Genomic DNA, 144,179 nt, shown 5'->3' on the forward strand with positions numbered 1-144,179 from the left:
CACCACTTTGATGTAATCAGTGATGAGTACCATATTTATTTTAATCAAAAGCAGGTAGTTTTCTCAGCAATCCCGATACGAAACACACAGGTGGACTTAGATTCGAGGGTTTATTGCATTCTTGATAATACACGGCTAAAACTAATCGGAACTGAAAAACTGGCACGCAGGTGGAGTCCTCACAAAACGCAATCAGAAGGCAACGCAGCGGCCATTAGAATTCTTAGCCGTGGCCTACGTACGCTCTTGACAGGGTTCGTTCTGTCACGTGACCTGGCAACCTACGCTTAGAATTTGAACGGCGCTTGAAAGCTCGCGATTCATTTGTGTGTGACATTTAGTCATATGCTTTGAGTTTAACTACGATTTTGAACATTTTGGACTAAGAAATTCCAGCTGTACACTATAGCGCTAAAAACATCGCGCCTGCGTCCTTCTCCTCACCCTCAGTTCCAACCGTAGGCGTGCCGACAGAAGGAAATCAAAGCTCGCCAATGTTGGTACAGATACAGCGACCATATACTGTTTGGCATGCATGGCGGCTACGGCTTTCTGATGTCTCTTTCGACAAGTTTTGTAATAAACGACTGGTGAAATTTTCTGTACACCGGCTTACTAAAGCTCGCGCGCTAATCCCAGAAGAATCTACCAAGCCCGAGTCGCTTGGAACAGCAGCAGGCTTGATCCCAGCAGCCTGGGACGACATCTCGTCAGGCTTTGACAGATGAGCGTCCAGATAGTGCATTACGGAAGCCTGTGGCATATATGAGCTGAGATCGGCGGCAAGGAAACCAGCTATGACGATGATGAGCAAGTGGGAGCCAGTTCGTGGCGACTAAACGACCTTTAGTCACCACGATGCGGGTGCGAACCCCATCTCCTCCTTGAACATCTGAGTGGGGATAATACAATATAATAAACATAATACACTACAAAAATAAGTTAAATAATTACGATCGCGGTGCATCTGGGTTTCGGCGAATGTATCACGTCACCGCGGTATCCGCGTTGCTGGTCACTGCATAAGAGTACATGCCACTTCAAAAGATATTTTTTTCCATCATGATATTTATTACACTGAAACAATGTTCTATGTACAAGAACTATGTACACATTATTACGAAGACAACATCAGATCAGCGGGCGAGGTATCCGCATTTTTAACTGCCACCTTATCGCGTTGTGCATTGCATATCATCGCCTTCATCAAGTTCCACCGTGCGCAAATGGCACAAACACACTGATATGGCACTGCACCGTTGAATGCGTTAAGCAGTTCCAAAACTTTATAGCGACTTGCCACTTATGCCCTATTAACCGATTTGGTCGATATTTGTCTGAATACTGACCTTGAAATCCTAAACTCGAACCGAAATAGAAGAGAAAAACAATGTACTACCGCAAAAACATCGCAGTTGACCAGTTTAGGTAAATTGGCTGCACGTTTTGGCTTTGGCAACGTGCACGTAAGGATTGAATCAAGTGTCATAACAAGGACAACTAAAGCTGCTTGACAAAAGCGTTAAATTACTTAGATCAATGGCTTCAGCTCCCCTACAACACTGATTTGAACACCACATGTGCCCTAGGAAATGAGTTAACATTGCATCTTTTTCATCCCCATGATCGCGAACATACTCGCGAACGTCTTTTTTCGTTCTTAATAAGATAGATGTATACTACCGGAATGCTGTTAGTCGCACAACAAACATTCTCGCATTCGGCAAAAATACGACGAACTACTATTAACGGTTGAAAACCCCCAGGAAAGGGCGTCAAGAGAGTATCAGTATTAAGCTCTAACGCGATTTGTAGTTACGTTTTCAGTGAACTTAGACCTCGTATGCCCCGCCGCAATCAAGAGGTGAGAGTAAACCATTCCCTGAAACATAGCCCACGTGCACGCGTCGCATCGCACTTACGATAAGCATGTACAGGTGCGCGCCACGTGGCCTTCGAAGTCCCTAAATTGTCGGGGACTTCAATACGAACACGGTTCTAACCAATTGTCCGAGGTGGAGTCCATGCGGATTGTAGGCCTTGGCTGATAGCGCACACGCAAGCAACGGTCACAGTCAGGGTCTTGTTGAGCAGATCCGACACAGCATTCCCGTTCACGTAGGACACCGGAATCACTTCCTTCACTTCCTGGCACCTAAAGTCCCCCCGCCCAGCACACAGGATGCCTGGACACTTGCACACGACCCTCGGTATCTTCGCAGGAATCCTTTGGGCGTCAAAGTCGATCGTGCTCGTGAAGGTACAGAGAGCACGGTCTCCGATTCCACTCAATCGTGGGTCCGGTGAGCATGCTCGACCTGCTGCTGACGAGTTCGTAGGTTTTGCGATGGCTGGGAAGACGAAGCTTGCGACCAACCACCATAAGAATGGCAGCTTACCATTAGGAGCCATCAGCGTGCCGGTGCGTATTCAAACGGCGGCGGCGTGGTGTTTCCGCAAGGCTCTATTGCGTCTTGCTTAAGCGCCCGTGGAGTCTCTAACTCTAATACGGATTCTACAAAGTCAGTAATAAAAATTAATGAAAACACATGGTTCCAGATCTTGAGAAGAGTAACATAGCGCTGTGTCTCGCTCACGTTTCAGCAAGAGACAACGAGTATGTTGTGCAGTGAGGCAGCTCGCCTTTCGGTTGCGTCTGCTGGCCCTGAGAGAAGGTGCATGCTTTATACGTGCTGTGTAATTTTCTTGGGTTAGGCTGCTGCAATTTAGGCGGCGTGCTACTGAGATGCAATAAGGGCTTAGAGGGCGAGAGAGCGGGAATCCGGCAAATATTGCGGCGGGTTGCTCACCGGACGACATGAAGTGCGTCCCAATTACCGCATGACCTTCGTAGCACGCAAGTTGCGCAGGGCAGCGACGTGCTATTGCAAGAGGTAACTGCTTCGTAGCAGACTTAGTAATAACAGTTCGTTGCGCAAGGTGGTGTTTACTCAGGAGTGATGGGCTTGCTATAAATAGCACAGTCTTTGCCTGTGTGCAAGAAGCGTGGGCATTGCAGATACTCGGTCGCCTTTCGCAGCAACGAGAAGAACCTGCGCTTAGAAGAGCATAACGTATTGCGGTGGCTTTAGTGCCTTTTTTTATGTTTTTAAAAACGCGTGAAAAATGTTCGAAGAGCTGTTGCGCTGGTATTGCGTTCGCAACGCTCAACGTCATGTGTCTCTGTGAGGAACGACTAATCGGTGCCTAGCTCTCTCGAAGCTACGGGCTTGACATCTGCGTGCGAAACGCGTTGGCAACTGATGCCATGCAAGCAAGTTGTTTATGTTCCTTAGCTTCAATTGTACCTTAGAAGGCGGGAGGACAAGAATGGAGGAAAGGGGCACATTTTTTCCTATTTCCGTCCGTCATTTGTTGGTGTTCTGTTTAAACTATTGAATGTTTCGGCAATGCGCCAAAGAATCGTAGCCGAATCACAATGGTATATGCGCAACCGCATAGCCGCAGGTTCACAGTCGACAGTCACCTGTCATTAGCAAAGTAGATTGTTTTTGTCAAAGTACCGAAATCTGAGGTACCAGTATAACAAGTGTATGAAAGCGTTAGCCTTAGTTGTACTAAATTTTATTAAGGGGTTGGATGTAGAAGTATAGTCACCATAGAACGAGAAACAAAAAAGTGCTTGTAGTTTGATCAGGCTGTATTTACTGCTTATGAACGGTGCGAAAACAGAGCATTTGAATTTAATCCACCAGGACCAGTAAACCTTCAAGATGGTCCTATGGCCTACTTAATGAGAACGTATTAATGATGTGAAATGTGTCAGATTATTAAAAAAACATAGAGAGCATTTATCATCGTGAAACAAAATAATAATAAATCGAGAATCCACTTTTTCTTGTTTTATTTCTACAAGCGAAAGTAAGAGGTCAGGATATGGCTAGTAAGATAATTATCCATTTCTAGTCATGTTTAAAAAATCTATCTCGAGATCCTGAAGTAACTTTTCAGTTCAGGGTAAGCTGCCATAGTGCTGTGAAGACTGGGAACGCGAAAGTAATACATTGTCTGAAAAGGCTTTTCACACGCTAAAGAATAAATATTTAGATACAAGCGTTACACAATCTTTCCGAATTATACTCCTCTAAAGCGCAAATCGTATAATTTCTCAAATAGCATAACATCTTCGGTGAAAGGTAACTTTCATTGGGGCATACTATATTTACATTTTCTGTAATTAAAAGGTGTTGGTCGCAGCCTAAAACCCCGCACTGAATCTACGACCCTCCTTCGTAGCATGTAGACAATAGGTCGCCTAAAAGCGCTTTTAACTAGTACGAAATTCGCACATGGAATAACGCATATTAAAGAGTCGACCATTATGGACAGCACAGCGCTCACTGTGACCTTTGATGGATATTGCCGCTTGACCTTGACTCGCAACAAGACACGCAGACGGGTATAAGCCGCAAACGTTGCCCTTTTTCGAAGAAACGGACGCCCGATGCAGAGTCGTGACACACACGGTAATTTGCGCTGAGAGGCCGGTGCTATATATAGGACGCCGCCGGGCAAGCAAGCGACGCCGCGTAGTAGGATTTGCCTTAGTTCGTTTACTTCCACGCGGCTGCTTGTCTGTCGACCATTGTGTCGACATGGCCGTGACGGACGCTGTGGTAATACGTGCTCTTTGACATTGAGGGCCGCTTGCCAATGTTTTGTCATTTTCCTTTTCTTTTTCTTTTTTTTTTTTGTTTGCGGCGTGCAGTCCTTGGTGTTTCATCTTGCATAGAGAACGAGCCCTTATCATTCTCGTTCTGTTGGTCTGTGCCAACGGCTGCGCTTGCGCATCATTGCAGCGTTCCTCGAAAAACGCTCCGGTGTTCGCTTCCTCGCTAAGGCTATGTAAATGGCGTTTATCTTCCTCAAGAGTTAGCGTTTATCTGTTTGGTACATTGTTCATATTCATGATCACGGATTATGTGGCCCCTCTCATCCTCTTCGGTCTGTGTCTCTGTTAGTTTCGATGAGCGCACATTTTATATTTTGAGCATCTTCCTCGTCTTTCGAAGGAACCTTTGTCAACTCGGATACACACTGGAGAACGTAATCATGCACGGAGAAGTTGTGATCAAAGATCCGTGTAACATCGATGAGACGGGGGTGTTTAATTTGTTGCATAAAGCGATGCTTTCATGGATAGTTCGCCAAGTTTTCTTCCTTTCCTGCATGCGACGCAGTAACCGCACGTGGAACAAGCCACGTTTACATGGTCTTCTAATGCGCGCATACGGTACATGCTGGCGCACTGGTATACTCTGCTGTTATCTCCGAACGAAAAACACAGTTCAGAAACTGAAAACTGGACAGGCTCATTGCCGGTCCACCGGGATTCCAAAGTTACGCCTAAACGACTGCGAGAAGGCAAATGAGCACTCTCAGCAACGCCGGCACGAATGACTGTATGGATCAACAGATATTTAGGTGGACACTAATCCGGTGTCAATATTACGGAATACTAAACCAATATTACTAAATAAAGAAATTTCTTTCACAGTGCATATTTCTGGTTTTGCTTCAGTGCATTTTTTCAATGAGCTGTACAAACAGCTCTAAGCATGTGAATGGCTCCAAGCAATGGATTGGCAAAACAAAACAGACATGAAACCAATATATAAATCTCAATACTAACAACATGTATGCCAGTAGGTAGACTTGTCTTACAAATATTGCGGTGTCAATGATTTTTAGAGCATGAAAATATTCAGAAGCCAGTGAAGAACATCCAATGGCAAATATTACGATAGCCAACAAATACGGTTGGGTTGCCAATATAGAACAAGCAGTCAATACGAATATATATAATTCTCGGTTTGAAACTGGCAAACCAGCATCGTAGGTAAGCCAGCTTTTAAATGGCTAAATATAGGTCCTACATACGTTTTCAGCCGGCTATATATTGGCTCGGGTTGCATTTGGGTCGAATGCCAATAAAGGTACGACATTTGTGCCAATTTTCAATACTCTGCCGGTATTGGTATAATGCTGTTATGCTACTTGAGAGTGACGCATACCCTCGGTCTTTACATAGATCCTCCGCCTACAGCGACTCTCGAGACTCTGCCAGTAGTTGCCAGTATTCAAGACCTCGCACAAGCATCCCTAACCCTTCATGGTATAACATATGGCCTGCTTAAATACAGGTTATACACGCTATTCACGCGGGTCGCATTCTTGAAGAACTGCAGGGCGATCCACACAAAGCTCTCACCAAACTACGTCCTAACACTGCCACACTGAGATGGATTCCTGGTCACGCTGGAATCCCAGGCATTGAGGTAGTGCATCGCCTCGCCAGCGAACTTCAGTACAGGTCTAATGGGATTCCCTGGCCTTAACCACCCACGTGGGACGCTACTCTTCACTACAAGAAAGAAATTAGTATTCACTATGACAACATTAGGGAAACTTTCTTACTCTTCCTATTCCTATAAATCCCTCACTATCATGAAAATACGCATTTTTAGATGCATACAACTAAATACACTCCTTAATCCTGCGCGATCATTTCTATACCAAATTAGACATACCCCCACATGCCCGAATTGTTCTGAACGCTATGCAAGCTTAGAACACTGCATGTTTTCCTGCCCTGTTGCAATTTAGCCACCTCACTTTCAGTATGTATGTATGTATGTATGTATGTATGTATGTATGTATGTATGTATGTATGTATGTATGTATGTATGTATGTATGTATGTATGTATGTATGTATGTATGTATGTATGTATGTATGTATGTATGTATGTATGTATGTATGTATGTATGTATGTATGTATGTATGTATGTATGTATGTATGTATGTATGTATGTATGTATGTATGTATGTATGTATGTATGTATGTATGTATGTATGTATGTATGTATGTATGTATGTATGTATGTATGTTAGAAGCGTAGCCTTTGAAACAGTGCAGTCGCGTGCTTGTGTCACCATTCCCGGTACTTATCTTTCTTTGGAGTTCTCTAATGAATACTCTATCATATTGATGTAAACTCGTAGTTTTAAACGAGTAGCGCATCGTCTTTAAAATTGAACTTTTTGTATTCCGGAAGTTTTACGCTTGTGGTTGAGTGTCTGTTCTTTCAGCCACTTTCAGTGCGAGAACACCGCGGACGTTCAGAGCCTAGCAAAATCGCCTAAAGTTTATATTTCCGCTTGAAGTGCTTTACACTAAAATTCCAGGATTACTCTTAGGTCTGCTTAGGTGCAGTAATGCGAAAGCTTATCTCTTAGTGCTGCCGATTATGTTGCTGCATTTTAGGTTTTTATGCTTTTGCCGATTAGCCAATTAATGCAATTGGTACATTGACTAAACAGTAATTATCGATTCCATCTAAATGACAAAGTGACTCCTCATCAGTTTAGCAATTGAACAATTCAAGAAAATAATTCATTAGTTTAATCAGCAAATCATCCCAATTTAAATTTATAAATTCGCTAAATGAGTAATTATTCAATTCTCCGAAATGAGGAAATAACGCGTCACTTTCTGATTTACAAATTCAAGTATTTAATTATCGCGTTCAATTGTAAATTATTCATTTTTGTGACTTGATTATTCATTACTAGTATTGACATGATTGCTTTATGAACTATTATATTAATTAAGCATGCAATGAATGATTGGCGCTTCGTGCGGATATGCTCGGATCAGGCTCTCTGCATACACTCCGTGCACACACTCTATTGACGCCACACATGAGACAAGAAATACTTTCGAATTAAGAGTAGTAATACCTCGGAGTTGAGCGGATTGAAACCCAGAAATTTCTCACGGGATGTGAGTACGAAACTTCGTAGCTACATCATCCAAAAAACAGCGCGAACAAACGGAGACGACAGGAAGAAACAACGGGAACAAGCGCTGTTCCTGTTGTTTCTTCCTGTCGTTCCCGTTTGTTCGCGCTGTTTTTTGGATGATGTATCACCAACTCGCCCGCTTAACTATCCTGTTGAATTTTGTAGCTACCGCCGCAGCCGATCGGCCCGTGTGAAAACTACAGCACACTCTCACGCTTTGCAATTGCACGTCATCGACTCCATCAGCTTCCATTTGTGCTCAAAAGCTTTCGCATGTCCTACTAGATTTAAATACGTTAAAGCGATGTCATTTCCTTTTAAAACGTTGAGCGCAGATTCAGCAGTCAGTACCATCAGTCGACCTCCAGTAAGGAACGCCAACTGTGTGAAGAGTAATAGTTTCATGATTTACTTGCGACAAAATAGCAGAGAGTGGTGACGTGGCACGTAATCAGTTCATCGTAATAAGCAGAGCCTCCAAGAACGTATCAAAATAAAGTGGTTCTCGTACGCAGGCTGCCAAGGGCCGGTAACCAAAGATGGCCGCGAGAAGTACCGAGCATTAAAATCAATCCCAGCAATATAAAATACTGCAACTACACGGCAGCGGGGACGGCCAAGCTAGCTAAAAGCGTTAATTCGAGGTTTCAGTGTTTCAGAATATAAAAAATCCCGGGAAGCACGGCGAGCAACATAAGATACGAAAAAAAAAATTGATAGTCCTTACTGGTGCTCAGAAATACCTTATATTTTTACAGAAATGCACTTTTGAGTGTATTTGCCGAAACAATATCACACAGCTCGTTGTCGTAAGTGCAGGACACAAGCTAAAGAATTATAATTCTTCAGCTGGTGTCCTTATGTGCAAAACTGCATAATAATGGCAAACCATCCCCAATTACAAGTGTTACCTTGCTGCTACGCTGGCAAGTAATCAAAGAGCGGTGGCTGCTGATATTACTTTATTGTGACCGCCTGAATATTTTTCCTCCTTTTCACCATTACCATACGTTACAAAGTTGCCATGAAATCTTGATTTTTCTTTTAAGCATAAATTAAATTTTTTACGATTAGACAAATTTCGCCTGTTTTGCACAGCCGGTAAAACTACACTCGAGGTTTAACTAAAGGTGTCATACCATTTTGCCCACGAGTTTCTTCTTTCGACATTCCAGCGTTAATGTTGCTATGGAGTATTCGTTTGCCTAACTCTGGGGAACTCTCGCTCTGTTGAAACCATCTACACTTTACCTAAACTGGCCTATTCTCTAAATCTATTGGCACACTTAGCGTTCTCAAGCCCTCATCTTCCTTGGCCTTCACATCGGTGCTCATGGCACACACACATGCCATCGTCACCTCCACAGTCTGGTTCACCATGACCCACTTAGTATCCGAATCGGAGGGTTCCGCGTGCGTCACCATTATCTTCTCCTTCACTTCTTGACACCTGAAGTCACCCAGCGGGCTGCAAAGGTTTCCTGGGCACCTGCACTTGACGCTCGGAATTTGGGTCGGAATCCTTCGATAGTCGATGTCGAGGACGCGGGTGAAAGTACACGTTGCCCTGCTGCCAACGTCATGCGGTTCAGACTTAGGAGTGCACACATCAGAAGGAAGCTTCGAAAGCGCCCTGTCGAGGCTCTTGGCAACTGTAAAGCTGAACAAGAAGCTCGAAGCAAGGAAGGCGGCTGGAACACTGGTGAGCATCTTTGCAATTGAACCTGATCGTGAGACAGAAGGATGCGAAATCCCTTGGATGCCAAAGGAGGTGCTTGCGGAGCTGTGAAAAAATGGACAATTGCAAATGTTGTTTTATTCGAACAATGTTTAAGCTGTGCCCCTAGCTATTCAGAGGCGGGAGCAGAAAACTTTTAAAACATATACCTCTATAGTAACGAGCCACAGCATGATATATACGCAATCACACTACGCAGACCATCTCAGTGAATAACGGCATTACCGAATAAGGGCGTTGCCAGATCCGTTGTGCGATGAAACAGGCCAGGTTTACTTATTGCAGCGAGGGTAGGGGCAGACAGAGTTCGAACGTTAGAGCCAACGTTAAACAAATTTTACGCGATAGCGTATAACAGTGGTTAGTTAAAAAAGGTGTCACCGCAACCATTGCCGTAACCGAGAATTGAGATAAAACGCCCCGAATAAAACATCATCGTGATTTCATTTCAAAGTTTTAAAGCATCCGTTCTTCGTGCAAGATGGCGTCATACATTTTGCTTCTCAATTAGCAGCTATTTGCTTGTAAAAGAGAAAGCTAATTTCTGACAGGATTAGAACCGACGGCACATGTACCTCCAATTCTGTACCGTTCGTATTAAATGTAGGTTCCAACCGAGACGTGAAAATGATACTGCGCCTTTTTTTTCACAAAACCCAACCCAACTGAATACGTTTATCAGTTTGCTAAATTACGTTCTGGTTGCCGAACGTTCGTGGAATAAAAAGGTAAAGGCTCTGTCGCATCTGCCGGAAGGGCAAAGTCTAAGCGTCCTCCCAATTTTTGAATTTACCCTCCTTGATTACCACCGGGCTGCGGCTGAAGAGTTACGATTAGATGATTCCAGTCAGGAAGCTTGGTAGATATGCTCGAGACAGTCCAGTATACCCGCGTTCCCACCAACCTTCAAAACCGAAAATGGCTTTACGCACGTGATGGTCATAGATATATCAATCGGGTACGGCTTATGATGTGCCCAACTTTATAAATGCAATGCGCGAAATCTGCCCAAGCAAGAAAGCACTTGACGATGGCCTAGAGGCTAATGTAGAACATGTGTTTTTTCAACTGAGTGTGCACCAAAACAACAACAGCGTATAGAAATACTTACGCACTTTTGAAGAAAGTCCCGGAGAACTAACATCCAACGAAATAAGTCAGAGGCAGGCCGTCGGGGCATTCAGCACCCGCATGCTACTTCGCACAAATGTATCAGACATGCTGCAATGTAGCTGCGTTAATCCGTTCTTTTCAGTCGGCTCCGAAGCCAAATGGCAAGGGTAAACGCGGCTGGCTTGAAAAGGGGATGCTATAAAGAACCGGATTTCTTGACGCTAAGAAAAGTGAAGGCTAATTAGTGTGCTTTGCACTCGCGTGGCGGGTGAAAAGGTGCACGCAGCCACGCTTGGGGCGGCAGGGAAGTACAGGGGCAGAATGACAATTCTTGTATGGCCATCGCGACACTGCACTAATGCGGCCGGAAACATTTACTTCATGAAGAATATCTGTGCTTCAGATAGAGATGGAGGAGATTTAATCGTGATCGTTCTGCTTTAATACTGCTAATGCTCGCGAACTTTGGAACCTGTTTGAAGCCATGGTGCATGAATGTATTGAATGTTGCCTGCCGTTTTCTTGTTTAATGAAAAAAAAAAATAAAACCTAGAGAGTTCTCTGACGAAGCTGGAACATAAAAGGAGAACTGGAAAACATCGAGAAAAAAAAGGAAATATAATTTATTGGAGTTGGAAAAAGATGGATTTTCTTCGTCATCGGAACAAATTAAGCGATAAAAACGCTCTAATATTTAGAAGATGGTGATAATATTTTAGCAAAACTAAAAGTGTCTCAGACCAACAATTACTGAATAGTGGGTTCCAAAAGGTTTCCCACGTAATTTGATTTATAGCAAATGTCTATTAACTTTGAGAAAATAAACCTTTCAATCAGAATTACTAATAAAAACTAGCAGTTGCGGTATTATCACTGTATCACACCACTAGCGGTATGAAACAATCAGACGTAACATAATATAAATATATCATGCTTTAGGTGACTGATAATCTTAACTAGAGTAAGCATATTGATTTCATAAGCTCTAGCGCAATTCTCAGTATTGTCTCTCATAAGACGGGCGCGGAGGTACTTCACCGCCTTCTTGCTTACAGAGCATATTGCGTACAGAGACGGAGTGATTCGCACGCAGGTAGAGCGTAGTTTCATTATATGGAGTCACTCGGTGATGGTATAGTGTGACAACGGGGGTGCGACGAAGAGGGATTAGAATGTTCTGAGCTGTATAGTGCAGGCCACTGTTGCGTAAGTGGACTGCTCACCTAGAGTGCACAAGAGACACGTGCTCCTTCTCTACAACATGTCAAGAAGAGGGGAGGGATGGAGTGCCATTTGGATGTTGTTCGTGCTTGATAATGATAATGAAAGCTTGTTTTTGCGCCTGATAACACATGGCTTCACCTTTTACCTTTGTGCTGTGTATCGCCCACCTGATGCTACGGATGATTTTATGTCTAGTCTTTTCGATCGTTTAATGCATTACCAGAGTCGGAATTTAATGCTTACCGGTGATTTCAACCTTCCTGCCATCGACTGGGACAAACCGTCGTATGGCGTATGTGCCTCATGTGATGTTATTTTAGATATTATGTTCTCATTAAACCTTAAGCAAGCTGTTCGTGAATACACCAGAGAGTCATCTGTTCTTGACCTATTCTTTGTTAGCGAAACCTTTTTTGATGGAGTGCTTGATGTTGAACCGGGAATCTCTGATCATCGTCTATTACAGTTTTCTTGTACTTCGTCTACTGCTTCCGGGATGCGTCCAGTTAAATTGATAAAGGACTACGCTCGTGCTGATGATAATGCAGTTATCGACGCCTTACAATCACTGTTGAACAGCTGTGGCGGGAATGACGTTCATAGCTTATGGCTGCATTTCAAGAATGCAGTGCAGTACTGTACTGAACATTTCGTCCCGCTTAGAAAGGTTCGCACTCACCGTCACAATCCTTGGGTAACTCGTGAAATTGTTCAAATCAAGCGCAAAGTGAAGCGATGTAGGAAGAAAAAAACAGCTTCCTTACAGCACTTCCAAGTTTTGAAACAGAAACTTGCCTCAAAATTAAAACTAGCGAGGTCTCATTATTTCAATACGACGCTCCCAGAATTCATCAGAAGTGACCCCCAGAAATTTTGGAATTTTCTAGATCGAAAGGTTGAGCAGTTGAGTAAGGTTCGCATTGATAATGACATTGTCACCGACTGCACGAAAATAGCACAAGGTTTTAACCAGTACTTTCAAAGCGTGTTTCTGACGGTGGCGGCAACCACAGCTAGAGTTCGAATTGAAGACCAAGGTAACATACCAAGTATTTCTGTAAATGGTGTTCTGTCTATGCTGCGTAAACTCGGCGATAAAAAATCTGCGGGCCCTGATGGGCTCTCAAATGTGTTTCTTAAACGTTCTGCGGCGCAATTATGCGAGTTTTTAGCAAAAATCTTTCAAGTTTCTTTACTTTCTGGTGAAGTGCCGGAAGACTGGAGAATGGCCCGTGTTGTTCCAATTCATAAGAAAGGCGATAAGCTAACCATTTCTAATTACCGTCCAATTTCTATCACTTCTTCTTGTTGCAAGTTATTAGAACACATAGTCTCTGGTTATCTTAACTCCTTTCTAGCTGAAAATAACATTTTATCCTCCTTGCAACACGGCTTCAGAAAGGGTATGTCCACTGTCACGCAGTTGGTAACTACAGTTAATGAATTTCAAGTAGTTCTCGATAAATCTGGGCAGATTGATGTCCTCATTTTAGACTTCTGCAAGGCCTTTGACACAGTTTCCCATAGTAAACTCATTTATAAATTAGTAAGTATCGGCGTCCCTAACTACCTTGTTAATTGGATTAATGCTTATCTTACAAACAGGAAACAATACGTAGAGGTTAATGGTTTCAAATAAAATGAGCTTCCAGTCACATCAGGTGTACCCCAAAGGAGCGTGTTAGGACCGCTGCTTTTCATAATTTATATTAATGATCTGTCTGTTTCTCTTCCTGATAATGTCTCTTTAAGGCTTTTTGCAGATGACTGCATACTTTTTAAGACCATAAATGAGCCCAACGATCACTACACCTTGCAAAATTCGCTATTAGCTGTTCACCAATGGTGTCTTAAATGGGACATGAAATTAAACCTCGACAAAACAGTCCTATTGCGAATTTCACGTAAAAAACATATCAGTCATTTTTCTTACAGCCTGCTTAATCATTTAATTGAGGAGACTACACATTATAAATATTTAGGGGTAACCTTAACTCATGATTTAACTTGGTCTTCTCATATTTCCGACATTTGTTCCTCCGCATTTTCCAAGCTGTGCTACTTGAGGCGGAAACTTAATAATGCTCCAAGTAAACTCAAACTTCTTGCATACACATCATTTATTAGGTCTAAATTAGAGTATGCTTCAATTTTATGGGATCCTTATTTAAAAAAAGACATACATAAAATAGAGATAGTGCAAAGGAAAGCGGTTAGGTTCATTTACAGTAAATACAAGAGGTCAGACTCACCTACTACACTAATGAAAGATAACCATATTCCACTACTTGAACTACGCAGAAAAATGTCCCGTTTATTGTTTATGCACAACCTCTTAACACACAAATTAAACATACCTCGCCCTGAAATTCTTAAACAATTGTCGCGCAGGACACATCATTCAAGAAGTAACCTGCTCGAACCCATTTTTGCAAGGACTGACTCTTTCAAGCACAGCTTTTTTCCACGGACCATTTCCGACTGGAACTGTCTTCCTGAGGCCATTCTCCAGTCTTCCAATTTCATTAAAGCTCTAGAGTTACATTTTTTTTAATGATACAGTGTTGTATTTTGTTGACTTGTTCATTTACTCTAATCCCGTGTTTTGATTTTTATTTTTATTTGTTGTTTTAATGCCTTGTATATCCACTCCTGCCTGGGCCAAAATATTGGCCTGCAGTATTTTGAAATAAATAAATAAATAAATAAATAAATAAATAAATAAATAAATATAGTGCAGGCTCAAATTGCTTGTGTATAGAAATAGGTCTCTGAATTTGTTTACCTCAGCATATTGCAAAACAGAAGAACTCACAGAACCGTGCTCAAATATTGCATTAGCAGATTTCTTACTCATCGGCAAAGTTGTGTGCTCTCTTTAGAATCTCATACTATTAGGATCTATCCACCATCCGTCTAGAAAAAGGAAGACGAATGGAGAGCTGGAATCGACGGTTGTCAGATAAGGAGAGAACAGCAGATATGAATGACATGTGGTGCTTTATTTCTGCGTTGGATCGGAACAGCGTAGTGTATAGAGGCGTGCCACATTCACCGATTGAAGAACATCAGCCACTGGCATGGTCCAAAGCACTGAGCGGCGGTCATTGATGCACCTGAACGAAACACCAATGCTGGCGCCTACTCGCCTCCACCATTAACAACGATTGTTTCTACCTTTTAGAGATGAAAGCCTTTCTAGGCTCATGGAACGAAATCCCGCGCGCAGGAGTTGTGCGTCAGATCTATGCGCGAGATCTGTCATATTTCGAGAAATTCCACGAGACTAGTTCTCTAGCGTTCCTGCCATCTGCTATGCCAAACTTAAACGCGCGCCAAGGAACGCCACGCGACAGGAGCGATGGTGTACCGTCCAAACACACTTGCTGGTGGTGGTGGTAACCACTTTTATTGCCACAAAGTGCAGGGAATTAGTTCGGGCTGAGGGGAGTCCATGGTGGCCTCCAGTCAGGGGCGACCTCTTGAGCTTGCGTTATGAGGACCAGTTGCGTTGTTTTTCTTGGCTTGGTCGACAGCCTGTCACATTCCTCCGCTGAGGGAGCTGGCAAGAGTGTCGTCTGAGGGGGATTGCGTAGTAAATGGTCTTGGGTGGTCTCCGTCGTGTCATCGCAGTGCCGGCATGCAGGTTTGTATTCACCGTTTGCAATTAAATATAATCGGTAGGGGCAAAGCATGGCCTTCGTTTGTAGTCGTATGAGTGTCGTGGCTTGCGTCCGGTCCAGATCGGGGCGAGGGTGGCAGGGTACGTGCATCTTAGCTCGCGATAAAAGTTTGTAATATCCATGTATGTGCGTGGCGCCTCGGCGGGCGCGTCAATTCCCGATAGATCTCCCATCTCCCGGTTGGTTAAGCCTCGGGCTAGACGGTTGACCCTTCCGTTTCCGGAGTTACCCACGTGAGGCGGAACCTATACAAGATTGATATTGTGATTGAGAGATCGGTTGCGCAGAATTCGCGTTGCGAGCGCACTTACAGAATGTTTGGCGAAATTTTGAACGGCGCTCTTTGAGTCGCTTAGAATAGTTTGGTGAGGGGATCCGCGATGGCCAGTGCGATAGCTACTTCCTCTGCCTCGCATATGGAGCTAGCATGAAATGTTATGGCGTTAATGAAGGTTGACTTTGGAGTGGCCATACATGCCACGTATGCTCCGTTGTAGCAGTGTGCTCTTTTGCATGGACACGATTATGAAGGTGATGATGTTTGCTGTGCCGCGCGAGATGAAACAACATGCGGCGTACGAGTACGTGGCGCCTGTACATGAGGGAAATATAGGAAACGAGAAGGTGAACCGATATGCCCCAGCTCTATCGAACCGGGAGGGATCGGGAAGTTTCTCGGAGTCGCCTGTAAACGAAACTTACGCATGCAAAGAATATACCGGTCATCTTCGTGAGGCGCAACAGCTTTATCAATGATCTCATCAGCAGCTTACCAGAAAACAAGCTAAACACCTACGTAAAGCCCAAACTGGGACAGTCATGATCCCCATTCTTTGATCTAAAATTGCCAAACAGCCCATCGATCTCAATTGCTTATACTGCGGTCGCAAAGCGACAGGCGACACTTTCTAGAGGACTACCAGCATCCTCACAGAGGGCCTTGCTTAGGCTCTTGAGGGAGCCGGACAAAAACACCCAAGCCACGCTTGCGGACTGGGTGGAAGGGGTCACCCTTTGTTAGAAGGCCACTGATCCCATCCTATTGATCTTCTTGATCAATAATATTTCTCGAAGGTTTTCCAAAGTTTCTACAAGCAGCAATGCAGTTCAACGCGAAACTCTCAAAGGACGCAGTACTGTTAAGGCTCTAAAAACCTAATACAATATTACGCATTCCTATCCTGTTAACGCTACCCTACTCAAGCGACCCTTATGCATGAGACAGTTAAGCAAGCAGCTGCGACTTATATTCGCATCTTCGGTGTCTTGTCATCCACTGAACACACAAAGGCGCTGGTGTACAGACTCTCAAACATTTGTGTGGCAGCGTCGCAGTTCCCCTCTTTGTTGAGACTAGTGACTACGGCTGCGCAGAAAAACCCTTGCTGACCATCACGTTGTTGTCTCATTTCCGTCACGTGTGCCTGCCCAAGGAAACCTAATTGAACTGATGCTGTCGCTTTAAGCTTTGCCGAGGTTCACAATATTTCAGGTCACCTTGACTTTCTGGGCACTGGTTAATTAACCAATACTTTTCAACAGTCTGGGTGGGTGCCTTTCAGGTGAGAACCATCTTTGACAATAACGCAATGCGAATCCAAAAAACAATGGTTAGTTTTCGCATGTATTTCTTGGTGCTAGTTTACCGTTCTCGGGGTAGGTTTTAGCAGCGAAAATGGGAATCTGTTGCTGTCCATGATTATGCCACCGTTTACAACATATGCGAAGTGTGACGTGGATATTTTCGAGTGTGACTCCGAAGAGATTTATTCTGCCTTTCTGTCATGGGTACAGGAAAGTGGCTCACAGAGGTCAACGCACCCAACGCGGACACACATGTCCATAGAGACCTGGACATTGCTTTACAATACTTAACACAAAAAATGTGTAATGTTAGATCAATGTCTACTCAGCGTCATTCATTCACTCAGTACCTGGGGGTTGAGCGCAGTACGAAGGTGCGACAGTGGTCTTCTACACTGTCCCAGCTGGGAATCTATGCGCTTGATTGGATAATGAGAATTTTTGTGGAATCTTTTGAGACATTTTTTTTTTATAGAATGAAGTATAGAATAGCTGAGAGATGTATCTGTGCGTAGTATGTAAGATAAAGAGCAGTGCCTAGTAAATGGACCACTCTTTATTTTACAGAGATGCTCGCATTTTATCAAGCCCTTCTCACCGAGTCCTTTACGAAACAAACCATCTGATCAGAACGGTGCTAATAAAGTGCGCGCTTTAGTGAGCCCTCGTACATTTTAAGGCGAGGTCTATTCACAGCTGTACGAAGACTTCTAATTGAGGTGAGCGATAAGTTCTCGCTCATGATTACAAAAGTGTTTTTTGCTACATCATGTTCATCCTAAAGTTTCCCACTACTATCATTAGTGTATTTCTGCGTGTTATTGCGAGGTGCCCAATGTCTCCAACTCCTTTGCTAACTGCCAGAGGCGCGATATACGCAGGCACCACCTGCAAATCATATCGCCCAGAGTCATGAAATGGATCTAATTCATTAGTTTCATCTACCTTGCCTAACAGTCCTACATCTGACATGCCTAACAGACGTGCCTATTGTGCCAGGGACAAACAGACGCTAAGGTAGATTGCCACACCTGCCGCTTCATTGGGATCTCAGGAAATGTCAAAGCAATGCTGGTAGTCTGTGATTTAAAGCATGTCTTTGGTGGAGTACCACTGGTTTGAACTGCGTGATACAAGCCGCCGTATATCACATGAAGCGAGAAAGCCTGGGAACGCTGTGGCGTCACAGTAGTTTACCCTAGTTGGCCCAAACTGTTTCCAGTTAGCCGATCGGCTTCCGTATTGATTTCTGGTTACGTCAAAGGCGTACAAAGACATCGAAGCTCGATCTAAGAATCGTGTCTACGACAGCTGCGATGTGAAACATTTATAGCAGTTCCCTTTTCTTCATCGTCGGCTGAGGACCATGGGTCCAGGCTTATCTTCCATAATGAAGAACCATTGGAGCAAAATTTGTGATCGGTGCACAGGCGCGCGGCCACAGTTCATCCCGTGAAGTCAGATGTGCTGCGCTGACCTGCTGCCCTACAATCAGTGCGCTTTGAATTACAAATAAGCATGAAAAGAGGAAGTAACGTTGACGGGAAATTTAATATTCACAGTTCATATATACATTTACATAAATAAATTAACCAATGCTTGCGAATGGCCACCACGACTTCCGGCATGCAATCTTCGTGGCTGTAATGCTGCCGAGGCCCCTACCGTCGGGGCACTGAAATCCGTAGAAGATTTGTTGCACTGCTCGGTTTCGGCTATGCGGGATCAGCCACTCGTAGGAACAGCCCCTGCAGGTTAACGGGTTTCCTGGGAAGGCACGACAGAGTGTCAGTAACAGTACCGCTACGCGAACAGAGAAGCGTTGCAGAGCATCGAGAGATGTAAGTTTTTACTGTATCTTTGAAAGGAATATAGAAGTTCAATTTTGGATGCATATTTCTTCGCGTTGCTGATGCGTAAAATATTACTGCACATGAACGACCACATGGTTTTCGCCTACGACCATTAAATAATTTAACTGAATTTTCTCATCTTCTCGGGTTTCAAAAGCTTACCGATTTCCGTGACGTCAAAGTGGTCTAGTCTATGTTATAGGGTTAAAACCTACAGTATATTCATTTCTTCTCCACTCATTGTGATCCCTGTTCTATAGACCTGACCTAGCGTTTCAGCGAATGAAGACGACGAAAGAGCAATAATATTGCTTTTTTATCCCTAACGTGCCCTAGACTTACTCTGACATCATAGCCATCGCTCGGCTGTAGAAACAGAAACTATCATAGATAAAGAAAATTCGATTATTATTTATTGTGCAGTCATGAGCAAATAGCGAGTGGTGATTCGTGAATAGCAAAGCCTTACGCGTAGTTGCAAGGAAAAAAAAAACGCAACCGAAAATCTGTCTGTACCTTGTTAACTGATGTGAACGCATGTTCGTTCAATTGCGCTTTGTATATTTTATCGCGACCCTTATCTGACTGACTTTTAGGTTTGTAATGCGTGAGCTTCATGATATCGAGAAAACCCTTCCCCAATCATGAACGCCGTTTGTGTACACGAAGAAGCAAATAGTTCGACACAAGCAGCCAGGCAGCCAACGTGCAATACATCATTACATTCCGTGTCTCTCGTATACGCGACTATGTGAATAGCAAGATATTTCCCTAAATTAAACCTCTCCCTTACTGGCGCTGAAATTTGGCACACACTTCTCACACGGCCGTCTACGTTTATACTAAGTAATTGCTTGATCGGGCGAGATTTGATTAGAAACCCTTGTATTCTGCAATATCGGAGACACAAAACAAGCAGCGTTCGCACGGCTGGTGTCGGTGGTGCCATCTAGGGCGTACTCACAAAGCGATTACATCGTGTATTTCAGCAGGGGCGAGCAGCTTTGGTAAACTGGGGAAGTCAAAACATTGGCAGCATTTTCAGCGCTCAGTATATTGCTAAAGCAGTAGAGAAATCATCTTCAAACTAGCCCTTAATCGTTTGGATCAATCATCGAAACTTCGAGGGAGAACAATCGCTTGACGAATATGCAACAGGTGGTGCCATCAAAATCAGCTTTGCAAAAGATGAGCACGAGTTCTGGGTCCCCGACGGTGCATGCAGGGCGACGCAAATTTCCTACCAGTGCTCATCGAACGAGGCAACCACATGACCTTAAACTCGGTGTTGAAAATTTCAGACGGTCGCACATCATCGACGCGCCAAATTTCAGCACGAATAAGCGAGGTGGTTCAACCGACAGAAGCATTTCGCAGGGCGCTCATAGCGTTAAAATTTCCGTTAGTGGTCAGTAATCACTTCAAAGCATCAAAACTTTCTTTCGATTCCTTACCTCCAACCTGGATCAATGGCAGCTGCTGCTGTGCTCTGTTGTACATGCGGAACATGAGGTCTTCAAACGGTTGCTGTTCCAGGGTTGTCAGGTTGTTCCCATACAGATCGAGTACGAGGGGAGCCGAGCCATCGAAGGCTCTAGGGTCGATCTGCCTAAGACGTCCGTCGGAAAGATCGATCTGTGCGAGAAGATATGTAGGAGAGTAGAACGACGCCACTACTAATGGTTCATGCTGAAAGCATTTCAATTTCAACAATATTACGTTCGAGTAATCGTATCTGAAATTCAGGACAATACCTGACCTACCTAAACGACGCTTAGTTTACGTAGAATCATGCTATATTAGCCCAAATGTATCAGTGTATTTGGAATCGCCAAAGCCAAGATTTTGTCTGATTAGCTCTGCTCGAAGAATGGCGCGTCGATTAAATCAAGCGAAGGAGAGCTAATGAAATAAAAAAGGGTACCCCTAATACCCGTGTAAATGCATCAAAACTCATCCATTGCATTCAAGGTAAAATGCAATACAGTAGAGAGTCGAGCTAGTTGCTCAGACCATGATGCACCACGCAGCAGAGTAGGTGACGACACATAGGACAGGCGCGCGCAAGCACGCACACACACACACGCACACACACGCACACACACACACACACACACACACACACACACACACACACACACACACACACACACACACACACACACACACACACACACACACACACACACACACACACACACACACACACACACACACACACACACACACACACACACACACACACACACACACACACACACACACACACACACACACACACACACACACACACGCACAAACAAGGACGAATGCCTGCGCATTTTATTGAACTCTAGAGAAAGGCTCGTTAATGTTAGGGGTAATAAAATTTTGGCGTAATGAAATTATTGGTTTTAATTCATCACCTTTACGCACTCGGGAGAAAATCAGGGGCGCCTTGATTTTTGTAGTTCAATAAGCGATCCAGTTCCACGCCGCTTTAGCTTATCCTGGCATAATGACGATAATTAGAAGGAGCGCAGAGCTTGTCTTTATTCAAATCCCAATAAATGGCGCAAACAGCCAGAGTTCGGAGCCAGATGAGTTAGGCATGTGTGTGGAAGCGAAACAATTTTGTATCTTGTGTGGTAGGCGATTGCGTGAACGTTCTATGCGGTAATCGCGGGGTTTTATTTTTCTCGTTCGTCTCTGTTAATCTTCGTTTGCTTATCCAATAATGCCTTTTAAAGAATTGTTTGCTCTTCTGAGTTTAAATTTTTACAAACCTGATTTAAGATTGGTTCTTTTAAGTACAGTTTGTTTTTAGAAGGGCGACTAGTGGGTGGAATCTCATACCTAACGCTGCCCCTCAGTGCAAGTGTGTTGGAGAATTCAAGAGCATCAGAGATGATCTTGTTTTTTTCTGGCTAATGACTTTTTTTCGTTTGCGCAGTCATACAGCGTTGTATGTCTGGCAAATGTTTGATTCCTTCTGTGTTGACTGCAAATATTTTAATATCTTCAAACGGTTGTTAACAGCATGCATTCTACTTTTAAATGCCTGCATTAGAATTTGTTACTTGTTCTAACATTTTCCTATTTGTTTCATCTCATCTACGAGCCACACTCAGGTGTGGCAATATAAATAAATAAATAATTGAGCGTTCACGAACTAACAGCATAAATCAATTCGTCACCTGAGCTTGCTAAAAACAGCAAGGGTGTTAGAAAGGAATCATTTCCTTATTTCGTTGGTTCTAGGTCACCTAAATTACCATGCAATATGAGCTCCTATTGATGCTTCTCTTTGAGGGTGTTGTTTAATGAATAAAGAAAAACTATATTATAAAGCATCATTTTGTATTCCCACATTGGAATAATACTAGTGTTAAGAGTGGAGAAAAGGCATGGATATAGTCTTCTTTCCTTGGGTTGTATCTACAGAAGGATTGGTTGGTTACAGTAAACAGCAGAGGTTAGCGGTTACATTCTTGTTTTAGCCACTGCCGACATTTAAATTCTAAGTTAGTCAGTATTAAGCCGGCAGCATTCATAATTCCTAAGTTTCTACGACTGTTCTTAAATTTAAAAGCAATCAGGTTTCAAGGCAGGGGGGAGGGCGGTACTTTTTTCACTCTACTGGTAACATTTCAGCCACACTACACTGTGCTGCTAACTGACGTGTAAAAACCATGCTAAGTAAACCGATGTTTTTCAATGCTGCTCAATCAATTGTTTAGGAGCTAAATTAAAGACTAATAAACAAACGCCACAAATAAATTCCCCTGCTCAGCAGCTACTGAAGTCAAACGTGTACAAAGATGGGAGGGGTCTCATCCGTTTTCCCACGAATGTACCGACGTATAGTTGATTATCAAAGTGCGTACAAAGTGGTGTAAAGCAGCGTACCCTGAGTTCTGGATGCGCTCGTGGCAGTGATAGCGAGAAGCCTTGCAGCGTGACAAGTCTTGTGTTCTCCAGTCCGAGTTCCCTGAGACCCACGAGATGGAAAAAGGCCCCTGTTCCAATTGACGTGATGGGATTATTCGAGAGGTACAGTTTTTGCAACCTGGAGCTCGCAAACGCGTTGTCTGGAATACGTGTCAGTCGGTTTTCCGCCAGGTTCAGCGCCGCCAGATTCGGAAACCGCCGCAACCTGCGCCGTGAGATTTGGTGAAAAGAAGCGTGTGTAAACAGCTGCGTCGCTTTTGGGGCCGAAATGAACTTTAAAGTTTAGTTTCAGTTACTTCTGTCCCATGCGCAGCAATCTAATCTAGTCTGTTACAAGCTCGCTACAATAACAATAATGGACACCAATCTATTTGCAAGCACAGCTAAGTACATTGTCGCTATGAACAAGAGAGATCTGGTACAAGGCATTGACATATGTTCTAGCTTAGCTTGAAATTTGAGAAATATGAATGTAATACGAAGAATCAACAAACAAAGCAAATGAATCCGGCAGCGATACAGTGTAGGAGATGCAGGGAGCAGTGAGTCGGGGTGAATTTTTACACCATTTTTACGCAGCAAATAATTTGTTCGGAAGATGGGGCGCTCGTATACATTAAATGGTCGTCAATTGAATTATTTCACGTACAGGTAGTATTCGTTCGTGATATTCGTGGATGTAGTATATTGTTTTCGTGTAACTTACGTGTTTCGTCAACCTGTGCAACTTTTGTAAGAATGAAAGTTTAATCGCAAAACAAGTGTCTACATCCCTTCTTGTTTTGCTAGGAATGTTTCACATCAGATCCTCAATAAATATGTATAACTATGCTATAAGAAGGTATTTAGCTGCAAGCTTGTGAATCGAAGAGGCCCTTACTATTTATATTATTTCCATGATGACTTACCTCAGCACAGAGAGTTGTGCAGACGCTGACCTTAACGCACTTATTTATCAGGACCCCAAACATTTAAGAATTATGAAACTATTTACACAGCTTTTTGCAAATAGCTCACAGGCTAGTCGTTAAATTTGCACTACAGCTAACTCGGAAACGCTACAAATTACTGATATTTTTTTTTTTTTTTCATATAGGGAGCTTGCATGAAGCGATGCATGCTGGGTAATCCGCCATGATGTTGTCGTTGACAGCCTCGTCTATAAGGTCGTGTAGTGCGTGCAGATGATGCTGGCGTGATCGGACAGGCCGACTGCTGGCTTTTCACGATTCCAAAAACAAACAAACAAACGTACGTCTGCGCGAGGCCGAGAAAGCAAAGCATTCATCTAGCGACGCCGACGCGAATGGTTCGCACGGGCCAAAACGCACGCGAGATCGACGTCAATCCGGGCAAGTATCAAACCACTCGCCAGAACTAGAAATCATGAATGTCGGCGATGTTGACGGATGGCTAGAGGTCCAGACGTAAAGTGCAGTCAGCCGTCTGCAACGTTGGTCGTCTGCGCGTAGCTTGAACAGGTCCGCGTCGCACTGTTTTGCATTTCTTCATGCGCGCCAGATTTTTCGGGCAGAGCATCGACGCGTACGTCCCTCAGGAAGGCACATAATAGCAGCGCACGAACAGCCGCTCGTTTGCTCGGTGGACCGTCGAAAACGATAAGGCACTTGCTCAATTCAGCCTGGCTGCGCTGCCCGCCGTGTGCTGCCAGCGACATCATCATGGTGGATTACCCAGCTTTCATCGCTTCATGCAAGCTCCCTATAGGGAGAAACGTAGCCGCTACTGATGCCTTTACTACTGGAGAGCCAGCAGTATCTCAAGACCACCGGATCAGGAATAGGCCCAGCTAATGATGATCTATCAAACCCAAACCTGTTTGATTAGACAACCTAGACACAATTGAACGCGCTCTCAACTTACTTTGAAAACTCAAAAGTCGCCAAGGCGTTCCCGTACAGGCTGAGAACGGTCAGTAGGAGGTTTGAGTTCGTCAGGGCATCCAAGCTGAAGGATGTAAGGTTGGAGTTCAACTCAATGTGCACTTCGCTGAACCTGAATCGTCCTAGAACGTCCGTTGGGAAAGTGATGATGGGCGTTTTCTGTATCCAAAGCTGCTTATGGTCTCTAGTGGCCGGCGTGCTGTTCCTGAAGGCCTGCTTAAGGTGGGTTGCTGACTGGGCGCGCATACAGTTGATGCCAAAGTGGTCACACGTGCAAGGCTGTAGGCTCTCCTCACTCGGACAGTTGGCGATGACGAGGCCCACGCACGCCGACAGGGCAATGGCCGCTACGGTCAGGCGTGCACTGGAGTGGCCTGTAACCAGTCATAGCAAGAAAGTCTACTTTTCAAATGCTCACAGAAAAAGGAGTCGCCTTACTTCCAGCGGCGCACTGCGCAAAAAAAAAAAAAAAAGGTGTTTTATACCGATCTTCACTAAACTATGCCGACGGCCAGCTGCTGCAGCCATTTTATTAATACTAAAATATCTGCCCATCTTATTCTAGTGTCCTCTGGTGTGTTTATCCTCTCTTAGAGCTTACTCTATTGCACTAAGAGACTATAATCTATTTGTTCAGTGCAGTACACCTGTTTTGACGTCAATTTATATCGATTTCTACAAGGAAATTTATACTACATAGCTTCGGCCCATTAGTTCTCGACTATAGAGAACTTAAATGGAGGATAAGTGGTCGTCATTTCGAAGCCTGGGAAGAAACTTGAAGTAGGCAACCTCAGGCAGATATCGATAACATCGTGCCTAAGGAAGCTGATGAAGCATGTAATACAAAACCGACTTCAGGAGTATGCAGAGGAAAGGGAGGTATTTTTCGAAACAATGCTAGGCTTTATAGCTTGTTCTTGAAGTGGCCATCAAGTCTTTCGACAGGTAATATAACAGCACGTCGAAATTCTGCTCAAGTGTACGCTGGATAAGCCTCACTGACTTCCAGCCGTTGCAAACAACGGTCTCAGTTCCATTTATTGCGCAGTGTCATGCCTACTCAAGTGTCCTACATTTTCGGCAGTATAACTAAGGGAAAATAATCGCTTACCAGAAATAAACGGCGAGCCACTGCACAAAGCTCGCTTGCATGGGCAACCTCTATTTTTTGTGCTGCCGTCGATTTTCTCGCGTTTCCTGTAACATAGTTTTACTGGGACTGCCTTGAAATCGCCACCATCATATAGCTAGCGCACATCGACCTTTACAGAACATTGCTGAATTCGATTGTTAAAATTCGATTTTTGAATATTTGCATAAAACTCATAAGCTCCCCCGGTACCGTCCCGAAGCCACTTTTTGCATGTTGACGGACACCACGATGTGGCGTAGAATACAGCTGAAGCGCAAAGAGAAGGCCTCGGAAGACCAGCTGTAAGCAACTCTATAAAATTCTCTAACCCAGCCTGCAATGTGGCAAATTCTCGATCGTGTGTAAACCCCGCAAAATGGGACATAGCAGTTCCTTCCAACCTCCCGATCACGAACATTACACGCATCCCGAACGTTACACGGAGATCTTGTTCCTTATCACAGAGAAAAAACACGCCCAGTATACCTGAGCGTGGGACGTACCTGTGGCGCAATGCGGTCGGTTTCTCGGCCGCTCAAAAAGACAAAGAAATAAAGCTTAGCGGCACACATACATAACACAAGGAGCTGATAGCGCACATGTGAATTTATCTCCCTCTGCTCACTGCCTCGAAAATGCTGTCGTCATCGATAGTGCATGAATGCCACAAAGTATACGTCATCCGTCCGTACGGAATTCATACTTCTCAGCGCACAAAGCAAGAATGAGCTCCAATCTCCTCTTATGTTGCTGGCACGTGCATTTTGTGCGGTAGGTGTGCTTGATGAGCAGAACACCGTTATTTGCTGCGAACCTGTGTGATCTCTGCTGCACACGAGGTAGTCTGTAGTGTGCACACACGTGCTTACCAGAGCATAAAACGAGTGCTCGTGTCGTCTTTTATTTGTTTTGCCCTCGTTTTGTAGTTTTTGTTGTCGTTTTTTTGCGCTGCAGTATTCAGGATTGCACCCAACTTGCCCAGCTTTCTGCCTTTGTACGTAAAATGAGAATCAGCATGTTAAGCAAGCATAAGGATAATTTTCTTCACGTTATGTAGGCATCTCGTTTCTGTCAAGGCGTAGTTTTGAAGCATTTTCGTTTTGTTTTTCTGCGTTGGATACACATGATTTGTCTTTGATTGAAGGCTGTCGCGCTTAAAAAAGGGGACATCTCATTTTGGGACAGTATTCATATGCACCCGGTATCGAAAGCGTGAATAAACACGTGAAACCTAGCATTTACGTACATCGAGCACTGTGAACTCGTACATCTTCCTCAAACCAACTCTCTGTTGTAGCCTCTTCTTCCTTTTTTGTTTGCTTTTCATTCATTACACCCCAATTTTTTAACCGTTTTGCATAGCCTTAGTGGGATGCACTGCACGAATAGAACACACACACACACAAACAAACACAGACACCCTATGTGTAAAGGGGAAATGCCCACTTAATTGGGATGCCACATTATGAGCTCAAGCTCTTAATCTAAATCGAATATGCTTTGGTTGGTGGGGCATAACGCCCGAAATTCGCTTTTATTTTGAAAGCCGCAACAACACGAAAATTGAGTCCACCTTGTGTATGCGAACATGGTATATCGATATGTGGCCGCCGTGCCGGGATTTCACTCTGGCTGTGCAGATGAGCAGTCCGTCTCCGTATCCACTGAACCATTGGGGCTAAACTATACCTTGAAGTAAAATAATCTGCTCAGTCTTATAAAAGAAATATGAGTAGGATATTGCACTATGTTTCCTACCGCGAGACTTCGATAAAGACGCTTTACAAGGCCTACGTTCAGCACTGAAAAGCTAATCTGAAGCCACTATGCCATTCCTGAACAACCTCTGAGGTCACGAAAAGAAGAAACAAAAACATGTCCGTGCTATGTGTATTATTGGAATACAATGTAGATTGTGATGATTATGCGGAGAGGAACCCCACTTCTCTAAAAAGAAACTGCCAGGAAAAAGGCCTCCTAACTCACACAGCCATCTAGTGTCGAGTCCACTGAGTAGCATTCTCAATTGCTAGCGGAAGAACGTATAATTTTATTTTTTTATAAATATCGTAGCCACGGCGTTCAGCATGCCAACACAGCATTAAAGTAATCTTGTACTGCGTAAACAACTCTCAACAAATGTATCGCAAGCGCCTGTCTTTTTCTAACGCTTTAACACCTCAATCCTTGTTTCCATGTTTTTTTTTTCTTGTTTGACTCCTCAGTATACGCAATATGAGGCCACAAATATGATTTATAATTTGCGAGCAAACGCCTTAACCACAGAAACTAGTGATGGATGCTAACTGATTAAAAGCAGGTTGAGTCACTTACCCATTGTGTATGTGTGTGTGGCGTTGCTCGGCTGGCAACCGTAAGTATGAACGAAGCTCCGCTCCAGGGAACACCCAGCGCTTTATATACTTTCCGCCCAGCGATAAAGTGGCCTTTGTCTTTCCTGCCGCAATGTTTCTGTCAATCTGTTCAGCGTATAACTATGGGCGGGCGATAACAAACACAGACGTAAATGCGCGTGACCGTATAGATACGATATGAGGAGGTGTTTCCTGACAAGATCTTATCCCCTGGTATTGTTCAGCTCATACGATTTGGCGTAGGAAAGATGACACCTGGAGAAAAAAAAAAGATTAAGCTGTTATCGGTGGAACCTTTTCCAGCTGGAGTGAGCAAAAAAGTCAAGAGCGTCAGACCCATGAATGCAACTACATATGGTTGGTTGTACGCTCTCTATCCTTTGTCATTGTGTGTGGGTGTTTGAGCAGAGCACGAAGCCTCTACTGCAACAAACGCCATTGCGCTGTTTTCATCGACGATGCAAGAAGCAAGAATTTTAGAAAAACACAAAAGTAGAAGGCCGGATTTCTCCTGAATTGCCCCGTTTGTTTTAGTGAGCAATTCGAGCCTGTAACCTATAGTAAAATAACAGGCACATGTTTTACGAGTTAAAAAGGAGGCAGCTGATTTACTTTGCGAACAGCAGGATGACAAGCCATTGTATATGGGAGAATTAATTAAGCATAGAAGCTCCCTATAGTCCAATCTCGGCAAGCAGGATGACCGATGCAATTTTCCTCGCATTCCATCTACGCCGAGTCGTTCAAGAGTGCCACTATTTGCCGTCACCTTCCCGAATAGGCGATCGAACTCAGTTTTGTTATTGTTGAATTATAGATGCCTCATCTGTAAAGGATCAACATAAAAGTGCAGAAAACAGGCTTAGGAAATGTATTTAATGCTGCTACTAGCACCGAGTTGTCTCAGAAAAGAGAGTTAAGGTGATTTTACTGAGTTTGATTCAGCTGTCGATAGCACATCTATGCCTGAGTAATACAAGAAAAGATGACGTTGATCAGGTAATCAGGCTCAGGGGATCAACCAAAGTTTATACTCATCTGCCAGCTGCTCAGTCACCATCGGCTAAACAGCCGAAAAGAAAGAATGTCGAGCGAATAAGTGTCGAAATTGAAAGGTTCCTTAAACCAACCCGAAACCATTATGTGGTTAAATAAATATTTTGGTTCATTTTTTCTAGTTTAAATTGATCAGAAAGAGACGAAAAAATTCAGTACGGCGCAGCAGTGGGCATTAATGAGCCAGGCCGCCCACAAAGTGTGTGGCGGAGTTCAATGAATACGGATCTAGAGAACCAGAAATACATCTGATTTAATTATTACATGTTGCGTGGAAATTTAGGCGTGCAGGGGATGGGCAACCTGTGGCGGGAAGATGGATGGGCAAGGTTAAGCAGTTTATTGATCGATGAATTGTCCTTCTACAACTTCCTGCTTGATACGATCTTCTGCTAGAGGCGATATGCGCCCTTCGGAAAAAACACGAATACACGGAGTGCTTTTTATAGCTGCACCACGGGCCCTGCACGCCACGCCACTTGCACACTAAATATAGGGCACATGAGAAGATGCTGTGCAAGCATAATTTGAGCGAAGGCGAATTATTTGCATATCACTGGTTACTTGCGAAGGAATGTTCATGGCAATAAGTTTCAGTTTAGTCGAGAGGGAGATATTAGCCTTCCGTGCCGTGTGCTTTCAATCCTTAAAGGAAGTAAGGTGCATTTTCCATCAGTATTTGGAACACAATTGAGAAAATTGATCCTTTAAGAATAGTGAAAAAAAAAAATCGAACAATTTCACCAAGCCGCTGTTTTTAGTCAAATAGCGTTTGACAGATGACATCGTGTGCCTGTCGGGACCTCGCTTGCATCCGGTGGCTCGCAGGCAAAGTTGAGTCAGGTCGACAGCTTTAGAACGCTATCTTCCTGTTGTATCATGCAGCCAATTTATTTCCTATTTAAAATCACTCCTAAAGTAGAGCTGACTGTTAAAAACGGGATTACTCCCAAAATAAATATGTCGTAAGCTGCTCCGTCGCCCCCGAAATCAAGGTAATCTCCGCCCACTCTTCGATAGAGTGGCGCTCTATAGAGAGTTCAGTAGGAGCGCGTATGCTACTCTCCTCCCAGTTCGCGGTTTTTCTGGCGGCCCACGCAGCACAACGGTATACGTTGACACAGCGCAGCTCCTAATCGTGCACTACAGCGTTATCACGTCCATTTGAAGGATATGGACGCACAAGGAAATGTCGTGTGCTTTCCCGAACGATGCAATCGGCACGATGATTACCTTGAGTATTGAACATTGTGCAATCACAGGTGGCTACAAGTGATAGAATCAAATGTCTCTCACACGATAAGCTTTGTGCGACAGGTGATAGAATCAAATGTCTCTCTCACACGATAAGCTTTGTGCGACAGGTGATGGAATCAAATGTCTCTCTCACACGATAAGCTTTGTGCGACCAACCAGGTGTACAAACCGAACATGCTAGAGGACAGAAAATATTGTGCCGCGAGACGTTTGATATATTTTCATCTTTTAGATCGTTTCGTTATGCTGAGCGTGAATTACCTCCTTGGCAGAGAAATTCCGGAACTGGCAGCTACACCGGAGTGAGATGGGAGCCACAGGAAGTGGGAGCCACAGTAAATTCTTCACGTTAGAGTTGTTTTTAATCACTATTTGTTCCCTTCCTCGCACAGGCTAAATCTGTATCAGGGATTGCAGCAGGCGAAGAGGTTCATTTGTATTACGACTTCCGGAGGTTAGCACTGTGAGACCGATTCAAGTGCCGTTGCAAAGACCAGCGCGTCCCTGCCTAATAGTGGATGAAATTCTTCGTAATCAGCCTGTCAATAATTGGGAAGACCGGGCATCACAAACTGCGCCGAGAATACGAGCTCGTTTTTCCTCACTACGCAATTAGAGTAGACTCATGTGACCAAGCATGAAACTTTTTGAACCCACGCCTCAGATGACTTGGCGCTAATATATATTTTCATATGCCTATTGGTGTACTGCCGTTACATTCTCATAACGAAGACCACCATACTGCACGCATTGTGCGTGCACCTCAAAGAAGAGCAAGGAAGAGCATACAAATTGGAACCCGAGCCGGTCATGCTCATTATGATCGTATCATCAGCCTCACTACACCCACTGCAGGCCAAATGCCTTTCCATTTTTCTAACTAGCTGAACCGGTCTCTTCCGAGCTGCATCCAAATTATATCTCCGAAAGCTTCTGGATCCCTGTTTGCCATCTAACTTTCAGCCGCCACCGGCTACGCTTGCCTACCCTTGCAATACATTCTGTCATCATTAGAGCGCATCGTTAACTTGCCTTCGCATTACAAGCTATGTGCATGCCATTGTTTAATATATTGACTAGAATGTCAGTAAGTCGTGTTTCTTTCCTCATCGACATTGCACACTTCCTGCTTGCCTCTTAACGTTGTATGCATCTGTTATTTTCTTTTTATAGCTTTTTGCGTTGTCCCCATTAAAAAAAAAAGCCCTTTATCTACAGCTAGTTTTCACGGTTCTGCCTAATAGGTGAGTGCTTGTATGATACAGAATTTAGACACTTTCCTCTTGAGCCATACTAGTGAACTGCCTTTCATTGACTTCGGCTGCTGCCGAATGCGTTCTATCTACACCTTGTTCTTGCTCTTTAACTGTGGTGGTCAGGATCACTGTCACTATCTGTCATAACTCATAAGTGCGCGTTTTCCTTTACGACTTCGAGCGCCTCGCAATATACTCGTATTGTAAAGTAGTTTTCTTTTCCAAGGCTGCTGAACGTTACTTTCCTTTTCGGCAGGTGTATTTTTAGGCACACTGCTCAGTTTTGCCTACCCAAGGCATTGATTATAATTTGCAATTCATCCTTTTTGGTACATAGCAAGACAATGTCATAAAAGAATCACAGATTATTGAGGTATTTTTCATAAACTGATATACCAAAACGACACAGGCTCTCAAAGACACCGAGGTGGAGGGCTCCGAAAATTTCCAATGCATCCCTGGAATACTTTTTTTTTTAGAATGTGGCGAATACCACTGGAGAGATCGCGCTTGCTTGTGTAACACCCTTTCTTATTGGGATTTTATTGCTTCGCAGTAAAAAGAAAAAGTTCAGTGTGTTAAAAAACGACAAAGTATTCTTTAATTCTGTCGTAAACGCCAGGATTTCAGCAGTTCTGGAGTACTTCCAGCTCCCAGAGGTACTCGAACGCTCTTTACAGTACTCCTCTGTAGTCTTTAGTTCTGTAGTTCGTGCAGAAAAGTCTGATGTTACTAAAGAAATTTATTTTGTCACAACAGGGTTAACTATCAAAAACGTTGCATAAATGTTGTTGTGAAACTTCCTATAGATTTCCGACTGGATTTTTATTGGGGACAACGGTTGCTGCACAGCCACCCTCTGCATTAACTAGGCCACACTCAATACTCTTGACAAAGTCGAGTAATTGTCCCTCACCAAATATAAATAGCCAAGACGACTTGTCCATATACCTTAACATAGTGACAAAGAAATAACACTGCATTGCCGCCATGGGAAAATACTTCCCTGTACTGCCAATGCGGGAATCTCCACAGTCGAGCACAATTATCGTTATCTGCCTTATGAAGCTACATTATTTTCATCAGCTCCGACAGTGCGAATCTTCTGTTGAAATATCTGCAATGCTACCGTCAAGAAACGGACGACAGATGATAGCTTTTGTTGAGGATATATGGGTAACATATCAGCATTTGGCCGTGATATCAAGTGTAGTGGCGCCATATGGTCAGAGAAATGAAGAGTGGGACAAGTGTGTAATATATAGGTTTAGACGAATGTTGCCTCGTAGGCACACTCTCTGCCTTTATTGTCAATTATTGGCTTTCAGATGTGAACCGGGGTTCATACCTCGCATCACAGCGTCCTCTCACGCCAGCATTTCTGATTGTCAGGAAAAAGCGCAGGCGGAGGTTTGTTCCCGAAAGTCACGGAACGCGGGAAGTCAGAGAACCGGTTATGTGCATGCCTCTAAATTCTGCTCATGACCAAGTAATTTGCACATAACTGCTGAAGTGGATAAGAGTTTTAAATGATTCGGTTGTACAATGCTCCGTGTGCATGTTTTTCACGGCACAGCTTAAAAGCGATCATTCACCACGTGCCGAAGAAGAGTTAGGACTATTCGCAAGCTTCAAGTGGTCCGTTTTGGACTGTCGCGGAGTGAGTCTAGGAAGAAAACATTGCATTGACTAAGAACTCATGTTCGCAATAGAATTGCTTGTGAATCAACGCACAACCTTTTACAGTACGTTCGGTCAAGATTTCACCTCCTTATGCAATCCTGAATATCTTTTCCATCATAAGTGTTATTAATATCACGATGTTGATACCTTTTGTCTTTATTGTCTAGGAGTTTAATACTTCCTAGTGCGCACTTGAATGAGTGAACTATACATGGATTGGGAAAGATCTTCCAGGGCTGTACGTATTGGATAAGAACTGAGCATACGAGGCATTCAGCAAAGATTCAACTCTTCTGCAGATCTTAGATACCCCATGCGCGACAGTTGGCAAACAGCTGCGGTTCTTCACTCCTCCCCTTTTGAGCATCGTCATACTTGTGGCATCGGTATCATTACTGCCTTGTACCTAAGACGGTCTGGGGTAGCATTATATCATTAATGGATAATACCGAACCGTTGTTGACTATATCAAACCAGATCTATTCTTTGGAACTCATCATTAAAGTTGTGCCATGCGCGTTATCAATCTTCCCTACAGGCGCATTTCGGGACCACTGGATTTGAAGCTATAAATCATAGATGATAGGAGCGGGACAAAATTAGCGGTAAAAAGCACCCAGCCATGGAGACAAATGCGTGTTTTAAAGAGACGATCTTCACGAACGCAGTTTTCTGGCATATTTTAAGGCTGCATCACGGCAAAAAAAGTATGCTCAGATCCTCTTAGGAATGATTTCACTTTCTTTACAATAAATGGAGCAGTTGTCTCGAAATTATGGGTAAAATAGACAACATATTGATTTTACATAGGGATGTATACTGCTAGATGCTAGCGCAGCGAAAACGTTTCAGGAATAAAGGATTTGTTACGCATTTGAGGGTTGTACGCGCTGATCAATATGTCCAAACAGTTCTAAATCCTACTGTGCTTTGCAGGCTGCTCTCTTTACCTGCCTACTCTGACGCGCCCCCGCTACAGTGCGACAGTAGATCAATTCTGAACAAGTTGATCCGACCTTAAGGCAGCATTTGAGGCACCTCTCGGCAGACAGGATTACTACCATAGGCAACCAACCCACGAAGGAATTTTTTTATTTATACTTATACACAGTACCTAGAGCATCCTCACTATGACGTTATTGTAAGAGTGGGAAACAACGTAAAATACAAAATACAGTACAGAAGAAGTTAGACAAATGATGTGATGTACGATGTACGCAGAAAGAAAACAGAAAACCCATGCACTATGGCAAAGGAAAAACAAAAATAAAGAACCATTGTAGGCAGAACAACGTGGCCAAAATACACTCACACACAAAATAAGAACATTTCGCACTACAGCACTGCTTTAACGATAAAGCGTTTGATACATGGATACCCGGGCCACACCAACGGGCCTTGTTGGCATTTGGAGTTCACACAAGTCCGCATCTCTACTTCTAAGTCACTTTTGTCGAAAGGCGCATTTGAGGATGGAAATTAGCTTATTCTAAATTCTGCATCAGAATTGAAAATGACATCCCCGAGAGATGGACAAGCGCCAATAAACCTGGAACGCTATCTCGTAACATTGTCATTAGTGCGAAGACCGCATGGCGCAGGCGGAAACCGCGCGAAAGAAACGGTAGAGAGGTGAAGGTCCTGCACCACGAACTCGGAACACTGGGCAGTATCGCCAGATGCGCGAACGCTTCGAGTTGCGGGATCATGATGTTGCAGCCGTCTGAACGTTGTCGGTGCAATCTCATAGAAATGGTTCGCAAACTTTGCAAAGCCGCAGCGCAGACGCAATAAAACACGTTTAAATGAGACTCCGAGCGCTAAGACTCCACATTACGTTGTGCGTAATCATCATCTCATTTGTTTTAATTTCAGGATCTAATCGATCTGGGGAGTGTAGTATACAGGCACTGTATTAAGAACAGCGCCAGAACATGGGCGATGTTAGTTGAAACAACTTTGAGGAGAAAATGACTTCCGCCGTATGCGCGCCATGTTTCTTTTGTTTTTCGCAAGAAGACATGTGGTTCCCGGGCGTTCTATGCCAGTATAGTGCTGAAGCATCATATTATACGCTCTTTGTTCGAGCTTGCACAATTAAGACAATCTCTCAAAGGGGTGGCGAAGCATGGAGCCCATCCGGTTAGATGACAGCGTATCTGAGATATATCTTCTCGCCTATCACGATATCCGACCTTTACTCAAGCCGGCTTGTATTTTTCCATCAAGTGAGTCTCGGTTATCGACTGCGCCTCCAACAAAATCTTGTATGTTCACTTTGCGAATACGTGTTGTTCACGAGGTTTCGTCATTGTTATCGCTTCAGTAAGCGCAGGTAAGAAAAACACCCGATAGCGCTTTAGCAGGCTGCTCAGAAAACGAATTTGGTGATGGAATTTCCTTTTCCTCTGCCCGTGCACATGTGGTGAAAAGGAATCTCTAGAGGACAGCACAACTGATTTAGAAAATTCTGCCGTAAGCTCATGGTCTATTGTTGGGAATACAAGTCGAAAGCATGGCAGCAATTTGTAGTGCTACCGTGGAATTAATTTATTTCCGATTAGTACACTTCTGGTGGCATGAATATGGAGGTTAAGGCAGTCTATGCGTGTGTCTATTCTCACAACATTATTCTTTCGAGACGTATTTATGCCAACAAGGCGGCCTGGTAGATGCAGCCTCGTCCAGCTAGAGCTCGCGTCCCGTGCCGGCGGTGCTGACACTAGGGGATCTTTTTTACACATTATTTAGAATTGGCAACACAGGTCATACTCAAAAGTTTGGTTTGGTTTGTGAGGCGGGAAACAAGGCCCCCGTGTGCTGTGCGATGTCAGTGCACGATAAAGGACCACATGTGGTCGAAATTTTTCGAGCCCTCCGCTACGGCATCTCTCATAGCCGGAGTCGCTTTGAGACGTTAAACCCCACAAAGCATACCAAACTCAGCTAAGAACGCCATTGTACGGAGCAATATAAGAACGCGTTGAACATAGGTGGTCTAAATTACTGCTGATCGAAGTCTGTACTCCGGAATCGCTCATATTCAGTGTGTCTCAGTCGTGGCGTTAGATCGCACGTGCAGTGCCAGCACTTGAGCGCACAGTGAGTTGCGAAAAGAAATATAGGTGGCAATGCAAGGCATATACTCAAGATGAAATTTTTATTCTCATACTTTTAAAACACTAATCATGAAGCATTTAAAGGTTTCACTAGATAAGTAAATTATTTAAGATTCTTGTATTTATCTACCGGACCTCAAAACTATAAGCATTCTGTACTCATAGGTTAACTTAAAATCTAAGTAGGGCTGCGTTTGGAATGTGCATACACATACCTTATACATATACAATGAAGGAAATTCCTTACATTTTTATAAACATGTTCACAAAATATTTCCCTTGCTCATTCCGCTGATAAAGCAATAATAACTTAATGTGCTAAGCAGTACTTTACATGCTAAGTAAACTATTACTAATTACTCTTCTGAATGCTCGCATGCACATGCGTAATAGGTTGAACGCACTTTAAAAATCCAGCTACAGCTTTTTACTGTTTGTACCGTAGGATACACGGGTACACATAGATACCAAACAAGATATGCACAATGTTTGTCATCATTATTAGCGCAACTACTGCTACTATGATAAAAAAGTTTAATGGACAACTTTTCCTCTTCGCATTCTTGGATGTCGCCTAGGTGGCTATTAAGCCACCTTCGAGCGACCATTCGAAAAATGGAAGAACTCGCCGCCAATGAGTTTCGAACATTGGCCGATGCAAAAAAATCTGCGCTGACCTCGGAATTAGAACCACTGCGCCATCTTTATTTTTCAAGGTGGCGTTTATTGCAGTTAAACGATGCGATGTGTGCATAAAGTACGTACGCATCATTAGGAAAACTTAACACATTGAACAATATTCACATTTGTATTCACAATATTCACAATAGTCACATTTAGACAATGAAGCTCTTGACAAGTGGCAACGTCGTGCACATCAGTCCGAGTGGGCGCCACTCCTGCTTGAACTGGGTTTGGCAATGAGAATTCATAATATAAAAGTGCTCTTTTGCAGATACAATAGATTCGCAATATCGGTCCATTATGCGCGTTTTCCGCAGGCTGTGTAATGCAGTTCGGGTTCATTAGCAAAGTGCGATGTAGTGAGATATAGTACAAAATGCAATGACAAGTAGTCTTTTTATAATGGCCATTGTATAATTTCCCTGGAAAGTATTGCAGCTTTGCAATCAATGAAACAATGCTCCATTGTTTCTGGATAATAAAATGGCCTTTTTGTGCGACTGACTTTTAAAAGGCAATTTCTTGGTAAGTAGCTTTGAAATATGTCTAAAGACAGCGGCAATGTAGTTTTCGTGCCCATTGGAGATCATTGTATCCTGGCAAAACAAAATGTACACAGAGGTACATTGACGGAGGGAAGCGCGTGCAAATTAAATCCTTATATAAACGCTTCCTCAAAACTGAAAATGTTTTCAAGGCACTTTGAACCATAAAGTGCGATGAGACGAAAAATTTGTAACACCGCTGATTCCTGCTTTACTGTGTCGGCTTCTGTATGCTGTGCGATGCGGCGTTCGTGGGAGCGCCAAATGAAATGCTCAGAACGGACGCCTAAATCCGATGCCCTGCGGGGTCAGCTTCGTATAAGCATAAATTGCCTGATTTCATCGGCCATGGCCGGACCCGTCGTCACCACCGAATGTGACGTCGTGATGACGTCCCAGCCGGTCATGACATGCTGTGTGGTCATGACTGATGATGTCACATTCTCGCTGCATCCCGTTGAATCTCGCGAAGTGTGACACTTCTCCCGGACGGACACTCATGAGCATATTAAGGCTATCGCCTTAAAATCGGGATTTGTAGCGACATAAGGGGGCACAGCGTTCAGTTCCCATCTCCATTCCGCGGGGAACAACCAGCAGGGGAACAAACCGACAACAACCGGGACGACAGTGCGTGAACTCTCGAATGCTATTTATTGCACTTGCAAATAATACAGAGGATGTCCGGCTAGCTTTACATTCCCAATTAGGTGTTCCTTGGAAGGAGAAGGCTACGTAAGAAGGGTTTCTGACTCGCCGGCTGGGGAATGTGGCGACTTTGGCGACGAAGATTTGCGCGTGCCGTGAATGGCGGCTGGGATTTCCCGTGCGCGCCGCATTCATCGAACAAATCCATACCACGGTGGGAGACGGCGATAGCTTGCGTTATTTGTCGGTCCCTTAGCAGTTGGGAACCAGACGACGGGTGGCCGTGCACGAAGGGTTCTCCCGTGTGCGCCGCATACTCCGAGCTAGCCTTCCCGCGGTCTCTGCAGTAAGAGGTGGCGGTAGACGACAGCTCGCGTTGCCGGCTGTATCCAGAAACTGCTTGTCGTCTCCTGGTGGGAATCCGCGTAGACGTCTCGATGGCGTGCCTATCGCTATTTCTGCTCCCCAAGGGGAGGTATCTGCCTCCTTTCTCAGTCGGCGCTTCCCCGACGCTCAATGACATGGTGAAGGAAAGGAAAAACTGGATTCCCACAAACTCTGGGGAGAAAGAAACAAGTAGGAAATGAACAACCGAATACACCTCCTGCATTACACCGTATAAGCTGGGAAAATCACAAACATTATAGCACATAATGAGAATCGGTAAAGTATGAGACTAATTACTTTATAAACGCGCGTGTTTCCGCAACACTTTGCGTCGAATGGTACGGAAAAACAGGAAGCCTGAAATTGTCGGCCGAATATACCGATGCACTATATCAAGGCCGCCAACGCTGAGATACCGAAAGAGGCGCTCACTCTTCATATATCATATGACAAATCCCACAAAAAGGTAGCGAACATTTGTGCCAACGCTGGGCATAAAGACATAAATTATGTAGAGCATATGACATATTTTAGAAACGAGAAACAGATTGCCGGTGATCGCCGTACTGAAAATAGAGCATTGGCGGAAACGTCTGAGCGTAATGCTGAAGAGTTGGCGCACATATTTGCAATAATGCGCAAAATGCTATACCTGAAGAGACTCTCAGTAGCCGCTTTGTTCCCGTGCTAAGCGCCACTTATTGACGTTGAGCTTCGGATGTAGTCTTCTTAATTATCATCTCCTCTGCCAAAGGTGCGCTAAATACCTTGACTAGGTCTCCTTGATCTCAACAAAATGCATAAGCAGCCGTTAAATGCTTAGCTAAGCATAACAGGGAGAGGCTAAGCAAAATTAAATCAAAACTTATCTAAAGGAGCGCGAAAACCTTGAAAACCGCGATAGGTTATTGAAATTATTTCCTCCCTCTAAAAGACCCCTCCTCAAAACAAATGCATCCATCATCAAGGCCCTTACCTCACATAACTGCAACAAATTGTAACCAGTTTTATCTGGAGTGTGCCCTGTCTTGTTCGTCACGCGACAAGCGGTGAATGGTATCGCTTGTGCAAACAGCGGCGCCGCAGTTATCGCATGACAGAAAGCGAAGAATGCCCACTGCATCCGCCCGACACCCCTTCCGGCCTTTTTACGTGACTGTGCCCCACTCAGGTTAGCGTAGAAGCATTACGTGCGCGCTGCCAGCAGAAAGGGAAATATGTCCGGGCTGAAACGAACGCGAGGGATGTTTGCTTGAGCCCTCTGCAGGAGCCATTGTTAAGTAACTTCCAGCCATAAAAATATATTTTCTTTAAAGTGGTGAATTTACTTTTGGAACTTGTATACCTATTTTGCCATAATACATGCCCATCTATCCTTCATTGCGCCTGATGTTTCTTTATCTGAAGGTATTTCGGTTATCCTTACTTAAGATCTTTACTTTAAGATCTTTTTGAAATCATTACTTAAGATTTTGTTTCATGTACTCATCCTGTACTCCTTATGTACTCATTTTAGACCCATATATCTCTTCGCATCTACTCTTGAATGTCTCTAAGGTACATGCACAAATGTACAAATGCTTCTGAATCTAAGTTTTGCCGATAACACTTTTTGATGCTGAGGTGACCAAACCGCGTCGTAGTACCCAGGAAATGTGATCAACCCCTTTTCTTGTAAACGTGTCTCAAAGTTTGTTTTTCCCACTCTGTGACAGAACACAAGTGCGTAACAGTATTAGAAATATATAAATAACAAATAAAATAAAACCGTGCTTAGATGGATACAAGGAAGGCTGAGACCATTGCTCTTTGTCCATCTTGCATAGGCCGCAGCCACCCTCTCCAAGGGAAGAGTCTCTGAGAGTCTGAGCTTCCCCACATACCAATGTTGACATCGACCACGTTTGTCCAACGTGTCAACCTTATTGTCGCTGTGAAATAGCTTTTTTTTATTATTCATTGCAGATTGCGTTTAGCCACGAGATACATCCTTGCTTAATCTTTACCTGGTATGTCATTTAGGTGCTTTATAACGTAATCCTTTGCAGTTTTGGGTCATCAGCTACACTTCTACGACTAGAAAAAGTTAATGTAATTTGTGTAATGATGCAAGCGATTATGCTATATTCCATTCTTTCTTTTAAAGTATGCCACTAGTGCAGTTCCAAAATGAATATGGCGTGCAACGCACTGTCACCAAAAGTATGAGTTTGCACGATTTGAGCGTAATCAGAAAAATAACAAGAATTTAGCGCAAAAATAAATAAACAATGGACAGAGAAGGACACATAAGACGATTGACGAGCGATAAATTCTTAACTTATTGAATCACCAACTAACCTGGCAACATGCTCTCCTCAACAGAAAAATAACTCCTTACTGGAGATAAGAATGCCGTTAAAGAAGAGAGGCAGAAAAAAAAAAAACGTAAAGGCATAGAGATCAATGAGGCAACACTGTGTTTGCTACCCTGAATAAATGGTTAAATAAATTTATTTCATAGAGTGAAGGATTAGTCTTTTTGAACGGAAACAGATGACGCCTGTCACCTCGTTTGTGGCACGAAAAGGCGCTTTGTGTCCCCAGGTGCAATCAGTTGTCTCATATTAATGTGTAAAGCTGTTGCTATATGTAAATATTTTGGTAATATTCTTTATTTGGTAGCGAAGATGTGAGGACCCTGAGTGGCTTAGCCCTACCTGATTTGAAGTATCGATCCCAAGCTCAACTTCGCGTAATGTCAGTCTTGAACGCTGTTTTTACAAATAAAACTTTTTTTTTTTATCTGAATGATGTCTTTAACGGTGGCTATAATGAAAATGAGAACATAAGCAGGATTACGATTCACAGTTTATTTATGCATATGTTTTTGCTGAATGGTAACTCGTGAGTAGTTTTGCTGACACTCGTCAATTTCTTCCGGCTAGTAAAAATAAGCTCTAGACTTAGAAAATCAGTTACTTTGGAGAGATGCAGGATAAAAAATAATGCACCATTGAAATCTTCAAGTTGAGCGTAGGATAGCTCTCCAACAATGTTCCGGGAGAATATAGCACCCCATAATAATGGGCTAAAATCATCTGCGAAGTAAGCAGCCACTAAACGCTCGTAACAGCTGCTCTTGAAACCGAAGCACTAGGATTTGCTTTCGTAATGTGGCGGGCAGATTATAAGCTGTAATGAGGAGTATTAACAATGAGACTAAGCTTTATCAAACATAACATAATGATTGACAGCCTTAGAAATACCGAGATTACTATATTTCAAAACAATACGTTTACGTACGACTTTGAAAAGAATACACGGGTCTAGGGTAAGCAGTGACCGCCTAGCAGGACCATGACAATGACAGAAGTAGACGATTAAGAATGGGGTACACTGCATTTGGCAGGTACTCTCGGATCATGGACGACAATTTATAAGTATCCTTCAAAGGAAACGTATAAACTGTGGCCTTGTACCGATACTCAAATAATGCGCTAGAACATAAAGACACCCATGAATGATCTTGAAATTAAATTGAAAAATCCCCAGGAGGGAACTATAGAAAAGTATATGCTTGTAGTAACATTACGGGACACATACAGAGAATGGTGATTTAAGGAAGAAACGTATTTCTATGATGTTCTAGCCGAGATCAGTTTGACAAAGCGGACATGGGCGGGGCACTTATGCAAAGAGCAGACAGCAAACATTACATAGAGGCAGCCCGGAAAGTCTGAAATTAAGAACTTTGGGTAATTATGACGGCTGCAGGCGGCCCATGAGAGGGCTAAATGGAAGGATTTGTGAGCAACTCCTGCCTCATCGCAATTTAGTGGTCCAAAGTGCCTTGAAAACATTTTCAGTTTCAAGGAAGCGTTTATACAAGGATTTAATTTGTGCGCTCTTCCCTCCATTAATGTACTTTTCTGTATATTTTAGCCTGTCAAGATATTATGAGCTCCAATGAGTGTGAAAAGTGCACTACCGCTGTGATGGCGCCATAGAGTTCCTTACACTAACTAGAGGGAAAGCTGAGGGCGCTGCACTTCAGCCACCATGGGCGCGCTAAGAATCATGGGCCGGTGTGCTACTTGTTGCGGGACAGTCGGTTTTTCTCGGGTACGTGGAGTGGCGTTACTGCGATGTTTCTTTTTCGTCATCATCATCATTTGAAGGCGCGTACATAGACTGCGAAAGTCATAGTAGCGAAGGCGCAAAAGCACACGTCTCCAATAAATGGTTTCTGTTTCCCGAAATGCCACTAAAAACTTCCTTAAGTGATGGTACAACGATAAATATTTTCATGACATTTTTTTATTTCAAAGTTTGCCTATTAAGTGCGAAATATTGGTATTTGTGCTGCTCAAAACTAAGCCAATAGGAGAAAGGGCCATCGCTTATATTGGATAAATCTCACACTGGCATTCTGTTTCTCTCTCTTTTTGTAATTTATAGTCACAATATTCAATCTTAGGACATTATTTACGGTGGAACAACGTTTATCATTTTATTAGTTTTGGCCAAAAGTTGTAGTTCTGCACTCGGTAGCTCACCGGCCCATGATGCTTGGAGCGCCCATGGCGGCTGAACTGGCCGTCTGGAAACTCCATGTAAACGCCCATAGACGGCAGCACAGCTTTCCCTCTAGGTAAGAGTAAGAAACTCTATGGATGGCGCTATTAAAGAGAGAGATGGAAGCGAAGTAGTTTTGGTAGCAGGAAACGGGGCTCGGCAGGTTTCTTGGTCTTGTTCTCGGCACGGGGGCAAGAAGTAAAAAGCAGGGTATAGTGCGAATAGAGGGTAATGATCCCATGGTATGATTTACGCACTCTTATCCGTGCAGTAGGAGTCTACGACTGCACTAGCTGGCACACGAAGAGTTGCAGAGAAGAGCTTTGTACACACACATGTCCAGCTACAAGAGCTCATGAACACATACACGACGTACAGTTTCAAAAATAGTTGTAAGTACTCACACATGCGTCCTGGCCCAAACACGTAAGCAAATGCGTGGCCTGTAGTCCAAGCCGTGTAGACACGCACAGCGCACAGCACACTAAAGTTTCACAGATGGGTATCATCCATCTCTTACCTAGCTAAAAATCATGAGAAGAACCTTCGTCACACACGGGCAATCAGGGAGTTTTGCCCTTCCCTGTAGGATAAATTCCTCGGAGAGAGGGAGATTGTCCAGTTCTGTGACTATAGCTGTCAGGTCAATTCTCGCGTCAGTGTAATGAGGGCACTCTAAAATTATGCGACATATTGTTCCTGGAATGCTATAGTTCTATGAGTTCGGGCTACCATTAGCTTCGATCTTCGAATAGACGGAACAACCAGGAATTTCATTCTACAAGTTAATAAAGTCGCGGCTGATGTCTAGTAGAACCTTCATTGGATGTCCAGTCGTGTCATGTAAGAATCCGGATTGGCAACAAATGTATGTATTATTGGGTACACATATTGCAACTACGAGAAACCGGTACTTGAGTATCGTCTCCCTGATTGCTGCTAGGCTGCTTTGCAGGCTTAGTTCAAATACTGCTGATTGAGAAATTATATCCTGTGCTGATAGCGGTGATGGAAGTAGATCCAGCGTAATGAGTTCTAGTTAACACTTTCAAGCACCGGATCGACAACGTATAAAATTTCGACAGATCCCTTAGATACGGGTGTGTCCAGACCAGCAATAATCCGTCGACAAATGTCTATCGGTTGTTTTAGCATAACTATAATATACAATCACAGGTGGATATACTCGTGCACAGCTTTCTGTGGCTGCGATACAAGGTCTACGGGGGTTCAGCTTTTCTTAGAGTGTTACTACACCAAAGTAGCTCGGACATATCTGATCTCAATTGGGGTGTGGGATTGTGTTTTGCCTTGACGTTTATTTCATTGTTTTCAGCTATCAACTGCACAATAATGTTTTTCTTTAGGTCTCCGGAGGGCCTACGTGAACATAAATTAGCAATCAATCAATAGTGGACAACTTACGTCTTGTAAGTTCTTAAAAAAAGCGCGATTCGAAGTTATCCGCCGACGAATTCGCAATAGGTTTGCCTTAGGTAGGCCTTGTTCTGCAATCAGCCAGTATCTCGCATCTGGCTGTAACGAGTCGCCCTTTTGATAGTGGAGAGTTCTACGTTGCGCGTAGACATTGACCCTGTCACAGAATCATTTCGGATTTCATTCAAGCCATTCCTCCCTTGCCCATAAACAAAACGCTCCTTGCCTTGTCTTAAGGAACATTTATTGCAATACACAATACCGAAATATAATTCTAACAGTTCATCCTCTCCTCGGGAGTTTCCGTAAAGTAACAAAGGGGAAAATATCGCTCATAGAATGCGTATAGGCTTCCACGGAGTTTCCGTTCTAAAGAAAATGTAAGTGCACGTGTTCAAATTGGTTTAGAAAAATGTTTGTTGTGATAATTCCCGCCGTATATTCCACTCTTATACTCAAGCATGGCGCACCGCAAGAACTGAAAATGCTAACCGTGAAAAATGACTTTCGACCGTGCCAAAAACATAAAGGGAAGCTTAAGCTCCAGCTTGAGCGCATAATGCGATAGTTGTAACGGATCCCTTCACAGGTTTCTATTTAAACAGTCACTGTTCGCTGTCCACATTGACAATTCATCATCATCATCATCATAAGCCGGACTATATGCACTGTAGGGCGATGGCCTCTCCTATTTACCTTCACTTAACTATTTCCTGTGCTATTTGCATCTACTTGACCCCTGCGAACATGCTAACCTCAACCGCCCACTTAGCTTTCTGTCGCCCCATGCTGCACCTTTCTTCCCTTGAAATCTAGTTTGTTCATCCTAGCGACCGTCAGTTATCCTCTCTCGCACTACATATCCTGTCCATACCCATTTCGTCTTGATTTCCCCCAAAGTATCATTAACGGGAGTTATTTCTCTGACCCACTCTGCACGCTTCCTATCTCTTAATGTTACCCCTACCATTATCTGTCCCATAGCCCTCTGCGTTGTCCTCAACTTAAGTAGAACCCTCTTTGTTAGCCTCCACGTTTCAGCCCCATAGGTGAGTACAGGTAAGATGCAATTCTTTTATATACTTTCCTCTTGAGCGATACGGCTATGCTGCTAGTGATAATCAGCGACTACTTGCTAAATGCACTCCATCGAAATCTTATTCTCCTAGTTATTTCCTTTTCATCGTCCGATTTTGCAGTTACTACCTGCCTTAAGTTGACCTATTACCTTACCACTTCCGGTGCTTCGCTACCTATGTTTAACGCTTCTTGCTTTGCGAGGCTGCTGAACATTACCTTAGTTTCCTGCATATTCCTGTTCACGCCTGCCTTTCTGCATTTTCTGTCTAAGTAATGAATCATTCTTTGCAGTTCATCCCTGGGTTGCTTAGCAAAGCAATGTCATCAGCATATCGCAGATTCCTGAGGTATTCTTCAGCGACCCTTATCTCTAACTGCTCCAATACCAAGCCTCTGAATACTTCCTGTAGTCAAATACTTTTTCTTAATCGATGAATGATATTTAAAGATCGAAGTTTGTATTCCGCAAAGCAAGGCGGCTTCGTGGCACATTCAGTATCACGCTCAATAGGTGACCAAGAGATTGTGCACTTAGGCTCTAATCGCGACTAAGACGGGGAAATTTTGCTTTACCTAAACTCATTTACTTTATAAAGGTAAGTGGTTTTAAACGTGCGCGAACTTTAAATTATTTTTACTTGACGTCTAGTGTATTGTGGGTTTCTCGGGGCATTACCACCACCGGGTTGACAAGTTTTTCGCTAAAAGGAATCCTTAACGCCGTTGCGTAAAAAGGCTGTGTGACGTTAAGCGACCACTTCATTGGTTTTACAGTTCACTGTGGTTTCACATTGCTCCAGAAACCGGCAATTCCGGTAGTGCTACAAACGTTGAAGCCCTATTCCGCTTGTTTTCCATTGCAAAACATGCTCTTTGTCTGGCTGCGCTTGTAATACCAGCGACATTCTGTTGCTCGTGACGTGAACGTGTGTATTTTGCTCACTTTCTGCGCACTCAGCTCATGCATTGCATTCATAGAAACAGAAATGTCGCCTGTCATTCCCTGAACCCCGCTCTCAGAGCATTGTCTTCAATACACCTTCCGAACAGAGATTACACAACTGTCAGGAAACGGCACCATTGTTTCAGAGGCCCTAGCTCGGCGCACGGTACTGTGTTCTGCGCATATGATAAGAGATAAATTTGTAGCAGAAAACTGGTCCATCGAGTCCATCGTCGCAGCAGTAACGCAACTGGTGATAAGTTTGCCTTTATCAGGTATCTCAACAAAGAACAATGCATACCTGCTTTTCTTTTATTTATTTGATGCTTCTTTTTCCGATAAGTGTCAACCAAGCAATTTTAAGGCACCGAGAATAAAAAAAGAGCAAAAAAGCACAATATATATTTCATTATTCGAAGACTTATCCTACACCCTTAGGTGGTTGATAAGCTAGACTAGGTCGCAGAAGCTGTTATCTTCCAGAAGCAGGTGCCGGCTCATAATGCGTTTCGCTATCCAAAATTACAGGTCTTTTAATAGGAAAGCGCTCATACGGATATCTGAGCCGAGCAATAAAATTGTATTGCGCCTGACTCCTGGTAGGCCCACCATATCGTGACGTCACAGCCGACATGCCCTGGTGCGCGTAATTTAAAGAGTGCAGCACAAGCACCTCTACTTCACACTTTCTTGCACTTGATAATACCGATTGCACGCCTCTCTCGTTATTCTAATGCTTGGCCAGAAACAAAAGTGATTATTGCACAAAAAAAAGGCGGTTGGGAAAAAACATTTTCTCTGTCGTACCATTGCAACCATGGTCCTCAAAAGAGAAAACAACTACATAATTCTTGTGTTCTGTATTTCGGCTATATTTAGCTTGCGAAACATTCGCAATCTACCTATAGAGATTCCTTGGCGCCAGATCTGGGTAATCGATGGATATCTGTATACCAATACCATTTCCATTTCTTGTCGGTATTACTAAACCAGACGACAAGACCGAAAAAAAAAAACATTATCCACTGATTTACCTCTTTAAACTGAGAGTTATGAAGGCGCTTTAGCAATGCCAGTTTCTTTAAATGCGATGTGATCGGAGAATGCGATTTGTATAATTCATGATGATTGCCCTTTCCGAGTTAATCTGAGGTAATTGTTCAGACCATCAATTTATTAATACGGACTAAATACAAAAAAACATGCTGCTTTTCGACTCGGCTCAGGAAGTAATGAATGACAAATATACTTTCGATATAGCTGAGTCATCTTTCGTTATAATTGATTCTTTCATTGCTTCAGTCTTTCATCTTTTTTTTTTCCCTGAAAGACCATCCGTCTGATTGAGAGTTGGCTCTTCCATTTATTAACCCCATCGGGCACCACATATTGTCCCGAGGCTTAATCCCAAGCAAGACGGCTCACTGCTGTTTTGCTAGCGAGGGAGAGCCCAAATGCGAATAGATGCCGACAATTCGTTGCATTTTTTTTTTAGAAAAGTATAAGAACACGTTTTCTAGCATATTATTTGTTATCGTGACACGAATTATTATATCAGCAGATTTTCCATCAGCAGGGTTCTAGATATTTGCTATTCATTTAAAAAAACGCACCCATTGATGTTAAACGGCAGCAGTACTTAAATATTGTGAGTGCAGGGCAAACTATTTCAGATTAGACATGCTGCAGCTACTTGCTATATATGGCTCAAAATTTGCTTTGGGGCCTGGTAATATTGTCACGGGTTCTATCGCCACCCGAACGGCAGTCAAGAAGGACAGAGTCAAAGGACGGGGTTGGGGTGCTGAGGCACAGGAGGCAGAGAGCAGGCGCTTGACCAGGCAAAAGCAGCGGCGGCCCAGAACCACGCGCACTCAGCACGAACTTCGTCTTCTTCCTCCTCCAGAACTGACACGGTTGCGGGTTACAATATCTCAACAACTCTATACACGTCATCCCCATTCTTTCTTCCAACATACCAAAAACGAATGCCGAGCGTCTTCTGCCGGTACACTACACTCTTCGAATAATGAACCTTACTCCCATGCTGTCTACCTTGTCGGGAGGTTAACATGAGAAGTAGGCAATGTTCTGCCACCGATAAAGACTTCGACCTACTAAATGACAACCGATAAACAAGCTGTTGATGCTGGACAATCTAGAATGAAAAATTTTCGCGAGACCGTTGACACGCGATCGTGAGATGACGTGAAGCTCCGATAAATACTACACTGAGTGTGGTTATCTGTTATAAGCTCATTGAGACTCTTAGACATTCTTACAGATTGCGATTACTTGGACTATTGTTCTGTGGTGAAGTGATGACCTTAGGGGAACTGTTCAGTCAAACGTTACGGTCACGCCATAAGTATCCGCTAGCAAAACCACCACATTTTCCTCCGCGAGTGAGGCATCCCTCACTACTGCACAACCTCTGCACGGTTATTTACCCTTATGTAGTGCAGATCTTGACTTCTACAGAAGAAAAACGCCCTAAAAATGTCTACGTCATACGCACATATGTCTTAACCCACTTGAACATAAGGGCTGAAAGGAGAAAACTAGATTACCCAGCTTTCGTTTGTTAGACAGACAAGGCAGCAAGGTTAGCCGCTCAGAACGGACAGCATGCCTGCAAAACACTCAAAAGCCTGAAATATACACCAACAGTGTCTTCATCATAAGCAAGCAGTTCGCGTTCTCTTGCTCAACTACTGCTCGGTTCTGTCCTCTTTGCTCGTAAACGATCTTCTCTATATTGTATGAAGATACCCATTCTTAAGAACCTTAACCCATGCAAATCTTTTCGGCCTTTGCAATTGCATTAAGCCCGATATCACGGCTCGAAGGGAATGAAACTCACACTTTTTTCGAGAAATACTACACTGTTGCTAAGGCTCCGCAGTAGTCAGGAGAGGATCACAGGCATATATTTTTACGACACGGACATTCATAACAATTATTCAATTTCCGCGAGCTATGTTCAAGGGGTCCCACTGCGCAAAACAAAACAAAACGTGGAGCCACCTGGTTACGAACATTTTGCACTAACTACGCTGCTTCTTTCCAGCTACACTAACAAGCAGAACAGAGAACGGAACGCATGAATTTGGTGCAGGTGTATTCGTGACTAGTACGCAGATGCATGTGTATGTATAAGGCATATATGTACACACGTCGACACCGAAGATGGATGTAGCAGATCTAGTAACCACGGGACTCATAACAGGAATTTAGTTTGATTAATTGGCCACGCAGGTATTGTGCCAAGTGGTTGGGCCCGTAGCTCTCGTCACCCGTTTCGTGGTGCAGAGCTGCTTGCTCCCTTGGCAGTAGCGATGAACCCGAGTCAACGTCAACAAAACGGATTCTTTGTACACAATTTACAGGGAAATATTCACAGTACAAGATCAGCAAGGGGGCTGAAGTCTACTAGTCATACGTGACTGTTCTCGCACAGCACGGCGGGGCAGATTACGTCACGTACCCTCCTCACGAGCGTCACTGCACTCGACGGACGCTCTTGACAGTATCCGTCTGCAAGCTTTAGCGGTCTCACATATATAGCCCGGGAAACCGGGAAAGGGCTCCTTCTAAACCGAAAGGAGCCCTTGACTGTGGCCCGAGAGGTCCCTTCAGCCAGCGCTTCATGCCCGCTTCAAATGTGTTGCGAGGCGGGGGCTTTCTGCCGCCAGGGGACCAGCGCCAAGTTTACTGGGAATTCGCTCACATGTCTGAACTTGAAGTTCACCGATGCTTCTTTCAAGTGCACCGCTGTCTCGCGGAGCAGCATCAAGGCTTGCAAAGGGGGCGTTAGCCGGAGAAGCTTGACCTTCGTCTCAGCTGAAATACGGGTGGCTTGCCCTGGCACAACACCGGTTAGGAGAATCTGGCTCAGAGTTCACGCACCAAAAAAGGGCTCTTTCATTGGCTAGTGTAAGCGTACAGTGAGCGAGTTATACGTACAAATGAAATGGAAGAAAATAATAATAATAATAATACTTTATTTTTCCTTTACTACAAGGAAAGGAAAGGAGCAGCCGCTAAAAAGCTGCTTCGAAGAGCAGCTTGACGAGGCATTTCACAACAGAGAAGTCACGCCCACACAGTGAATAAACAATGAACGGAGAAATAATTACACTACAAAAAGCACTAGGTAAATCAGGAAAAATATATGAAAATAACACAGACACGCCGCAAGACAGAACACCTAATTTAAAAATATGTATTTATAGAAACATTTCGCGGATTAAATTAATGGGAGGAAGAGAGAAATCTTGACCACTATTAGGAAAGTATTGATTTAATATGGTAGGAAGCCTGAAGCGAAGCATCTGCCTGACATAGTTCGTCCGGCACGCTGTAACGTGCCAATGCCCCGGGTTACGGGTGTCGTATGTGTATGTTGTCTTGAAACGCTGCTATGAGTGTTAGTGTGTTGTCCTTTTTACTGATGCCTTGTTTATATAATCGCAAAAGCCTGCAGTTATAGAAAGATGTTACTTGAACCATTTTTAGCTACTTAAATATTGGTCCTGTATGCTCGAGGTAAGAAGCTTTAGTAATATTTCTCACTGCATGCTTTTGAAGGAGTAGTAATTTTGTAATCTTTTCTACGGTTGTTGTTGCCCATACTAGCAAGGAGTAGTTCAGAATAGACAGAAAGAGTGAATTATAAAGCATAATGGTAATGGTAAGGGGAAATACTGGGAAATGTCGGCGTAGAGAACCTATTGTGCGTGATAGCTTGTTGACTAAATATTCCATGCGAAAGTCCCATGTCATGTGCTCTGAGAAGTACGCGCGTAACGTTTTCACAGAGTCAGCAATTTCTATTTTCGTGCCACTGAGTACAAAAGAAGGCAGCTCGAATGCTTTATTTCTGGGATGGAAGAGAACGGCTTTTGTTTTACTGACATTGAGTTTTAGTCTGTTTTGACACGCCCAGTGTTCAATTTTTTCCAAGGTTATGTTAGCCCGACTGGATAGCTCTATGCCTGAGTGACCAGAGAAAAACAGACTTGTATCATCTGCGTAAATATTGTGATTTGCAGATGAATCTATGGAAACGAGATTATTATTGTAGAGAATAAAAAGAAGAGGGCCTAAAAGACTGCCCTGTAGAACGCCGGAGATGACTGGCTTGACTGTAGAGGAGAAACCTTTTATTTCAACATATTGCGTCCTACTCGCTATGTAGGAAGATATTAAAGAGTAGGCTGTGCCACGTATGCCATACTTGTCTAGTTTATTCAGTAAAGTTTTGTGGTTGATGCTGTCGAAAGCTTTCGAGAAATCTAAAAATATGCCTAAGACGAGTTTCTTTTCTTCAAAATTATTTAATATATACTCTTTTTGAGCGAGAAGGTCAAGCTCAGTAGATTTGTTTTTCCGAAACCCGAATTGAGCGGGGTTTAAAATATTATGATGATTAATATAGGACGTAAGATGAGCAAGAATTAACTTTTCAAATCCTTTTGAGAAGGTAGGCAGGATAGATATTGGGCGATAGTTGGAAAGGTCGTTTTTATCGCCTTTTTTGTATTATACTGTGACCCTCGCCGGTTGCATGTTACGTGGGCGCATGCCTTTTGATAAACATAAGTTGAAAATATGTGTCAGGCAGTTTGATATATCCAGAACAACAAATTTTACTGGCATTATCTGAACACCCGCGCTAACCCCAGATTTGCTATTATATAAGACTGTTGAAAGCCGCCACCACCTCTCCCTCTGAAACTGGATACAAAAATATTGTTGAGTTATTGCAAAAATAGTTGAGTGGTACCTCTTCGCAAGATGACGAAGTTTGGGCAACAGAAGTGAAAAAATCATTGAAAGCTTTAGCGAGTTCATGTCGCTCAACCTCTATACCATCAAGAATAAGTTTGGTAATTGGTTCTGGTATATGCCCTATGATAGAGTTCAATTTCTTCCACGTCACCTCCGGGTTATTCTTCGAAAAAAATGAACAGATTCTCATAATACAGATTTTTCGCAGCTCGAAGCTCCTTTGTCACTGTGTTTCTGAAAGATTTGAAAGCTTTCAACGCATCAGGACATTTCGTTTTTAGAAATTGGCTGTACAATTTGTCACGTTCTTTTATTCGGTTAAGTAGCCTACTGCTGATCCAAGGCTTACGAGCTCGCCGTGGACGAGTATGCAATTTGAAGGGAAAACAAATAGAATATATGTGTTTGAATAATGTGATAAATTTATCGTACGCTGCTTCTAGATTAGTTTCTTTGAAAACGTCGCTCCAGTCTGCACCGACTATCTGCTCACGAAAGTTATAATGCGTTAACGAATTGATGTCCCTATAAGCGTATTGTTTCAAGCTCCTTTTAAGATTAGGTGCATGACTGTAGACAGAAATATAGGGAGGTGATCGCTAATCGGCAGACTGATTACTGCGGATGTTAAGTGATTTTGGTTATTCGTAATGAAACCATCTAATAATGTTTCTGTTTCTTCTGTCACTCTGGTTGGGGTCTTTATATATTTATACAGCAGCGAACATTTAACAGTGTATCTAATTACCGCGTCGCAGTACTATTTGACAAGAGATTTATATTCAGGTCGCCTCCAAGGACCATATTCAACTTGTGCTGATTCGAAAATTCAAAAACAGAATCTAAAAAAGAAAAGATAACACTCGTATTGCCGGAAGGAGGGCGGTAACACACAGCAAGCAGGTATGAGCGGAGTTTGAGAGTAAGTATCTCGTAATGGGCGCTAGCTACAAAAAATTCCTCAAGAAGTTCACATACTATTTCATTTTTAACCAACATGGATACGCCACCACCTCGTTTAAACTGGCGAATCAAGCAGTAGCTCTTAAACGCTGGTAGACTGAACGCATCCTCTTCGTTACAGAACCAAGTTTCCGGAAACGTAAGAACATGAATCGGCAACTTCACTTCAGCAAGAAAAAATTCAATGTCATCTTGCTTTCCTCTTCCTGAACGAAGATTAAAATGAACAATATTTAATGATTGCTGGGAATTTTCGCAGAAAGAAGCGAGGCCTGATGTACTGACTGGGCTTGACAGAAAAACAGACATTAAAAAGAAAAACAGACAATAACTAGACAAATGTCAAAACAACGATTGCATCATGCATCATGCATTGGCTGACGAACTTGAAAGAGCAGTCATGGCACTATACCAACCTTAATTTAAATTATCCACCTAAGGCCACGCAGTTGTGACCTCGCGAAACAGCTTAGCCAATTAGAGCGACGGTGTAATCAACATCGGTCAAGATTTTGGGTTCGTGATAGTTAGGGTATGCTTACTTTCGCGCTGAAAGGCTCCACGCTGTTCAAACGTAACTGTGGTATTCGCTTATTTGTAGCCGTGCTATCAAAGACGATAAAATCAGAAAACACCCCGTCGGAAAAAAACTACAGAAAATTTTCTGATGTTATGACAGACTTTCTGTGCGGTTTTTGACGGGAAACTTGTTGTGACAACTAAAAATTCTGTCGCAACATCAGAAATTTCTGTAGGTACAACAGAAAAGTGCTACAGAACTACAGACAACAGAAATATACTACAGAAAAACTACAGAACTACAGAAAAGTACTACAGAACTACAGCAAAATCTGATGGTTACGACAGAACTACAGGATATTTTGTCGTATTTTTGACACAGATCTGTAGTTTTTTTCGACTGGGCAGGAACGATTGGTAATAGCTTACACTATTGCCACCCCATGCTACATGGCGCAAAGCATTTATAATCAAGGAGGCAAATCAGAATATACTGAACAAACCACTGATATTCAATTACCGCCTACTAGCGGCGTGTGAAGGAGGGATATCGTAGGCCAGATTCTTGAGGAACAAAGTAGGCAGTCACAATCAATGTGGTCGAGCAACCTTGCTTCATTCACGCGTTATTTTATAATGACAAGTTGTAATAATTAGTACGAGTTACGTGCCATTTGTTCCTGCGGGCAACTGTAACTGCGCCTAACGCTGGTGCCCAGCGCCTAGCCGTTGGCTGCCCCATTACAATAAACCTCAATGATCCACATCGTAATCTGAATCAGGCTATTGTTGAACTTTAATAAGCGGATAACCTTATCTCTGAAACGTTATCACAGGAGGCGAGCCAAAGATACAACGAAAGGGCACTATTTCAAAACTTAGCGAACTCTCCCGTAACATCACTTTGCACAGTGAAGCACTTAATGGAGAGGTTATCGCTTCGGGTCGCGTGGAAGTTCCCCGCAGAGATCAGACCGCACCTACGTCCTGCTCTATTGCGTTACACAGTACTTTACGCTGCATCCTCAATACCTTCGTAACTGCTGACGATATATACAATCTGGCACGTCCATTATCTGTTTTCACAATAAACGCTTGGTGCATACCTATCAGGCCATTCCACGTAGGAAATACCCCGTTTTGTGCGAATTCGTTACCATAGTTGGTCATCATTTATGCTGCTTTTTATACCGCAATCATTCAACAGATTGATAGCTGAAAGGATAGATAATCTTGCTTATACGAAATTGCAACACATCGTTCAGGAGGCACTCCTCTTCTGAAGTGCCTCCACCCGGGAATTCCAGTCACTGATTCGTTCAGGTGGGGCGTAAATTGAGTGCGCCGGCTATGTGATTATCGACTTAGTGGTCTGTCCGCCGGTCCGACATACAGTTTCTTATAGTCGCCTATTCATGAATATGAGAGTAGCACATCACATTGAGCAGCGCATAGTTATAATGCGGTGCCGAATATTGAAAGCGAAGGCGCCGTTTGCGATGAAACCAATTTTGATTGTTTTTGAAGCGAAAGCTTCATACGCCAGGTTGTTCGAGCCGTCGGGTATCCACGGTTTTCACCTTGAGGGAGATTTAGAGGTCAAAATTCTGTGTTGAGCCTGGTGGTCATCATGTCACTTTGGGCATAGTCACGAAAGCCACCAAGTGGCCCATATGAGTCAAAGTCATGTGACCTGGTGGTTGCCACGTGAGTTTGGGGCATAGTCACTAGTCCACCAAGTTGCCCGTGACCACTCTCAAGGTCACGTGAGGTGACGTCAGTGTGACGTGGAAGTAGAGGGAACTGGAGGGTCGATACGTGTTTAAATTGGAGCCAAAGGGATAATGCCTGGGTTACAAGGCTGCGAGAGATGGAGGAGGGAAAGCACCTTGCTACAGTAGCGCGTCGGAACGCGAAGGCCCATCGGAATGAGACCCTGAAAAAGCAGCGGGCCGAACAGACCGATGAAAAACACATTTTAGGTTTGTGAAAATGTACAACGTGTTTAATCCAAGCTTGGAAATGAGCGTAGCCATGTAATGAAGCTTTCGCTTCATTACATGGCTAACTTTTGTGCTTTCTGGCTGGCTGCCCCCTGGTACGCGACATCAATATGCGACTTCAATATGGTTGCACGACCTTGTAAAATCGCTTTCCTCGCGGCTGTTTTTAAATGCTTGTGCAGGTTATACCAGTGGTCTTCTCCGCATGGGCTAACATTCACACCCTTCTATTGCCTGTCGCTAGCATACTTGAGCAACTTCGCCATCAGATATTGGTCAGGTAACCACAAATATTAAGGCAAAAGCGTTTAATGGGTGATACTGCCGTCCGTTCGCGAGAAGTGTCTCCCGTCTTCGCGAGATTCCGAGGGATATCGCGAGATTGTACCATCAGGGAAATAGTTAATAAAGAAACCATGTCTCCACCGGAAATCGAACCTTCATTCCTTGGATCCCCAGTCTAGCGCTTTCACCAACTGCGCCAAGTCCCGGATCGTGAAACGCTCTTCATAAATTCCCCTTGTCTACCGTGAGGATGATAGCGGGATTCTGCGAGTGATAGATAATTAGCCTCTACTTTCCTGTAAATGAATTATAGAACGCCGGTGAGCTTTGATGCGTTGTTGTTGTTGTTGCGACTGAAGGAAGAAGGAAAAGAAAGGAAAAGAAAAAATAGAGAAGAAAAGGAAAAGGGGGAGAAAGGCGCGCGTCTAAACAGCCGTCGTCCACCACCGAAACGGTAGCGGGTGCATTGACGGCCACAACAGATAACAATATGGTGGCAGGATAGCCCTCGCCGCAAGCGGCAGTGACCAGCCAGCCCCAGACTCGTAGGGCCAGGAGCAACCCCTAACCGCCCCTCTCGCCCCCTTTGATGCGCTCAACAGAATGCTGGTTGTGTTCGACAAGGGGCGCGCAGTGAAATATGGAACGCTAATTGTGTTCGACAAGGGGGAAACAGGTGGTGAAGGGTGGTTGTTCCTAGCCGTATGGGGCTGGGACGGTAGGTCAACGCCGCTTGCGGTGGGCGCTAGCCAGCCACCGAATTTTTATTTGTTGTAGGCCGTCATTGCATCCGCCACCGCTTAGGTGGTAGACGACGGCTATTGCAGTATTTCTCTCCCTCTTCTTTTTTTTTCTTTCTTCTCTACTTTCTTTTTCTGTCCGCACGAGGCAGCGGAGGTGGCCCAGCTACAGAGCCAGTAGAAGGCCCGTGCATTTTCTTTTCCTTCTTCCTACAGCCACAGCAACAACAGTGTTCCACAAGGGGCGCCGTACCGCCGCCTCAGTGTAGCCAGTTGGAACGTGAACTTAGCCCGCGGCTCTATAGCTTTTTCCGAGCGGTGCCTCTCCTCCTCCATGGATATGCCGTTGAGGTCGGCAGCCCAGATGTCACCCTGAACGTCAATCGAAAGCCTTGGTTGGTTGGTTGGTTCATAGGAAGGGAAAGGCGCAGTATCTATCACACTTGCTCTGTGGACACCTGAACCGCGCCGTAAGGGAAGGGATGAAGGTGGGAGTGAAAGTGGATAGAGAGAAAGGGGGTCGTAGTGGAGGGCTACGGAGTAATTTCGACCACCTGGGGATCTTTAACGTGCGCTGACATCGCACAGCACACGGACGCCACTTCGTTTTGGCTCCATCGAAACGCAGCCGCCGAGGCCTTTGAAATTGTTTTGCGTAAGCTGCACATGTCTTTACATATTCGTTTGCTATCTTCCTCTGCTTCATCATCATCATCATCATCATCATCAGCCTGATTATACCCACTGCAGGGCGAAGGCCTCTCCCATATTTCTCCACTTAACCCGGTTCTGTGCTAGCTGCATCCACTTGACCTCCTCTGCTGTCCTCTGCTTCACTGTGTACGAACTTTCAGCAAGTTTATTGCAATGCTGTTTCCGCTATTAGCACACGTCTGCATGAACAAGTTCTCCCTCACATGCCTGTCATACCTGTATGCCAAATAGCTACGACATACTAGGGCACATTAGAGAAATGTTTTTGTTTCAGCACTCGATTTGGCAGAGAGCTCGCTGTGACACGCATACTTTTAATCCGACGCTTCGAAGATCTAAGCAGCCTGTGCTTGCGGAGCAACGATTGCGCTACACACTGTATAAGACGACATTATTCACTCATAAACTGCTTCAGCAGCGGCGTAGCACGTGCGAACGTGAGTTATAACTTTAGTGAACAATATGAACGAACTTTGCTGCACTATATAATATAATTGTGCTATATATATGCTCCCCAATGTTCGTTTAGGTTTGCTTCAGTCTTCAATTCCTTTTCGAGGCGCAAAGGTCACCCCGGCGCTCTGATAACGGGAGCTAAGAGCGTTTCGAGCTTGTGAACGCTAGGAAACTGACAAAGGTGCACCGCATCCTGCTTGCTTTTATTTTGTAATGCATTTGACGAGCAGTACCCATGACGGAATGTGTGTTTACCTCCAACGAACTTCCTCGATGAACATTCACTTTCTGCAACAATCACTGGGAATGCATTACCACCTCAAAGATTCAAAGTGCACCCTCAGAAGGATCAGCATGCAGTAGAAATCATTTGAGACATATAACCTTCCTAATAAATAGGGCACAAGCCATGTGGTGGCGCTGCCGTACGTGTGAGGACCATACCTCTCACCTAAAACAAGTTTGCAGCACTGGGGATGTCAACGTGCACAAAGCGTGGCCAAGAAGAGCATCCTTCATGCTTTCTACTTTTGAAAGACTGCCTATTCAATCAATGTTATTGCAACAGCGTAAACGTCACAATTGCAGCGACTGTTCACAAAACGGATGGTCAAGGCTCTCTCCCTATGTCCAGCCTTCACTCGTCTATCGTAGAACTCTACTTCGTACCTTTGAAGCAATGCTGAACTACTTAAGCGAACAAAATGTAGTATATATACTACAGGCACAGACTTATTCGAAAACTCCACCGTTTGTGCCTTTCTCTGCTTCAGTTTAACGGGGCTCGACAGACCAGCGCAGGCAGCTTTGACGCAAAATTATTTAATCTCTCAGGTACACTTTTCGACAACAGTTCCAGGGTTCGTCATGGGCGTGGCTTGTATAGACAGCCGAGTCGAGCGTTGGTGATGTTCCATACTGCTGTCCGGTCGCGGCATCGGAAATCAATGAGCATAAGCATAACATCCGGTTTGTTCTTGAGCGTGGTCAGCCAGGAAAATTCACAACCGGCGCAGCTGAACTGGTTACCTGAAAAACACAGATTTCTTCAAATGTATCTCCGTGTATTGAAGGAACACTCAAGGAAGCGAAATCTGCTGAGTAGAATGATCTCTAGGCAACGAAGACCTGTTCGTACCTTGTGGCAAAGATAAAATAGAGCTGTTAATTGTAACGCTACATCTAGTTTTCTGTGTTTTGGGCGAAAGTCGGCTCCGCCAACGCCTACGTTACAGGAGAGCTGCAGTTAGCCTCAGGGGATTGAAGGCAAGTGAAAAGGCAAGTTCCATAAAGTAACCTAATTATACAGTAATCGAGGAACGTTTGGTGGCGAGCAGGTTCAATTAAAAGAACGCTGCTTCAAGACATATTTTGGGTGGTTCGGGCCTGAATGTGGCCCGCCTACGCTATCATGGCCACTTCCTCGCTTGACAGTGGGGAACACACTACAACCCTATTTTCAGTACACCTCTGAAAGGCGCATTCATAGACAGTCATCATGCCCACGTGCTCTGAACCTTCGTGAGCTCGCAACCAAAGAGCGTTTCTTCCTATTTGCAAAACATTTACTTGTGTAGAGGGTCGACGGCCGCGAATGTTAATCGAAATAGCCCAGATAATGTTGTTGCGTAGAAACACTTGCGCGCACACGTGATGGTGTTCGAGAGCAAAAGGAGAATAGCACATCATGCGGTGAACTGGGGTGGCAAAGAGAACCATCTCTCGGGAACATACACTGCCGTACTGAAGATACATTTTACAAAAATTTCGGCTTTATAGCGCATTTTCTTTTACTTCTTTTTCACTAACTTCAGTTCAAATGCGCCCGGTCGGCGGTTGTGTCGCGTCGCCGTTCATGCCGTTGCCGATGCAACTGGGCGTGCGAGTCATGATCCAAAATTAATTTCTCAAAAGAAGAGAACGAAGAGCGACGAGCACTACACCGCTCGCTCGTGGTTCCTTTTTCCTTTTACGAAATTCTCTTGACTCGTAAGAAAATAAAAAGTGTGCTTGTAACTGCACATACACACATGCAAGGATCGCTTAAAATATTTGCCTCAGTGATAGAACAAAAACGCCTAAATAGCGGCGCTGAAACTTGGCACCAAGGAGTATCTTAATCGTCCTTATAATATCTTTCCAGAGTGAAGTAGTGTTTGTTTGTTTGTTTGTTTGTTTGTTTGTTTGTTTGTTTGTTTGTTTGTTTGTTATAAGCTATAGCCGTAGTCGCAATGCAAGCAACATTCACATGCCCTCTAGAAACAAAACCTCAAAATAGCCCAGACATTTAGGGTAGCGAAGAAGGACTAGCCTGGACGCATATCGGTTTACCGGGCGCACTCTGCGCATAAGCAGTGGCAGGGGTGCGGCCATTTAGCGCGAGCTTTTGGCGTCCAGTAAACGTCTTCGCTGCACTAACTCCCGCTTATATCACACTAAAAACCACCTACGATTAACAGCCATCAAACAATGCTGCCTGCTTTTTTTTTTTGCGCTCCGCTCAGTAAAATCTATTTACCTACGCGCCAGAGAGCAATGAAATCAAATAAATTTGCAGCCACACAAATCCAGTGCACATCTAGTAAGTCCTGTTTAATGAGCAGTTTTGCAATACAATGCCTTTTCCCAGGTAACAGATATGACTCATCACAACCTTTCAGTCGCTGATTCCAACGTTGATACATATTTGTTTTCTTAACGGAGCAATACATCACTAACAGTGGTGTGATTCTAACAAAGTTTTCATATATGTTGCGAGTTACTTATTAAATCTAACCTTCTCTAAAATCTCAGGCGATATTTATAGAACCGTAAGACTGGACTAAATTCGTACATTGTACAAACAATTCAGAAAGCTTGGCTGGTGTGCAGTAGCAGAATTGTGCGGTAATAATCTTTTTTTAGTTATTTATAATGTTCATCCATCCCGTCGTCACTACTGCAGTCCTCCTAACAAATGCTAGGTTGTTATACCGTTGAGAGGTGACAATTTGAACCAGCGGAAGAGGAGGAGGAAAAAACTTTAATGAAATGCAGTATTAAGCATCGACAACGTCTTGGGCCGGGTTACCAAGACCAACTGGTCTTTCAGCTGGTCAGAGGCTAACCAAGCTCGCCATGTTGGGGAAGAAGGGTGTTGAAAGCAAGGTGACAGAATTAGAAAGGGCAGGAAAACATACAGTATTTTAAGTTAGCATTGAGTTCAGGACAATTTCGGCATGCGGAAGAATACCTGATGCGGTGGAGAACCGATCGGGCAGGCGTAAGAAGTGTATTTAGGTGTATGCTTTGAAGATTGCGTATTTGCGTGGTAATGAGAGATTTATCCGTCGTCTTTCTAGTGGTCTTTCAGAAGAGACAATATATTTTTGCACCTTACAAGACAAATATTTCCGTAAGTATCTTCTTATCATAATGTGCCCTAACAATGTACTTTAGCAAGACCAAACTATACAGTTCATATTTTCTACTTCCTATACTTAGCTTAATACGCTGATGATTGCAAGGACGTAGAAAGAACGCGTTTTACGAGAAACCAAATTGGTCGAACGTGGTGTGCAAGGCACGTTTTTGTCCCCGTGCTATCAAATAATGATTTGCAAATACTGAAATTTCGAAAATCCCAAGATTGATAACTCTCTAGGAAGGAACTTCTGAGTGTGTGCAACCAGCGTAGTTCTGTGCATGGCTAAGGAGGATGCCTTCTCATCCGAATATCACAATAAAGATTTTATGTCGTGAAACAAAACTTTTCGTAACATTTTCGCTAATACACTTTTGTAACAAGTGATTTCTCTTCAGTACTACGTCATGTAATAGCATTAGAACGAAAGCAAAACGACAAATCAGCAACACAACGTTATGGAAAAAATCTCGTGTTACGACAAACAGGCAGCACTTTTTATTGGGTGCTTTTTATCAAGTGAGATGAGGCGTATTATATTTACCCCTTATGTAATAACCCGAAAATGAGGGTGCCCTAATTATAAAAAGTAAGAAAGGTGCATGGCTACTTTTACGCTCACATACCGCGGAAGAGTGCTTTATCGCATCTTGGCATTCCAAGGCCAAGGTGCGATGCGATAAAGTACTCTTAGGCACACTTACTTTCCTGTGTAAACCCAACGGTTCGCACTTGCTTACCTTTTGTAAGGATCCTTGCATCGCCTAGCATATTGTTCTTTCGGGCGTTCGAAGCCATGGCTGTGATCAGCGGTTGGAAGACGGGCTCGCTGAACTCCACAAGGTTGTTGAACTTCAGATTGACCGCTAGAGGTGCAGTTCCCTCAAAGGCATTCTCTTCGATGGTCTCCACCTGGCCAGCTTGCAGACGGATCTGCAGGTTACAATTGCAGCAGTGCTGTCATTTCATATAGCCAGGACAAAGAAAGCAAAACACACTCAGCTAGATATGGAGAAGCATATAAGACCATGAAAAACAGCTCGAAGATATTGTCGTACGCTAATGACGACGATGAAGGATGGTGATGGTGTGACAGAAGAGGAGGAAGAAGCGTTGGTTTTCGGGGCGCTAGTAGGCTTCATCTTGTTCCGCTACATCAGCACTGTAAATAAACACCCCTTCTTATTTCATCGTAACAACTTGGTGGAGGTGCGGGGGGTGCTCAGCAGTGACGTCGCACAGTTACAATTAGTATGCCATATCGTAGTTGTCGAAATTATCCATAACCCTTACCAACTCCGCAGAATCGTATTGAACAAGCACAGTGGGCTATGCCTTAATTCAACTGTCATTATTGGCAGTGGGTTGACTTATGCGTGATCTCCACCACTGATGCTGCGCCTGCGTACTGTCAGTAAATATTGTAGCTTATTCGTTTGATTCCGTGCACTGCACAGACTTTGTCTCGTCCCAAACGCGAGAGCGATAGATGCTGCTTTCGGAAACCCACTAAGTCGCATATGCATATGTGACAAGACGTCGTTTATGCACAACATGTCGGATATCGCGTGGGAAGCCTTCGTTGACACGGACGCCGATATCGCAGACACGCGCTCTGAAAAAGCCACTGTATGCAAAGTCCTCGCCAGGGATCCGATTAGTGAGTCCGACCGTCCACTGGCCTGAACGCTGGAACTACGATCAGATTTGGCCTGTTGCTAAAGTAAATTTTTGGAATGAAGGACATCTCTGAGAACTTTACCGTGTTGAAGAGCTTCGAAATAACCAGGACAGGGTCTGCTTTTAAGAAACAGAAGCTTATATCCCAGTGTTTTTAAGAAATAGAATTTACTTTTGTCAGTTTGTGTATATTCGGCTATAAAATGTGATGTCCACATAGTACAAACTTTGGATACAACGAACACATACGCGTGATTGGTGCGCATATTTTTATGAGTTTTTGACGGTAGTCAACTTCAGGGCACGTGTTTCGAAATAAAGAGGTATGCTGTAGAAATACACATTGCATGACGCCAGAAGTGAGCACGTTTGTAGCTCATTGTCAGCGTTTATGCGTTTCTGTTTGGGCCAAGCATGCATCTGTCAAATAACGCCTATACGATTATTTTCTGTAACTATACGAGTCGATGCCTACACCAGGATGCATGATATAATAGTCCTAACTGTGGCGAATGGCCAGTTGCGTGGCTACTTGCTATGTCCGCGGCTGACACAGTTTCGGATAACGCAGTGGGGATGAATAGATTTAGCAGCGTATGTCAAAGTTAATAGCGATGCGTACACTGTCATCACTGGCGTGCTTTATGTTCATGAAGTAGTGTATTTCACAGGCGTTTCAACCCATAGAAACCACGCGTTTGGTCGCGAGAAGTTTGTAGCGATTAGAAAGCTGTAGGTCACCTTGCAGTAGTTTGAACAACAGCCCAGCATCAGCACGCAAGTAGCATACCCAAATGATTAAGCCCTGCCCCTTTCAAGGGAAGCTTTTCTCGCATAATAAATAAGTGCTGTACTCACCAAAACATCAAGGCTCGAGAAAGAAGCCAACTGTACTACGCATTATCCCGAATAATTTCGCCCCATAATATGCATTTCATTCGCTTCACATCAAACTAATAGAACCTGTCCTTGCGAGGCCCCCAACTCTATCATTATACTGTATTTCAATTGGTTACTGACCTCAAGTTCCGGGTGGTGTTTAGGGATAGCCAAAGAGTAGGCACCGAGGACTTTGGCGCGGATCAAGCGAAGCTCCAAGGTCCTCAGGCTGGGCAGGTTCTTGAAAGCGTACGCGCCGATGTTGGTGATCGGGTTTTTGTTCAGGCTCAGCGTCTGGAGAGACGGGTTGCTGAATGCCCCCACGGGCACGTAGCTCAGATTGTTGTTCGCAAGATTCAAAGTGCGCAGCCTCTTGAAGCGAGGGAGCCTGTACAAAGGTGAATAAATCTTAGTATTATCTGGCGAAAACATTGCGCTATCACGTTGGGTAGCCACTGATAAAGTCACGCGACATTGGTACCGCAATTTTGAGCCTCGCGACACGCATGTAATGCTTGAAATTTATTTCCACGCCCAGTTTTAAAATCGCACCTTGTCAAATTTCAAGTCCAACTGAAGGAAATCTACACACCCGCAATACTGAGAGCATCAATCCTGAACTGTGCATGGCAGTGTATATTTGTTTTCGATCGCACAGAAAGAAAAAAATGCCGTTTTATAATATTGTGACATATATGCCCTGCATCGCTGGACGTTGAAGAAGACAACGATCAGCAACAGTGACACAGAAGAAGACAAAGTGGTAGCAACGATTGATGCTAGAATAAGGTTGACGCTGATGTGCTTCTGTGTTTTGTGTGCAGTGTCATCATCGACTAACCTTCGTGCCTTGCCACGTATCAATATCATCGATATTACCAGAGGCCTTTCGGACAAAAATATATATGCGTGTTGAATGCAAGTGCAGGAAAGCGATAATTAGTATCCCTCCTTTACCACAGTGAATACACGAACATAAAGCAGAAAGCGGTGATGTCTGCGGGATGGACATCTTCTTCGAAAGCACAATGTTTTCTTTTGAGAAATAGACTTGCATCCTGCGGTCGGTGATTCACCCAACACCACCGCTCTGAACGAGCCATGGTCACACTTAACGGGCATTTCATTCATATTCAAATTGAGCTACTATGCTAATCCTGTTCAAACTTGATGCGCATTTATGTTTCTTTTCAGAAAAAAACATTTGTGCTCTTTTTCTGTCTCTTCTTTTCGCACAAAAACAACCACTGTTATCGACACCGAGTTCCGCTAATTTCTTTCCACCGTCACATGCGATAAGACCTGAAAACGCTGCATTCAAGCACTTACAAATAGCCATCGTAAAGAGAAAATATCTCGTGTTGCGTCCTTCTACCCTTTGGTCCTTGTTTTTCGCGCCACCTTCAAAATGAACCAGATTCAACTCGCCCAACTTTCAACCTTACTAGAAAATATCTCGCCACCTTACTTTGGCACAAGTGCAAGGAATATGCATGATATGCATGATCCTATTGGTAGCGCATATTTGTTTAATTATTCGCTCATTTTAGTTTCTAGGCTCGTATGCACCATGTTTGATTTTTATCAATATGCAATTTGTACTAAATTGTTGTCCGCCGGAAAGCACCGTCTATAATGCTTACTTCTTCAGCCATTAATTTCTTGATGTTCACCTCCGAATATTTGCTAATTGATTCACATATAGTTGCGCTTTTATATTGCAATTCGTTTCAAGTTGTTTCCATTACACAAAACCGAAAAACGACCTAAGATATTTTAATTCTGCTTCGAATCCTCCATTTCAGTCGGCAGATTGCTCTGCTTGCTTTAGAACCGACAAGCGACTCCCTGCCTCTCTTTAAACGTTATATTACTTGCCGCTTATTTATGTTTGTGCAGAATGATCGAGCAAGACTAAATTAATTTTTTTACCATCTGTAGTCGATGCTGGTGAGGCTGCTGAGCCCGTTTCCGTAGAGGCTCAACTCGTCCAAATATTCTGAAGACTTGTCCAAGCATGAGAGCGGGAATGAGGTCAGTTTTCTGTTCAGATCGACGTACACCTTGGCGAAGGCGTAGTCGCCGAACGTGTTGTTTTCTATCTTCGTGATGGCACGGTTCTGGATCCACAGAGCCTTGTGGATCGTCTTCTCTTTTCCACTGAAGGCCTTCACAAGATCTGCTGTGCTCTTGGCTTTCATGCAGTTGATTCCAGTGTTGTCGCACGTGCAAGACCTCAGAGATTCAGGTGCGGGGCATGGGTTGACTTGAGCAGCTGCCAATGCCAAGACACCACCGAAGAGGACAAAGAGGACTGAAGGACGTGAAGTTCCTGCGATAAAAGTTTGCACGCCAGTATCGTTAGAACGCTAGTGATTCTCATGGCACGCCTGGATAAAACTTATGACACATAAAATGACATACTCACCTACGCTAAGCTGAACACTCAGACAAGATTTATAGGGATCAGCAGATCCAGTGTGTGGTTAAGCAGTATTTTTTTATGTGTAACTCTGCGGAAATTGCATAGAGGCGCTGGTACGAATGCGGGACGACATAAAGTGCCAGTGGCATTGTTGAAATTTTTCCCAGACAAAGGACTGTCCCGCCGAGCAGGGTCATGCAGCCCACCTGCTGTATACTCCGGCAGGGACAGGTTTTCGTCTTACAGAGAAATTCTGCAGCATTACAAGCTTTCCAGATCATAACTCTTGTTGCAGACAAAACTTTCTCCAAATGCCAAGGCAAAGAATGGAGTAAACTTCAAGCGAACAATTATCCAAATCCTGGATTATGCAGCCTATATTCGGAAGGATTTTATTCAGCCAAATGCAGGAATTGTGATATCAAAACATATCTAAACCATGTGATCTGGAACTGCCCACAGTCCCTACCTGCGAGCCACTTCATACGCGACCCTGGTCACTGGGAAGCTCTAATGCTCAGCCCTGACCCGAGGACACAGATCAAGCTCCTCCAACTGGCTGAAAACACCGCCGCTGCCCATACATAGTGGCCGTTGTTTAAGCGGGGGGGGGGGGGGGGGGGGGGGGGGGGGGCGGCCATTCGGAACGCTTCTCTGTATCCACTGGTAATGAAGTTTCACGTCTACAGGTAAACAACACGATTAGTTGGCTTTTTCGCCAAAATATCTTCTTTTGGTGGAAAGCAGCGGAGGATCAGATGACTCATTTAACCTTATATATATATTGATACGTGGCAGAAGGTTAGTTCAGGAAAACACAGCTGATGACAGGCATAAGTGTTATGGCAAGCACCAACTGCTGCTTCAGCTTCGTGGTCTCTCTCTCTGTTGCCCATTGTCGTCCTCTTTAATGGCATCTACGTAACATTACCCCGCCCCGAAAAGCACAGTTCCGGCGCGTACTACGTCGGGGAACTACAGCTGGAATGGTACGGCTTCATGCGAGTGACATGAACGATTTCGGTACGTGTCATATCGAACTGTCGGTGTGGATGCAAGGGGGATAGGTCACGGAAGTGATTGGCCGTAAAACACAGTAAAAGCCTGTGTAGCGCGGCAAGAGCTCCTCACAGAGTCCATTTTAACGCACAAGAATGCTAAATTGGGCGAGTTGGTGCATTCGCATTTTGGGAACACGTAGCGCAAAGAAGACAAGGACAAAAAACGAGCGGGAGTCAAGACAAGAGATGTGAAAAAGTGAAAAGTAATCCCATCAAATTATATCCCATCAAAGTTTGTAAAACTACCACATCTGGACAAAGAAAAGAAGTAGAATAAAAGAAATAATGTGAGGAGTAAATTGTGCAGTAGAGCTCCAAGTACATGTCTTGAAGCGACAACAAATAAACAAAACAACCATTAATAATGTGAGGAGTAAATTGTGCAGTAGAGCTCCAAGTACATGTCTTGAAGCGACAACAAATAAACAAAACAACCATTTAGAAACTTATATCGAAGAACGCTCCTCGACCACGGTGAATTGTGATTTTCAAGGTGAACCGTTATTGTTCCCATTTGGAGTCACGAATATATATTGCCATAGTTCGTGTGCGTATTTTCTTGAAAATTTCGTTCCGCTCTTTGACGTTCTTTGAACGCATTTCCTGGGAAAACAGCAGAGTCAGATTTAATTTGTTCAAAAATGATTAACGCTAATCTGCGCTTCATAATATTAAATCCAGTTAGTACTCCGTGGTTATGAGCAAATACAACGAAGTAGCACCGAAAAGGCGCGTTCTCAATGAAACACAGTGTTTTATTTTTAGGATGTGTAAGTTTTCTACGATTATTTTTGATAGTTGTTGACAGAAGCTGAGGAGATGGTGGATTCGAAAATAGAAAAGTGCGTAATACGACTGTTTTTTCAACCAAGGAGGGAAATGTTTCTAGAGTTTAGAAATGAGTCCTATAGGCCGCGAGATCTCTGCTCGGATGTTGTCCACATGAAGAGTTCAAGTTTAGCTCTCTTGAACAAAGCACTATAGAATTTGTCAGCACATACTTGTTCAAGTGTGTCACTCTGGAATCGGATTAAAACTTCTCTTTCAGTATGCTTCTTCTTGAAGCGAGGAACAATGCACATAGTTATCTCCATATTCAGTTGAAGCTAATTTATTTGAAGCCACTGGAGAAAATATGTTAAAATATGTTTGCTTCTATTTCTGGTATATCTAAATCTCTTCTATAACAAAATACTTTCGCGTTGTCTTTGTACAAAAAGTTAAATGACGTACGTGTATGGAGTACATTGCAGAACCTGCAGGGGGGCCAAGTACATATCTCTCTGACACGCCATACTTTATGTGACCAGGGCTTGATATAGCCTGGTTGATGAATGTATCCTGAATCCTATTTGTAAAAAAAAAAATGGTTGTAAACCTAAGCGCTATTCCTTCAAATTCCCAGAAAAAGCATGGAAATTTGAAAAACAAATAAACTTCTCATTTGGCCAACTAAGGTAAACCGGCCTAACCTTTTGAAGGTGCTCCTAATGACTGCACAAAATATTAGTTTCAGCGTCAACGAAGTATCATAAAATGGCGATTAATATCCAAATGCTGGTAATGATGTACATAAATAAGATAGTGCTAGTTTAGGCCCAACTTCTTTCTCATAAAAACAAAGCGTCTTACCCATTGTTGTGCTTCTGTTTTCCGGATCTTGCCGAGGTTCTATGAGAATGGAGAGGTTCTCGACTTGTATAAAGATTTTATATCCTCGTAAATCGCTGTGCTCACCCCACTCACACTGACATCGTACAGCCTGTGGCCACTTCTTTTATCTTCTTATCATAGCCCTCATTCTTTCATTTATATCTACAGGTTGTCCGAGTGCAGCAACTTCCATAACCGCTTGAACTTAGTCGCTAGTGCTACACTCTTTGCTCTTTTTGATGGGACAATGACTAAGAGCTGTAGGTCATACAGGAATTGCACAACTTCGTTGCATTGTCTTCATAAAGCCGTCTCTGTAGGATTGAGGCATTGTGTCCGGCATAAAATGAGAGCAGCTTTTCTGCCTTATCAGACGCTATCGCTCGTTACATGGCTTCTTGTTCTAATAATCATCAAATCGGGGCTTATTTGAACAGCAGCACCAGATGCAAATCTGCGCTGAAGTGCAATGTTCAGCATGTTCACGTAGTCATTGGAACACTTCCAAAGTACTAATACTTATTTCCACGCGCACGGATGAGGTCAGTGCAGATATGTCTATTGAATTAAAAACTGCATACGCCGTGGATCGGTTGACAAAGGCGTTGAATGTCGGATGCGATTGGGAACATAGACGGCACACGGGCAGCTGCCGTTTATAGCGACGTATATTTCATGTTTCTCTTCCTAACGTCTGCGTTTTGCGATCTGAAAACGTTTTTGATAAAATTGCAACAACTGATCCGAGCGTTGTTTTTGAACGCGGTCAATGCACTCTCAGGCTCTAAGGCAGTACTAGGTGACTTTACGGGAGTTTCGAGCACCTGGTTAAGACTGCATGCCTTTATTATGCGGTTAAGATGAACTTCTGCTTAGTTTTGTAGCTTCCTTCTCCTCTATATTAGGAGGTGATACCAAAAGCAGCCCATGTGGCCCCGCATTGAACGCTCTGCCGACAGCTCCTCTGAGAACTTCAAATACGAAAACCTAGAGTATATTATTGTTTTTATATTTTTAGAGGAACGAACGCAATTAAACGATGTTCCCGTGGTCGAATATGTTATGTTCGGAGTCCAAAGTTCCATATATTTAGTGGTGGCATTTCACATGTTGATTTTTTAGCCGATTAAGCGCAGTTTTTAATGTTACGACAAAATAAAAAATATAGGCATACTTTACCTGTCGGTCTCGAACGTTACCTCCCTTGAAGCTCGTGTAATTGTAGCTCTACATCGAGGGCATTTAGCATAATCTGCCTGCGTGTAGCGTAGTTCTATGCACGAAGGCTCACGTGTCTCGAAGACGGGCATTACGCGATCTTACGGTAGACGCAATGCTACAGTGCCTTTTGAACACTATCATTTCGGGAGGGTCCTGTGACTTTGTCCTGTGTCTCTCTCATGCCCCTGTATTTTTCACACTTCAGATTTCGCCGAAATAAGTACACTTTCAAAACTAGCCTTAAAAACAGCCTTGCTGCCCTTTGAGCAATTTGCGTTCCTTTCAAATGTGGTTGCGATCATGTATTCGCATGCTTTTGTTGGGGCATCTCTTTGTATTGTAGCCTTACTCAAGTATTGCTATACATGTCTTGCCTTTTTCACTGATTCCCAGATTATCATAGGTTTCTAAAAACTCGAGTTTCGTTTCTTTGCGTCGTCTCTGAGCGGCAAGAAGTGCTTTGCTTCTTCAACGTTTGATCCCGCCTTGCTTCAGGGGAAAACAGGGCCCCAAACAGTACCCTCCCATACAATCGACCGTAAATGTGGTGGTATTCCTAATTTCGTCGTAAACATGTGTTTAGCACCAGTAATGGTAGGTGCTGTGGAAAGTGTTTAAGTGAGTTTCAATAAGGAAATGTGTGCGCCACGTGAGTTTCAATAAGGAAATGTGTCCGCCACCTTTATGTAGTTGAGACCTAAAATGAATCTCATGGGGAGGGCTTTCAGGTGGCTCCACACAAATGAACATGTTAAATTCATTCACAAGAAACTTCGGAAGGTGGTAAAATAAAGTAGCATTTGGAACCAGAAGCCGATGAAAGAGAAAAGCAGGTGCTTGACAAGCCGGTAAACAAAAACGCAAAGAAAACAAGAGTACACTGGGGGAAAGGAGAGAGCAGACGAGATGAGGCTGGGAAAATCCAGTTTGTGTTAGAGGTGTGCGACCTTTAACAAAGGGGAGTAAAAAAGAGGAAGTGCTTCTAGGCAGGTAGCCTAAGTTCGAATTTTGAGAAAAAAAGAGCGATACCTTATGCATGTGACCTGGCAAGAGCGCTTGGAACTGGGGAAAGACTTGTGCCAATTGATTAGAACCGAAAGAGTGGCAACTAATTCAGTTGGCCAGCTGTGTTGAGTAATATCGATACATTATGAAACCTTACGTCTTAAACACAGTTTTAGACATGCATGACGCATATATTACTGATGCCTAGACAATTTTTTCAGCACACGACCATGACACGTGACTTAGTACTATCCAAATGTGAGCAGTACCCGCTTCGATGTACTGCGCGCATTATACAATAACGTAATTTTGATGAAAAGAGCGACACACGCTTAGATCGTGGTGAGCAGGTGCTTGTTCTCTGGATAACGCATATATATACAGATCAGACTATGAAAATACGTTTGCTGCCACCGACTGCATATAGTACTTTTGTGATGTGTATGGTGTATGTGTAATAGAGAGTCTGTTTTTTTTTTGTTGTTGTTTTTTTTTGCAAGTTGCTTTAGTTGCCCTCTCAGATGTGTATAGAGAGCTTGATCGCGTAAGTTTTTGCGTGAAGAACTTATAGAGAATTCGAATCACTGAAACCTGGGCGTGAGGTTTTTTGCAGCTATTGAGGAGGTATAACGATTATCCCTGTGACAACTTTAAATGCCTGCTAATACACTGCATCCTTCTTAGGCGGTGCCGGCACTGCAGCTGTTTCTAAGGAATACAGTCGCCCAAATATGTAACTTGCATGCGTGACGGCCACCTTTTCAGTTCTCCGGCGCCTTAGGGCGAATAAAACTTGCCTGAAGCTTGATATTAAGCAACGACTTGGTGAGGCTTTGCTTATACTTGGACTTTATGCAGGTTAACTCCCGTGCAACGCTCAAAATAACAAAAATAGGGACCGTCATTCACGCCAGTTAAAGATTTGGGAGGCTGACAATAAGCGTTTAGGACCTGAAGCTAAGAAAACAACATTTTGCTTCTTACTGACTGCCTATATTGTTTACGTAGTAATCCAGACATTGCAATTATGCGTCGTTATTATCAATATCATTTGATTGTCTCTGTACCAGCTTTCTATTACACTCCTTAGGAGGGCCTTCAGGGGTAACGTAAATGAATAAATAAATATCAAGAGGGCCTTTAGGGGTAACGTAAATGAATAAATAAATATCAAATTTCGTGTTCGTTTAAGTGCGTTTAGGTACAGTTAGCGTAGGTGAATTTTTCATGGCGTTAATTGAAAGTCTGTGTGCGTGTGTGTGTGTGTGTGTGTGTGTGTGTGTGTGTGTGTGTGTGTGTGTGTGTGTGTGTGTGTGTGTGTGTGTGTGTGTGTGTGTGTGTGTGTGTGTGTGTGTGTGTGTGTGTGTGTGTGTGTGTGTGTGTGTGTGTGTGTGTGTGTGTGTGTGTGTGTGTGTGTGTGTGTGTGTGTGTGTGTGTGTGCGTGCGTGCGTGCGTGCGTGTGTGTGTGTGTGTGTGCGTGTGTGTGCGTGTGTGTGTGTGTGTGTGTGCGTGCGTGCAACCTTAGCGCATTGGTATACAACTAAGAAAAGGCTGCGTTTGCCCCATCCTCTGTTTCAATAGGCCCGTTATATCTTACCATAAATATTGCTAGCACTTCGTGTTGCTGCAGTGGTAGAGGTAGCAGAAGTGCGTTTCGCGTTGCGACTAGAAGACACAAGCTTTCTGGGCCTGTTAACAAACATATTAGAAGCTAGCAGCAACAAAGTTAACATTACAAGGAAACAACTACCAAAGAATGAGAAAATCAGAAAGCGAAAGATACCGAAACATAGAAGCAGCTTGGTCGGTGTTACTTTTGATCTCCATCAAAGAATGCTCTTATATTTGTTCTCAATTACATGAGTGTGCTGACGGCTATTGCCGCTTATGAATCCCGCTGTACTCCGCGTCATCTCTTCCTGGTAGTGCCGTGGGACAATAGGGTCGGAGCACACTTTTTCTTTCACCACTGAAGAATTGAGTCTTCCATTGCAGTAGAGGTCTCAACGCGTTGACGACATGCGAAGTTGTTAGTGTGTGTTATTTAGGGGAATTTTCTATTACAGATGCGCATATTGAACCTATACCCGGTACCCTAACTGCAAGTCTTTTTCAAAACATCTGCCAAATACTCAAGGCCTTTTTGTGTGTGATATAACTCAGCGACATCCTGCCTACTGAGTGAATTGGTAACACTCAGCTTTGCTTCTGCATGTTGTCCTCTGTCTTCGAAATGGGCTTATTCCATCGAATAAGAGCGTAAGTTATAGTTACTTGCGCCTACCGCTGGGCCTTCTGGAGCGAGTCTGCTGGTTTTCAGAAGTCAGAGCTTTACATCCAAGTTCGATTATGTCGAGATCATTTAGTGTTATATATGCTGAGCCTTAGGTCGAGGCTAGCTGGAATATACCAAACTGTGTTTTATCTAACAAGAAGCCTGGTTGACAAAGGTTTGGGAGGCCGCACACTTACCCAAGTCTGACATTTCACTGTCGTGAGGAAGGGAAGAAAGCCAGAGAAGAAGGTTGTGGCTGTGGCATGCGATGTCGAGGTGCTCAGAGATATTATCGAAGTTTAGAATGAGGGAAATAAATTCAGCTATGAACCTCGTATTATAGCCAAAGAGCTGATTACGCTGAGCCAGCGCGTTGTAGGGAAAGCTGCTTCTACAGTTTGTGGACACTCTGGTGAAACCAGCGCCTAGTCCCATGTCTGTCCTTTATGAGTTTGTCTCTGGCATGTGCTACAATGCATCCTGAGAACATAAACTATCTAGCCCAACTACAAGTTCTTTTAATAGGTATATAATAACTGTCATGTTTTTAGCCATGGCTGGTCCGGGATACACCCCTTATTGCCCATTTGGGTTCTGCAATCGTATATTCTATCCTAGCGCAGTGCATCCTCAGTTTAGGGCAATGCTGAACCACACAATTACTTAAAAATTATTACAATGAGTAATGTATCTGAAAAAGCCACCCTTTGAGCACACCGCTACTTTATTATATTGCGCCGCTTCATTCAAAAAGGCTTCCTTAACAAATTTATTTATTTATTCTCTCTGCCGCAACATCCTACGACAGCGTGACATATTGTCATGGGCGTGCGTTGTATGGACAGCCGATGAGAGAGTTGGTAATATTCCAAACGGGCGTATTGTCACGACAATGGAAATCGACGAGCATGAGCAACAACTCCGGCTCGTCCTTCAGCGTAGTCAGCCAAGAAAATTCACATCCGGTGCAGGAAAAGCGGTTTCCTGCGAAAATACAATTTTTGAAAATACGTGGTAGCTTTATTCAGGTGTCATAAGTTTCTATGTAACACCTAAGCAAAAGCATTTTAAGCGGAACAATACAAAAGACTCTGACAGCCTGTTCGTAACATTGGTGAGCATAATAACGGATTGGCGAAACGGGGTGTGCTCTACTAAGCGTACAAAACGATAGACAAGGGGTATTAATCAGAAGTTTCATTTCGTTTTCATTCTCTCCTCTTATAACCTGTGTTCATAGTGGACCAGAGTCGAAGCAAATGACACTTTTTTAGTATAAACCCAGTTTACAGCGCTGGGTGAAGGTTTTCAAGCTACTGGTTTGCTGTTTGGTGGTGTATCGTGATATTCAAATTGTCAATGAAGCAGTCAAACCCATCGGATGGCAGAATGGTACGTTTGAACATTTACGATATCATAAGTGCCGAGTGCACTGCTCGAAAACAAAAACACAGGGCTAGAAACTTCTGATCGAATTCGTGCACTCATGAGCTGTTGTATTGAGACGCAGGTTCAAAGGCAGACATTATTTCTGTGCAATCAGGCCAAGTATTTCAATTGAAACTTTGTAAGCATAAGGGAATAGGGATGCGTGATCAGCTTTCATTGGTTCCAGCTCCCTGGTTGATGAAACAAAAAGAAGTAAATTATGTGCATCACCGCATTTGTGAAACTAAACTGAAGGACCAATAAATGGTCTGGAATTAGATCTATCACTTCAAACTTACACTCCTAGCTACGTGTCAAGAAGCAATGCGCACCGAATCGCGCAATGCAGTAAGCCCGTGATTTTCACCATATGTCCGTTTATCGTGTCATTATGCATTATTTTATGTGAGGCAGGCAGACACCGAAATGTGGCATCCCCGACCTTACTGCTCCTCTCCCTTTAATAGGCCTTCGGGTCAGCTCAATTGATTATCAAAGGCTCTTCTCTCACTCACATAAGAGAAAGGTTAATTTATATCCCTCATATCAAGACACCCAATTTTACAAAACATTACCTCTCAATAATTATTTTTATTCTCGATTTTCAATCGCTACCTTCTTGCCGCACTCCTTGAATGACATTGACGTCCCCCAGTTCCGCACAAAACGGCTATCAGTAAAAGGGGGTTAAAATAAATAGAGGAAGATATTGCTACATTTATGTTAATCACTGTAATTTTCATGAGAGAGAGGGGGAAAATCTCCAAGAACATTGCAGAATCTGCACTTGAGAAATGCGTAAGTCTGAGCGCTGCTGTTTTGTCCGTGAGATCTGTCAGCGGGATTTTGCAAGTGACAGATACCGCTCCTTTCCTTTCCTGTAAACCAATTATAGTGCGCCGGTGCACTTTGATGCGTTCAACGGACCGCTGTTTGCGTTCGACAAGGGCCGTGCGGTGTACCGTGTGCTGCAGCAATGCTCAGACTTTCGCATTTCTCTACTGTAGATTCTGCTGTGCTCTCGGAATTGTTCAGGCTGCAGTTGGGTGAGTAACTCTGTTTACACATTTTCTAGTGATTTCTACGCATTTGGGCATGCAAATTGCGCCTTTCTCGCTCATTCACATTGAAATATTGTCACGTCTCGATTGAACGCCAAGGAGGACCCAAAGATAGGACGGGTTTAATAAATCAACCTGGACGAGTCTTGCGCTCCAACTTCCTTCTCTTCCAGGCTCGCGCTTGTGGGGCCCAGTCATCATCTTTGGCGTCGTCTTCTATGCGGCATTTGCCCCCCTCCTCAGGAAGCATCGTCCCGATGAGCACAAAAGGGAGTAGGGGGTCAAGGTCAGTCCGAGTTGTACGGCTTCATGCGTACAACGTGGACGACGTCGGCTTGTTGCTGGCGTCGCTTCGAGGTCGACACCCCGTCTGGCATCACCTCATAAGTGACGTCGGTTAAACGTCGCTGAACAACATATGGCCCGAAATATCGCCGCAATAGTTTTTCGGAGAGTCCACGGCGGCGAATAGGCGTCCAGACCCACACTTTGTCGCCAGGTTCGTACATGACATGTCGGCGTCTATGATTGTAGCGTCGTGCATCATGCTCTTGCTGATTCTTGATCCGCACACGCGCTAGTTGGCGGGCTTCCTCTGCACGCTGAGCGAATTCCTCGGCGTCCTGATCGAGATCGTCGGTGTCGGCATTCGGGAGCAACATTGCATCCAGCATAGTTGTTACTGGTCGCCCGTGAAGGAGGCTGAATGGTGTCATACGAGTGGTGTCTTGGCGTGCCGTATTGTAGGCGAACGTGACGTAGGGAAGAATTTCGTCCCAATTCTTGTGGTTCACGTCAACGTACATGCAAAGCATGTCTGCAATGGTTTTATTGAGGCGTTCCGTCAACCCATTGGTTTGGGGGTGATAGGCTGTAGTTTTACGGTGACTGGTACCACTGAGGCGGAGAACGGTCTCCAAAAGTTCGGCCGTAAATGCAGTTCCTCGGTCAGTTATAATGAGCGCCGGAGCGCCATGCCTCAGGACAATGTTCTCCACGAAGAACCGAGCTGCTTCGGCGGCGGTACCCCTTGGCAGAGCCTTGGTCTCCGCGTAGCGGGTTAGATAATCGGTGGCGACAATTATCCATTTATTTCCGGCTGTCGACGTCGGAAATGGTCCTAGGAGGTCCATGCCGATTTGCTTAAAAGGTGTTGTTGGCACTTGAAGAGGATGGAGTAGGCCAGCTGGTTTTACAGGGGGTGACTTACGGCGCTGGCAGTCTATGCACGTACGTACATAGTGTTTCACTGTCGCAGGCAGTTTTGGCCAGTAGTATCCGTGCTGGACTCTAGCCAACGTGCGGGTGTAGCCTAGGTGACCGGCGGTTGGCTCGTCGTGACACGCTTGCAGAACTTCACTGCGGAGAACAGATGGGACGACGAGTAGATGACTGTTTCCCCCAGGGCGGAAGTTCTTCTTGTAAAGCACGTTGTTGCGAATAAAGAATGAAGAGATTACTCGGGTGAAAATCTTAGGCACAACGGTAGTTCGTTTTTCCAAGAAATCAATAAGAGGGAGCAATTCCTGGTCTTCTCGCTGCTGTTGGGAAAGCGTTGCGTCATCTATGACACCTAAAAATGCAGTGTCTTCATCGGTCATAGTGAAAGGTTCGACCGGCGCTCGCGAAAGGCAGTCAGCATCCGCGTGCTTTTTCCCAGATTTGTAAATAACTGCCATGTCGAATTCTTGTAATCGAAGGCTCCAACGCGCGAGTCTCCCTGAAGGGTCCTTTAGATTCGTCAGCCAACAGAGCGAGTGATGGTCGCTAACGACTTGAAAGGGGCGAGCGTACAAATAAGGGCGGAACTTCATAACCGCCCATACCACTGCAAGGCATTCTTTTTCGGTTGCCGAGTAGTTCGCTTCTGCTTTAGATAGGGTCCTGCTGGCGTAAGCAATTACTTTTTCTACACCACCCTGGCGCTGCACCAGCACAGCACCTAAGCCCACGTTGCTGGCATCCGTATGAAGCAGTGTAGGGGCGTCGTCATCAAAGTGCGCCAGGACAGGTGGTGTCTGTAAACGTCTCCGCAGCTCATTAAACGCTTGTTCCTGTTCTTCACCCCAGTGAAAGACAGCATTGTCACGCGTCAGCGAAGTTAATGGCCAGGCAATTCGTGAGAACCCAGCAATAAACCGGCGGTAATAGGCGCAAAGACCCAGGAAACGCCGCAATGTCTTTTTGTCCGTAGGTGTCGGGAACTTGGCGACTGCGGAGAGCTTTTCAGGATCAGGCCGGACACCTTCTTGGCTAACGACGTGACCTAAGAATTGCAGCTCCTCGTACCCGAAGTGGCACTTCTCGGGTTTTAGTGTGAGGCCCGCAGATCGTATGGCCTGAAATACAGCTAGCAGACGGCGTAGATGCTCTTCAAATGTGGCCGAAAACACAATCACGTCGTCAAGATACACCAGGCATGTTTGCCACTTAAGTCCCGAGAGCACAGTATCCATCAACCTCTGAAATGTTGCTGGTGCTGAGCATAAACCGAACGGAAGGACCTTAAACTCGTACAATCCATCGGGAGTGACGAATGCTGTCTTCTCCCGATCTCTCTCGTCTACTTCTATCTGCCAATATCCACTTTTCAAGTCCATTGATGAGAAGTAACGTGCATTTCGTAGGCGATCAAGGGAATCGTCGATGCGAGGAAGAGGGTACACGTCTTTTTTAGTTACTTGGTTGAGCTTGCGGTAATCTATGCAAAATCGTAAGCTGCCGTCCTTCTTTTTAACAAGTACCACGGGGGAAGCCCAGGGGCTCTGTGACGGCTGGATAACGTCGTCTCTAAGCATTTCGGCCACCTGGCGCTGAATGGCTGCACGTTCTTTCGGAGCTACACGGTAAGGATTTTGTCGAATCGGGCGAATCGAGTCATCCGTGATGATTCGATGTTTTGTCAAAGGCGTTTGGCCGATCCGCGATTCGGAAGCAAAGCAGTCTCGAAATTGATCTATGAGATCCAAAAGACGGTCCCGTTCTGAAGAAGACAAATTTTTACTCACATCGACGATGGTTACGGGCGTCTTGCACATTGATCCTTCCTGTTGCAGTGAGAAGCAGTGCTGCGCCTTTGGGACGCTGTCGAAAAAGGCCACAGTTGTGCCTTTCGGAATTTGCTGACGCTCGTCGCTGAAGTTTGTCAGCAGTACTTCGGTCTGTCCATTGGTCAAGTTGACTAGCCCTCGAGCTATAGATACACCTCGGCTTAGTACCAGGGCGACTGCCCTTTCGGCGATACCATCGCCGGTATGCGCCATGTCGCACTTCACTTCAACAAGAGAGCATGATCGCGGAGGTAATGTCACTGTCTCATTGGCGACACGTAAGGGCATCAGTGGTACTTCCGCACAACCAAGGTCTTCATGATTGATGGTGAAGGCAACGACGCTGTCACGAATGCTGATTACAGCCCCATGAAGACGCAGAAAGTCCATGCCCAAGATGAGATCTTTGCAACAGTCAGGGAGAATAACGAAGCTGCCAACAAACACCGCGTTTCCTATTCCTATCCGGGCAGTGCACTTCCCTGTCGGTGCCAGTAGCTGGCCCCCAGCACTTCTTATTACTGGCCCAGTCCATTCGGTTTTTACTTTGCGCAGCGTGTCAGCCAGTTTCTGGCTAATAATTGAAAAATCCGCCCCGGTATCCACCAGAGCATGTACCTCCAGCCCATCAATGGAAACGGCGAGGTCAGCGCTAACAACGTTATCTGGGTTGCTCGTCTCTTTCGGCATTTTCGGCGGAAGTGCGGCAAGGTCAGCGGTATCAGCTTCGTCGTCGGGGCTGCTTATCTGATGCGGCATTTTCGGTGGTAATGTAGGCGGCATTTTCGGCGGTAGTGCGGCAATGTCAATACTAACGGCAGCGTCAGAAGCACGGGCTGTCGGCTGTTGCGGCGGTGGTGAGGGTTTTGACACTTTTAGACTGTGTGCAACCTCCCCTCGTGAGGTTGCGGCTGTTAGTTTCCCCGGTGAGGGCTAGGGGACCGCCGTCCGCCAACGTCAGCATTGCCACGACGCATCGGCGGAGAATAACGCTGTGGCGATGGGGAGGAGCGGCGGCGGAAGCCCGGGGATTCGGTTTCCCTGCTGACCGGAAGGCCATCGTCGGTTTGGGCAGTGTCAGCGTCGAAGCGGCGGCGAGCAGAAGCAGACGGAAAGGCCTGCCCCTCTTCGCGGTAACGGCAGTACCGATATACGTGGCCAGGTTGTCCGCAGTAGAAACAGAGTGGCCGGCTGTCATAACTGCGCCACCTGTCCGTTCGGCGTAGTTGAGAGCACCTGGAAGGCGCCCACTGAGGCCCCTGGAAGAATCGCGTCTCCTGACGGCTTGGTGCGCTCGGTGAGGCGTGGTCTGGAGGCGGGCGACGTAGGACCGCGGCGTAGCTCTCAGATTGCGGCTCGTGATAAGGTGCAGGAATGTTGGCCGGGTAGGACCCAAAGATAGGACGGGTTTAATAAATCAACCTGGACGAGTCTTGCGCTCCAACTTCCTTCTCTTCCAGGCTCGCGCTTGTGGGGCCCAGTCATCATCTTTGGCGTCGTCTTCTATGCGGCAATATTTCAAATTTCCCGCCACCGAAAGTTAGGCCTACGTCACTGGTCGTCCAGTACCACGTGACCCGATTTCAACGTTGCCGTTACCCCTTCCGGCTAGTTCGACTTGTCATGGACTTAATTCGCTCTAATCGTTTACCTAATTAAGCAACATGCACCAAATCTTTTCCCCAGCGAGATATGGTCATCAATCTAATGCAACCATTCTTTTTGTAATTCGTTTCGTTCGAACGTAATCGTGCGGACAAATTCGTGATGACACGAGCCTGCCGACATATCCACTTTATGCTTACGCATATATAATTAATTAAAATTCTCTTATAACTCCTCTGATATTCAGACGTTACCCAGACCCATGCACTTTGTCTCTGCGGACGCCTACTTTCATCATTTTGTCGATGTGTTTACATTTCCGCAGTGCGGCACGACGCAAATGGCATTCCAGAAAGTATGAACCAAGCTGCTGCTTAAAAAAGCTTGCTTGAATAGGTCACTGTGCTTCAAATGCTGCGGGCATGCACTGATGTAAATTAGTTGTGAGGATGCTACGTCGAACGCCCCAAGGAGAAGCTACTGGAAGTGAGCGGACTTGTCCTGGATGCCAACGTTTGACAGTGCACGAAATGGGCCACTGGTGGGTTTTAGGCTGCAGTTCGCACTGTGCGCCTCACAGTTTGTCGATTTGTTGTTCTCGTCTTGTTCCACAGCAGTGCCTGCCTGCTTTGCCAGCATTTGCATGATAATACTGGTAAAGTATTCTGGAAAGGGGTTTCAGATGTACGGGCCCTATTAATATATATGGGACAGCACCAGCAGACGACAGGAACCCGCGACAGACACGCGGAGGCCACGTGTCTGCCGTGCGGCCTTTTTATATACTTTTGAAGTGCGATTACAGTTTAAATATAGTAATGAAGTGAAAGGTGACAATTTCAATCTAAGAGCAGCTAATGTAAGCGCACGTACTCAAGTGCATCTCTTGATGTTTTTACAGATATTCTATTCCTTGTCAATACTGCAGTAAGAGTGCTGTAATTTAACTTGTTTTGATGTTTGGGGCGGATTCGTTTACAGTGCATGCGATGCGTCAGAAGGGCTCGTTCATTTCTTACCGCTAGCATTTTGGCCTTGCTTGGTATAATATTTGCATTTTTTTTTTCAATAATACTCGTAAACAACGCACATTCATGAGAGCAGGGACAACGCTCCGCATTTTTATTTTATTTTGCATGATGCACACAGGACTAAAGGACATGAGAGATATGCACAGGGTTTAGCAATTTAGGAGAACGCCGCACGTGCTTTCCGAGAAAACTTTGTAAATTTCAATCTGGAATTGATGCTTTTGATTAGGAGTTTGAAGAAAAGAACGCAGAGAATAGAGCTAGAAATGTCTGAGCTTCTGGAATTCGATAAATACCAGGAAGACACAGTGTTGTCAGTGGTAACAAGCTGTGAAATGTACTAAAGACTCATGGGCTTTTCAATAATTTCTTAGGATTGCTGACCTTAAGCAAAATGAGTGCGCCGCAATTTCTTACCATTTGTGGCAATTCTGGCCACTGTAATCATATTGTGCTTCCGGGCGTTCGAGGCCATGGCCATGATCAGTGGCTGGAACACTGGTGCATTGAAATCCTTGAGGTTGTTAAACTGGAGATTCAATTCGAGTGGTGCAGTTCCGTAAAAGGCGTTCTCTTCGATGGTCTCAAGTTTACCAACGTACAGACGGATCTGGAAATTCCCAAGATAACGGCCTAAATATTTCATACCACCATGAAGCAAGACAAAAACACGTGTCGGTAGATACCGATAGGAGCACATCTCAGAACGCGAAGAAACAGATCCAAAACAGATCCAAAACAGATCCGTCGTCTGAACGCACCTTAAGATTTGGCATCAGGAATCATTGCTCTCGAAATTATCTCTCACCATTGCCAACTCCTATAAATTGCTTTTTACAGGATACACAGGCAGTTCTAACCTAAGCCGTCATCTCTGAACCTATAAGGAAATGCCAGTAGTATCCGTTCGTGCTGTCATGGCCTTCAAAGGTGAGCAGATGTGGCAGACCTCTATAATTGCAGTTCTGTTAAATTCGGCTGCTCTATTCTTGTTCCTTCGTTTATCCTACACAGTTAGACTCACGTTCAAATAATTTGTGATCATGTTACCACGAATAGCATCTTGCGTCTCAGGAGTAGAAAAGTGTTTAGTTAGGTGACGCCACGACATGAAGTGATTGTTCTGGCTTTCTACCAATACTTCTTTCCTACTGCTTCGTGATTAATTTGATTCAAATATCAATATTAGCTGCAAACTAATGGGAACAGTCTCGAAGTGTTCGACAAAACTATTCGAAGCTGTGGCTCATTTCCTCAACATCCAACTATCACAAGACACCGAAGCGGATACCTTAAGCATCTCTAGGCTATAGTTGTCAGACACAAACGGAGAGATGCAAAACAGTATGTCATCGTCGTCAAAGGTCATGTACTGCACAGCCTATCATCGGCTTGACTTGAACGTTTAGGGCTCAACAAAACCCGGTTATATCCTTCTAGTTTATGAAGATCCAAGCTTGTTGCAGCTATAGTTGAACTGCCTCTTTCATTCTGGTCACGAAACATATGTTGGATGTCTCAGCGACCACTCTGTAGCAATTATTATATTTATAAAGTAAGAAGTAGAACCAAAATATTTGCAGCAATATCTCAGCGGTGACAGACGTAATTTTTAATGGTCTAATAATTAAGTTCTAGTAAATCAGCAAGCCGTATTTATTTTTATTAATCAAGTTAATGGTTATTATTAACAAGGCGTTGGAAGTCGTGTCGGGAAAAGTCAATGCCATATCATATTTTACTGTCATGCAGTGCGACGAAATGCAACGCTTTGTTTTTTCGCACAAAACGGAAAATGGGGCGTGAGACGCGCTAGAACCTCAATTCCAAGGGCACATCCACTGCTCGCATGCTTGTGGCTCCCAATTCGAATTTCCTGACTTGCAGTGCCGTATGATTGACACAATTTCGCTTCATTGCTCTAAGAAATAATGAAGAAGCTGTTGGCAATGACTTTCCTTTTCTTATAATGAGCGGGAAAACAAAATTATACGCACGGCACGGCATAATAGCGCATGAATATTGAATTGGACGTGGTAATAACCGGCATGCAAGCTTGTAAGCAGGAGTGCCGTTTCCATCGAGCTGCCTGTACGTCAAATACGATCGTCTTCGGTTTTGTGCAAAAAGAAGCTCCGATCTTCATCGCTCTGCAGGGCCTTAGAACAGTGTTCAGTTGAAATATGGCATGCCGTTTTCTCAGTCTGTGCACCCGCGTGCCAGCGCCCTTATTCAACTCACGACGTACTGCGTGCCGCCGATAAATCCTTGAATGAATAATTCAAGGAGCCCTTAACGAACACACAGGAAGCATCGTGCTGCATCAGTGCACATGATACCATAAAAAACTGCTGGAAGCTTCCCCTTGACTATTCATAATGCATGCACTTCCGCTTCTGCTGCTATGGAGTGACTTATATTTAGGGCACCAACATGCAGAGAAACCTAATGGCATTGAGGAAGGCGTAGATGGGGGGGGGGGGGGGAGGGAGCATAAGAGCGTTAAAGGCCCAGTTCACGAGATCTGGGGTCATCGGTGACGATATTGTGACCGAAAGACTATGGGCATGCCTTTGGCAGGCGGTAGATTGCGATTGGGACGTGGCCAGGAGCTGATTGGTTGGCGAGTTGCGTGAGGAAATGATATCAACACAGCCGAAGCGGCTAACTTAAGTAGCTCCTTCAAGATGGCAATCAAACACTCCGGGCCTTTTCAGTCCCTGGTCAGCCATGCTATGCTACTGCTAGGCCAAGCAATCACGTTCGCGAAACTTGCTTAAAGCAGGCTTTATGTACAGCGCTTTTTCTTATAATGTGGTAGCTATACGACCGTAAGCCACGGAGGTATGTCAGATAATGGAGGAACACATTAAAGGATGGTTGAATAAGCGAGTGTCAACGAACCTGTACGAGAACGAGGAACTTGAAGGGGAGCTGCAGACGGGATTCATCAACGCTATCGCGAGATATCCTTAGAGGCGGAGCTTACGTGTCCCCTAAAGCTTTGCTGTTTACTTACCGCCAGTTCAGGATGGTGTTTGGGGATAGAGAAGGAGTAGGCATCCAAGGTCTTTACGCGGATAAAGCTCAGGTCCAGAAGCTTGAGACTGGGCAGCCTCTCGAAGGCGCCCGCACCGATGCTGGTGATTGGGTTTTCGCTAAGGCTCAGAGTCTCGAGCGACGGGTTGATGAATGCGGCCACAGGCACGTAGCTCAGATTGTTTTTGGCCAGATTTAAGATGCGCAGCTTCTAGAAGCGAGGCAGCCTGAAACGTAACATCCAGAGAGCTGAAAAGTAGGCTTCGTAGACGAGTACAGCAGTCTCAGAGAACGCTAGACCCAACGAGTACCTTTTACTGACACAGGTTGGTTTTGGATTCAGCCCAGTGAATTGAGATTTTTACTCCAGTATGCACATGCGGCCCAGATTCCGGCCCCAGTCCAAGCTCACGCCCAGAGATGTCTAGACCCGCCTGCGCTCGACCAAGTCCACCTGTCTATTGCTGACACTTAAGGTATGTCACCACCTTTTTGAAAATGTTTTTTAAATTTTGACCTTTAAATTTTTATTTCACACTGACCTTATAAAGCATCGTTTTATATGATATTCAAAAGCAAAAAAAGAGTTTAAAAAATGATGCTAGAATTTGTTATTGACAAAAAATGGTCCAAACATGGCTGTTACGCAAACATTCATAACTAGCCAATGGAGTGCAGAAATTCTAAAATTTTTGGCACAGAGTTAGCCAAATAACCAGGCTGTGCAACTAACTAGGATCTTTGCCATCCAATAATTGGGAATCATGTTATACAAAAAATTCCAAAGAAAACAAACAAATGTATCATTTTTGTTTGCATTCCATGGCATAAAACATGATTACATCAAAACTTACCATTCGATTTCATTCATCCTAGTTCATTGTACAGGCTAGTAATAGAGAAACGAGGTTGCAAAGTTTCACTGAAAAATGTTCCTTCAGTTCAAAGTTACAACTGTTTGCACAACAAGAAAGTGCAAGAAATCAAGTTTTGTGAAAAACACGGATTAAAAACAGAGACGTTAGTAGCGTCATGCACCCCCCTTGCGGAAATTTAAAGAAATGTTTAAAAAAATACAAATCCTTAGAAATTGCCTTTAAAAATCTTTTACATATGAGACTAAAACATAACAGAAAAGTTTCAATATGCGCCGTAGATTATCGTTGAGTTATCAGTTTCTGTTACCAAACCACATCAGTTTCGGTTTCGGAACTGTTCACCATCTGTTGGGAAGTTAGCTATAACTTTTGAACTAAATAAGATACGAACATGATTCTTGCTGCAAAACATTCTTGAATGTTTGGGGACTCTCTGAATTTAAAAAAAAATGTCATTTTTATAAAAAAATGCCTTTTCATAGGTGGTGACATACCTTAAGCCTGTCTTCGAGCTTGGAACCAGCAGATTTGTTTACTGCGAGCGCAGCAGCGACATCAGCCACATTACATGGCCTCAACACATCACATACCCTGGCGACAAATAAGTGCTCTACCGTGTTCCTCTGCCTACTGTCACCTGTGAGAGAACCTGCCAACTCGGTTTGCCATCCTGTCTGGTGACGTTAGATATCCAACAGAAGAATGAACATGCGGTCATGTGACCATACCTTACGGTGTTACCAAAATTTGGAGCACTTTGGCAATTTTCTAATACCTATTTAAAGATCAGAGAATTTCCTGACGTGGCGTTTTCTCCTCGGGCAGCCCCTAATGCTAGTGAATTAAAACATCGCAGGCCCACACATCTTGATGCCCCAGATATGCGTTCAAATGTCGGTTGTACGTTTCTAGTTTACATTGGTCGCCTTTCCGTGGAATATTTAAATTTAATTTTGTTCTGAGCTTCTGATTGGCAGGAAGCTTCTAGAATATGCAGGCCTGACTCGTAGGTACGCAATACTATTTTTTGCCAATATATACCAGGAGATGCCACCGGAGGGTACCTGTAGGTCACTTTCGGAGCGTAGAAGAAACACTGATTTGTTCTTACCTACCAGAATCGTTGGGGCAGAGTATTTAGACAAGCACACGATAAACAGCTATTTGTCCCAATGAAGTTATATTGATAACTAAGTAGTACATATTCAACTTTTGTGAGATGAGTTGTCATGATACTTCAAACGCCTGGTCATTAGGCATGACGTACCTCGGAAGTTCAGTATTGTGTCGCCCACTAGAAGCTCTCAGCATCAAATGTTGGTCCCGGGCCCGCGTTACTTCATTTCTTGAAATTTCTGACTACAGTTCATGGTGTGCACTACTTTCATATACAACAGGCTTCCTAGACACTGTCTGTTTTAACCCACTAGCGGCAAAAGTCCAGCTGTCCAGAAACTCTGGCAGTGACGGCGTTTACAGCGAAACATCATGAGTATGTTCCAGCAGGTGCAAGTCGGAAAATCACATGTCCATACAGTAACTGACCGGCGGGTTGTGTAAGGTCACAGGACCACATCCCATGGCCAAACTGATAACCGCTGCTAACTGGGGCACTTGCTTTGGCATGGGAATTGCGCTCGGCATGGCCCTTGATCGCAAATCAGACACTCGACCCCTAAACTATGCGTGCACATTAGTCGGGCTTGGTTAAAGTGGGGTTTGTGTCTAGATTGGGAGGTGATGCACATAGCCGACAAATATATGCTGAATAAATGTGAGATAATTGAAGCATATAGTGCTAGGTAATGGAGCTGCAAAGTTTATGCGTAAGCACGAGGATAAAATATGGAACCGCAGATCAGAGCAACGTATCCCCTAATTTTCATGAGAATTTGTGAATAGTCGGTCGAGCGTGTTTAAATGCCCGTGTAGGGAAATGAAACGTTTTTCTGGCGTCAAAGCTTTTTTCAATGTCTTCTTAATAGTATAGCGTGGACTCAGTTACTTGAACGGTAAGTACGCAGCTCCTCAGTGCGGGAACAAAAGACGAAGAACTGTAAATAATATTGCCAACCGTAAACATGAACATGCCCGTCAGTTAGCACAATAATATATTATCCGCTAAGTGTACCTGAGGGTTTATTACATATTAGCAGCTATGTAAAATAGTGACGCTAATGGTATTATAGATAATTTTTTCATTCCGAGTTAAATGGTCTTGGCGGAAAGAAAATCCCCTACTTCTACGGAGATCCTATGATGTACTTCCGCTTCTCTTTTCATAAGCCTATTCTCTAGCTTATCGCTAGCACTTCAGGAGAGCTTACTATGTGCCTCATGCCGTATCCAGTGCATCGCCGGAAGAATGAGAGTGAGCCGCGTGGTGCTTTGTCGTCACCATTGGTGGTAGCCAAATAATAATTCCTTGATTAAAAAAAAGAGAGTCAACATCCCTTGCTCTTCCCTTTGGAAAAGTACTTCGCTATCACAATAGTGATTCACAGCCAAAAGGGTCACGGAAGCCAGGTACCGCCATTCTGGCGAGCACAGACACAATTATACTTTTGACATTAGAGTTCCGTTTACCTTCAAAAGTTAGTGGTGGTCAAATTTCAGGCTTGAGATATGAAAATTTTCAAATCTCCAGCAATAAGAACCTAGCAGTGCCTAGCCTGCGCATTGCACAGCACATGCGCTTTCGATAGCACAAACATGGCTGAAAGAGACACCTCCGAAGTTATGAACAGCAGTGAAAAAATGTCCAAAAATTTCCAAGCTATCGTCAGTGGCCTCCCGAAACAGATGTGCGAATGTTGGAGGTAGCTGTCAAGAAAATATTTATCCTCCATATTTTGCTAGGGTACATGCATTAAACTAAATAAGAAATTTAATTTTAAACTTTAGCTTAGGAAAGTAATTACCACTAAATAACATATACTGCATTACACTATATACTTACACTTGCTGCAAAGAATCGGTTTGAGGTCGGCGCGTCAAATTTCGACGCATTTAAGAATTGCCAAGCTACTGTGTACCTGTCTCGAGTCGATCCAATATTTGCCGCTAATTGAACGCGAGTGTTGCAAATCAATGAACGGAGGGAGAGTAATTTGTTTACCATCTGGAGTCGATGCCTCTGAGGCTGTTTCCGTAGAGGCTCAGCTCGTTCAGATACATTGAGGAATTTCTAAGCGACGAGAGTTGAAACGAGGTCAGCTTGGTGTTTAGATCGACGTATACCTTGGCGAAAGCATAGTCGCCGAACGTATTGTTTTCAATGTTCATGATGGGACGGTTTTGGATCCACAGAGCCCTGTGGATCGTCTTCTCCTTTCCACTGAAGGCATTCGCGAGCTCTGCTGTGCTCTTGGCTTTCAAACAGTTGATTCCCGTATAGTCGCACGTGCAAGGCCTCAGCGATTCAGGCGCGGGGCATGGGTCCACCGCGGCTGCTAAGACCAAGATGCAGCTGAGGAGGACGAAAATGGCTAAAGTGTGCGATGCGCCTGCAAAATGTTTCATGACAATGTTGTTAGAAAATATGTGAGTCTTCTAGCATACTTATAAAAAAATCAGGACACATTATAATACCGGCTTACCCAAGTTAGGATTAGTTCTCAGGGCAGAATTGCAAATCAGGCGGAATTCCCATGTCAGCCCTTTAAACACTTTAGATACCAGAACAGTGAATGCGAAGCTCATGAAATGAGGGGCAAGCCTACAGGCTAGAAGGAGACTCAAAAGCGGGCAGGCCGGATATGCAGGTTTGTTTTCCAATCTTTTTCGTGAATAAAAAGATTAGTACGGATGGCAAATTCCTCGCGTAGAAGTCATTGGTGGAAGAATCGATGGTGTCATTCGCCCTACAGTTACTGGTTCTCGAATTCATTTTTCACGTAATGACTAGAGAAAACAAACCAAATCGCTATTGTTAAATATGGACAAAAAAAAGGTTACTTACAAAATGTCTCTGAGCAAAGTCAAGTTAGGCCATTGTTATGTATACAATATAACGATGACATAAGTAGACTTAGCTCAGAGACAGTGAATAGAAGCATTCCTTATATATATATATATATATATATATATATATATATATATATATATATATATATATATATATATATATATATATATATATATATATATTCGGATGAAATAGTATCTCAATTCGCGAAAGCGTCATGTTCAGCAGCGCCTAGCAATTATGTCCTAGAATTTCCGCTACAACAGCGAATACGGGTCGCTGGAATGAAAAATAAAGATGGCATGGCAGTATTTGCAGTTGGGGCATAAGATTGTTAGTCATCCAAATTAAAGAAGCATGATTTTTCTATTACTATTTGCGAAGAAAGGAGAGAAGCTTAAAAATCTATTTCAATAAGCATGGAAGGCATATGTATTGATATTTGAGCAAAGGTAAGTCCACTTTTTGCAGCGGCGACTTACTAATTTGGAGCGATTCTGTGAGATGCTGCACAAACATCCACTTTGCGCGCATGGGAAATTTCTACCGATATTGAAGTTGACGTTTGGTCACTAAGTAGATGCTGCTAATTCTGACTTAACACATCTGCTGCGTTAATAAAACATCTTACCCATAATTTCGCTTCCGATTCCCAGATGTTGCCGCTGTTTGGTGTGCGTGGAGGTTCTCGACCTGAAGGAGGTGCTATATTCTCGCGAAATGTAGCGCGCAACCTCCTCACATACCATCACATTGCCTCTGGCTCCTTTCTTTTATCCTCTTATCATGCCATGATATCCTCCTTTATCAAAAAGTTGTGCAAATGCAAAACGTCATAGCCGCTTGACCTCGATCGCGAATTTCGCGCTTTATTTGTTTTGTTTTCGCTCGTCTGACAGCGGCCGACAGTCGTCCTGGAATTGCACCATTTCGTTTCATAATCTTATTAGAGTTGTTCTCTGCGACGTCGAACCATTGTTTCTTGTATGATGCGACTGCAGGTTTTGCTTTTATCATATCGGGAGCTGTCGCTAATTGCGTGGCTTCCCGTACGTTCCACTAAACACCGAATCAAAGTTCAAGTAGAGATAACGGCAGTGCTTCATTCAAATCTGCTAGGAGTTCGAAGGCCGGCGAGTTCGTATGGACGTTGAAACATTTCCGCAGAACCGATGATTCTTTGGCAGCACACATGCCAGGTCAATCCACACTTCTATGCCAGAATACAAAGTGCATGCTCTGTTATCCGGGAGTTATAGATCTCACAGAGGCGTTGAATGTCCGGTCCTCTCATTTCATTTTCTGAGATGGAAACAATATTTGCTAAGTGTAAGCAAATTGGAAATGCAGATTTCGACTGGCCCAAGCCTGGGGGTCTCTAATTTCTTAGGTTAGCTGTAGCCATCAGTACAGCTAACCTAAGAAATTAGAGACCTCCTGGGCTTAGGTTAGCTGTAGCCATCACTACAGCTAACCTAAGAAATTAGAGACCTCCTGGCTTGGGCCAGTCGAAATCTGCATTTCTGTGCATCAGTTTGGACGACGTAATTAGGTACACTCCGAAGTGGGTTAAGTTGGATTTGTTATAGAGCGTGAGCTCTACTACTCGGGTTCAACTTCAGAGCTCGGTTTGTTGCAATGTCATTTGAGCTGACCCCCCCCCCCCCCCCCCTCTAACCTGGAGGTGTGTAAAAACGTCCCCGGAAGAAAAAACCTCTGAGGAAAAAGTAACTTGGGAAAAGTGACCCCGAGGCCAAAACGTCCTCAAGGCGAAAACTCGGCCTAATATTGAATTCTTCCGGAGCACATCAAATAAACATGCACATTTCCGTGCATTTTTCATTAACTTCGAGAATAGATATAACATTCATTTGGGAACTGGGCCCTTTTGACGCCTGGTATGTTTACAGGAACTGCAGAAGGCACTGAGAAAAAGCATGGCTGAAGAGCCTGCCACGACATGTCATATGGCCAGTCGTATACCGCATGCATGGTGCCGAGCTCCACATCTCATTAAGCAGTCATTAAGATAGGACTAATCGGCTGGGTAATATTACACACTGGAAAAGATGCAACCGGCTCAACGCGTGGTAGAATTGGGCAACCGCCTAAAATGGAAGGACCTTGGGACCTCTCGCTGTATACACTTGTAACTTTGTTTGGATTCCCTAATAAACTTTCAACTTCACCTTCAACCTCGCAGACCTTCCAGTGAAGAGGTTCATGTTTTTCTGGGGCGATGGTGTCGAATTCTTGCTGCACTTCCAGGGGTGATTGACATGTTTTGTTAGGGAAAGATAGGGAATGACCACCCTAAAGCATTGCTCCAAGCATCCGGCGGCGCTGTTTAACACAGAGACAAAGAGATGAAAACATGGAACTGGCGCCTTTATTTCTCTTCTTTTCGTTGTCTCTCTGTTAAGGAGCGCCCACGAAACCATCATGAACAACCTACAACTCGCCCAACTTTCCCTTCTGTTGCTCTTTGAAATATCTCGTCTCGCGCAGATCAACCGCTTGAGTTAGCAGACCGCATTGCTGCGCTTGGCAACGACGATATGGATCGATGGTTTCTCAATGAGAGCAAAGTATTTGCAACGGGAGGGTAGCTACGACGCTCGTGCGGCTGTAAATCTGCGTCTTCATTATTAATCCTCTAAAAGAGTACGCAGTTGAAAAGTTCCCATATAACGTCGTTTCACTGCTTTCTGCAATTACAACAAGATGTTACTCCCCCCCCCCCCTCCAACTGTCTACCAAACTGCGATGAGCTAACAGCCGCCTACACTGCACGTCGCATTCGCCATGCTTTTTTCGCGACCGCCTCAATTGGTTCAAAATTCGGCGCCCAACTTTTCTCATTTACAGCAATGGCAGAACATATTTTACGTAATGAAACGCCATTTTGACGCCGCATCACGTTTTCCCGCCACACATCAGCCAATCAGATTTCAGGAGTCGGCTCTTGACAGCGGGCAGTTCACTTCAGCCCATTCATAATACAAGCGTAAGTGCTTCCCTTTCTATCATATATACGTTTTCCCTACACAGTTACTTATAAATGCCATCCATACATCATAAACAGCCCTGCTAAAAATCAGTTATCACGTTCCCGTCATTTTTACGTTAACGCAAAAAGCCGTTTCGACAAACCGCAATTTCGCGCCACAAATTTGAAGCACCTGACTTTTCTGACAACCAATCAGAGAAACAACATGGCGCCGAACGGCGGCCATGTGTGTCGAAAATAGGGCCCCTGGAATGAACTGAATTTACGCAACCGCAATCTTTCCCGGGAAACACACACTGGGAGAAGGAACGTGCTTCGCATTGTTTAGAGGCGCCGTTATCATACATTGCTGCACTTCACACGAGGGCTTCGAATGACGTCAACCCCTTCCAAAGCAGCTGCAAACCTAATCGTTACCGGAACGCGTCGGACCGCGTTCTCATTATTCACACACGCCTTATCATCCACCATGTGGTTTTGATGCTTGTTTAGTTTTTTTAAACGGGTACTGAGCTTTATTTGTATGCCTGATTTCAAAGGAGATAAGCTGTTTGCATTCAATTTTTAGTCTGGCGTTTTGTTCTTCAGAAAAGGGAAGGCGCAGTATCTGTCACACTTGTTCTGTGGATTCCTGAACCGTTTTTTGCTTTGGACAACGACACAAAGTATTCCTTAGAGGGTAGAGGTATACAGCTTCGCAGTAAAAAAAAAAAATGAAAGATTCCTTTGCTCTGCATGCCTGGATATACGTAGCGAAAAGCAGTGACTATCTCGGGATCAGAAAAAGTTAATTTCTACAGTCTTCTGCGCCGTTCACCCGCGGATAAACTCTCCTTGGCTTGCATGTCGAGCGCGTCTAAGTTTACCGGCGTTCTATAATTCGTTCACAGGAAAGGAAAGGCGCAGCATCTGCACGCGGAAGGCAAGAAGCGCCGCCCGGTGGCGTTGGAGTGCACTCGTTCCCGCTTGGTCCTCATAGCTGACGGCAGATGGGTGACGTCACATCCTTGACGTCACCCTAATTGAGTTACTTAACTATTTGAGCCTGGTACTTTCAAATTGCGCGCCAATCGCAGTATCTGCCACTCGCGGAATCCCGCTATCATCCTCACGGTAGATAAGCGGAATTATGAAGAGCGTTCCTCGACGCGGGGCGTAGCACAGCGGTAAAGCTTTCGGCTGTGGATCCAAGGGATGGAGGTTTGACTCCCGGATGGAGAGTAATTTGGATAGAGACTAACCTAACCTCGTCTTTGTAAACCAGGCATTGGTGCAGCAAGTCGAGCATATATCCATCTATTCCTCCGACCCCAAAGCTTCCTTCATGACAATCAAGAACTGTTAGTGGAGTGTTTCTTGAAAAAGGAATATGTGTAAAAAATAAAACGTCTGTAATTGTACATACATGGTTTGCTCGAATTGTTTGCCTCAATCTATTGAAAAGCTGAAAAAGCTGATGAGCTACACTCAAATTTCTTATTAGGAAGTAGCGTGATAGTCGGCAATATTTTTTCGCATAGCCTACTAATGCTTTCGCATGAATAGTTGGTTTACAGGAACGGAAAGGCGGAGCATCTCTCATACTTCTGTGGGCACCAACACAGCACTATGAGGGAAAGTCATACGACTACATCGTGTATAGTGAACTAGAACTATAACCGCGCTCAGCCTCGTGACCTCACTTGCATCCATTTTTTGCGTCCCCATTTTGGCCTCACCGAAATATCCTATTTCGTCTTAATGAACATGCCGCGCCATTGGGGTTGGAGCCCCGGCCCTCTGCATTCAACGCGGGCACGCAACCCATAAGAAGAGCCATTGGTACCAAGCGTGTTACAGCGGAACCTAGAGAATGTGTTGTGCTGCGTAACTTAGTAAAGTGTGGACGCAGCATGAAAATGAAGTATTAAGGCGAAATCTTCCAACAGCATGAGCCACGAGTGGCGTCCGCAGAAAGTTTGCGCGAGATGCGTCCGCGAAATTCCGCGGGACGGACGGGAAAACTTTATTTTCCGATGGATACGGGGGAGTCGCCGACAGGTCCCCCATGGCATAGGCAACGGCCGTTATCCCTTGATCTTCAGCATCATCTTCTTCCAGCCTGGTCAGTTGGAATTGAGTTTCCGGGTCGTAGCTGAACAATAGTGCCTCCCAGTGTTGCAGTTTTTTTAATGAATTATCAACTTTGTGAAGTTTGAGCGCGGTGCTAGATTACACGATTTAGATCAATTCCGCGGGATATCGATGGGGTTATGTTATATAGTGCCCGATTATAGTTAGTTATAAATAATAGTCATGAGAAAGAGAGGGAGAGTTCTCTCTGAAGAGGAAGAGAGAGAGAGTGCGTAAAAGGGTCTCTCTCCTAATTTTCCTCTTTCTCGTTCCTTTCCATTTCCCTTTACTCCAACCCCTAAAATCTACAATGATCAAATTACGGCGCACTTTCTTGAACTACGTGTAGTGGAAGTGGTAGGGAATGGAAAGGGTGGCTGGTGCTGGCCCTGATGGGGCTGGGATAGGTAGGTCTCCGCCGCTTGCGGCGAGGAATAGCCTGCCGCTGAAGTTTTATCTATTGTAGGCCGTCATTGCGCCCGCCACCCCTTCGGTGGTGGACGACGGCTGTTGCGGCGCGCGTCTTTCTCTCCCTCTTCTTTTTCTTTCTTCTCTGTTTTCTCTTCTGTCCGCACGAGGCAGCGGAGGTGGCTCAGCTACCAGTAGCAAGCCCGTGCCTTTTCTTTTACTTCATCCTACAGCTACAACAACACAGAGATTGCACCGGTCACTGTACCACTGTCCCCTCTTAGCAAGCGGCGTCTCATTAATACACCCCCAGTTCGAAATGTAGATACCTACCGCATGGGCACTGCAATACTCGCACTATTGCCTGTTACTATCACATTGCACACGCACGCAAAAAAAAAAAGTGAAAGTGTTACGTTTTTCTCAACGTTTTTAGTAGGAACCGGTCGGCTTTCATCATCCATGCCGTATTTAGAAGTTGGGTTCTTCGCCTTAGCGAAAACTTCTAAGCACGATTACGATACTTTCAAATGCAAACTTTCAGCGCTACTATTAAGGTTTTGTTATACACTGAGGCAAAGAATTTGAGATTCTTGTATGTATGCAGGTGCAGTTACAAAGCGCTGTTTTTTCACGAGCCGAGGAGAATTTTTCAGAAGAAGAGGAAGAAGAGCCACAAGCTTTGCGCCCACTCAATCGTGGCTGTTCTTTCTTCTGAGCTCAGCTTGTAAATCACTAGATCACACCAGCCGTCGGCCGGGATATATTTACTCGCGGCCGCAGCCATGATAGGCCGGTGACCTGACGCTGATTGGTCTCATCGGTTGGACAGCAGTGCCTCCCTACTCCCACTTTTCTATTTCTGTTTGGTTCTCCAAATCTAGGGCAAGTTCACGTCTGACGAGGCGTAACCATCGAAAGGGCACTGCGCTCTAAAAGAAGAAACCGAGAATATGTATTTCATTCTCGGCGAACATCTTCACTTGTTTCTGCGCTGACCTACATGCTAACCCCCTCCCCCTCCTCAATAGAAGCTGTGAGTGAACGCGCTTAAGCAGCCCGGCGCACTTCAAAACTTTCAGCAGCCAAATATCTGCCTGCATTTCAGACTTCTTGAAATACGGTAGCGAACGCGATAGCACTAATTGGGCGTACCACTACTCCCGCATTTTCATGACAAATAAATATTTAATTGCGCGAGTGGTCCATATTCTAATCCACTGTGATGGAGGAAACCTATGCCGTCGAACTATGGATGCCGTCAAGTCTCATAGCTTTGCTATTACGTAGCTGCTATGCGAGAAAATTTCATGGCCCCCAATTTAAGCTGCCAACAAACTTCCTGCTAGCTGCGCGGCTAGAATAGTTAAATGACAAACCAGAGGAGACCATAGCAGTTTTGCTTATTTATTGCAGCTGTCCGGGAGCCACGGTGAGGACCAAGTGTGGTACGGCAGATTTGGCCAAGCACGAACTCCTGCAGTCACGACGAGAGAGCCCCCGGGAGCTTCCCGACAGCGCTGGTAGCAGCGCCACAGGTCCGTCTTTGCTATGGGCAGGTAACAGCCAAACAGGTCGGCTCAACTGCTGCGGCTCTTTTGTGTTGCAGCGCCCTTGGAAATAGTAGCCATGTCATCAGAAGCGGACGAGCGGAGCATATTGTGAAGCCACGACTAGGCTCGTCTTCGGGGCCACCCCCTCAACGCTCCGGCCTGGTTCCAGATCAGACTTTTAAGCTTTAGGGGGCCGTCAGGATTGTGTTTGCAGGCAAAAAACTGGAGAAGACCATTGCGAACACATCTTGTCCTAGAAGCAACCACACTAGAGCTTCGTGCACCTTGAAGAGAGTCCTGGTAGACGCACTGTAACTGCGATGTCAGGACCGTCGCGAAGATGTCGGATGCTCTGGAGTGATGGGTATTAGAAGAATTTGGTTGAGAAGTCACAGCCGGGGCAATGCTAGAGGATCCCTTTACCGCTCCTCGACGGCGACCATATTAACAGGCACCACGAGGCAGTCGTTGCTATGGGCAGGTAACAGCCGAATTAGTCGGCTCAACTGCTGCGGCTCTTTCGTGTTGCAGCGCCCTTGGAATGCGGCCATGAACAGGAGCGGACGAGCGGAGCCTATTGTGAAGCCACGACTGAGCTCGTCTTCGGGGCCTCCCCCTTCAACGCCCCTGGATACTTCCATGAAGAGACCTTGCAGCGTCCAGGACCGTCAAGCAACTTGCTGCCCGGCTGGTTCTCGCTCCGAGGTCACCCGAACCAGCTCGTCGGAGGAGGACCGGGGAGGAATCCTGAAGCTCAGCAGGTAGAGCAGGCCAGGAGTGGTCTCTGTTATGGCGAAGTAACAGCCGAACTGGTCGGCTCAACGGCTGCGGCTCTTTTGTGTTGCAGCGCCCTTGGAAACGAGAAGCCGTGTCATCAGAAGCGGACGAGCGGAGCCTATTGTGAAGCCACGACTGGGCTCGTCTTCGGGGCCACCCCCTCAACGCTCCGGCCAGGTTCCGGTAGGACCGTCCATCCTCCCGAAGACGTCCACGACGACAGCTGCATCGAGGTTCCTCAAAGCAGGAAGGGTGGTCAGGTAACTGGGGTGTAGGTTGAGAATAGAAAAAAGCACATCACAGCGACTGATGGGCGGCTGGATGGCGACAGGTTACTTGCCGATGGCCACCCAACTGGTCCCGGCCGTGGCCCCCGGACAGCTGACGCTGGCATTCGATTCGCGGCTGTTTATATAGCTGCTCGCTTCGTCTTTCTCCTGTTTCTTCGCAGCCTTCTTCTTCAGTCTCTTTAGAAAGAAAAAATACTGCTTGATGCCGCTGGCTTTGCGACGTGATTTGCTTTACTGCTTGAAATTCTTTGCCCGAAATGTGAATTTCAATGTCAAAGAAAGCTTCTCTGTGGTCTCTATTGCCACGCCTTTACTGCGCGCCGTCGTATTATTGTTGCTTTCCACATATTCCGCGAAACTCGTGTAGGGTATTTTGTCGTTAATGTTATCGCTTCATTTCGGCAGTTATTTTTTGTTGAAATTCACAAAAAACGCTTGTAAAGGCCAACGCATAGGGAAAAAATGGCTGCCGAATAATACATGATGGTGAAAATATGATGGACCGTTCAGGACCCTATTTCTGAGTAATTCAAATGTATTTATGGTACTCATGACATATTTAAACTGCAGCGGAAAACCACCTTCCTTTTTAAACGACAAGTATAGTGTGTTCATGTATTTCTGATGTTGGAAAATGAAAATGAATTCATCGAATTTGGAGGCATTTGTAGTGAAGAAGAGAAGAACAAAGTTTAATCGTATTTTGTCTGTCTGCAGAAATTCCTTAAATTGCGCAGTACATAGTACTCTCTGTATAAATATAGGCTCAACGAGATTTCATTTTGTTTGCGCATGCGTCTGTCTTACGCAACAAATCAATAAACTGTGATTATGGTCATATCGTGCCCCAGCATTGGTTTCGGCCATTGTAGGTGACGGAAAGCGTGCAGTACACCGTATAAAGGGGCCTGGAAAATCCACGTTCGATGGTAATAATGAGGAAAGGAAGAAAGCTCTGCACAAGCGTTTACTGCACAAAGTCAACGGAATTTCAAAGGCGCAATCAATAATCTGGAATACCGATACTCACCTGTCTTCCAGTTTCCGCCGCTACCTCTACAAATTGAGAGCAATCATTCGAGGATCTAAGCTATAGAACAGAGTGCAGTGAATACCAGCTATTGTTTCATATTTACTTAAGGTACAGCCATACGTCAAATCCCTTATTCTCACCGACGCATTTCAAATGCAGCGTCAGTCTGAATCAGCGCCAATACTGATTGTTCAGCTGTCAACGCGAGCAGCCAGCTCCAGTTCTTTACCAGCTTATTGATAACGCGTAGCAGCTGACGAGCTTCATGGAGTGATGGCACGTCAGCACTCGTTCACAAAGAATGCTGTAGCCGCGGTATCAGGTAAAAGGGCTAGCAAACAAAAGACGCCTCTCTGCTGATATCCCGGTTTCGGAGCACACTGATAATCAATTACTTATACTGGGTGCCTCTGCGGACAATTATAATCATTCGAAATGCGCAGAATAAAAGAGCGCATCTTTCATTGCAGCCAGACGCAGGAAGTTCAAGGGTAGGAGGCTGCATGCTCCTATAGTACCGAGTTTACGGAGGTGTGAATATAATCTCTACCAATTAACTGCCACAGTAAAGCTTACTAGTACCAGTAGATGCAATAGTCATTACAGACGACCTCCGAATAGAACTCAAACGTAAAAAAAGCATATTTAGCCATTGTTTTCGCTAAGAGCATCCGTTATATCTCTGTTAGCACTGGTGGGACGATCGGGAATGTCTACTGTTTGAGTGTCCTTCAATGTTTGTGTCAGGAGAAATTGCGTTTTCTAATTAAGGTTTTTGGAATCTCTTTGCTTTTAAATGTCGTGAGTGCGGGAGCTAAAAGTATACTATTGTGTCATCGGCAAAGCAAAATTATGCTTTTTCTGCAAAAAGCTATTCAGGTATGTTGTCTGGCATCCGCTTCTGTGTGCCAGGTTCCCCCCTTTGTTGTGAATATATTGTTTTTGTGTTTTTGTATAGCCACAAGCTTACCTTCTTCTTCATTCACTTTGATAAGCTAAATGCCACGTCAGCATTGGAAGAAAGTATTTCTGGCATTAATTCGTTTCTTCTACGTAAATTCCGGCACTGCCTCAAATCCCTTAGCAGTGTTAGCAATTTCGCCACGTTGCTTTTTAATAATGGGTTTTGTACATCCACATAAATAACTGAAGATCACGACAACGGAGGAAACACTGACCAAGTTTGTGAAACCCACAAAACATAATATGTATCTTCATCATTGAAATTACGAGGTTACGAGAGGAGATTGGGAGGTTTCGGTACATCTCCACGAAGAAGGACAAGGCACGAGCTAACGGTGAGATATTGAGTGGCCTTTTTCGCTCTAACACCTTTGCACTCAAACAGTAGCTGAAGGAGTAAAGTTGCTCTTTTTTGAGAAATTCTCCTTGCCAGCAGCATTGTCTCGGATCGCAGCCTTAGTAACCAACACTTCAATTTCTTTATCCGCAGAGCTGCATCACCTAATTCATGTCGACTTGCCGCCAAGAGACGGGGGCGCCATAAGGTTCAACAATCCCCGTCCAAGCCTTGTTGAGCTGCATGTGGCCTTTCAACCCATCAAGTTGGCGTAAATACAGCATTAGGCCAAGGAGGCAGTTGCGTCAATAGCCTACACTGCATTGTTTAGCCAATCCTTCTATCATTGGTGAGTGCGTTTATGCTTCCTGATAATGGTGCACAGAAGTGTCTCTGCACTGTGTGGTTGGGGACATTGCAACTCATGGGTTATTTTGTCGTTTACTGGGAAGCAGAGCCGGTGCAATGCAACAGTCACTTCCCCGGAGTCTTTCTGAAGTTTCTGATTCCATCTATAGCCTCCGTCGAGTGCGGACGCACATTTCTATGCGCTCCAATCCTTTTCTCATGATGACTTTTTCTCACATCCCATCATCCAAATTTGTGTCTATATGCACCCGTGAAGGAGCCAGGCATCATCTGGAACAGTGCACAAAGTAAGTGATCATCCCTCCTTGCCTGAAAACGCTGTTTTCTATTCAAACCGGTGAGCCGCCGCGCTGAGCCTAACGGCACCGGCAAGCCGCTTGGAATACACGGGCCACGTCGACTTCATGGAAGTTCCCGTCGAAGGGGAGGAGTGTATCCCGGAAGAACTCACCAAAGACGGCTGGTTACCAGCTCATCATGCCTGCAAGCGGCTACCAGCGGCTCAACAGAAAGCGTCTGAGGCGAACGCCACGTCAACAACAAAGCGCAAACAGTAGACCCCGCTCCCGAAACCGCGTCTGCAGATGCCAACACAGCCGCCGCTACCGTACGACTACTACAAAATCGTGTTCCGGCCTCATGAAGGACTCAACCTTCGCGCCTAGAGTGCCGCACAGATCACAGACAGACTCTAGAAGGAAGCTAGACTTTCACCCGCTGCTGCCCAGGCCGATCAAGTCCGGTTGAACTACATCTAGAACTCCATCACTGTGAGTACTCCCTCTGAGAGGCATGCTGATCTGTACCGAGCAATCCAGGCCCTAAAGTTTGGAGAAGTCCAACATCTACTTGCTACTTGCCTCGCGGTACCAGACCATCCTACTAAAGGGATAATAAACAATATCCCACATTACAATACCCCGAAGACATCTCCAGAAGACTAACGGGATTCAATACGCCCGACATATTTTTCAAGCTCGTCAACTAGGTCAAGCCAGCTCGGTACTTATCTTGGACGGTACCAAAGTCCCATACTGGATTAGCTACTGAGCCACCATATACCGACGCCGCATTTTGCAGAGAAACGTAGAAGCATGAACAATTTTCTCTACATGCAACTACCGTGCTGACGTCTGCCCAACCCCTAAAGTTCTCAAATGTTCGAGTGTGGTCTTGACAACCCTCCTGAAGAACACAGATGTCATCCCATGTGCGCCATATACTCCGGGACGCACATTACGGCATATGCTCAATGCAAGCATCGATTCCAGCCTCCAACATCCCGCCAAAAGCGCCAAAGCCAGAAGGCACAAGCTACACAAGACGCTAATGCCGGCGACCGCATGAGCCGCCCTCGGACGCGATTCGCTCCTGGCAACAGATCTGGAAGCCGTTCGGGCTCCCGAGTATGCCAGACGACATGGCGTCGCAGCCTCTCCCGGTCCTAGTCCTTTCCGCCCCTGGAGAGCCGACAAGACCCAATAAGCAGCCTTACACCGGCCGAAAAACAGGTGAGCTGGGCATACACGGCCTCCAGCAACACGCAGAGTGACCATACCATCCCGCACAGTGTAGGGCTGCAGGTCCTATGGTTGGAAATAAACAGCCTTAAACAACTGACGCAGCAACAGCGGGGAAATTTCTACGCTAGTCACAAAACAAATTCCCTCCACAATGGCCACGCATATATTCCCCTCCTCCTCCCCAAAGGATCGCTCACTGACTGACACTCCACCACCTAACGTAAAGCAGGGCTGACCCCGAGTACGACGCCTTTCATCTCGGCAATAGCAACGCTAAAAACCGCGTTCACGAAACTCGGGCAACAAACGCAACTTCAGATGCAGCAATCCACCAGAAAACGCAGCAACAAACCCAACAGCTTTTACAGCCATTGCAAGAACTAGTACAGCCAATTTCGCAGCAAATGTAGCAGCTATGCTCACGGCTAGATAGCCTAGAAACCAAGGTCACTGCCATCGAGCAGCGAGGTTCAGCACGCACTTTCGTGTTGGAGACTAGAACGAAACCATACGATCGCCCGCCGGCTTCAGCGCCAGCGAAACCGCTCCTCAAGCCCGCTTAACTACATTATGGCTCCCCTACAAATGTATAAACTCTGGCAATGGAACTACAGGAGATACCGTAGAGAGGGCGGGTCTATGCTGCTCCCCGACTAAATCAGAACATCTCATGCGCGGTAAACCAGGCACAGGAGCCATATCCGAATCCAGGGGCACGTTGAGCGACAACATATACCGGAGGTGACCGTCTCATAAGGGTTCGTGGAATTTACATCCAGAACAACGGCCGAAACACACAGTCCCTCAATCGCCTCAAGGCTATTGTTTCAATGGCAGTGCGTCTCATAGGTCGCATCACTAACCTGTATTCGGGCATGAAGGAAACTGATCTCGTCCACATGGTCCAGGCTTTTGTTATTAGTAGAATTACCTACGCGCTACCGTAGCTCAAACTTAAATTCAGTGCCCTCGGAGTCCACAACACTCTTAGCGAGCTGGTAAAGGCCCACCTCACCTCTCAATACAAACGGCTAACCCACCCACCGACAGGACGCTTTATCCTTGGCACCCTCTCAATTTATTACCCCGCAACAAGGCATGACAAAGTGTCACTTCCCATGAGCCTGCGAACTCACTTGAAACTTCTACATGTCTCGAAGAATATGCACCCTGTTTCATTCAGACAGGCGAGTAGAAGAGCCAAAGCCCTACACAAGCAATGCCAATGCACACAAGAGACGGTGTATGTCGATGCAGTCGATACACGGACCGTAATGCCTTCACGATTGTGACTAAATTACGAGGGTCAACAGATCACAGCTGGTTCTGTCATTACCAATGACCCGGAGGAAGCGGAGGAGGCTGCGATCGCCCTAGCGATACGCTCAACCTCAGCCCAACTTTCGCTTCCTATAAATCCATCCAAAATCTCCCATCTTTTACGACGCGGTTCAGGTTTTGATGGAAAAGTGTGACAGATACTGCGCCTTTCCATTCCCATTAAACAATTAACGGTATGAGGTCTTGGAGGTACATTGTCGTCAGTTCGAATCTGTATCGCAAATCATCGTCCAGCTTGAATAGTACATGGCATGAAAGCACTCCGTGCGCTGCTAAATAACGGTTGGGTCACTATATTGATGACATCGCGTCCGTTTAAATCGTTTACTTTCGCGTTACAACCAGTACGACGCCGACGCCGGCTTTTCTACGAAAAGGTGCTGCTCCGCTGCCGTGCAAAAGCGCTAACGAACAAAGATGTTGTTGTGGCTGTAGGAAGAAGGAAAAGAGAATGTTTGTTTTTGTTTGTTTGTTTTTTGTGGGGTTTAACGTCCCGAAGCGACTCAGGCTATGGGAGACGCCGTAGTGGAGGACTCCGGAAATTTCGACCGCCTGGGGTTCTTTAACGCGCACTGACATCGCACAGCACACGGCACGGGCCTGCTACTGGCTCTGTAGCTGAGCCACCTACGCTGCCTCGTGCGGACAGAAGAGACTGATTTATAGGAAGGTAAAGGCGCTGTGTCTCACGTGTTTTTGTGGACACACCAACCGGGCTGTAAGGGAATGGGGGGAAGGTGGGAATGAAAGTGTAAAGAGAGAAAGAGGAGCCGTAGTGGAGGGCTACGGAGTAATTTCGACCACCTGGGGATCTTTAACGTGCGCTGACATCGCACAGCACATGGACGCCTCTTTGTTTCGCCTCCATCGAAACGCAGCCGCCGAAGTCGGGTTCGAAACCGGGTACTCCGGCACAGGCCAGAAGAGAGAAAGTAGAGAAGAAAAAGAAGAGGGAGAGAAAGACACGCGCCGCAACAACAGCCGCCGTCTACCACCGAAGCAGTGGCGGGTGCAATGACGGCCTACAACAGGAGAGATTTTATATACTGATTTATTTATAGGAAGGGAAAGGCGCGGTAACTGTCTCACTTATTTTCTGTGGACACCGCAACCGCGCCGTAAGGGAAGGGAGGAAGGTGGGAGTGAAAGTGGAAAGAGAGAAAGAGGAGCCGTAGTGGAGGGCTACGGAGTAATTTCGACCACCTGGGGATCTTTTCAATATGCTATTCGGTTTTCTTAGCACAAGCAACTTCCAATAATTTTCTTTTCGATCGTATGAGTTATTCGTCATTAGACATTTCAGGCTCAGAAACCTGGTACTAGATATAGCTCATTCGTTCCGGCCAATTGCTATTTTTGCTCCTGTACCATGTTTCGAGACGGTTTTCTCGAACGAGCAAGAACAGTTCGCAATGCTGGGCATTTGCTTCGCTGTGAGTCACAATTTCGCTTAAACACTGCAGCCCGAAACGTGCGCTGACATCGCACAGCACACGGACGCCTCTTCGTTTCGCCTCCATCGAAACGCAGCAGCCGAGGTCGGGTTGGTTGGTTGGTTCACAGGAAGGGAAAGGTGCAGTATCCGTCACACTTGCTCTGTGGACACCTGAACCGCGCCGTAAGGGAAGGGAGGAAGGTGGGAGTGAAAGTGGAAAGAGAGAAAGGGGAGCCGTAGTGGAGGGCTACGGAGTAATTTCGACCACCTGGGGATCTTTAACGTGCGCTGACATCGCACAGCACACGGACGCCACTTCGTTTCGCCTCCATCGAAACGCAGCCGCCGTGGTCGGGTTCGAACCCGGGAACTCCGGCACAGTAGTCGGGCGTCTTACCACTGCGCCACCCCGGCGGGGCTAACCCGGGTACTCCGGCACAGTAATCGGGCGTCTTACCACTGCACCACCCCGGCGGGGCAGAACAGGAGAGAGAAAGTAAAGAAGAAAGAAAAAGAAAAGGGAGAGAAAGAGGCGCGCCGCAACAACAGCCGTCGTCCACCACCGAAGCAGTGGCGGGTGCAATGACGGCCTACAACAGGTAAAAATTTGGTGGCTGGCTAGCCCCCGCCGCAAGCGGCGTTGACCTACCGTCACAGCCCCGTAGGGCCAGGAACCGCCCAATGATGTAACGAGGCAGAAGGTTAGATGTTGCGACTGTGGAAAGAAGGAACAAAATGTACGGGCCTACTACTGGCTCTGTAATGGAGAGGTGGTGAAGGGTGGCAGTTCCTGGCCCTACGGTGCTGAGACGGTGGGTCAACGCCGCTTGCGGCTGGGGCTAGCCAGCTACCGATTTTTATCTGTTGTAGGCAGCAGTTGCGGCAGCAATGTGTTTGCGAAGTAGATGCCCTCATAGTTTCGATCTTGTATGTGCCGCTTTTTGTTTCCTATCTTGAAAGGATTTACAGTATTCGAGAATGTATAGGTTGCCCTTGTTTCCTCAAAAAAAAAAAAAAGTACACAATTGCATTTCTTTGCGTGAGTGGAGATGCTAAACCATGATCGCTCGACCATCTGCCGTAGTTCTTACACACGCAACACAATTTCAAGACGTTTCCTTTTTTCTTCATTTCGTTTAACTTTCGTTTAAGCAGTTCACTTTTCACTAGAAAATAAGACGCTCATAATACGGACCTTCCGATAAAATGCATGTCTTCACACAAAGATTGCTTCTCGAAGAATCGAATTTCAGGCTATTTCACGGAGCATGGGTTCTTTGTACTATTCTAAAAATACTTGTTAATCTTGAAATGCAACCTAAACAAGAAGTCTTAATGTTTTTCTCTCGTTTGTAGGCTTTCAAATGAAAGTGCGAAGGACAGGAGACAGGCGACAGTGACGATTCCCTGAGGCCATGACATAGACGTGCCATTTTATTAACTCGCCGGTCATTCTCCTCCTTTTGCCACTTTTTCTTTTCAGATTTATCTGTCCTTCTCTTTTTCGCTTGAGGGCTGCGTTTCCTTTCATTTCGGATCCAGCTGGAGATCACCACAGGGGGAAACGTTCGGAAGTTCACACCATCAGGAAGCTTTCTTTCAAGCACGACTGCAATAGAAGCATGGTAATCAGGCAGTGATTAGCAAGGGTCAACTGGGTGAACAAAGCATGGAAGATTAGCAGTCAAATTATTCTGCTCAAAGCACAAAACTATGATGCCTCGCTAATATGAAAATCTGTTTCGATGTTTCATTATGGAATTATTTCTCAATTCTTTTTCACATTTGCAAACTCATTTTTCTGCAGTTCCTGGCCATTTTGCAAATAAATGGAATATTGCATTCAGAAACGGTAGGTGACCGCAAAGGCTCAAAGCGGAATGTTACTCATGACAAGAAGTGTCGATCATGTTTGCCGGTTTTGCGTCCCAGTAGCATTATCACTTTTATCTTGCCTACTCAAGGTAGGCACCGGACACGGCCTCACCTTGAATATGACTGCCTAGGAATGTTACTTACACAATTTTATGTCACACTCAATTTGTGTCCTTCATGCTGGGACTCCCCTTTGCTAACTTTGATTTCAGCAATTTCAAAGTTTCCCTACTACTGTGTGAATCCTTACAAACCTTGAGTCACATGCAAGCAAACAGCAGACACAAATGCTGCTAAATTTAATTCCATTAAGTAGTTGCGCTAACTTTTGGCAGCGGTAACTAGGCCTTAGTTAATAGCAAAATAATAAAAAGGTGTTTTAAGTTATCCTGCAGAAAACGTGAGATGGGAGATGGTTTACAAGTGTTGAGTACAATCATATTTGAAACTCTTTTTCTGCTACAGGCCGCTGCTACAAACCACTGCTAAAATCAGGTAATGTTTGTTCTGTTAACTAGATCGGTAAACTCTGCCAAAGCAAGCGAATGCATATTCTGCTTGGTAGCGACAGGGTAGTTTCAGTGAACCGAAATATTGCAATTCCACCTTTCGCTCTTCGCTGAGTCGGAGAATTTACTGGGGTGGTCCGCAGCAAATACACAGATCAATGGTAAAGCATGGCAGTCCAGAAATAAATGATGTTTCGCACATTGCTCACAACCTGGTCGCTAAAACTTCAAATGTATGCTGCTCGTAAAATTCATCTTTTCGCTTGTAACAGGAGTATACATACAATCATGTCGCCGAGCTTCTTCACTTGATCCATGGGCATTTTGGTCTTTTTCTGTTGCAGAAAAAAAAAGATAATAAAAAAAGATAAATACCGCCCAGCAGATGCATGCATTTAGCGTGATTATATGTACTGCAATAAAATAAGTCCTGAACTTCCGGCTTCGTTACAATCTAAATGAACCATCAACTGACCTACATGTAAAACGACACGTAAGACGATGAAACATCAAATATACACGAAACCAGTGCAGAAATATTCATGTCAATTTGTAATAATCAAGAGGTTTTCCCTTTGCTTCGTTTGGCTATTTATGAGCCTTCGTTTTGAGGCTTTAAAACTTGGGTTCACATAGGCAGCACTTGCGCAACGTTTTAGTTCAAGGAACCAGTTTTATGGCATGCTATACCTGTTCATAAATTACCTAGGCATGGGGAAATGAACTAAGTTTTATTATTTCCGTAAGTTTTTGCATAGAACCAAAGAAGTTGAGTGATGGCAGGGACCATCAGAAATAAAATTTTTCCTTCTTTAAGTACGACAAATGATACATGACAGTGTTTAAAACGCATTTTTTGGTTGCAGCACGAACATTCTTGCTTCACTCTGTCATGATTTCATTTCCGCCACAGCGCTCCGGGCAGCTAGGTGCGCGCCCATTACGATAATTATAACGGACCACTTCTGATGTTAAATTTGTTCAGTTTATTTATTGACGGAAAGCTCGAAAGCAGCGGGCAGCTGCTTAACATAACTGGTTTCCAATTAGAGAAACTTCAGACATATCTCATCGTACTTAATTTTTCAAACAATCATGGCGTAATTACATACCCTGCAATGCACACACTGGGCCGGGCAAAGCCTTGTAAATTTTATCACCGGCTGTTACCCGGCGACAGTGCAAGTCAAACCTAAAACGAGCTTATGCGCATTATTCAAACTTTTCCTTTGGAGCACATTTTTGCGGGACAAGGGAGTAAGAACAATGTATAATGTTTTTTTACCTGGAAGAGCATGAGTTTCTTGACAAAGCACGTGGTTGCCTGGGGAAAGACAATACACGTATTGTGGATACGTAATGTCCAAAATAGATAACATGAAATTACATTTCATCCTGTCGTGATCGGCATTTGAACTCATAGTCGCCTAGCACTGAACGTAATGCATAAATACTATTACTGCTGCTGAGCCCAAAGCGCGTCATTGGTATCGGCGAATGCGTCGTCGAATAGCAGCTTACAAACAAGTCAATGATAATGTCTCTACTGTCCTACTCTTGCTTAATATCGCTTTTAACATGTCATAATTATCAACGTGTCATGCGATGCGCCACATCAACAACCTACAGAGCCGTTGCGAAACGACTTAAAGAGGCGCACTGTCACTGTTCTAATAAAATATATTTAGAAACAGAGAGGTGACAGCGGAGCATCGCATAATACCAGACAAATTCCCTCCTATTCTTTATTTACCCTTCTATTCCGAGGAGGGTAAATAACTATCGCGCATTATAGTGTCGTAGCGCTAACAGACAAGGACAAAATGACAATAGAGACACACATCTGTCTGTCTTGGATGCCAGCGCTGCGACACCATAATGCTCAACAACCACCCAGCAGCATACCCTGCGTAAATATCTATACGCTCCTTGTAGCATTCTGCTACTGTAAACCCATTTTCAATGAAACAATTGATCTTGTTGCTTTTTCTTGAGCACGATGCTTTCGCATAAACATTGAAATGTGAAGATTAAAAGATTAAGCGACACGCTTTATACACGAACGTGTGCGCCTTAACTGCCTACAGCATCTGAGAAATCTCAAACATGGCGTGTCGATAACAGCGCAAAACCTGGACAGGTATGTAAAACGCAGGTCATAATTCGCTCAGTGTAACCTTGGGCAATATATTTCATGATTAGTGTACAATGAATACCATTCGAGAAGCCCCGGGTCACTAAAATCTTTATTGGCTTATAGGAGCATGACGTTAAAGTCACGTCACCTTGCGCCACAATTTCAGATGTATACCTCCCAATGCTCAAGTGAGACATGGCGTCAAGCGTGCAACGAAAGGGAATATAATATCAGATGTAATTAGGTATGGTGTGTATATTGTCGCATGTCTCAAGTGATTTAACTTTACAAACGAATTGATTTTTGTTCAAAACGTATATAAGGAATATTAGGTTCCAGTAGAGATTGGAGCCGATGCCCTTTGACTTATCAGCAGAATACGCTACCGACTAGGCCTCGCAAGGCGCGCTAGCATGGATTTGGAACAATAGGAGGTTAATAGGTGGAGTTGCACTGACATCGCACATCACACGAAAGCCTTGCTTTTCGCCCTCATAGAAAATATGTCGCCGCTACCCGTATTCGATCCCGCATCTTTGGGTACAGAAGTGCAGCTCACTAACCACTGCGCCACCGCGACGGGTGTGTTATCTTACAGCACACCCGCCTCTAATGTGTTTTATTAGAAAGGATCATGGGTTGGTACATCGCGTCACAGCCTTAAAAAGGGGCTTAAGTATCTCGCATGTTCCTCGAGTGTTTTAGCCAGGCAAAGGCTATCGCGAGGGAAAAGTAGTGGACGCCCCAAGGAGCCTGACATTGAATCCTACGCCTATCAGGTTTGACGCTGACACGCATCAGCAGTTCAAAACTATAATATTTTAAATGATTTCATTAACATGCAACGTCACACCTGCGAGGTTCGAAAAATAATGCATTTCCAGCATTCCTCTAAGCGGTACAAATTAACTAACGATGTGAAGTGATCCAAAGTTTTGACTGTGTTGCATGTTCAATCGTGCAATCTCACTCGTGTTCGCCATGGATACAAAGCCACTTTCTACCTATTCCAAGAAAATTATAAATAGCACAGTAACCAGCATATTTCGTGCAGTAATATAATCTTGAAAAAAAAAAAACGAGTTCAAAAGGAAAATTATAAGTGTCCAAGAAAGCTGTAGTTGTGTTTGATGGTTACTGACCCTAACAAATGTAAGCTAATGTTGTTCAACCGTTGTCTAGACATTTACATAGTATTCATACCGCAGATTATGCAGCGGTAATTTATGTATAGCGAGATCTATGTACCTTCACACATTATAACACTACGAAATGATCCCTCTTGCAAATCGCACCTTATCAATAGTTCTCTATTCGAATGAAAAGATAAAAATATTGAAGCGCCTTACACACCATTTGTCGAAGCGCACGAAGTTAATTGGACGTAAGTTGTTCTTAATATTTAACCTCCAGCATGCATCCGCTCTCTGTTATTTTGATAAAGCCGACTCAAAGACGTCCCTGGAATGGCTTCAAAATTACGCTGCTTCGTTTAATCAAACTCTCTATTTTCATGAATTGTCAGCGTGTCGCTTTTGAAAGCCCAAACTGACATTTCACTTCTGTCTCATCGCGGCGACATTGCTGGCCTCTGCCTATTTCATCATACTTAAACGCGCTTGTCATGCCCTCCTTCAAATTTTCCGTAATGTTTTCATACATTATCAGCCTGATTACTTTATCGACAATAATCCGACTGGAATAACCGTCCCCAAAAATTAGCAACCATTGCCGGCCCATGAAAGGTTTCTTACTGGGTAATAGCGTTGTTTGCAGAAGCGTAACCCACTCTCTTATGCGGTGCCCGAAATAAAGGCTTCTAAGGATAGCAAAGTGAACTAACTAATCGGTCAAACCTCTAGCAGTTCGGACTATAAAGGGCAACAAGTGACTGCTGAAAGAAAGTGTATACAACTCAGCGTAGCCCGCATAGGCATCCAATGCTTCCTTGCAGACCGTCAGCGCTAAGCGATACTGTGGAACGAATATTGCAAAGTTGCGGAATCTAGCATGAGTAGCACAGCATCTCAGGACGCTGTGACTTTAGCCTTGACCCTAATATGGGCTACTTGCTTTTGGGTGGGTATGAAGTCGGCCATGAAAAACGGTGTATATATACAGCATTCAAGAGAACGCAAGAATACGCACGAAAAGCTTCTTATGTTAGTCTTTTTTTGTGTAATGCACATGAATTCATTTCTGTACTGCAGTAGTACCGTTTCAAAATCAATTTGCTGTCAATTTTAAAAAAATGCATTGCTACCAGGTATCTTACATTAGGTAAGTTAGCGCACGAGCGCCGGAAAAGCCCAAGCCGGTATAAGTGGGCTCTAAGCATATTTTATGAATCCTGACGGCGCAATTCTGCGTCTATTATACGACAACAAGCATACGAAGCCGAACTCTGGCATAAGCTGCTTACGTTTCATAAAAAAAACGACCTAGAAGGTTTATCTACTACGCAATTTCTGTATCTCCTGTGTGACCGCACGAAAGCGACAATGCTGCAGCATCTAATAGGAGACCAAATAGAGTAGTTCCTACTCAGCATTAGGTTTAATCTAAAAACGGCATCAGTTCTCTGTTATCCGCCCATTTAGAACGTCTAGTAACAGTTAGACGATTCCTTTGCAATTTCGAAAGTTCGTATGTTCCCCACTAAGCATTTATAAGCCTTTAGTTCAAACATTCCTCCTTAGCATAAAGGAGTTCCGGGAGACTGTAAGCATCTGTCAGACTAAGTACTCATTGAATGCAAATGCGTATGTTACCCACTTGGTTTCAGTTCAAAGGCTTGTCGTTCAGTGGTAAACTTTTAACTTAAGACATTTGGGTTTAAAATGCTTTCAGGACGAACTAACACTGAAAACGTGGTAATAGGATTGCACTTAGAAAGTGCAGACTGCTATTTCTTTCCTGCTGCAGAATGTTCGATAAATAAAACCAAAAATCTGCTATTCATCACGAGGCAGAATTTTAGTAGGACGATGTCTTGTGTTGAAATTCATTACAGTTATGGTACTAGGTGCGATATGCATCTTAATGCGGTTATTCCAGGTAATAATAACATTACGCGCTGATGCGCACTTTATGTTCATGGCAGCGTGTTTTTTTCTGCTCTGATTGGTGCGGGCAGTTCTCAAAGTTCTCTGCCCTAACAGCCGTTATCTTTATTTACGAAAAGATGAATCTTTTAGTCTGTTCTAGGATCGTTTGATCTCAACCCTTACCTTCTGCCGTTGTTTTCGGTTCTTGGCCGCGAACGTCTGTTTCACGCAGTCGATTCCTTTCGGAATACTTTCGACGAACTGTTTAAGGGAAATAAATAGAACACGGAATAGACAACTCTTTCCGTTTTTTTTTTTTTTTTTTTTTTTTTTTTACCGTTGCCTTTTAATGACTAATAGAAGTAGCTGAAAAAGTTATAAAATGTGGCCTGCTCGAAAACATCAGTGATCTCGTGATACAAAAACTTCAGACGTGCACCATAAAACACATAGTGGTGACCTAGAAACCGAAATTCGCACTTAGAAGCTAAATCTACTGATTTATATTGTAGAGCTGAGTTCACGAAAAGTGGCTGAAGAAATGCTGCCTAATCAAATCGCTTTGGGCTCATATCGCATGAATTAAGCAGTGAAAGAAATAAACATTTAGGTGCTTGTTCCGACAATGACGCCTAACTTAAATCTCATAACTTAGCGGGGTCCTTTCCCATTTCGTGGGCACTGAAGAGGTAAGCACAGCTGGCATTGGTAGGTCTGCGGACGAATCCTTTGAGCTCTTCGTGCCTTCTCTCTGGGAAATAAATTCAACAATATTTCTCTACAGCACTGAGCTTGACCAATTCTCGAACCGCTGCCACGATGCCGGTTGAGTGAGTATTCAGCCCATAATTTACTAAAGCGTGCTGTCGTGTCCACGTGTCGTGCAATGAAAATGTGGTACAGTGTCTGACAAATATGACCTTACGTGCTACTCGAATTCAGATAAAGTATGTGCGTTTCACACACAAAAATAAGGAAACCACGCCGTAACGTCAGAAGCACAACTTGATTACAAGGGGTGATTAAATAACAGAGTCGTTTCGGTGACTTTCTGGAGCATAGGATATTTTACGTCATCTAATTTCTTTATGCATTTCATATGCAAGCACTGAGTACCATACATGCCTTGATCATGTACTTGATTTCCAGGCCATCTGCCCTCCTGAAGCAAGTGTCGGCTTTCTTGAGGTAATCCTTCATGGTTTTTCTAGCTTCATGCTCCGGCACCACCATCTCCCCCAATTTTCCCAAGACATAAATGATATTTCCCACTAGAAAGAGAAATACATTTCGGTCAGTCAAATGCCTCCGCCAAAATAGATGTCAAGGAGCAGGTGTGAAATAAAACACGAACGAATGGCGCTGACGAACATGAGACATTGTATACGAAGTGCTAGGTGCCTTTTATTGATGCGGCATTATTCGTTACATGACATCGGAAGAAAAAAAGCACCGATTTCGTTTTCTTTTCTTTTTCGTTATGGGCATGCGTTAAATGTGTTGAAGTTTATGATGAGTTCAAGGTACTATAGCGCTTGAGGGAAGCAGTAACAGTAGAATGGTGGTCTTTTCTACTGAGTCAATCAAGCGATCAAGCCAGCCACAGCGGTATTGAAAGCTTTCCAAAGCGTACCTTCTTAACTGGATTTTCTTGCCAATATCGTTAATGTGAATACATAAAGTATACAAAAGAGTTTTGGATATGGTCACTTTGAATTATCGCGCTCAAGAGATTCATTTCTCTAGTGACAGGTAACTTTACCGTGTAGACGCGAAACATATGAGGTGTATAGTACTGAGAGAGTGTAGCAAGACAAAATGTGGGCATGATCATTCTCGTAATCTGATTGTGCAGATAAATGTCATTGTACTGTGAAAATTCTTCTGGCAATTGAAAAACACTGCGTGCAAAATACAGGACCAGTCATCGGTTGCCGTCAAGCTTTCGTCAACTCACCAACATCGGGGTTACGCTTGGCCGCTCCCTCCATGGACTCTTCTTCATCCTGAGCGTGGGAGACAGCGAGAAATGTGGCACAGCCCAAAGCTAGAACGAACGTGGGCTTCATGTCACGGGCCTCCCCTTGATACCTTTCGCCCAGGCACTGATGCAGGAAAGACTCTAGTACCAGCCTCGTTCGGGCTTAAATGGCTCTCGCGGATAGCAAAGGCGCCAAACGAGCAATGAGCGTGAAGTACATATGTATATATTTGTTGTGTTTCTCTACTACACTTTCACGTTGCAAACTTTTTTTTTTCGCCGACTCCGGAGCCTTTTTCTTTCACAGAAGGCAGCCCCGTGCCGCGGTCGACAGAGAGCCTTTTGTCGAAAGCTGAGTGACGTCTCTTTGGCGCACCGTTTTCGAATCTGTTTGCATTTTGTATCAGAGCGAATCGTTCCTTTTTCTGAGTTCAGAGTTTCTTCTATTATTTTCTTTGCTGCATATTCTGTTAGTGTGTGAGTTTTTTCTCACTACCTTATAAATGCTGCGGCAGCATTTAAGCTCGCTGCTTCAGTTTGCTAATTATTCTATTTGTTGCTGAACATCTGATCAATTATTTCGTTTCTGCTTGAGATTTTGCTCGCGTATTTCTTTTGGCTTGGACTTAAAGTTCACCAGAATATGTTCCTTACAGAGACAAAACTTTCTTTTGCCTACTCAATGACTTGTCAGAGGGGAACATGTTTTACCTATTCAATTATTTAAATAATACATTATATACTTTCTTTTTTTGTTGAGTTCTTCTCTATTTTAGAAGTATTAGCTGACTTTATGGCGCTTCTGCCTTACCTACGCAGAGACAGAGGCATCGGTTATTCTATGGTGCTAAACTCGCCAAACATGACAACGAAATGAAATCACTCAGCCATACAAGGGTCGGCATTTTTGTCGATTATCAACATCAACTAAATCACCCGAAAAACACATCTGAATGTGTCAGGGGATAGCTCCGCTATTGAATTATTAAACTTTCGTATTTTACTTGAGATAGTTGTGAAGCTTGATCGCGCTGAATATTCTCATTATATTTATTTAAACATTATGGCGCTTCTTTTAATGAACAGTTAAATGGTTCAGAAACACACATGCGTCCAGTTAAATCGTAGTGGATGTCGTATCTTGAAAGCGTTTATTGTGGTTAAAATGAATAATAGACTATCAATGATCCGTTCTGGGAAACTCGCTTGGGTTAAAAAAAAATAGTAAGGTGTAGGTTGAAGAATCTCTGCGGCCAGCTAAGTACATGCATTATTTCAGTCTTCGTGTATAGCACAGCCATCACAAAGCTTGCAAGGCTGGACAGGTCAAGTCTAAAGTGGTCGCTTTGAAATGGCAACAGGCTATTGGCGAGGCGTTATGTCTACACGAAGCAGATTGTGGAAGCGACGTTCACAAAAGTTTAAGACTACTGACTCTGACACCTTTTGATACAGCCAGGTCTCAAAGTTGCGTGCGTTATAACGCACCAGGAAAATCAAGACATCTACCTGTAAACAGAGAAAGAAATGCCTATAATTCAACCTCTAACGACTGAAAAATGCCCGCCCATAATTCGAGGTTCGAAGAAACAAGGAACAAATAATTCATCTGTCGCGCTACACCGCTTCTATCAATGTCGCATAAGGCTCCGCTCTCTCTTGGCAGCGGCTGCAGGTTAAAGGTGCTATGTGTTTCAAGCTTAATTCCTCTGAATAGGTTGTCAATCTTCAGGATATTAATTAAAACACAGCAAATACAACAGGATGAAGTAATCGTTTCTTCCTGTGAAACTCGTGCTCGCTTTCAGCAGTTGGCTAAATGCAGTCGAAAAACAGGCTCATATGATGAAAAAGAGTGGAGTGATAAAACCACCATAGAACTATCCAGGAGCGCTCGCACTATGGCTCCTGTTGTAACTGAGCTCTTTTTAGTACCCTTCACCCATTACGAGGAGCAAAAAGAAAACTTTTCAGAGGTTCTCCGTTTGGAGACCACACCGGAGGCTTTGAGTTTCTCATTTTATTTGTTTATTTCTGATTTTCTTGCATACATGTATAACAACTTCGAATACTCAACGTTTCTGCAGAGATGTTCTTACACTCTAAAGTCACAAAGGCAGAGGTGGGAGCACACCGCTCATAAAGGTGCTATGTGTTTCAAGCTTAATTCCTCTGAATGGGTTGTCAATCTTCGGGATATTAATTAAAACACAGCAAATGCAACAGGATGAAGTAATCGTTTCTTCCTGTGAAACTCGTGCTCGCTCTCAGCAGTTGGCTAAATGCAGTCGAAAAACAGGCTCATATGATGAAAAAGTGTGGAGTGATAAAGCCACCGTAGAACTATCCAGGAGCGCTCGCACTATGGCTCCTGTTGTAACTGAGCTCTGTTCAGTACCCTTCACCTATTACGAGGAGAAAAAAGAAAAGTTTTTAGAGGTTCTCCCTTTGGAGACCACACGGGTGGGTTTGAGTTTCTCATTTTATTTGTTTATTTCAGATTTTCTTGCATACATGTATAACAACTTCGAATACTCGACGTTTCTTTAGAGATGTTCTTACACTCTAAAGTCACAAAGGCAAAGGTGGGAGCACACCGCTCATAAAGGTGCTATGTGTTTCAAGCTTAACTCCTCTGAAGGGGTTGTCAATCTTCGGGATATTAATTAAAACACAGCAAATGCAACAGGATGAAGTAATCGTTTCTTCCTGAAACTCATGCTCGCTTTCAGCAGTTGGCTAAATGCAGTCGAAAAACAGGCTCATATGATGAAAAAGTGTGGAGTGATAAAGCCACCGTAGAACTATCCAGGAGCGCTCGCACTATGGCTCCTGTTGTAACTGAGCTCTGTTCAGTACCCTTCACCTATTACGAGGAGAAAAAAGAAAAGTTTTTAGAGGTTCTCCCTTTGGAGACCACACGGGTGGGTTTGAGTTTCTCATTTTATTTGTTTATTTCAGATTTTCTTGCATACATTTATAACAACTTCGAATACTCGACGTTTCTGTAGCGATGTTCTTACACTCTAAAGTCACAAAGGCAGAGGTGGGAGCACACCGCTCATAAAGACGCCACAGAAAAGTTACAGCCGCTCAAGGGCATAGAAAGTGAAAACATAAAGAGCATCCTATTGTGCTTGCCTAACAGCATGACTTGTCTTTCATCAGTCTCACCTTTCATTTCACAAGTGCTCATGGCGAAAGCTTTCTTTGTTTTATTAACGAGGGTATTCAATATGCCTAAAGTTTGAGCTACTAATGTTCAAAAGAAAGAGAACGAGTTTTCGGGAAAAATATGAGCGAACATGCCGGAAGGAGAGCATAGAACCGATTCCATCGATGCTGCCTTGAATAAAAAAAAAAACGTCAAGCATGTGCAGGCATGGTTGTATACTTCGTTGCTTGCTCGCTCTTTTAGAGGGTGCATTGAAATTCAGTACGCACGCAGCCCGTATGCCATTCAGCACAACGGCAAGTGTGCGCGCCCCTCTTGCAAATAAATCATGGGGAGGACTGTCACAACTAAGTCTACTATATGGTGCGTGCGAACAACCGCTGCAGCCTGGCGTGCTGAAAACACGTGTTCCGAGAAGGACAACGCGTGTACTACGGAAGGACGAGATTCGAAGACGACTAAAAATATGGCCTCCATTGCGGTTCATAAAATATTTGCGAGGCGCACTGCAACGTATACGACAATTTTGACCGGCTTGACTGCAAACCATTGAAAACAATGATTATCTTTCTCGATCTCCATTGAAATTATCGAACGCATTTACGCTTGACTAGTTGAAAAACTGACGTAATTATTATTTGGTTTGCTGCTGCAGGGAGCGGTATAATAATTTTCATGTATTCCCACAGTGCGGAAAAATTGTAGCAGTAGCTGTCTACGAAAGAACTCCCCCTGTCTATCACAGCTCATGTCATTTGAATCGTGTTGGATATAGTGTCGAATAGATCAGTGGCCCACGTCGTTAGCGGAGCTAAAATGAAGAATTTAGAACTAACGAAGAGCTTTCATGGTCGACAAACGCCCTACAGAGAGCTTGCAAGCAAAAGCTTTCAGATGCGGTACAAGCATGCATTAACACGCGAAACGCTACAATCTTTTTCAGACGCGTTTTGCTCGCATGTAACTTCGCTCAGCCTTGAACACTTCAAGAAGGCCTAATGGACACCGTATACAGTGTTAATAAACCATAGACGTGGCCTGTAAGCTCTGGCTTGCACTCTAATACCTGTAAGCTGTACTTCTCAGTACATTGCGCAAACGTGGCTTATTGTATCAGTTGTGCGTGCCATACAAAATATCCTGCATTGTACAGCCTTTGTCAAAAGTTTAGAGCCCAAAGGCTTTGCTTTTAAGCCGTATATCATATATTTATATATATATATATATATATATATATATATATATATATATATTAACAATCGTGAAAGTTTTAGCTATGAGAAAGGGTAGGACGAAAAATCGTCTTGCCTTCAGCAAGTTTGGAATCCTGGGAATGCTCTATGAGCCACAAGGTATGGCTTAGAAGCAGACACCCTGGGATCTAAACTTTTGACAAAGACTGTACATGTTAAAAGATTATTTATTTCAGCAGCAAAGTTCGTCTACGTGAATGGGGATGCGTAAGAAGAACCCCTGATGAAAGCTACTGATAATGACTAGTCACTCCCTTAAAGGCGGAATTATATATTTGATATTTGAGCCTCGCTCATGGTTGCCAAACTCCAGTGTTTCTCAGATTTTGGCTGCGGTATAGCAACCCTCGGTTTGGAGTGTCTCCCACTCTGACATTCAGCAGCAGCAGATGCATCTACAGTGTGATGTTTTCGCCGTTGGGACTTCGTCCTCAGCCGGCCAGCCTCAGCACCGAAAAGGAATATAGTCTCTACAATTGTCTAAAAAGTTTCTTCCTTAAAGCAATAACATCCTTAAGGCCACCGTTTTGCAGAACATTTAGCGTCAGTGTTGTCGGATTGAGCCACAAATCACCAGGCAGCGTCTGGTAGACGATAGTTGTCAGATGAGATGAGCTGGCGCTGATTGGAATTGGGGTGTGCCATCAGGAAACCATATATATGACGTGGCTGAGATTGACGAAGTTGACAATTGAACCTGGCATTATTGTGCCGCTAGTCGGACACGCTGCCCTTAGGCAATGTAGACACGTTCTAGGGCATGGTTAAATCGGGCCTTTTTGTCTGTCAGGCGGTCTTACAAATTATATGGTAGCTTGCAGCAGCATCGTAATCAATATGGGTGAGATAATAGATGCTCTAAGAAATTATTTCAGACAACTAGTAAAGTGCATGTAGATACGTCAACAAGCATCAGCAAGGAGAGAGCAGACGGTAGCTAATTACGATTTATTATAAAACCCTAAAAACTGGAGCTTAAATTTAATCCAGAATTTTAACGTTAGTCATAGACGTCCTTTACAGCTCCGCTCTCTCCTTGACCTATTCTTTTTTTTTTTTTTTTTACATATGGTATTTCCCAAGTATTGCACTTCCTCTACCTCATTACCACTTCCTTACTTTCGGCATTTGTATTTATTAGCCAGCCATGCAACTCTCTTTTTATGTAACAATACAGCCCCATTATCTGTGCATGGAATTGTTTACCATTTATCACTTTTCGGTAATTAGCCTTCATGGCTCTTCATATGGCATATATATTGTGCCTCAAGCGCTTCTAACACTGACCAGCCAATGTCGCCTTGAAATGTTTCATTGGTTTTGTTTCCGCGTACCCCCAAAGAAGCCTACCGACTGGGCTCTGCTTTATTTCAAGCAAGCACACATGTTGCGTGAGAACCTAAGCTCACCACTGTGTGTGCAAACGACAAGCCCTGTGCCAAAGCGCCTTTCCAGTTTCCCAGAATAAGTTCTCACTTTTACACTGGATGGATGGATGGAGCATCCCCTTTGAAACGGAGTGGCACCAGGCTCCACCATACCGCCGTTGTGCCACTCTATCTCTTGCATTCGTTTTTATGTGACAAGAATATAAGCAAGCCGTCTCTGATGCATTGGCTAAGTCATAACACGTTGAGTAGCTTAAATTTCATCCAGAATTTTAACGTTAGTTATAGAAGTACGAAAGTACGATTCCTGAGACAATGCTCGATAAACCTCAGTTATACAACCGGAAAAAGGATATTGTTTATCCCTATGTCTTTCTCCAGAGAGCTAGTATGAAGTTATAAAAAGAGAGCAGGCAACGCCGTCGGTTTACCTGTGGCAAACCAACAAGGTTCCATTTTTCTACTGAAATGTAAAGCGTCTAGTGTCGAGCCAACCAATTAAAGAAATATTGGGACAAGAATAAAAAGAGAAAAAAGACAAAAATGGTCGCACCTCGTAAAAATATTGCAGAAACTGAACGTTTTGAAACAGCCTAAACTGTACAATAACTGCAATTGTACAGCTTTCTGTGCCTTCCCGTGTAGAAACGTGCGGCTTTGCTTTTCTCGACAGCATTGCTACTTTTGCCCACCGGCCGTGAAAAAGTGGAGCCAGCGTCAAGTCTCTGGTTCTGGAGCAATACTTTCCTGAAGCGGCTGGCTAACGAATGTGACGAGCCACTCTGGGCACGACGGTGAAGTGAGCCGTCAGCCAGTTGTACCGTGCAAAAGGGGCCTGTAAAGTGTCTCCGGGTCAGCCATCCTTCGTCGCTTAACAAGTACCTTTGTGCGCACTGGGCTGGCTTACATTTAGACGCGAGCCTGATGCTGTGGAGGCATGTGTCTGTCGCCCCGTATATTTTAGGCAAAGTCTGCATTCTGGAATTCGCGCGCATGAGCAAAAATGCAGGGCAGGAGCTTTCATCTCACTATTGTGTTTTTCTCTTTTTATATCAAAACTGTGCTTCCCAAAAAGGTGCAGTTTGTACTCGAACAAAAAGACGCATTACAATATTCTCTTCGCGCATTTTCACTGGCAGGCTAATAAAACGGGTCGTTGATTTGGAGAGAAGCGTGGTAAGGGTAACTAGCTACCAGGCGCCAAGTTCTTCACGGCCTATGTCGGCAGGCCCGTACGTTCATGTTGGGTACTACAAGCTTACTTATTACCACTTGCTAAGGCAGTGTGAGGACGTGCTTCGTTCCCTCCTTGCCCTCCTTCTCTCTTCCCACTCCCTTCCTCGCTATTTTTCGGAAGCAAATGCGCATTTAAAACCATGCCAGTAATCATCGCCCTGCCAACCACCTGAAACGTATTCAAAACGTCTACTAAAAGAAAAGAGCATCCAGAATATTATCACTAATGTTCTCTTGATCACATAAATGTGAAATAACGCGCGATGCATTAATAATTAAACAAAGCACAGTTTATGTCATGCAATGTTTATTTTCTCTGAATAAACGACTCCGAAACTGTGATTGAATACGAAGGCACGTCTCAGAATTCAAGTGCATAATTCAAATCTGCTACCGTAATTTTGAATGCAGTACCCAGACTAAAGAAATTTCAGGATGTTAGGCCGCAATGGTTATCTTTTGCCCAAAGATGTCAGGATGCAGGATCCATCCGGACCTCTTACATATTTACTTTGCGTGCATAAATATGTTGCAGACAACCATTACTTCGAATGCGCTCGAAATAGGCGTGGTTATGTGAAAGGAGATGAAAATCCCTATTTCACATACGCTACGCCGGGCATTAAAAGTTGAGGCTGTTGAAAGCATCGCATAAACCTCAGAAGCGCGTAGATATTATTGTAATTGTTTCAATACTTCCAGCATCATTCTAGTATATAACATGTGTTAAACATAACTAATATAGGTGTCTAATTTATTCCATCCGCATGACCAGATTGCTTTAGGAACCACGGTTTCTGAAACATGAGTGTACGCAACCCTGCACTTTGTCATGTGTTTTGTGTTTCAGTGCATGATTTCTCTGAGTTCTCAGAAGCCGCATCACATCACTTAATTAGGTGCAATGAGTAGAATATTACTCACAGCAGTTCCTAATTTTATAAAATATCGTTCTGCTTGCTTCTGCACTCCAGGAGGGAGCTAGTTTCAAATCAGCTGCTTTAAATCCTGAATTTCCTTCAACCAAAGACGTGATGCTGTGGCGCAGATCGCGTACAGCCAAGCAACTTTAGAAAACCTACTTATGTGATGCATTTCATTGTTGCAGTTCCTGCTGTGGGTAAGTGGTTACGGAGCTCGACTACTTAACCCTAGGACGCGAGATTCAACCGAAGCTGCGGCGACTGCTTTTAGACTCAGGGGCGAAAACACTAGGCATCCATGCACGGTGCGGTGTGCAGTGTACTATGGTGTCCCTCATAGCCTAAGTCGCTTTGGAAGTATAAACTCTATAAAACTAACCCACCAATCAGAGTTAGTTTCACTACTTCAACTCTAATTATTTAAGGAACAGCGCGAATAACGGCACAAAGAGACACAAGAAAGCACAAACACAAGGCTTTCAGCGCCTTGCGTTTCTGCTTTCTTGTGTCTCTGTGTCTCGTCCTTTGCGCTGTTCCTTAAATATGCAAAACCAACTATCCCGCCAACTCGCTCTTATTACTTCAACTCACTACTCCAAGAGCATCATCTTCAACAATCTAAAGCCGCTTTTGTATTCAGGAGCTGCAGTCGTGAGGACAACTATTTTGAGACTGTGGAGCAGCATGTGGCATTTTATTATTTCCCTGAGCGCACAGAAAAACCTCAGCACCGCTTCTAAACTCAAATAGTGGCCTTATTGTGTCTTCTTGTTCTTGCTTTCATGCCCCTTAATTCTAACCATGATTTGAGGTCACTCACCTTACACGCATTCTCTACTGCATGCTCTTCTACTCAGTGCCCCGGCTACGTGTTCGCGCCCGCAATGAAGTGGCACACCTGTGCAGGCAATTAGCCTTTGCCTCTCATTCATATCTATCCCTACACAAACACGCGCAACCCACGTACAGCTGAGCAAACACAGCCGTTCGCTTTGTTGACAGCCCTTTTATTGGCCTGTCAATTCAGCGCACAGATCTAAGAGCCGGCCGTTTATCCACACATATAGCAACGCCCTGTAGGCTTAGCGCTCGTCGTGAGGCGAGGTGACGACTTAATTGCATGGTGCAATCAATAACTCATACCTGAATTGATGAACACGCCTTCTTAAGTGATGGTAGACGAACTCATCCAAGATTTTTTTCATGTTGGTGCCTGATAGTCGTGAACAATCAAACCAATGAACGAAGCCTTGTGAGCAGCACGGCGAGTTCACAGCGTAGGAGAAGCTGACGACTGTGAGGTATTACGCTTACCCCCTCGACTTCTTCATCGGGTATATAACTGTGCCCGGAAAGTTGGCACACTCTCTCGTCATTATATCCACCCTGTCGCTATAACCAAATTGGACTGGTTTCAGTTACTTACAAATATGACACTGCATTCGCCAGCGTTTTACTTAGGCCTCCTCGGTTGCCTTTTTACGAACAAGTGCCAGATGAAAATCTCAGGTATGGATATTTTGCTGAATGTTTGACGCTGCTAAATGCGAGAAAAACTGTTTGTTTGGCATAGAAGCAGGTAGTAATCAAAATGTGCAATATGAAATTTGCCTCACCACGTGCTTCTATTTTTCTTCTTTCAGCCGGAAGTGTAGGACATGTCATCGAAAACACCATTAACGAACTGGTGGAGAGCTCAAAACAGCGTGAAATCCTGGCACTGTTATGGAAAAAATACGGAGAATGCGTGGATGTTGCTGCGGGAGTCAAAAGTGTACACTTCGTCGAGGTACTCCCTTCCAGTTGCTTCAAAGCCTGTAGTACCTCGTTTTCGCATTGTTCCGGAATGGTTATTTATGAATGGGTTTGACAATGGTGGAAGCCTTTCGAAAACAACAAACTTGCGTCGGCTTTTGTTGTATCTAGCCCTTCATGACAAGAATGAATATTTGTCGCATCTAGCTTCCGCATGTGCGAGCGATTCCTTACCGCCATCAGTGAACAATGTTCGCTTTTGTGCATTGTAACATATATACTCCAACCTGTCCGTTACAGCTCAAGCCCTCAGGCGGAAAGGATCCCTTTGTTATCACGTGGAGAACCAATAATTACGGTCTGCTTAAAAGTTATTGCCCTCAAAAATATGAATTCGTTCCCGACTCTTAAAACTGAAAATGAATGGCTTTAATTATTTATTAATAACTATTCAATTATTGATTTCTTCGTCCCTTCACACTACATAGCATACTTCTATCTACAATGTGCTCACCCATTAGCGCTTCACACTTATTATGTGTCATTTGCAGGCATATACAGTTTTTTGATGCCAGGCCATGTTGGTCATCTATTAGCTCCCAAAACTTAGTACGCGCTAGCCGAGAGAGAACGTCAATATATACTTCACCTTTCATGGCCACCAATATAAAATAGAAAATTAAATAGTTTTCATTACCTAGTTATTTATTCATTCAAACCATTTTGACTCATACGTTGACTTTAATTTTGAGTGCCTAATTGTTCGAAGTTAAAAATAGCTCTTATATTATGTCATGCCTCGTTGCCTTATTGCCTAGAGCGCTGATATGATTGATAATATTTTGCAAGTGTTCGTTAATAACTTCTCATGGGTAACTTCTTGAAAATCCGTATTATATTTTATGCAGCGCGACGGTTCTTAATCTCGACAGAGAGCAACCAGTAAGCACTTTCTGTAAAGCATTTGCTATCAGCGTCTTATTAGCCCGTTTCTAGTTTTAGCTACTTTTGCTCACTAAATACTGGCTGCAACGTTTAATACTCTCGGGACTACGTCTCAGGCTAATTGTCACCTTGCGTGATTAGCACACGTTGAAAATGTTCGACTCAAAATGCCTTGAAAAAATCTTTATTAGATCGGATCTTTGAGGCACATAAAAAAACGAGGTACACTCTTGAGAAGAAGTGGTACACAACACGCTGATGGTGGCGGAGCTCGGGAAATCTAGGGTGCCTCGATGTCAGAATCCTAATTTTCCCCTGCAGTTGCTATATATTGCTATACAGTTAATGTAGTTTTTCCTAGGTCCGCCTCTTGCTGCGTCTTGTACACAACATTTGCTCATGACTTTACAATACCGACTTCATTTGTGATCTGAGGCCTTACACGCAGAGGATGCGCCGGATCCTCCCCTTCATAGTTTGGTGCCTCTCCGAACGGCTCAGCACGCCGGACAACTTCCATTCTGACGCAAGCGCCGTGAGTGTCACCTAACACACACTCTCTACCACTTAAATATGAGGCAACATATCGAAATACTTGAGTCCATAGCTATGCAATGTAACTGTTCACCTTATCCAGGGATACATGTACGTTCAAAACACCCTACCAATCTACTTAGGAGATTTACCCCTGCGAAGTCCTGATTTAAATATAATTCGCATTACATAATGAATTACTTCGACCTACCCTAGTTTACTTTACTTTTGTCGGTTTATTGCACAACGCAAGAGATCCAGGAAGTAAATAAGCGTAGTTTGGGCACGAAAGTTGTGCTTCTGGAGGTAAAATAGTTGTACAAAGCGCGTACGAATAAAATGTTTTAGCTGCCCACCCATCACTTTCCGCCGGCATTGACTTAATTGAGAAAACATTTTGATTCTAACATGTCCTGCAATATGCTTCTTGGTTAGTATTTAGGTGTGAACATTTTTAATTGATACCCCTTATGTAATGAAAATGAAATTAGTCACGGCTCGTTCAGCAATCAGTTCAAGTAATTCGTCGATTTTGTGGAACATTCCACGCTTTACTGCACCAATGAAGGCAGAATTTTTACTGTACTGAAAATATCATGCAGCTGTTGCAGTCAGGGAAACAGTATCAGCACCTCTAAGGACCTTACGGGCCGCTAATGGGGCCGCAACATTTCAAGAGAGTATACATACAAAATATTCGAGTACACATCCTCTAGCAGGGAGGAAGCAGTGCTTCAACAATATTTATTCAAAAGCTCTCCTAGTCTGCCCCCTTTCCAACAGGAGCAGCTGCGTTTCAGCGTCCTCCAACAGTAGCCACGGGCCAATGGCTCTGCATTTGGCCACTTGCTCATCCCAGAATATGGGGAGGGGCATGTTGGGACACATGCTGAGTATACGAAAAGGGCTGAGGTCAAGGGCTGTCCCAAATCAGTATGCAGCAAGGTACGGTGCGCCCTGCTATGAAGTGAAAGATAGGATGTAAAGGAAACCAAAGCGTGGATGTATGTATGAACACCGGATGGTTGGACAAGGTTGCAAGCACGGCGTTTATCACTTTTCGTCTTATCACAAGAACATGTGTTCTCTTGGAGAAGTGTTCAATGGAAACTGTTAGTGGCGGTGACTTCAGGGATGTAGTACTAAAGTATATACGCATTCTGTTTCAGGTGGTGTTCTGCGTGTTGGATCCAGTTAGGATAAACAAGGTAAGATTTCCTGACTTCTAGGCACCAAATCAACGCAGTCCGTGGCACTACTATAGCTTCTGTTCTTGCACCGCTGTGCTCAACAAACAAAATGAATTTAGGCCCATTTTTGTCTACATTAGATAGCGCTGCTGCTTTATGATAGAAATAGAGCAGGGCAACTAGGAGTGAAACTAAAAAGTCCTCTTGAGGACTGCAGTGTTTCGGTTGATCAAACAATACATTTTTGTAGATTTTCGTGCCTGCCTTTTTTGTTTTAGAGCAGTGTGCAAACGGGTAGCAAACGTCCAAGGCATCAATAAATTCACTGCTAACTGTCATTGTACAAAGTGACCAGAAATTTCTATTAAATAACGTTATCCGTGTAAACAACGCAATGTAAATAAATGTCTTCATGAGGAAAGGCTGTATTTTTCTTCTACTCATGTCACAAATCCTCAGCTTTAGCATGTATACAACTCATAAATTTTCCGTAGCTCAAATACTTATGAACAGTGATGGCAGCACAGTGCAAAAGCAAGGCAGCTGTTTCAAACAGATTAAACATAATTGCGTTTTGCTTTCAACTTTTCGCTTCTGCATCATTCATTAATGCATGCTTCTTACATTTGTATATTTGGCTGAGATTATCTAGTTTTGCTTTTTTTTATTGTAGCCTTGCTATTTGAGTGTATTATATTTACCTCAGTTTCATGCTGCTTCGTTTATTTAATTTCATTAATAATTTTTAGGTGTTTCTGGTTGTAGTTGGTTGTGGCCAAGATTTACTTTCCAGTAGTGTCCCGGACCTAGTCAAGCTGCCCTAGTAGTATTCATTCAGGAGGCACTCAAGAATGATTTCTAGAATCAAACTTCATTCTTTTTTCTCATGCCATTTGCAGTCGGTTTGAGCAGCCAGAGAGTGGTTGCAACATTGCAAGTAGGTTTGGCACTCTGAGAAACGTTAAAAACTATATTATGATATGTTAATTTGTCCTTTCCTTTGAGTGAAAAATCAAACTGCTATCATATAACTGTTGCTTTCTTTTTCATGTCACGCGCGATCTGCATCTACTCATGACATCCCAGCCGCCATTCTGTTGCTAATGCCGATACCAAAAAGGCATCATAGAAACACACAAAGTTAAAAATTACTTTCGTATCATGCCGATTCCCAGTGATAGTTTATGTGTACAGTCTTACGCATTGTGACAAAGACTAAACCACAAAGAAATTTTTGTACATCTGAACTCTTCTACTAATGTCACTGGCCACCATAATCTAATCATTTGAGATATTCATGGTCGATGCAGTCTCTAACATACGGAATAATTATTCGAAGCTGTAAAGGTTGTTTAACCACAAAAACTGACCACTCTAACTACATATCGTCTAATCAACAGGAACACTTGAACCTTACGAGTGAAGATATAGCACTCATTGACTCTTCTCTGGTAAGTATGGCCGAGATTCAAAGGCCATGGCTCTACTTTCTTTGCTCTATTTCAGTTACAGTATTTGTAAGAGGTGGCGCTGAAATAAAGATAAACCCTGAGGGTAACGCTGCAGTTGGGCGCACAATTGTAATCTTTTTTTATTGCAAAATTACAGAATGGCAAGGACTACAGCGTCACCTTTCAGCCGTGTGTACACGTGTATCAAGGCAGTGTTCATGTACCAAATAGTAAAGGATGGCACCACAGTCTAACGCTATTATTCCTACGCAATTTTTAGAGTGTAGACTCTGCTCTTCGTACTGCAAGCTCCCACAGTTATCTGGCTCTGCGATTCAATATTCAGCCGCTGAAGCGGATGTGTCTGTATGACTTCACGTCACGTGATCCGCTGTGGACAGGCGCTGTACTCATTCAGAGGAATTTTCGGAGCCACGTCACTGTGCACCGCATGTATAGGCGAGGTTATAACAGATGCTTCCAGGACACTTTATCCTTCAATCTCGCCATGCAAGAGGCGTCAGCAGTTATTGCGCCAGGATGGAAGCTTGGGCGAGTTGGTGACAGTTTTTTTGCAACATAGCGCTAAATAGACAGGGACACAGCGAGACACACGGGGCGGCGCTATGTTGCAAGAAAACAGATATTCCGCACGTGAATATAGGTTTAACAGGAATAAACCTCCGAACTTTTTTTTTTGTTCAAATAATGGCGCTCCACTCTGGAAGAGTGCTGTCAGTTTTGCACTGCTGTATAGGTTTTGTTTAGTGAGCATCATTTGGATTTTTTCACTTCGGTTCCGATATCTCACCACCTTGCCTTATTCCCGTGGCGACGCTTAAGGTCTACACTTGAGCAGCGTTATCAAGGTGGTTGCCAGGGACTTTGAAAAATTCAGTTCAGCATTTAGGCCTGAAGTGTAGCAGAGCATAAAATGCTGCATTGACGTGTTAAATCTCGCGTCTTGTGATTCTAATCATACTGCAATTCTATATCATACAGAAAATGATACATTAAACGAAGGCAGGTGTCACTTTACTATCCCTTCCCTTTGAGTACACAAGGAGGTCTTCCAGTTCAAAAACAAGAGTGGGAGCTGCAGATGCGTACAAGTAGATATCTTGTCGAAAGTAGAATCGCCTCAGAACATTAGCCTTTGGTTTGGTCCATTCTTTTATTCTCATTTCACAGCATGTAAGTTTTTTTTATTTCGACGCAGGTTTAAAATCGCCTCTACTTACAGCCCACTAATTTCCATAAAACTCGTAATAAGGCCGCCGTAAAACCTAATAGGTCATTTTTGCTGTGCATTAACGAAACGAAATCGCTCTACTTCAATACTCTTAATCGTACGCACCAAAATAATTATTTCGTGTATTTCATAATGGTACTGGGATTAAACGTTTTGCGTGAAAATTCTGCAAGAGGCTGAACTTTTCATCGGAAGTCTCTCTACTTTTAAATCCCGTATAATCTAAAAAAAAAATACATTCCACCTACCAAACATTCTAAATCGCCTTTCTCCAAAAAGGTGTCGTAAGATGGCAGTCTGCATATACATGTGTGGCTACTGATTCTTACCTAAATAGTTATGCAGAAGCTTTTCCGCCAATACACTCCGCTTGCAAATTTTCACTTGACTTAAAACGTTCTGCCCTCACCCATATGATTACTTAGAAAGATGTCAGAGACGTACGTCACTTTTTAATTTATTAATTCATATCTTAGGCACATCAATAGTTCAAAACTTTGGTCTGCGTTTATAGAAAACTACCCTAATTGGACCGTTACACACTAACACTAACCACTGCAATGTTTACAGTTTGCTTAGAAGCCATGTTGGTTTTCCTTGTGCAGATTTGTAAACCGTCGTTTTCAAAAACGCGCTGGCTACTGACCCCGCACACTTTTCTAACAGTTCTTTTTTTATTCCCCAAATATATGAAGTGAACAATTTGCTTCTGATTAGTGCACCCAAAGTCACCGTCCCGTGAGTGTTCTCCGGAAAATGCGTGAGGCAAAGCTGGTGTATCAAAACAGGGGATCTACAATCATCATTCCTGCATCAGTACACACTGCAGCCTTGCATGCATGGATAAAGAAGGGAGGTGCTTTTGTAGTGCCGTTAACATTCAAAACGTCAATAATATTGTCACGCTAATGACGACGATGAGGGATGGTGATGGTGAGGCAGAAGAAGAAGACGAAGCGTTGGTGCCTGGGGCTAGTAGGCTTCACCTTATCCCACTGCCATATCACTGTAAATAAACACCCCTTTGCTATTTCATCGTAACAACTTGGTGGAAGGTGCTCCGTTCGATCCCCAAGTACGGCGCAGCAAGAACCACTGGAGTTTCGACGTAGTCGCCGCCTTGCTGGACTGCCACCGCTTCCAAACATCATGGACCACAGCGATTCTAACCGCGCCGGCCGCGACGCTGCAAGCCAGGCTGGTGACAGGCCTGCCCCCTTCAGTTCTATTCCCTGCCAGCCTTACCGGGAACCACGACCTTTTGCAGGAGAGGAAGGTGAGGACGTTGAGAAGTGGCTACTTCATTATGAACGAGTTAGTCGGTACAACCGGTGGGACCCTATCACCATGCTCACAAATGTCGTCTTCTTTCTAACTCACACGGCGATGACATGGTTCGAGAATAACGAGGACAATTTGACAACTTGGGAACGGTTTGCCACCGAGATCAAACAGCGTTTTGGTGACTCTGTACCGAGCAAAAAACGGGCTGAGCAGACCCTTGCCCAAAGAGCTCAGTTGCCGGATGAAACTTGTACCACTTATACAGAAGAGATCCTCCGATTGTGCAGATGTGTCAATTCCAACATGCCCGAAGAAGATAGAGTCGGCCACATTTTGAAGGGTATCGCGGCTGACGTATACAACTTTTTAATCGCCAAAGACAGCCTTGAAACCGTCTCCGATGTCATTAAACACATCCGCGCTTTTCAAGCTCTGAGAACGCGTCGTATTGTGCCAAAATTTGGGCGGCTGGCCAACGTGCCTACCGTGGCCAGCCTTGATGACCACGCCCAACTAGATCTTCCGTCGACGATCCGGCAAATCGTGCGGGAAGAACTCCTGCGGCTCAACCCACTTCCCCTGCACGAATCTGCTGAGGTCTCTGTCCAGAGGGTATCTAGACGGCCGGCTTCACCACCACAAGCGATTACCGTTCAGCCTTTCCCACAAGCTCCTGAAGTTGCAGCTTCCATTGACTATCCTCCTATGCATTTCGCCAACCGGAATGCGTCGGTGCCTGACGCCCCAAGGTATGACGTCGCCTCAAGTGCCCATAGATCTTCCATTCGATCTACCAGGATTCCTGAGCAGTATGAGCATTCAGACAGACCTACGACGCACCCAGCTGTTCCCTGCTCTTATTCGCAACAGCATTTTCTACCTTCTCCGCCGATATGCTACCGCTGCGGCGTCGAAGGTCACATCGCCAGATACTGCCGCAGTAGGTTCCCACCTCGCTATAACCGTCCGGCGCTTCCAACAGTACCCAACAATCGGCAATACAATCCCGTTTTTCAACAATCAAATACTCAGCGTGGGTATTACCGCAACATCCATAACCAGAATATCCGCGACCACTCCCCTGCATCTGATAGAAGTGTTACTCCACCACCCGCCTTCCGTGCGCGTCGTTCTCCATCACCACGACGGCGCCCCATGTCGCCTCAGCATCATCAGCAGGAAAACTAACCAGCGCGACCAATGGGGGTGAGGCCGCTGGAAATGTGCTGTGTGCCAACATCCCTCCAACTATAATGCTCAAAAACAAAATTCGTGTGTTTATTGATGGTGTGTATACATTAGCTTTGGTGGATACGGGTGCGACTGTGTCTGTGATGAGTAATCAGTTTAGGCGCTTGTTGGGACGCAAAGTGATGTTTGAATATGACCGTGCTTCAACGTTTTGTGGTGTGAGTGGAGAGGCGTTGCGGCCACTGGGTGTGTGTAGTGCGCAAGTGTCTGTGGGTGGTGCAATTTTTCAAGCCGAATTCGTAGTCTTACCCCACTCTACGCATGACATCATTTTAGGAATGGACTTCTTGAAGTTTTGTGGCGCTACCGTGGACTGCCGAAGTCAAGAGGTTCATTTTGATGGCTCGCATCTGCCGACACTTTTTGAAAGTGGCCGTGATGAAGAAACAGTTTTTAGTATTACCGAAGACACAGTAGTTCCACCCTTGTCTGCCATGTTCGTCCCCGTGTCCGTTCCACTTCTTGAGAAGGTTTCATTCCAGGCCATGGTGCACCCAGTTCACTCAGCATGCCTGAAGAAAAATGTAATTATCCCTCACTGTATGATATCCGTGCATCATGGTAGTGCCTCGTTATGGACCATCAACCCATCGTCCGAGCCCGCAGTTTTACCAACGGGATTGAAGCTTGCCTCTTGTGGACCCGATGCGCCCCACGTCGTTGCTTTGGTCACAGATGCTACGAGTGCCATCGTACCTTTGCCTGCTGATAAAACTTCAATCTCCCGCATGATCAGCGCCGATCTCAGCTCACCTCAACGCCGTACTCTTGTGGATATTCTTCTACCTTTTTCGCCTATGTTTGACTTTTCTGAAACAGATGGATCAACCTCTCGCCCTGCACATCGGACCCATCATAGCATCGACACTGGTTCGGCTCGTCCCATTCGTCAAAAGCCATATCGCGTGTCCCCATCTGAGCGCAAAGTCATTCATGAGCAAGTGGAGGACATGCTACAGAAAAAGGTGATACAGGAGTCATCTAGCCCCTGGGCTGCCCCTGTTATTCTTGTACGCAAGAAAGACGGTTCGTGGCGATTCTGCGTCGATTATCGGCGTTTAAATTCTGTTACGAAAAAGGACGTCTATCCTCTTCCTCGCATAGACGATGCCCTCGACTGCCTCTCTGGTGCGTCCTATTTTTCTTGTCTTGATCTCAGATCTGGCTACTGGCAAATTCCAATGGACCCTGCAGATAAGAAAAAAACAGCCTTCGTAACGCCAGATGGCCTTTATGAGTTTAATGTTATGCCATTCGGGCTGTGTAATGCGCCAGCTACATTCGAACGCTTTATGGACACAGTTTTGCGCGGCTTAAAATGGGACATTTGTCTTTGCTATCTGGACGATGTCGTGATATTTGGGAAATCCTTCCAAGAACACAATGACCGTCTAGTACGTGTCTTGAATTGCCTGCACAACGCCGCCCTAATTCTGAACTCCAAAAAGTGCCGCTTTGGAGAGCGCCAAGCGCTGGTGCTAGGACACCTTGTCAATGGTGATGGTGTAATGCCGGATCCCCAGAAAACTGCCGCTGTTGAGTCTTTTAAACCCCCGCAGACAGTGAAGGAGTTGCGCAGTTTTCTAGGGTTGTGCTCGTATTTTAGACGCTTTATACATCGCTTTGCTGACGTTGCTTACCCATTGACGTGCCTTCTCCACAAAAACTCTACTTTTAACTGGACACCAGACTGCGACGCGTCATTCCGTCAACTGAAGTTTCTTTTAATATCGAAACCCATCTTACGTCACTTCGATCCTACTGCAATGACAGAAGTACACACGGACGCTAGTGGAATCGGTCTTGGTGCAGTCCTTGTCCAACGGCACAATGAACGAGAGCATGTTATCGCGTACGCAAGTCGTACCCTGAGCAAGCCGGAGCGAAACTACACAGTCACCGAACAGGAATGCCTAGCTGTAGTTTTCGCTGTGCAGCGTTTCCGTTCATATTTGTACGGACGTTCGTTTACTATCGTAACTGACCATCATTCACTCTGTTGGTTGCGGAACCTTCGAGACCCATGTGGTCGCCTCGCACGCTGGGCCCTCCGGTTACAGGAATATGACTTTGCCGTGGTTTACAAAAGCGGGAGGCGTCATGCAGACGCAGATTGTCTTTCTAGGATGCCAATGGCCACGACTGGACCTGAAAGCGACGATTTCGACAATTATATATCGACCCTCGAGCCAGCGTTCCCCGACACGAATGTTTTCAAAACGGAACAGCAAAATGATACCAGTCTGCAGCCTCTCTTTGCCCAAGCCAACGTACCTACAAGCCGTTTTTGTGTGCATGATGGCCTCCTATGGAAAAAGAGTTATTCGCCTGTCGGCCAGCGATACCTACTCGTAGTTCCCAAGACGTTGTGCACGGACGTATTGCGTGTTATGCATGATAATCCAACTTCTGGGCATTTGGGATCGGTTAGAACACTCCACCGTGCTCAAGAAAGATTTTACTGGCCCAGAATGCGCTCGACGGTTGAACAATACGTTGCCAGTTGCAAGCAATGTCAACGCCACAAACGTCCAACTGCAACTCCGTCTGGCTTGCTGCACCCTGTGAAGACCCCGACAGCACCGTTTGATCAAGTAGGCATTGACCTCGTAGGTCCGTTTCCGAAGTCCGTGGATGGAAATCGCTGGATTGTAATCTGCGTGGACTATCTCACACGTTACTGTGAAACCGCCGCTCTTCCATCTGCTACGGCGCATCAGGTGTCGCTTTTCTTGCTGCACTCAGTCATCTTACGACACGGGCCGCCACGAATTGTCATCACTGACCGGGGCCGACAATTCACTGCTGATGTTGTTGAAGAGCTCATGCGTTTATGCGCCGTAACTTTCCGACACTCGACGCCATACCATCCCCAGACAAATGGCTTGACTGAGCGCGTCAACAGAACGCTTATCAACATGCTAGCCATGTATGTGGACGCAGGGCATAAGAACTGGGACACCATACTGCCCTTCATCACGTATGCGTTTAATACCGCCACGCATGAGACGACTGGATACAGTCCATTTTTTCTGCTTTACGCCAGACCGCCACGCTACTCTCTGGATACTATCCTGCCCTTCACAAGCCGTGAAGACCCCTGCCTGGCTGAGACCCTCTGTCTCGCCGAAGAAGCTCGGAGAATCGCCCGATTACGGTCTGGTGCTTCACAAGAACGTTCCAAAGTGCGATACGATTCCAGTCACCGGCGGGTCACGTACTCTGTAGGTGATTTAGTCTGGCTATGGCGTCCAATTCGGCGCCGTGGCCTACATCAAAAACTCTTGGCCCATTATGACGGCCCATATGTGGTTATCAAACGCCTTAGTGATTTAACTTATGGGATAGCCCGCCTGACAGCATCGGGTCGCCGGTCTGCCAAAACCGAACTGTGTCATGTTGCCCGCTTGAAGCCGTGTCAGCCTCGCACGACTCACGAACACGCCCAGAGGGCTTCGTCTGAGTAGGGGGGAAATGTCACGCTAATGACGACGATGAGGGATGGTGATGGTGAGGCAGAAGAAGAAGACGAAGCGTTGGTGCCTGGGGCTAGTAGGCTTCACCTTATCCCACTGCCATATCACTGTAAATAAACACCCCTTTGCTATTTCATCGTAACAATATGCTATAATATGAGTACACGAGAACAAGCACTAAAATAACCCGTATCCATTTCTAACTAGCCCCTTTGAGAAAGCCAACAGTTTAAATACTCTATTCTTTTATATAATATTTGTCTTCTATTTCTTTTTTAGAAATGTGCCCGAGACAAGCTCACTTGACGTCGGCATTGAACGCCAGTGGTAATTCGACGCACGGTAAATAAAGCTTCACTTGATAAATATCCAATGGCTGACGGGTTGAAATCATTTTGTGACGATCCCACACTCAGTATTAGTCAGGAGCATAAAACGTAGTTGATAAAGATGCAAATGCGACAGTACATATTGCCACGAATTCAATACTAGCGGATCGAAAGTAGTTCCAACTTTGTCCAGAGTCAGTGCCGAAAGGAATAGGCAAAAAATGGCAGCATATCCATAAATATTGGACAAATCCTGAAAACAGTTTTGCGCATAATTTTTCACATACTGTATAACTGGAGCATAACACTTACTAATCGTATATCCGCACATCCTCTCTCGGCAACATTTGGCTCCTCGCTATGTAGTGTGAAAAAGGCACTTCACTTGTTTCTAAGAATCTTAATTACTCCTTGAGAGCGGGAGATTACTTGGTTAGTTGGTATGTATTTTTGATAAAATAAACCAGTCAAATGGCGAAGGACAGAGAAGAAACCAGGCGCACACTTCGACAGCACTTAATACGACTATCGACCTCCAAAAGCATACACAAACAGCTAAACATTGGCGATAACCCAATGCACTCAATTTCTTCAACATCAAAGAGGAGAGAGGTTCGGATGTAATTACCGCCTTGAATACTGCCATGATACACTTCGAAAATTTCTCGCTCTACGTTGTACTTAGCCTCTACCAAGAAGACTGATTGAAAAACAGCGCGTGGCAGCCGCACTCCCGGCAATGGCGAGACATGTTTGCTCCGCCAGTAGGGTTCAGAGAGTTGGGGTGCTTTCGCAGCCTTTCACTGATGCACGCGCCCGTTTGGCCGTTGCATTTTTTCACAAGACAGCGAAACCTTGTACATCATACTTGTAGCACATTCCGAGCATTTGTTCACGTAACGCGAGTGTCAGAACTCCTCCTCGTGTGTGTACAAAGCAGCATGAAAACTGCTACATTGCGCATTATTTATATATTTATAATTATTTATTATAGTCAAGCTAACAAAGGTAAGTCACAATGGTTTCAAGTGTGCCGTGTTGTCAAAAGAGACACAAAAACCAGCTTATCACAGCAAAGTTGTTAGGGGTAGTGAACACATCACCTACATGGACGCCCGGGAAAGGCAGCACGTTGAAGCTCTACGCAATAATCTCGAGTCTGTTTACAGTGCTTTGGAGCGTAGAACTTCAAACATCATCAACGGCAACCCGTGACGCTTCAGGCAGGCCACATTGTCTATTCCAAGTTGGGAGAATCTGTATCGAGGACCTCAAGCTCCCTCAATAAAAGCATTACATCTTCTAGACTGAAGCTTCCGTCCTCTCCATGGGCTTCGTCACCGTCTCCCGAAGATTCCTGATCGTCCTCAGTAGTTGAGTCATCGCCGCACCCGGCTCTGTAGTGTGCGGGCAGGTCTGCGTGAAGCACGCTTTCGCCACACCGGGGACAGGCGAAAGCGTGAAAAGAACATTCTTCCTCGCAGTGCACGAGTACGTCCTGCAGGGTGCCCACGAACTCGCAGCCGTGCTCCTGGTTCCAGCAGTAAGCCTTAAAAGAGAAAAAGCAGGAAAAGGCGGCAGGAAGCTAAGGTGTAACTTCCGACTCATGAGTGCAACGCTGTAGCAAGCTCATACCCGTATATCGGGGATATTTTCTGGGAGAGAGTTCTTGAACGCAATTTTGCTCGGATTTTTTCAAATCACGATAAAAATCAACATATCCGCAGATCTCTCTTACCGTTTTGCTATTAGTTTTAAGAAATTAATGTCATTGCTTTTCAAGGGCAATCTGACCTAATTTTAGCTTTTTTGCGCGTTGGAATCTATACACATGTTCTTAAACGTATTTTACAATTTTTCACAATGCCTCGCAATTAACCCTTTGTAGGGCAATGGGACATATACATCCCACTTTTTACGCCGCAGAAAAGGGCTCTTCAAAGGCATTGGGACGCTTGCATCCCGTTTTTTACTGTGCTGCCATCTACCAGCAGATGCTGTAATTACTCCTGGAAGTAGTTTTGCTGCTTCTACGACAGGTGGTGCTAGGCGTCCGTTGTTTGGAAAATTGTGTCTCCGTTCGGAAAGGCGAAGAATTTTTTTCCTGGTGTGTCTCCAAACAAGAATAATTCGAGATGTCAGGTGAGTGTTTCCGTTTCTGTGCTTCAAAACTGAGCCCAGTAGCTTGTTTTAATCGCATTTTTTTGAGGAATAAAAGCAATACTTAGCCTGAAAATCTTGTATAAATACGACCACCCTTAGAAAACAGCATGAAGTATGCTAGGCCTAACTTCCCGCTTTTCGGTGACGATGTGTTGAGGGATACGTTACTCAAACTTTTGTATTTTGTTTGCTCTTGAAAACGCAGATAAACGATTCCTAACGGCAGCAGAAGCGCTTGAGCTATATTTTAGCCTTCCGGACGACCCCACTTCGAGTGACTCGGATGAGGATACAGACGACGACTTCGTACCCGAGCTCGCTCCGCCGGACTCGGATGAAGAAAGCGGCGACGATGGAGCAGCAGCTTCAACAAGCAGACATAAAAAGCGCAAGGCTACTTACACCAGAAAGACAAGAAAACGAACGAAAGCGCCTGAAGTTTCTGCTGAAGAAGAAGTCGAAGAGGAGCCTGGTTTCTGGGGTAGCAGCGAACCGGAGCATGCCGTCCGCGACCCGAAAATTTGGGACCCACAGTTCTCATCAAAATCACCGACGACGCCATGTGAAGCTTTTGCTCTATATTTTGACGACAGTGTCATGCATACACTAGTAACAGAGACAAACCGGTTTGCAAAGCAGAAAGACCGCAAGCACTGGAAAGAGCTGACAATTGATGAACTTCGCGCATATTTTGGCATACTGCTGCTGATGAGCACCAATCCAAGACATCAAATGTATCTATACTGGAGCAGCGACAGTTTCTTCAATTGCCCTGACATATCAAGGGTCATGTCATTCCGCCGTTTTCAAAACATTATGAACTGTTTACACATCAACGACCTCACCAAAGAAAAAAAGAAAGGTGAAGACGGGTACGACAGATTGTCGAGAGTACGCCCTCTCATACAAGCGCTGAATGCCAGCTTCAAGCGGCAATACACTCCGTCTTCCCATCAAGCCATTGACGAGAGCATGATACGCTTCAAATGGCGGTCATCTTTGAAGCAATACCTCCCTATGAAGCCAATAAAACGCGGATATAAGGTTTGGTGCCGCGCTGACTCCCAGACAGGATACCTGATTGATTTTCAGGTTTATGAAGGGAAAGGTGCCGACCGCCCAGCCGGCATGGGTCTCGGAGAACATGTTGTGCTCTCCCTGCTTGATGGTGTGGAGCCTGGCACACAGCTATATTTTGATAATTTTTTTACATCCACACGGCTAATGGAGGCCTTGAAAGAAAAGGGAATTCTGGCAGCGGGGACCGTTCGAACAAATCGCAAGGATCTCCCTGAAGAAATCAGACATGATAACAAGCTGCAAAAGGGTGACTATGTATGGCGGACAAAAGGAAACATAACGGCTTACCAGTGGAAGGATACGAAAAACGTCCACGTACTTTCCAACTTTCATCACCCGAATGACACTGCGGACGTTGTTCGAAAGCTCGCCAATGGCTCGTCCGTGTCTGTCCAATGCCCAAAGGCTATCTCAGACTACAACACCTGGATGGGTGGAGTCGACAAGTTTGACCAGAGGAGAAATGCGTATCCGGCAGACAGAAGATCTAAGAAGTCCTGGTACCGAATTTTCTACTTTCTGCTGGATGCAGCAGTAGTGAATGCTTTCCTCCAAATGAAACAAGACAATCAAATGAGCTACCTGTGGTTCCGGCTGGTCCTCGGTCGCCAGCTGATAAACGGCCAAACCTTCAAAGGCTCTAACAATCGCCCTTATGAAGCCAACAAAGAAGGTACCAAAAACGGACAAAAAATGGTAGGAGTTGAGGACGAAGTCCGATTTCTGGGAGGTGGACACCACCCTCAGAAGGTCGCGAAAAGGAGGCGATGTCGCTGGTGCTCGAGTACCAAGAAAGAAGCTCGCACCAGTCTTTTGTGCTCTGCATGCAATGTGCCGCTTTGCGCAACATGTTTTGGGCCTTTTCATGCTGGTCGGAAGTAAACTGAAAGCCCTTGAGAGACAATGGGACAAATACGTCCCACTTCCTGAAATTCCACTGAGTGTCAGTGGGACACATATGTCCCACTTTTATTTAATAAACTACTTGTTTATATGGCATGAAATTTCGTGCAAACTATTTCTGTTGGCTTCGTTTAGTCAAATAACAGGACACTTTTCTTAGTTTCTGATAAAAATATACCGTGCCTTACAAAGGGTTAATTAAAAGGGTTCCATTGGTGTTGGTTGGAAAGTTTTAAATATACGTTTTGAGCGCGGGAGAATTGTCAGGAGCAACATTCTGCTACATATCGGGACCTTAGAATGCTTAGATTCACATCATCATCAGCTAAACAATACCCAGCTCAGGGCGAAGACCTCTCCCATATTGCTCCAAATAACCCAGACCTGTGCTATCTGCGCCCGCTCCCCCTCTTCTTCCTCTCTTCGCACTACATGTCCTGTCCATGCCCATTTCTTCTTAATTTTCACTAGAATGTCATTAACTCGAGTTATTTCTCTGGCCCACTCTGCGCGCTTCCTATATTTAATGTTAAACCCACCATTTCTCATTCCATAGCCCTCTACGTTGTCCTCAAGTAGAGCCCTCTTGGTTAGCCTCCTTGTTTCCATCCCATAGGTGAGTACAGGTAAGATGCAACTGTTATAAAACTTCCTCTTGAGCGATACCGGTAAGCTACTGGTCATATTCTACGAGTATGTGCCAAATTCACATGTTCATAAAAATCTAAATTACTATGTTCTATGTCACAGTGGTTTAACTATTAGTTCCAAATAAGCTGCCCATCCCTTTTTGCATGACAGTTTAGACTACTCGCGCTGCGAACAGTCAAAATTTTAAAAGGAAATTTGTACCACTTATCGGAAACTTAGACCGTTTCCATCAACATGTGCATAGGAGTATCTTATATCCCCCGGTTCAAAGCTGACTCAAAATACTGGAACTGGTCGTCTTGTGGTTTCAGTCAAATAGGCGCGGCTGCAAAATACGCACTGCAGTGTGACCATGAAGTGATAACAGGGAAGCTGCAAATTTTGAAGTGCAGCCTTTATCAGTTGTACTCAACCCGTCTCGGTACTTGAGCAAAGATGCAGCCGAACATTGGGGCGGACCGAACGACCACGCTAATTAAAGGGATATACCAAAGGTCCTGATTCTACGGTGGTCGTAGTCAGATTGATGATGAATATATGCGGTGGAAATCAGATGAAGCTTTTATCACGTTTAAGACATACATATGTGCAAGGCAATTCCTTTTTCATTATATACCACTTCACGTTTAAAAACGGGAAAGATACGTCATTGTAGTTCGAACAGGTGGATTGTACAGCAAGCCGGATACGATGATGTTAGAGAGACTAATTATGACAAAGACAATTATGTAGATACAATAAATACATTGCACTTTATTTTTGGTTTTAGGAAGCAGGAATATATTGCGAACTCACTGCCGTCGATATGGAAAGCCAATTCAGCATTAAGTAAAAGGGAAATGGTGCTCGACATCAAACCTCATCACGGAGCAAACTGAGTTGTGAGTTTTTCTATAGGCACGGACAAAGAGATTATCATCATCATCGTCATTAGCCGAACTATACGCACTGCAGGGCGAAAGCCTCTCCCATTTCCTCCAATTAACTCGGTCCTGTGCTATCTGCATCCACTTGACCCCTGCGAACCTCTTTACCTCATTCACTCACCTAATTTTCTGCCTCCCCATTCTATGCTTTCCTTCTCTTGTGATATAAATATGCCTTGTAAATTCATAAAGTTCACTTGCCCGCGACACTTTTTAAGAAACGTGGCTCACTCGCATTTTCAACTCAGCAAATACAAATTTAGGCAGTGTTCTTCTTTTTTTGTTATGATGCAGGAAAGTTAACGTTGTTACTGCTTCGATTCCAAGCTTCGCAAAGCCAATTTACAAAGGGTAATGTGAGAAATCCAGCTCAACAATCTCTCAAATGCATGTACGTGAAGTTCTGCATTTCAAGCAGAAAGCATATTTCGACGATTTTAAAGGTGAACTCGGCTTGGAAGCAGGCGGTCCTGAAGTTTTCATTTGATTTGGGGCTCTGAAACAACAATTATACCGGTATCCATCTTAACTTCACAAGCCGCCATTTGTAAATGAGCTTTCACAATCGATCTGCATGAACCTCAGCGATGCATCTTGCATCTTTTCTAATGACACGTGTACAACTGAAATTGGCCATGTGGTAAAAAATTACAGGGGTTCACTTACGTGTTCTTACTTGCGGAAATGAGAACACATTGCGAATTTTGCTATGAGCTCGCTCTGTTATGAGCTCCTTCTCCATTTCGTTCCTTTTCCGGCGTGCGCAAGGATAATTTTACTTAATTTACTTAAGCCCATGGGTTTACATTCATGGGCTAGCTGCACCATGCGAATTACTTTTTTTAATCATAAATAGCCCACCTGAGTTAGTCTGCTGCAGTTGAACCTTTTTTGCTTCTTATTGGTCGGGCAAAGCAGGCAATATATGGCGATGAGGGGTCTGAACAACATTAAACACGTAAGAAACTTTCGCTTCTACCAGACATGAAGGCTCAAAACCGCACTGATTGTTTGGTAGGTTTTTCCGGCCTTTATAATTTATGTACGCCAGAAACCAGATGGTGCCGAAATTGTCTTCATTTCACTTATAGCAAAGTGCACCTTGGATACCACAGTAGCTGCTACGCTTTTAGCAGCCGCTCGCGATGACTATTCAGCTTCACAGCGGGGACATTAGCGTCACGATGCTCGGAAAACACGGCTAACCAGAGTGTTTGAACTCACTCATCGCAAGTTACGAGTTGTGCTTGTGAGATATCATCTGTGTATCTCTGAAGTCGTCGCCCGCTGAATCCTACGTTGCCACTATTAAAAACTGCGGCAGCTCCTTAGTGGCACATCCTATTTCTTTTTATAGCCTCTTACTGGGCGATCTCATGCACAAGATAATAGTTACCGTTAGCCTGTCTCTAGTACCACATTCTGGGTCGAAATCCAGTAGCTCAGCACTTTTTACATGACTCATATGAGCTTACAGCTGAATTCCCCAAGCATTTATTATGCCTCCTGCGCAGCATCTATATTGGTTAATGGCGGCATGAAAGCACCTAAAAAGTCAGCATAGATAAAAAAGCGGGACGATGTTAGGAACATATTTGGGAAACTCGTGCAAAAGCTATGGAATAACTAGGCAGATAACTTAATGAATGCATGCAAATTACAAGATATTTTTGTCAGCTTGAGCACTTCGTGTCGCAATAGCCCCATACACGTGCTCACACGAGACATTTTCTGCAGCGCCGATGAGAACGAGTTGCTTCCAGAGCTGCAAATTTAATCTAGTGACACTCCCAATAAAAGTTATTTCTGACTCGCCACCTGACACCACTTTCCCAATAAACGTTATTCCTGATGTGTACCTCTGACGTCACCCTCCCATGCTGATAAGTGTATATTCCCCTGGCCCCTAGCCTTGATCGAGGACCAGTGACAACTTCTACGTCCTGCATCTCCATGGCAACGTTGTAATTGTTTAGCACATGAACGCGATTGTTTTCGTCCACTGATGCATCCTTTCGCTTGCAGATTTTATCCTGCTTTCTCGTCTCTATAAAAATCGCCTTTCAAGGAGGTGAGACTTTAATAGCTCCAGCATCTTCACTGGGGCCTACTATACATACAGGGCGCTTTAGAAAGCAGAATAATATGTCCGCCTTATCACGG

The 144,179-nt window shown here is 44.4% G+C and overlaps 5 protein-coding genes across 5 annotated transcripts in view; all 5 read right to left on the reverse strand.

The window, feature by feature from the left end:
- Nucleotides 1-8,713: 8,713 nt before the first annotated feature.
- LOC146178484 (uncharacterized) lies at nt 8,714-10,801 on the reverse strand. The gene is made up of 2 exons (XM_084579769.1): nt 10,676-10,801; nt 8,714-9,609 (listed from the first exon to the last, which is right to left on the reverse strand). The coding sequence occupies exon 2, from the start codon at nt 9,534-9,536 to the stop codon at nt 9,078-9,080; it is 459 nt and encodes a 152-aa protein (XP_084435895.1). The 5' UTR covers nt 9,537-9,609; nt 10,676-10,801; the 3' UTR covers nt 8,714-9,077.
- Nucleotides 10,802-18,700: 7,899 nt separating this feature from the next.
- LOC146178485 (uncharacterized) lies at nt 18,701-28,470 on the reverse strand. Its single transcript, XM_084578305.1, has 5 exons — nt 28,325-28,470; nt 24,836-25,229; nt 22,910-23,156; nt 20,476-20,656; nt 18,701-18,935 (listed from the first exon to the last, which is right to left on the reverse strand). The coding sequence occupies exons 1-5, from the start codon at nt 28,326-28,328 to the stop codon at nt 18,757-18,759; spliced, it is 1,005 nt and encodes a 334-aa protein (XP_084434431.1). The 5' UTR covers nt 28,329-28,470; the 3' UTR covers nt 18,701-18,756.
- A 30,826-nt stretch (nt 28,471-59,296) lies between these two features.
- On the reverse strand, nt 59,297-69,691 carry LOC146178486 (oplophorus-luciferin 2-monooxygenase non-catalytic subunit-like). Its single transcript, XM_084578306.1, has 5 exons — nt 69,571-69,691; nt 66,385-66,784; nt 64,594-64,840; nt 62,634-62,826; nt 59,297-59,519 (listed from the first exon to the last, which is right to left on the reverse strand). Exons 1-5 carry the CDS (start codon nt 69,572-69,574, stop codon nt 59,356-59,358), a joined length of 1,008 nt encoding a protein of 335 aa, XP_084434432.1. The 5' UTR covers nt 69,575-69,691; the 3' UTR covers nt 59,297-59,355.
- A 5,124-nt stretch (nt 69,692-74,815) lies between these two features.
- On the reverse strand, nt 74,816-97,875 carry LOC146178487 (uncharacterized). Its single transcript, XM_084579981.1, has 6 exons — nt 97,658-97,875; nt 97,519-97,586; nt 89,303-89,690; nt 85,287-85,533; nt 82,685-82,877; nt 74,816-75,076 (listed from the first exon to the last, which is right to left on the reverse strand). Exons 1-4 carry the CDS (start codon nt 97,873-97,875, stop codon nt 85,518-85,520), a joined length of 690 nt encoding a protein of 229 aa, XP_084436107.1. The 3' UTR covers nt 74,816-75,076; nt 82,685-82,877; nt 85,287-85,517.
- Nucleotides 97,876-137,256: 39,381 nt separating this feature from the next.
- Nucleotides 137,257-144,179, reverse strand: part of LOC146178488 (RING finger protein 151-like) — a 7,875-nt gene continuing 952 nt past the window's right edge. The window contains exon 2 of the mRNA XM_084578307.1: nt 137,257-137,842. Coding sequence (XP_084434433.1) covers nt 137,531-137,842 — 312 coding nt within the window. The 3' untranslated portion in view covers nt 137,257-137,530. The remainder of the gene's footprint in view (nt 137,843-144,179) is intronic.

The sequence above is a fragment of the Amblyomma maculatum genome, chromosome 9 (genome assembly GCF_055883805.1).
Source record: "Amblyomma maculatum isolate TAMU_Amacu chromosome 9, ASM5588380v1, whole genome shotgun sequence".
Taxonomy (NCBI): domain Eukaryota; kingdom Metazoa; phylum Arthropoda; class Arachnida; order Ixodida; family Ixodidae; genus Amblyomma; species Amblyomma maculatum.

Bases quoted from the DNA above. Each gene is read 5' to 3' on its own strand.
- LOC146178486 (XM_084578306.1), bottom strand. The intron at 62,827-64,593 runs GTCAGTAACCAA...TGTAACCTGCAG, and splicing joins AACACCACCCGGAACTTGAG to ATCCGTCTGCAAGCTGGCCA. The intron at 59,520-62,633 runs GTAAGCAAGTGC...TGTGTTTTTCAG, and splicing joins TGCAAGGATCCTTACAAAAG to GTAACCAGTTCAGCTGCGCC.
- LOC146178485 (XM_084578305.1), bottom strand. The intron at 20,657-22,909 runs GTACGCTGCTTT...CTTCTCGCACAG, and splicing joins GAGCGCATCCAGAACTCAGG to ATCGATCTTTCCGACGGACG. The intron at 18,936-20,475 runs GTAAGGAATCGA...GTGCCTTCCCAG, and splicing joins GCCATTGATCCAGGTTGGAG to GAAACCCGTTAACCTGCAGG.
- LOC146178484 (XM_084579769.1), bottom strand. From the start codon at position 9,536: ATGCTCACCAGTGTTCCAGCCGCCTTCCTTGCTTCGAGCTTCTTGTTC.
- LOC146178487 (XM_084579981.1), bottom strand. From the start codon at position 97,875: ATGGAAGTATCCAGGGGCGTTGAAGGGGGAGGCCCCGAAGACGAGCTC. The intron at 97,587-97,657 runs GTAAAGGGATCC...CCATCACTCCAG, and splicing joins ATGGTCGCCGTCGAGGAGCG to AGCATCCGACATCTTCGCGA. The intron at 89,691-97,518 runs GTGCACGAAGCT...AACATTTTGCAG, and splicing joins CTACCAGGACTCTCTTCAAG to GCGCATCGCACACTTTAGCC.